Source organism: Periplaneta americana, chromosome 13 (assembly GCF_040183065.1).
Source record: "Periplaneta americana isolate PAMFEO1 chromosome 13, P.americana_PAMFEO1_priV1, whole genome shotgun sequence".
Classification (NCBI taxonomy): Eukaryota; Metazoa; Arthropoda; class Insecta; order Blattodea; family Blattidae; genus Periplaneta; species Periplaneta americana.
Window position 1 is genome coordinate 30,974,825 of NC_091129.1, and position 144,179 is coordinate 31,119,003.

Here is a 144,179-nt window from a genome sequence, read left to right on the forward strand (position 1 = left end):
CCGAAATAACAGTCACCAGTGGTGATGAGTCGGAGTCGTTGAGTCGTTCAGACGAACGGTACAGTACCCTCCCTCTTCACCATAGACAAATAACACCATGCAGCTCACACTGGAGCACTCATAGGCATGACATAGTACACATTCTTATGTATAGATGGCACTGCAATGCACATTCGAATCGATTTTGGAAAATTGCTGTGCATGCGGACAGAACTCAAAAGCTTAATGTTAGTAATTACACAGCTGTTGACTACAAGGATAGAATACAACACTTTGTTTTCGTACATAAAGTTATAAAGACATGGTAGCCAACTAAAAAAAAATAACATAACATTTAAAACATATGGTATGTAATTTCTGTTCTCTCTATTACATAATAAAAAAAACAAATCATTAATTTTTATTTTTACTTTTCTTAATGCACAGTTATAATAATAATAATAATAATAATAATAATAATAATAATAATAATAATAATAATAATAAATATTACAATTTCATAAATAAAAAAGATATATATTGGCAGTACTGAAACCTGGAAACCCCGCAGTGGGTTAGTAAAATGTTGGAATCGCATCTTTACCAAAGTGTAATTTAAACTTCGCATTAAACCTCGCTCTCCAAATCAGTACTTATATGGGTAGTTTCCAACAAACAATGCTACAACATTTTTGTCGTTCTTTGATAACAGAGAAGATAGCACAAAAACTTGTGCTTGTCAGACTTAACCTCAACAAACGACATACAGACATTGTAACTAAACCACTCATTACCATTTACGACTTTAACCTTTGTATAAAATCAGCTGATCAATAAATTAATAATAGTATGCGTACTTTATGACTTTGTAGAATGTTTATAAAACAGAATTAGTCAACTAATGGTGAAATAAACCATAAAGCGGGAATGAATATTACAGATTATTAAATACTTACTATAACATTACAGATGATTGGCCAGTCTTACAAATGTTGATATTAAAGTTCGCGCCACCGCAAGGATTTCAATTTCCATGCGCCCCCCTCCAACCACGTGAGAGTTTCAAGTACCAACTTCATCCAACGAAGTTCCAAGTACAACATAAAGAACAACGAGAACAGTGTAACTGCAGCTGTCATTGGTTCATCGGAACAAGCTCCGACGTTCCGACTGTTATCTCGGAGTCGGAACATACCTTGTGCAACGCGGTACTGCGAGCCCGCAACAGCTGGGCAAGTGAGCAGCTCGAAGTCGGAACACTGTTATTTCGGAACAGGAGGTTCCGACCTACTGTTCATTTTTGCAACAGTTCCGAGGGAGTCGGAACATACCTTGTGCAACGCGGTACTGCGAGCCCGTAACAGCTGGGCAAGTGAGCAGCTTCGGAGTCGGAACACTGTTATTTCGGAACAGGAGGTTCCGACCTACTGTTCATTTTTGCAACAGTTCCGAGACCGGAACAGTTCCAAAATAACTGTTGTGTTATTTTTTACCCATCTCTAGTTTAGAACCAATATTCACAAGTATAATACGAGTAATATAAGACTACATTCAAACTGAAAATTAAAGAAATTATTGCAGAATAAGACCTGTCCTTTGTCTAAAACCCTGAATATATTGTAATGTGTACACGCATGTAAAAGCAAACTCACGCTTTTTTTGTGACGAAAGCACAGTCACTTCATAATTGTATTCAAGGGAAGGAAAACTTCATTCTATGAAATTTACAACAGCAACAAAATTAAACCTCATTATTCCCACAGGCAATTAATGTAGTTATCCTCATCAGCTAGACATTAATGAAAAGTGCTGCAAAACCCATAGCTCTGCTATCAATTATCATGTTCCGTTATTCCATTCCACAGCCAATCCTAATTACTGAACGCAAAGTATTTCATTTCAATTATCCAACCATTTCGAAAACGTTGCCATTAGCTTTTCAAATATACATTTCACACAGTAATGTATCAAACAATGGATATACAGTATAAATCGAACTAACATTATCAATAAACACATGTCTAACGTCCAGCGACATACTGTGGCTTCACTAGAATAGGTTTCTTCAAAGCTACAATGCCAGAGTTTTCTTGTCTACCAACATTCCTCTTCTTCTTTATTGTAATAAATAACAATAACATATTTTAATAGTACCCAATGTCACTTAATTCTCAGCTGGTTACATCATTTCAATCCTAATTATATCAGAATGTCTGTATGTAATGTTCAACTCGTCTCATATTTCTTCATTTCTTCGATAGCCATATATATGGTCCAAGTAATTCAATTCCTGTTGCATGTATTTGTCCTAAACATTTGCTTATCTGAGCCATAAATCAACACCGGAATATTGAAAACATATTCATTCATTGTGTTCTGCCCAAGGGCAGGTCTTTCACAGCTAACCCAGCATTCTCCAGTCTTTCCTATTTTCTGTCTTCCCCTTTGTCTCAGCATATGATCCCTACATCTTAATGTTGTCCATCATTTGATATCTTCTTCTGCCCCGAAATCTTCTCCCGTTCACCATTCCTTACAGTGTATCTTTCAGTAGGCAGCTTTCTCTTAACCAGTGAACCAGCCAATTCCTTTTCCTCTTTCTGATCAGTTTCAGCATCTTTCATCTTCATCCATTCTTTTCAACACAACTTCGTTTCTTCTTCTGTCTGTCCGTTTCACACGGTCCTTCCTTCTCCATATCCACATTTCAAATGGTTCTATTCCTTTCTCTTCACTTCGTCGTAATGTCCATGTTTCTGCCCCCATACAATGCTACACTCCACACAAAGCATTTCACTAGTTTCTTCCTTAGTTCTTTCTCCAGAGGTCCACAGAAGATGCTGCTTTTTCTATTAAAAGCTTCTTTTGCCATTGTTATTCTCCTTTTGACTTCTTGGCAGCAGCTCATGTTAATACTATAGTACACCCCAAGTATTTGAAGCTGTCCACTTGTTCTACTGCCTCATTTAGAATTCGCAACTTTATCTTCTTTACTTTTCTTCCTATGACCATGGTCTTCGTCTTGTTGACATTTATCTTCAGAACTGCACGCATTGTATTCTTCACCTGACATATTTAGGAACATTAAATCCAGACGATTGAGATGGACAGGGCATGTAGTACGTATGAGCAAATCCAGAAATGCATATACAGGGTGGAGCGATATAACCCTCTGCATTGAAAGGAGGTATAGATTACATGAAAGTAAACAAAAAGTCGATTATACATTTTGAGATTAAGTGTATGGTTAATTATACAGGGTGTTTAAAAAATACGGGGCATAATTTCAGGTATGTATTTCCCACATGTAGACAATCAAAATAGTTCATTACAACATGTGTCCGGAAATGCTTCATTTCCGAGTTATGGCCTTCACAACATTGAAATTCACCGGAACGTTTTTCTTCCGCAGGTCGTTGTCATTACAGAAGATGTTCAAAATGCCCACCTCCTGCTTGAATACAGACCTCACATCGCTGTCCCATTGACCTGCGAACACGATCCCAAACTCTAGGAGTATTGCGTATGTCCTCAGAACATGCCACAATTCGATTTCGAAGGGATTCCAAATCAGGCACCGGAGACGAATAAACCAATGATTTTAAATGGCCCCACAAGTAGAAATCGAGAGGGTTCAGATCAGGTGAGCGTGGAGGCCAAGCAACTGGGCCACCTCTACCTATCCATCGATCAGGAAACCTTCGATCCAAGTTCCGGCGAGCCGTACGACTGAAGTGTGCAGAAGCGCCATCATGCAAGAAGTGAATGTGTTGACGATTGATCAGTGGAGTGTCTTCTAAAACATGAGGTATGGTGTTTTGTGTACGCCTGCCCCGTAAGTCTGTTTACAAGTACATGGGGTTGGTCCAACTAATCGATCACCAATGATACCGGCCCACATGTTGATGGAGAACCGCACCTGGTGATGAGATGGAACAGTTGCACGTGGGTTTTCATACGCCCATACATGCTGATTGTGGAAATTTGTTATGCCATCTCGTGTGAACTGTGCTTCTTCAGTAGATAATACTAAGGCAGGAAAGTTCGGATTTACACCACTCTGCTGCAAGAACCACTGACAGAACCTAACTCGTGCAGGGTAATCTGCTGGTGACAGGGCCTGTACACGTTGCAAATGATAAGGATACAATTGGTACTCTTTCAACAGTCTCCAGACAGTCGTATGAGGAACATTGACTTGCAACGCTACCCTTCGTGTGCTGATAGAAGGAGTCATGTTCACAGTCTCCAGAATCTCCTTCTGTACTTCTGGAGTTGTAGATCTTGGTCGTCCCCTTCCCAAACCAGGAGAGTTAAATTTTCCATACTCGCACAGACGGTAATGGAGACGTACAAATGTCTTCCGATCTGGACATTGTCGCTGTGGGTACCTCTCCTGGTACAAACGACGAGCCAGCGCAGCATTGCTGTCCGCCTTACCGTACATGAAGTGTATCTCTGCCAGCTCTTGATTTGAATACATGTCGCACAGTCTAACGCCTACACAACACTGAATGTAACCTTCGCCTCGGAATGAACTGTCAGAGTGCCCTCTTAATGTCTCCTTTGACGGCAACGACTTGCGGAAAGAAAAACGTTCCGGTGAATTTCAATGTTGTGAAGGCCATAACTCGGAAATAAAGCATTTCCGGACACATGTTGTAGTGAACTATTTTGATTGTCTACATGTGGGAAATACATACCTGAAATTATGCCCCGTATTTTTTAAACACTCTGTATAATTGCATCGAAAATTTAAGCACGCTGGCAACATCGCAATGCCGAAGATTCCGCACAAAGGCATTGAACTCATGCAACGTGAGATGTAAGCAAAAGGTTATGTATTGCAAAATCAAGCGACACTTCGGCCAGGATCTTTCTCGGCCAAATTAAAAATCTCCTCTTCCCTGCCAACAATTTTGTCAGCCATTATCGATCTCGTTTGCGAAATGTTGCAATTACGCTGCCCGTGTCACGGAGCAGCTGGCAGACAGCTATGACTACCGCATTGAAAATTCCATGAAAACGGGAATTCAAAACGATCTGAGTCTCAAGGTCGATGCACGTAAAAAGTGGGATCGGATCGACTGGATTGTATTCAATTTGCATGAAAACGCGTATCGTATTCAAGACGATCTCAATATGCTAAGGGCGTGATGGATCGTCATTTGTTTGATGTGTCAGCTGTTTTACAAACAGAGAGCACAATTACGTATGTTGAAAAGGCGTGTTGTAACACATAATATTTTGTACTTTCCTGAAAATCATTATTACTACTCTTATTAACAGTCAGAATATTACGTTTTCATGCGTCTTATTAAGAAAACTCATCAATGTTTATAGCTAAGGCCAACAGAGTAACCAACATGCTAACATGTCGATGACAACATAACTACTTTCGAAACTTCAGCTTCTGTATTCGTTAACCTCCACATTCAGATAGTTTTCAATACCTATTGAAAATTGCTTGAAAATAGGGATCGGGGACATTGAATTCAATATGGAAACTATATTCAAATCGATCTGAATACTCCATGAAAAGGTAGTAATTTTAACTAGCACTTCCATGAACACTAACTTTAGTATTTACACTATTTTAACTAGAACTTTCACAAACACTGACTTTACTATTTACAATACCTTAATTGGCATTTTTACAAAAAATTACTTTACTGTATACAATATTTTGACACTATGTTTGCTATTTTCAACTAAAGGCTGCTCCACAATAAACCGGTAACGGAAACGAGACCGAGAACGGAAATATTGTTAAAATGAATGTATTTAAATACATTTATTTTAACATTATTTCGGTTCTCGTTGTCGTTTCCGTTTTCAGTTTAATGTAAACCAGCCTTTACACTTTCAAAATCATTGAATTTACTATATACAATATTTAATAACTTTTCACAGATACACATCATGCATAACGTGGCCGACCGAAGTGGTGTGCAATTTGAAAATGTGTTGTAGTCCTGTAGATATCAGTAGATAATTTACTATATCGAGTGTCTTATTTTACTTCATTAAAGTTATCTGAATAAAATTGCTAGACTCTGCTTTATTTTCATTTGTTTGATGAATAATAAATAAAATTACAATCAGTGAAGAATTTACGTATAAAGCATATAATTATTTCTGCTAGCGTTTGCGTCGTGAGATATATATATATATATATATATATATATATATATATATATATATATATATATATATATATATATATGAAGAGCCCAGGGGAAAAAGGGGGGATGTCCACTTTTAAACAATTTTCAGGAAATCAATTTTAAAATTTAAAACTCTACTATTTAGAAAATAATGCTGATTGATACCTCAATTTTATTTTATGACATTTATTAATATATATTCCACCACTATACAGCGTGTGGTGTAAAGCATTGGAGTATTATGACTACAGTAATTAAAAAACTGTTTTGGTGTAACCTCATATAGGGGAAAATGGGGCCCTGGCAACTAAAAAAGTGAATAAAGGGGGCCTACTCCTATAATGACATTAATAATATCATAGAAAAAGAACAAAATGTTAGTTAACTATGAAATAAATAAAGAAAATTAAATATAAAATTAGCACTTCACATCACTGAGTAATTGGTTCTCTTTCAGAATGTTTGCGTTCATGCACAGATACTTTTTGTGAGCTCTGAGTAGAATTTTTGAGCGTCTGATCCACATAACATCTTTAATTCTTGCAAATCCTGCCACTTCTCTTGTGATATCGGCAAGCTCACTAAAATAATACAATATTATATTAGTAATATAATAAATTAATAATTAGGCCTACTTAAAATTGATTTTGTACAAATATAATCTCACCTTCATATGCTCTGTCTGGATACAGAAATTCTCCATTAAATAAGTCTGCAGTCACTGGCCGTTTTCTAAGTGGAGGTCGAATCACAGAAGAGTACCAGGCACCGTTGTCAGTATCCCTATGAATCACCATTCTTGGATGCTTCTCTTCTATTCGCAATTCCCTCACTGGCCTTGATTGGAATGGACATTTCTTCAGGTAAAATTCTTCCAAGAATGTAGTCCAGTCTGGAATCATGGAATTATCGACTTCATGGACTTGAAATGTTGTGGGCTTCATTCTGGCACATCTGATTACATTATTCCAGTCGTCAGGAATTTCAGTTCTTGATTTTGTGTTTACAAGTCCCATATTCTTGTCGCATTCCATGTAAGAATGTCCCCGAATAGGGAATGTGACATGAATTGAACTGAATCTCTTTTTCTCATGCACCATGTAATGGAGATATCTCACTACTGTATAATTCTTGTTTTGACCACTACAGGAGTCACAGAACAGTTCTAGGTGGCGAACATTAGAAGATAATTCAAATTCGCAATAGTGATCCAAGAATGAAACTACTTCATTAGCACCCTTTTTTCCAGTTGTTTCTGTGTATGTATAGAAAAATGATTTCGAATCAGACAATTGGTGCACATTAAATGAATAAAAATATGATTGGCGCTTATAATATACAATGTTTGATGAGATGTTTGGTGTCGGCAGATTCTTCTGGTAGTCCATCACTAAGCTCTCAACTCCTTCTGACTTCCTGCACCTGATTTTAGATTTAGTCTTACGCTGATAAAATGTCTGTGCCTTTGCAAGATGTACTTTCTTTTGAACTTCTAAATGCTTTATATCCTGTTCAATCTCATTCTTCCTGGTTGTATTTTCTATGGGCAAGCTGTTAAGTTCAGTGCTTAATCCCTTTAACATGACTGAAAATTCATCGCAAGTACTGCACGTGTCACATCTTGGGTACCCAAATGATATGTTGAACTCAGTGGAGAATATAGTTCTGTAAGTTTCATAACTCACAGAATGATCATTATACATCTCACAATACATTTCATACATTCTCTTTATGTTGAGGGTTTCAGGAAGATAAATTTTAGAAGTTTTCTCCATAGAATAATGACATGAACGACCTTTGAAAGATTTAATATGCTCAACGACTTTGTCATGCGTACCTGTAGATAGTTTGTGAGGACGATTTCCATGTTTTCCCCTGCCATCGGTTGGTGCTAACCCAGAATATTTCAAAGAACGCTGAATTGTTTGTAGTCTCTTCTTCGTTATTCCATGGAGAGATAAGAAGGCATTCTGACGCACAACAAAATCACCAATTCTTCCGTCTTCAGCAGTTTGCCTTACTCTGTAAGAGAATGAAGCATCGTGGCACTGAGCATCATCTTCATTCTTCCTGCTCCTTCATCTTGATATTAGTTGAACAGTGATGAGGCCAGCAAGGTGAAAACTTTGTGCGTTCCAATCAGCCAGTGCATTAAAGTCATGTATTATTTTCTGAATGTCGGATACTTGTAGTTTTTCAAAACATTTGTTTCTACAGTTACATTCTTTACCGGTTTCAAAACTTTGGGCTCTTAACTTTTTAGAAGCATCACTAACACGTCCAAACCTCTTCCTATTTTTTGTATTGGTACAAAGAGATTCTGATACAGAGTCACACATGTTTCCACTTCAGCTGCTCTAGTAAAACTAACATGAATAATAATTATTCAATTGTTGAAGCTAAATTAATTAGTGATTATTGCCAACAATGGATTGTGATTTCAAATGCTATAATATTCAAACCAATCGCAAGGAAAAATGAAAACTAGATTGTATGACCCCCTTCTTTCACTGTTTGACATGGAAATGCCCCTTCTTTCCCTGTACAAGGAATATTTAACCAGCAGTTATTCGGTAACTAAGAACTTTCTTCCCCTTTTCTAAGTGTAGAATGAAAACACTTCATATGAAGAATATAACCGAATGGAAATCTGAATTTTGCCTGAAAGTGGACATCCCCCCTTTTTCCCCTCGACTCTTCATATATATATAGTGAGAGCAAGGCAGCATACAACATTGCCACATGGTCTACTTCACTCGCGCTTGCAATACAAATAGCTCTGGAGAGAATTTGAGGCAAAAGACAATAATGACCTTAGCCATTTATTAATTCCGATTACTGTAACTAAAACACCAAATAAACCCTCTTTCCTTCACTGACAATATTCTTTGCACAGTTCTCAATCCCACACCACATGCTTTGCAGTCGTTCCTTGCGCGTTTTCAATGTTGCAGCACCATAATGTATGTATGTATGTATTTATTTACACTGCAAGTGGGCAAGCACCCGGTGGCAGTGGTATACACAATATAAACAATGGAGAGAATGGCCGGCAGCGTTCTCCTAGTCAAAGTTTTAAAATAATTGTACACTTTAAAAACTATTTCCCGCGTCTGCCTGTGCAATACTTGTCTTTTTATAGTCTTTTCTTCCATTTATTCTTCTTACACTCAAAGTAAATGTTAGTTTTACTTATTCAATATATTGAAACACTCACACATGAACAGACGAGCTCGGGAAGCATTTATCACAAACTAATTCCGATTGGTTCTACTGGACAAGCATGTGGCGCCACATACCAGAAATGCTATGGTGCATTTCCCAAATGCCGTTGACTCTAGTCTTTATGAAAAGAAATACTGCATTCTGTTTTTAAATTATCAATGATACATGTAAAGAATTCTGTTTATGTACTAGTTTAACAATTATTTTAACCCTTGAATCATATCTCAGTTTTTTATCATACATTTCTATAATATTTATAAATATACTATTTATTTAATAGGATCTATTCGCCAAATACATTTACTACATCTATTGTACCGTAGGCTACTTGGCAAATAATTTTCTCACAAAATCATTTCGAAGAATGTAATACCTCAGCTACGTTAGTTTGATGTTGTTTTGTTACCTTGTACAAAGACATAATTTTATTTTTACTACAATTTTTATTGTACCTGAGTTTTTTAATGTACTTCACTCCCACCCCCTGTACCAGTAAACTTCTAACCGTCTTCCACACAGAACCAAGGCCGCGTATGCAGTCAAAGTCGCCTTACGGTCACAGTGTACACTCTGAGGTAGTGAGTATAGTACATTCCAGAAATATGTTCACGTTTTTCAGTGACGAAAGAGCTTTCAATTTTGAATCATTTTCGCACAGGTACTGTCGTCAGTTTGCCTACGTCCCATTCCGTTTTCCGCCCACCCGCTTCTACTCGCCCCTCTGTAGAGGCTCGTGGCTGGGCTGTTTTAGCTCTTTTCTTAAAACATTAATTTCTGTTAGGAATTGGACGTCTACGTAATATTATACAACTGTTTAAAAGAACTTAAATAAAAGGGCCTCGTTAAGTAATTAACTGTCACGTGATTTCCCCCTTCCTACGACCCTGCGACAAAACCACTTGGACGGACAGTAGGTAACATGTCTGAGTAATTTTATCTTTTCGGATCGGGCAGAAGTGAAGATTGAATTTACAGTACATAAAATACTCTTTTATATAGTAGATACAGTATTATGAGTTACTAGTACAAAGGACGAAAGTGATCATTGGAATTAGGTACAATGGTCTATAGTGCAATAATATGCACAAAAGAACTGAAGCCTGTATCGAAATGAACGGCCACCATTTTCAAAAATGTGTTTAAATATCCATATTATGACTATTTTTCAACTTAACTTCTTTCTCTATATTGTACACTAATGTATTGTAGACAGTATAATATACACTGCATAATGAATACGTCCGAATGGATAGCTCAGTTCGTGAGTAAAAACATTTATTGTTAATACAGTACTGTATTTTGATTAAACAAAAACCTAATGGAAATTATCAAACTCAAAATCGCGATATTTCCTAGTTTACTTAAATGGATGAAGTACTTTTCTTCCCTCCTATACCTAGTAGAGTGATTTGTTTGTATATTACGCCAGTATCATCGAACTCCAGTTGTGGAAGGGGGTAGCAAATGGTGTTTCCGGTTCTCAACCGTTAATCCAAAGGAATAGCCAGGTTAATATTAGAAATGTTAGTAAAAATAAAATGATGTCCCTGTATATACTGTACTTACGAAAGCGAAACAAGATCTGGATTGGAAACTAAACCAGCTGGCGCGGAATTACTCTCCCTCAAGCCCAGTCAGCGAGATCTGTATTCCTTTGCTCGTTCCGAAGGTAGAAGCAGCGCTATGTGTGAACGTGTTCGCAATTTTTACCAAATGCTGGCGATTACCGAAACGACTGACCTGATTTTAGTACTTAGAGCGGGCACTAACCACTTCTCGCCCTTCCGCTGAAACTGGAACGTACCAGACTTTTGTGTACATTCTACGATATTGAAAAATTGAATGCCGCACAACTGTAAAGTATATGTTCTACTTCAACTAACCACAGAGAGTTGAGAGAAAATGATGGTTCAGAGGGATAAAATCCGCAGTAGATGAAAAAACCAATATTAGTATATCACCATTATTAAACGACAGACCCAGACTCTCGGGCTACATATTAATGTAACAGAAGCAAAAATACATTACACTCTTTTATATACTTAAAACAGAAATATAAATTAAAGAATTTACCCCCGTATGAGCAAATGCTCATGGTCGGGATTTCAAAACCGCAATGTAGATAAGCAGAAAGAAGAAGATAAAATAAACAATTAATACAGGGACATCATTTTATTTTTACTTCAATTTTTATTGTACTTGAGTTTTTGAATGTACTTCACTCCCACCCCTTCTACTAAAGAAGTTCACCCGTCCTCCACACGGATCCAAGACCGCATATACAGTCATAGTAGCCTTACGGTCACAGTAAACAGTACGTTTTAAAAAAGTGTTCGCGTTTTCCAGTGACGAAAGAGCTTTCAATATTGAATCATTTTCGCACAGGTACTGTCGTCCATTTGCCTACGTCGTATCCAGGTTTCCCCCACCAGCTTTTATTCGCCAGCTAGTGGCTGGGCTGTCTTTTCTGAGAACATTAATTTCTGTTACGAATTGGACGTCTACGTAATATTATACGACTGTTTAAAATAACTTAAGTAAAAGGGCCACGTTAAGTAATTAACCGTCACGTGATTTCCTCCCTTTCTACGACCCTACGACATAACCACTTGGACGAACAGTAGGTAATATGTCTGAGTAATATAATCTTTTCGGATCGGGCAGAAGTGAAGATTGAATTTACAGTACGTAAGGTACTCTTTTATAGAGTGGGTACAGAAATATTTCAACATGAGTTACTAGTACAAAGGACGAAACGGTAATTGGGATTAGGTACAATAGTCTATAATGCGATAATATGCACATTAGAACTGAAGCCTCGAAATGAACGGCCACCATTTTAAAAAATGTGTTTAAATATCCATATTAGGATTATTTTTCAATTTCACTTCATTCTCTATATTGTACGCTAATGTGCTGTAGACAGTATAATATACACTGCATAATGAATACGTCCGCATGGACAGCTCAGTTCGTGAGTAAAAACACTCATTGTTAATACTGTACTGTATTTTGATTAAACAAAATCCTAATGAAAATGATCAAACTCAAAAGCGCGATATTTCCTAGTTTACGTAAATGGATGAACTACTTTTCTTCCCTCCTATACGTAGTGAATGATTTGTTTGTATATTACGCCAGTATCATCGAACTGCAGTCGTGGAAGGAGGTAGAAAACTGTGTTTCCGATTCTCTAAAGGTATAGCCAGGTTAATATTAAAAATGTTAGTAAAAATAAAATAATGTCCCTCTATAAGCAATGAACTCACATTCATTTGGTTGCTAACGTTTTCGTCATTTCAGCATCATCTGACAACAACAAATTATTACGATATCGAATTTGAGTGAAGTCTTACATTGTTGCACAAATACGAGGCCTGTTCTTAAAGTAAATTTCGTTTTCAATTATAGCCGTTGCATCGCTTCAGTCGTTATTTTGCACATGCGTGTTTTCTTCTTCAGTCCTCAGGCAAGCTGTGCATGCAGTTTCAGAGCTTCAGTCCGTGTGTGTGGTTAGTTGTGATCAGTTGAAATGTTTAAAGTAATCGAGCACCCCGCCGACTGTGAGATGCGGTCTGTTAACCGTTTCTTGAATGCGAGAAACATCAAACCAGCTGACATTCATCGTCAACTTTGTGAGTTGTATGGTGATGATGCCATTAGTGATGGAATGGTCAGGAGATGGGTTAGGAAGTTCAACGAGTGCCGCGTCTCTGTGCACGACGAGCAGCGTACCAGTCGGCCATCTTTGATCAATGACGATTTGGTGCGTGTTGTCGATGAAAAAATTCATGAGGACAGAAACAAATTGACCATCCCCCCCTAAAGCCCGGATTTGGCTCCGAGTGGCTTTCATCTCTTCCTGCGCCTCAAGAAGTTTCTCGGTGGTCAACGTTTTGATGGCGACGACTCCCAAAATCTCATCTCGAAATTTGGCAGGAAACAAATTGACCATCCTCCCTACAGCCCGAATTTGACTCCGAGTCACTTCCATCTCTTCCTGCACCTCAAGAACTTCCTCGGTGTTCAACGTTTTGATGGCGACGATGAAGTGAAAACAGCAGTGCGGGAATGGTTCGCATCGCAGGCGGGAGAATTCTACAATGAGGGGATAGAAAGACTTGTGCCACGACTTGATAAATGCCTCAATAATGGTGGAGATTATGTTGAGAAGTAATTGAAGTGTGGGGAATTCAATGCAACAAAAATGGTTTGTAAATATTTTCCCGTTTACTTACTACACTCTTTTGGAACGTACTTTAATAACATGCCTCGTACAACATATGATTAATCTACCTATTTCAACATAAATTCAATGTCCTAATATTAAATTCATAATACTAAATATAGATATTTACATACAGAAAACTTAATAAATTTTACAGAGAAAGAGTTTGTCCAAAGGGCTGGATTCAGGAAGCGTACCTAAAACGCTCATTGCATTTCCACGTTGAATAGCAATACTTAAGCGTTGACGCAAATAAGTAGTTCAGCGGCGATCACCAGTAATGGAGATCAAAATTTGACCGATTTGAGATACCAAAACTTAGCGTCATGATTCCAAGATTTCAACAGCAAAGGGGGTAAAGATATAATAATTGTCTAAAAGATGTGCATATTTATTGACTTTTTTTCTTCACGGCAAATTCAGCAGCAGCTGCGCGTCTGGAGGTATTCGGCAAGTGAGATGGAGATAGAGTGTCAACGCAAGTGGAGTCCCAAATTAAAGATATTCCTCTAGAGTACTAGACCATGGAATTAAGGTGAGACCATCGGGTCGTTTACCATCCGCGCGACTAATACCTGGTGGCTCCAAAAGAGACGGAATGCCACAAGAAGTCAGAGATTTTTAATGATACCATTGAGTGATGTATGTCTGGGAATGCGACCCTTGCTCCTCGCACAGCTGAGTGCGTGATGGCCGTAAATGTCAGCAATTCCTTCGCAAATACATTGATGTGGTTGGCAGAGTTTACAACCAAGCCGTAAAGCCAATGCGATTTTAAAGGATGTACCGTAAGATGGGGAAATATCGGACGGATTTACAATATTTTTAAATATCCTGAAACGATTATAATGATTTTCATAAAACTCGATGTACTTACTGTTTCTACTACACCTTAGGAATCATAATAGCATAAAATAAAATAATTAAATAGTTTCATGGAAACAGGATTAATAATTAAATGCTGTCCGATGTTACCTCATATGTTGAGGTAATTTCGAACACTCGGTTGATTATCAGTACTGTCTGAATTTAAACCCTTCTGGGGTTATTTCGGACAGGTAATTTTTTTTTAGTGCAAGTCTGTGAAAATCTTTTATTGCGAATTTTTAATATTGTAGATTGTTTCAAATAGCTTGTTTACCTACTTGAAAACATCACAGTTATAATTCATGACTAAACTACAAATTGAAACAAGGAAAATTAACTTCTGAGAAAAATTATGTTCCTACAAGATATTATTATTATTGAATATAAATTTCCCCCTCTCTTCTGAAGGAACCGGCAAAACTATCACTATCTGATGTTTTTCAACACTGTCATCATCAGGAACGTCCGGGAAAATGAAGACAGAATGGGAATCCCCAATGTGCAGCTCTTAATATTCCATGGATAAGCATATCTTCTTCCGCTTTGTCTAAAACAGATGGTCTTCCAATAGAACCAGGGTTTGTATCATTAATTTTATTCTCTAGTGTTGACCGCGGTACACCGAACTGATCCGAAGCCTTTCTGTAGGAGAGTTTTCCCGATTTAATTGCAGAGACTGCTTTCTCAAGATTTTTCGGATCATAATTGCATCGCGGAACGACGCCAAGCTTTCGTTTGTACGTTCGCGGCATTGTCCGAATTAACCCCACTGCATGCAGTTATCTGTAAATAATTTAATAATTTTCAGTTCGTATGACATAGGAAGAAAATTGAACATTTCATTTCATTCTAATACTATAAACATATGTATCACATGAAAATAATAATCACATGCTTATTCTTCAATGCTGAGTGGATGAAAGTTTCCGTAATTAAACAATATTTTCAACAGATTCACACAACACATTGGCAGTTATAATTCTCCAATGGGTTTTTAAAAATGTGCAGAAACATACAAGCTGTACGAACATAGTAAAAAGCGCGGAAAATATGCTAAGAACTGGTGTTACCAACATAAAATATGATAAATTGAATTACCGTCTGATGTTACCCCTGCGTCCGAAATATCCCCACTTTACGGTACTATCTATTAGAGTGCCGATGTGAGGAGAAGGTAATGCGTGTAACCAAGCTCCAGACTCACTCTCTTGAAGAGCTAGGAGACGTGCAATGTCTTGTTCGGATTTGAAAGAATAAAGGAGATTACAGATTACAAAACAAGAGCCTATATAATAAAGAACAATCACACTTCAAAATGTTTATAACCAATATTCACAAGTACAGTATAATAATATGACTAATATTTAGCAATTAATTATCTAACTCTGTGTTAAGTTCCCTTAATAATTTCTTTAATTTTCAGTTTAATTAATCATACTTATGCTAACTAAAACAGGGTACTGAGAAATTAATTTGTTGCATAGTTTTAAGCCATAGTTGAAGCCATGTTTCATACCGGCAGCCGTTGAACTTTTGGATTCTGTAAAATGGAATAATATGTTCCTTCTCGTAGGCCTATTATAGTTATGCCAATATGTGTTGAAATTTTTTTTGTTCTTATGAAAGAAAGTTAATAATGTAGTATATTTTTATATAGCCTATGCTTCAATTACAAAAACATTATAATCAAAATAAAGAAGTTTAGTAGGTTAATCAATACAATTTTCAGGCAAATTTTGATTCCAAACAAATAAATACGACCATACAGGTGTATACAAACTCACATGTAATAGTTACGACAAGTTCTACATTGGACAGACAGGCAGATCATTCCAAACACGCTACAAAGAACACATTAAAGCAATAACCAGAGTACACAATACATCTACATACGTCGATCACATAACCAATGCTAACCATACATACAATAACATAAATGCGGACATGGAAATCCTACACATACAACCTAAGAACCAAAAACTCAACACACTAGAACAATATGAAATATACAAACACACTAAAACACACCCCGATCAAATTCTCAACACACAGATCAATTTCAGTACATACACACTATTTGACTCCACTTTTCAACAATCAAACGCACCCACACAACAGGCAGAGAAGTACGAGATGACGCCGAGATCTAGTAGGCTCTGAGGATGGTGTGATGAAGCACCGAAACAGCTGTAAGCCGCACAGACTTATATAATTAACACGAGTAAGTCCACTAGTTAATCAATTACTTAAATTTTGATTATTCTACTTAATACCTACTACATAATATTTGTCTATTACTTTCCTAAGGACAGTCCTCTGAAATTAAACACTTCAAATCTGTTGTAAAGTGACCAATTCCTATTATTTTTATTTTTATTATTATTATTATTATTATTATTATTATTATTATTATTATTCATACTGTTCTGACCAAGGGCAGATCTTTCACTACAAACCCAGCTTTCTCCAATCTTTCCTAGTTTCTGCCTTCCTCTTTGTCTCCGCATAAAATATGATCGATATACCTTAATGTCGTCTATCATCTGATACTTTTTAATGCCCGAACTCTTCTCCTGTTCACCACTCCTTCCACTACATCCTTCAGTAGGCAGTTTCTTCTCAGCCAGTGACCCAACCAATTCTTTTTTCTTCTCCTGATCAATTTCAACATCATTCTACATTCACCCACTCTTTCCAACACAGCTTCATTTCTTATTCTATCTTCCGCTTCACAAGTTCCACTCTTCTCCATATCCATATTTTAAATGCTTTTATTCGCTTCTCTTTACTTCGTCGTAACGTCCATGTTTCTGCCCCATATAAAGCCACACTCCACATAAAGCACTTCACTAGTCTCTTCCTTAGTTCTTTTTCCAGAGGCCCACAAAAGATACTCTTTTTTCTATTAAAAGCTTCCTTTGCCATTGCTATCCTCTTTTGGACTTCTTGGCAGCAGCTCATGTTACAGCTTATAGTACACTCCAGCAGTTTGAAGATGTCCACTTGCTCTACTGTCTCATTTAGAATTCGAAAATTTACCCGCTTTATTTTTCTTCCTATGACCATGGCCTTCGTCTTGTTTGAACCTATCTTAATTTCACACTGCTCACAGCTCAAGCATATGTCTTAGAATCATCTTCTCTTCTGCTAACAACGCCATATCATCAGCAAATTTTATGCACTTTATTCTTCTTCTTCCTCCTCCTACTATCACTGCTCCCATGTTCTGAAAACAATTCTTCATTAAATCCTCCAAGTAGATATTGAACAGGATAGGTGATAAAGGGCATCCTTGCCGTACTCCTCTCTCTCTCTCTCTCTCTCTCTCTCTCTCTCTTTCTGTTTCACTTCCTTCTGGCATTTCTTCTCCTGTGCTGACTTTGACTCGTTTCATATAAAGATTACTCAATAGCTTCCTCTCTTTCCAATCCATTCCAATTTTCTTTAGGTTTCTCGTCACTTTATTCCAATCCACTCTGTCAAACGCATTTTCTACTACAAATACTACATACACTTCTTTATTCTTCTCTAGGTATATTTTGCCGATTGTTCGTAGCAGCCAATAACACGTCGTTGCAGAGTTTGTATCGACGCAGGAGGGCGCACTTTTGAACATTTTCTGTAAATGATTACAAATTGAAATTGTTTTGAGGTATAAGCATCGAAAGTAATGTTACAACTGTATTCTTTATCCCTTATAGTTGAGTACAGTTTCTGCTTTTGTCATTCAGTAATTAGTTTCCGACTCAAAGTCATTTAACAAAAAAGGTTTGTTTTGGTCTCTTCTATCATTTCTATATGTTTCAGTATTGAACTTAGTTACACCCTGTAGTAGCGGTTATAAATATATCTTGTAAGTTGAACAAGATGCGAACAAGGGTGGAAGGTTAATAATACAGTCTGATCCGTTTGGGTATGGATAATATTAATTTACTATTATAAAGCTATTATGATAGTAGGAAAAATTTATTGCTGGTTGTATTATGATTAAAAGATGGGAGTTTCCATATATAGCAATCAACAATGCATAATCTGAAAGGACAAACGAAAATCGTATATGATTAGAATGGCTACTATAAATCAACAGCGGGCACAATGTGTTCTTTGGTTTGCTAAATTTGTGTGTGTTAAAAGAGTTCAAAGGGAATTTCGACGTGAGTATGGTGTGCGTAATGTACATAAATACTTACTTACTTCCTGGCTCACATAAGCCCGCCATTGGTCCCTATCCTGAGCAAGATTAATCCAGTCTCTATCATCATATCCCACCTCCCTCAAATACATTTTAATATTATCTTCTCATCGACGTCTCGGCCTCCCCATAGGTCTTTTTCCCTCCGGCCTCCCAACTAACACTCTATATGCTTTTCTGGATTCCCCCATACGTGCTACATGCCCTGCCCATCTCAAACGTCTGGATTTAATGTTCCTAATTATGTTAGGTGAAGAATAAAATGCGTGCAACTCTGTGTTGTGTAACTTTCTCCATTCTCCTGTAACTTCATCCCTCTTAGTCCTAAATATTTTCCTAAGCAACTTATTCTCAAACACCTTTAACCTAGGTTCCTCTCTCAAAGTGAGAATCCAAGTTTCACAACCATGCAGAACAACTGGTACTGTTTTACAAATTCTAACTTCCAGATTTTTTGACAGCAGACTGGATGATAAAAGCTTCTCAACCGAATAATAACAGGAATTTCCCATATTTATTCTGTGTTTAATTTCCTCCCGAGTATCGTTTATATTTGTTACTGTTGCTCCCAGGTATTTGAATTTTTCCACCTCTTCAAAAGATAAATTTCCGATTTTTATATTTTCATTTCGTACAATATTCCATCACGAGACATAATCATATACATTGTCTTTTCGGGATTTACTTCCAAACCTATCTCTTTACTTCCTTCAAGTAAAATTCCCGTGTTTTCCCTAATCGTTTGTGGAATGTACCTAAATACGATTCCATAATGCTGTAGTATCGAACATTTGTAGAAACAGGTTCTGTGAAAAAACATGCAGGAGGTCGCAGGCGAAACCCAGTAAGAGAAGCAGCTATCTCTTGGCTTGGTCTCCAAACTCCCCAAATCTAACCCCTCCTGACTTCTTCATGTGGGGTTTTGTTAAAGACATTGTCTATTCACAGAAAACCAAGAACCTTGATGAAGTGAGAGTAAAAATTACTGAAGCTTTTCAACAAATCACCCCTCTTATGTTACAATGGACATGGTCTGAATTGCATCACCGTTATGAGTTGTGTAGGGTGCACAATGGGGGTCATGTTGAGATCAGAGGAATCTCTCATCTTTCATTGTTGTATACACAAAGTTTCAACAAATAAAGCTCAGTAGTAAATGTTTTACGGTGTTTTTATTTTATCCATACCCAAAGGATCACCCTGTACGATAAATCAAATTATAGGGATATCTTATGCGAAGTTTTACCGTTAGATGGTAGGAGCGTTCCATGCGGCACAACTTCTTGTAGGGCTATATTATGTCATATGCTACAGTTGATCACGTTCTCCCGCTTGTTGGTTTTGTGTACGTGTCAAAATTATATTTATAATTATTTTGTATAACCTTGTATAATTTAATATAATTCAGTATTTTCTTACCTCATAATTTATTTTAATTTACCGTAAATAATAGCGTAAACTTTTATAATACTGAGCGATTTCCCTTAAGAGATGGATAGGGAAATCTGGAGTATTCAGAATATAGATACGAGTAAATTGAATGTTCATGAACCTAAACGAGAACTTTGAGAACGAGGTGTACGAATGAAATAAATAAAAATAGGAGCTTTGTCGAAGGTGAATATTACCTCTTCAATCATTAGTATTGTAAGTACCATACGCTAAAACAGGATATGCAGCTACCAATGTGTTTTTTTTTTTTATGGGAAAGGGACTATCGAGATTGAATTCCTCGTATTTTTTCTCTAGTTTCAGAAAGATCAAATGCAATGTTGGATAAGATGATATAATATGATCGCAGTAGTATCATGATTATTCCTGTGTTTTATAGGTTAAGGACGTACAGTTTTGAATACTATGTAGGATGATTTTGAAAATTGGAAGTAAAAACACGGTTTTAATAACAGTATATTAAAAACATTATTCACGAAATGGATTTCACTATGGATCGTCCTGGATAATAAACATCCCAGTTAATAGAGAGTTTACTGCAGGCGTAAAATGCTGGCTTAAGCTTCGGAGACTTCTAGAAGTATTGAATATAATCTAAGCTAATATAGCTTGCTGTCGAGGTTGCACATGATTGTATTAATTTTTCTTTTTCCCTCTTCCAGAATTAAACTGTAGCTAGCAGTTCCTTACTTGAAGTACGTAGTTATTTTTGTTTAATATCTAGCACTTTCGAGGCGCAATTTATTTAGTTAAATTTTTTAAAGGTTTAAAGCATGTATTCAGAATATTTCGGGATCTGAATGAAGATAAATGACTTTCCCTGGTTTTCACAAATAGGAATACAACAAAAATTTGGCATTTTGAGTAGTTTTTAAGAGTATTTAATGCACTAATACACTATGTAAATCCTCAATGTTTATATACCGAAAAACAAATGCACACGCAAAGCGCATTCCTCAAAGTACACGTGCGCTATCTGTTGGTGCTAGTTCAGGATATCCCTATTCTGAGAAAGTCTACCCACAGTTTCAAAATACTTACCGGGAATCAAAGACTCGACTGAACTGTGGTTGTATCTGACAGTAACTCATTTCGAATTATGTTCAAATCAGGTATTCAAATCTGCATTGGGAAATATGCAATAAATTTGCGGAGTGTTGCGCTGGCATCGAAATCCCTCAGGTACTGTCGGTTGCAGCGGACGTTTATCGTTTCGTTATGCTATGGGGTGGGGAGAGGCGCTGTAGTGCTTAAGTTTGGGTATGGTGGGATCCTCCCCAGTGAGCAATTAATCATACATCGAATAATGTACAGGATATTAATGTTTATTGCTCGCTTCGTATCGTTGTGTTCAGAGTCGGACACACCGTGTGCATCGCCCTAGTCTGTGCCATCTACAGGCGTCCGAAAGATTGGTCGGTAGAGGTTCTCTTTACTGCTCAAGTAATGAGTTCATTATTATTATTATTATTATTGTTATTATTATTATTATTATTATTATTGTTGTTGTTATTGTTATTATTATTATTGTTGTTGTTGTTGTTATTATTAAGGAGATTCAAGAATAACTTAAACAGTTGTGTATAAAGTGCAAATTAAAATTAAGGTGACATTTAACATTAAATTTTTTAAGGTGACATGTATTTATTTAGCCTGACGAGTTACTCCCTTCGTTTGAATTGTAAATTAAAAATAGCGCGTAAGAGGGTCTTAGACTAGAAATGTTTGGCTTAAATGTAGTTCTGTTTATAAGTATGCATAAGGGTGTAATTATGTGTCTTATTTGAACTGTTGTATCAGTGAAGCGAGGTGATTCAGTGAAGTTATGGTTTTACATTGCAATGAATAGTTCCGATCAGTGATAATTTATAGCGTCAATGAAATGTATTCTATAGTGTCAGTGAAAAGTGTTATAGAGTGTTAGAGAAATGTGTCCTAAAGTGTCAGTGAAATGCGTCATAGTGTCACTACGGTGAGTGAGATGAGAGTAAAGTGAAAGACTATTGCAACTTATGTAGGGTCTATACATATGTAGGTTGTATTGTAAAATTAGGTTATTTTATGTTTTATTATTAATTGTAATTGTTGTGTTAAATTGTATTGTGTATTCTTATTGTATTGTGTATATAATTGTATTGTGTATTGTATTTATTGTATTGCATTGTAATTTTATTGTGTATTGTTTATATTGTGTATACCACTACCACCGGGTGCTTGCCCACTTGCAGTGTAAATAAATACATACATACATACATACATACATTAGTATTATTATTATTATTATTATTATTACACCATATCACACTCTCCATTCCTAAACACAGAACATCCTTCTACTTGAAGAGTCCACACCTGTGGAGTAACGGTCAGCGCGTCTGGCTGCGAAACCAGGTGGCCCAGGTTCGAATCCCGGTCGGGGCAAGTTACCTGGTTGAGGTTTTTTCCGGGGTTTTCCCTCAACCCAATACGAGCAAATGCTGGGTAACTTTCGGTGCTGGACCCCGGACCCATTTCACCGGCATTATCACCTTCATATCATTCAGACGCTAAATAACTTAGATGTTGATACAGCGTCGTAAAATAACCCAATAAAAAAAAAATCTACTCTTCATCTTTCACGGTCTCTGCAGCTCATTTCTGGAACTATCTACCACAATATGTCGGAGACTGTCGGACATTGTCTAGTTTCAAAAATAAATTAAAATTGCACTTTTTGAATTCAGACTCCTTTCAGTTATAAGCCCTTTTCTCTGCGATAGTTTTGTAAAAATATAGGTTATATATATTTCTTTCCTTCCTTTCCCCTTTTTGTTCTCTTTATTAGCCGATGAATTTATTATCATAGCCTTTTTATTGTGAATTTTATTTAATATTCGTATTTCTTTTCTTTGTTATTATTATTTTATTACATTCCATTTTGTTATATTCTATCTCACGTTTTCCATATTAACCATTTGTACTGAATGAGTTGCTTTTACTATATTCCAATGTATTTTACTTTCTTTTTTGTATTATTGTATTATTTTCATATTGTTTAGTGTTGATTTTATTATGATATTATTATTATTATTATTATTATTATTATTATTATTATTATTATTATTATTATTATTATTATTATTGTAATATGTTAGTATTCTGTTCTTTAACTTTTTGTTAAATTTTAACTGCTTGTATACTTTGTGACCTTGTAGAGTGTAACAGAAGGCCCTATGGCCTTAACTCTGCCAGTATAAATAAAGAATTATTATTATTATTATTATTATTATTATTATTATTCCTCAAGGGTCTACATTGGGACCTCCCTTATTTCTATTATTTATAAATGATATAAGTAAAAGAATAAGTTCTAGCTGCCTTTTATTTGCGGATGATCTCAAAATCTTTCGTAAAAATAATAGTTTGGTTAATTGTAAAATTCTACAAAATGACATTAATTCAATTTCACAATGGTCTGTTGAAAATGGGATGAAAATTAATCAATCCAAAACTTTTGTTATTTCCTTCTCAGGGAAAACTACTTCCCTAAAATTTAATTATTCTCTTAGTAATATCATAAAGAAAGATTGTATTAGAGATCTTGGTGTCTTACTTGATTCAAAATTATTTTTCCATGATCATGTGCAATATATTTATACCCATTCATTAAGAATGCTCGGTCTAATTAGATCTATAACTTATTCTTTTTCTACTCCTATGTGTTTATTAATTTTATACTATACATTGGTTAGATCCAAGCTTGAATATGCATCTGTTGCATGGAACTCCATTACTTCCAGACTCGGCTAAATTGGAGAATATTCAAAGAAAATTTATTTCCTTGTGTTCTTATAGATTTTTACCAAATTCCGATTATAAATATGAGATTAATTGCAAATATTTCAATTACGGTAGTTTGTTTATCAGACGTCAGGATCTTGATTATTTATTTTTTTGTAAAGTCATTAAGGGTGATATTGATTGTGAATCATTCATAAGCAATATCAGTCTTCGTATCCCTGCTAAGGGTTTAAGATTTCATAAAATGTTTTATAATAGGAATTCTAAATCTCTCCGGTCTGCAGATGTATTAAATATGCTAATTTGCATGGATTGAACTTGGATCCATTTAATGTGTAGTATATACTTTTTGAGTTTTTATGTCAGTTTTATTAATTTATGCCATTTGTTGAGATATGTATTATACTATTCTCGTCATTTGCATATCTTTACAATAGTGCTTATATGATTCCAGTCTTCATTTATATGATTTCATTAATTCATTTGTAATTAATTTTATTCAATTGCCATTATTTTAATTATCTCACCATACTAATTTTAATAATTATTTATAGGTATTATTTGCATTTTGGTATCTATTCCTTTTGTCATTACTGTTTATTTGTATTTGTCTGTAATTTTAATAATTATTTGTATGCACATTTGTTATTCCTTGTACACTGTAAATCTCGTGCTAACTTTTATCATGTGCTGAACTGATATTGGCCTTAGGCTGTTGTACAGCTCAATAAATATTAGTAAATAAATAAATAATTAATAATGATAATAATAATAATAATTATTATTATTATTATTACCGGGCGGATTTCTATGACCTAAAAAAACAGGATATATTAGATTTAGATATATATATATATATATATATATATATATTATTTTAATGTACCGAAGTACATATGATATTTCCATGCAGATATTCTGCGTCATCATACGATGAAAGAGTAATGGAACGGAGAAAAATTCTCTCCGGCGCCGGGATTTGAACCCGGGTTTTCAGCTCTACGTGCTGATGCTTTATCCACTAAGCCACACCGGATACAACTCCGACGCCGGTTAGAATCGTCTCAGATTAAGCTCCAACTCTTGGGTTCCCTCTAGTGGCCGCCCTCTGCACTACGTCATAGATGTATATGAACGCAGGACCGAAGTCCACACATGTGCTGAGGTGCACTCGATATGAGTGACTAGTTGGCCGGGATCCGACGGAATAAGCGCCGTCTTAAATCACGAAGTGATTTACGCATATCATATATATTATTTTAATGTACCGAAGTACATATGATATTTCCATGCAGATATTCTGCGTCATCATACGATGAAAGAGTAAGGGAACGGAGAAAAATTCTCTCCGGCGCCGGGATTTGAACCCGGGTTTTCAGCTCTACGTGCTGATGCTTTATGACGTAGTGCAGAGGGCGGCCACTAGAGGGAACCCAAGAGTTGGAGCTTAATCTGAGACGATTCTAACCGGCGTCGGAGTTGTATCCGGTGTGGCTTAGTGGATAAAGCATCAGCACGTAGCGCTGAAAACCCGGGTTCAAATCCCGGCGCCGGAGAGAATTTTTCTCCGTTCCATTACTCTTTCATCGTAGGATATATTAGGCTGACCAGATTTTTATCGTCCAGCAGGGGACATCGGCAATTTCAAGGAAAACCACAAACGCTTATCTAGTCACTCTCCGTTGAAATGTTGCAGAAGATACATGTAACAGTAGATACAGTTGCACACTAAATTTGTAGAGTATCTTAACATTTTTTAATTAAATGCATAAACACACGTAACTCCTATACATAATTATAGCTATTAAGAATTAATTTTCAGTACCGACGCATGCATGGAAGCCTTTCACACGATATTGTACACACTGAACTCTAACACACACATTTTACAAGTACTTGTATGAAGAACGTATCTTTTTAAGTATCTGTTCATTCTCATACAGCTTCACACTAATTCTTCACATTAGAAAATATGAAAGTTTGTTTTCTCTTGTAACAAAGCTTTAACCGTTTCAATTCAGTCCAGATTGATTTCGGATTACATTATTTTACATACGGTGTAACGCAACTTTAAAATTGCGTGGAAGCCGCCGTAGTGACTTTCATTACCGCCGACGCCAAAGTCACGGATAATTTTACGTTGTTAATAATTGTTAATAAATGGAACAATAAGAAGAACCCTGAAATCAAAAGCTAGAAAAGATACATTGTTACAATTTTATAAGGTGATGTCAGTGCCCAGTTTACTATATGGAAGCGAAACATGGGTTATGAAAAAGAGAGATGCCTCTAGATTACAAACAAATGAGATGAAATTTTTGAGAAGCGTAGCAGGTTACAGGAAAATAGAACATAAAAGAAACGAAGAAATAAGAGAAGAACTTGAGATATATGAATTAAACAACAAAATAGAAGAATATAGAAATACATGGATGTCTCACATTTCAAGGATGCAGGAGGACAGGATACCATATAAGTTTTGGAAATATAAACCTCGGGGAAGAAGAGATATTGGAAGACCAGCCAAAAGATGGATGGACCAATTTCAGTAGCTGCTACAGGAATCAATTTCCTAATGCATGAAGGATGATGATGATGATGATAATTGGGGCGCTGGGTGCAATAACAGCTTAACTCCGGCGATGGCGTTTTCGTAACCTTCCATGTCTTCTCTACCGACTATAAAAGTTGTATTTCAGTTCGTTTACTCTGAATGACAGGAGAGTTCAGTATGTGAAGTGTTGTGCTAAGTCAAAAGGTTCAAAATTCGCAATACAAACACGTTACACTTAGCCTATGTTTTATACAGGGACATCATTTTATTTTACTAACATTTTTAATATTAACCTGGCTACACCTTTAGAGAACCGGAAACACAGTTTGCTACCCCCTTCCACGACTGGAGTTCGATGATACTGGCGTAAAATACAAACAAATCACTTTACTAGGTATAGGAGGGAAGAAAAGTAGTTCATCCATTTACGTAAACCAGGAAATATCACGATTTTGAGTTCGATAATTTTCATTAGATTCTTGTTTAATCGAAATACAGTACGGTATTAACAATAAGTGTTTTTGCTAACGAACTGAGTTATCCATGCGAACGTAGCCTATTCATTATACAGTGTATATTATACTGTCTACAGCGTACAATATAGAGAAAGAAGTTAAATTGAAAAATAATAATATGAATATTTAAACACATTTTTGAAAATGTTGGCAGTTCATTTCGATACAGGTGTCAATTCTTTTGTGCATATTATCGCGCTATAGACTATTGCATCTAATTCCAATTGTATGCATGTAGGTACTCAAAACATACCAACTAAATAAAGTACTAAACCAATGAGGATTCAAGGACATATCCAGTCCTACAAGGTTTCATAACAATGCGTTAGACTGCAGAGAAGTTATTAATTTTGTCCAGCTAATGATTTGCATTCAAATTTACTCTGCGTTTGTTAAGGTTAGATAAAATGTGTCCAATATACACCGTGTTCCGCTTATAAGTATAATAAAAGAAATAGTTATAATTTCATAACAATGCATGCAAATGGGTAAAGAGGAAATTGGGAAGTTTTAATCCATTGTTGTTACTTATTTTTAGAAGACTCACGCATGCGCAGATCATTAAATAAGAGAATTCGTATCGTATCTTTAGTCAGTCAGCATGTGGACGCCACAGCAGAAAGCCTTTTGTGTGCTGTCATTAGCAGAACATAGATCCATAATTCGTGTACAGCGCTTGTTTCGCCGTCAGTACAATCTTAGACCGAGGGAAGCTGTACCGACGTACGTCTCAATAATGAAATGGGAATCCCGTTGGTGTTCAATTACGACACTTGGATTTTCCGACCCCCAGATGCGACAATTGTGCCGGTTTACTGCAAACACGTACCTGGATATGTTGCAACTGTATGCTGTGCCACAACTCCCAGATGGAGCAATTTTCCAGCAAGATGGGGCTCCACCACACTTTGCCAACATGGTTCGCACATTCTTAGACGAACAATTCCCTGCAAGATGGATCGGAAGAGGATCACCGTACATCACATGGCCTGCCAGATCACCAGATCTAACACCACCTGATTTTTTCCTGTGGGGGTTTGTTAAGGACCAGGTCTACAGGACGCCAGTACGTGATTTGGCAGACTTACAAGAAAGAATTTATGCTGCTGTCAACAATGTTACACCACAGATGCTTCATAACACTTGGGTCGAGGTTGAATACCGGTTGGATATTTCCCGTGCCACCAATGGAAGCCATGTTGAGGTTTATGGAACATAAGGTAACAAAAATTCCCAGTTTTCATTCTTTGTAGCAGTTGGTTTCAACTATATACTTGTATTAATTCAGAAGTTATAGTTATTTCTTTTGTTATACTTATAAGCGGAACACTCTGTATTTTTAAACTTATATTCCATATCATGTGAGTAACTTTGTAGGCCTAACACACTCTCACAGTGATTAAAAATTTCCTTAGTCAATGATTATTTTCTGCTGTTAAGCCAAACATGGAACAGTTACCGTATGCCCCACCACTGAAAAAAAAATAATTATTGATAAATGCGCAATAACGCGCAAACTTTAAAACAAGGATTCAACACTCTAAATGATGCTGTATTAAATGGTAAAATAATTATTGTAACCGGGCGTGACCGGCTGTACTAAAACTCACATTATATTTGGAGAACTTTAAAAACATAAGTTTTTCTATTGTAATATTTAAAGCCTACTGTAAGAAGGAAAATACTTTATAAACTTGCAATTGAAGTTACATTAGTAAGAACGTATATGAACAAATGCCATGTTTCGAAACACAAATCACTAACAATTGGCTCTTTTTCATCCACATAGTAAGCCTCTCTGTATACGACTGAACGGGAACTAGAAGTGTTAGGAAGAACTCAACGTTTATACCCTTAAATATAGTTTGCCGCTAGTAAATCAGTAAAAGCTATTACTCACAACATTCTTGAAATATTAAAGAACACGAAATGCAAATCACAGAAACCTGCAGAAAAGTATATTCTATAAGAAGGGTAAATGTTCATCTCCCTTCTTGCTTAAAAAAGTCCCTTGTGCAGACACTTGTATTTCCCTATTTTGATTACACTGACATTTTACTGACTGACATTTCCAGCGACAACAAAACGAAACTTCAACGTGCTCATAATTTGTGTGTACGTTTTGTAAGCAATGTTCGTAATTATGATCATATTACCCCATCCCTGGAAGCAATAGGTTGGCTTAAAGTAGATAAGAAAAGAAATTTACATTCACTTCTTTTTCTCTTCGAAATCTTGAACTCTTCTATTCCTTCGTACCTGTCGTCTCGCTTCACGTACCTTTCTTCCCACCACAATCTGAACACACGCTCTCGCCATGAAACAATACTAACAATACCATCCCATCGCACCTCCTCATACTCATCCTCTTTCACAAAAGCCCTGCCAAGACTCTGGAATTCGCTACCTCCTAGCATCAGGGACTGTCGAAATAAAATTGAATTCAAACGCAAACTTAATAGGCACTTGGTCAGTAATTGATTTCTTGTAAATAGTTTCCTTAATCTATCACAAAATATTTCAATATCCAGTAATTTCATCACTATACAATTTTGTTTTTCTAGATTTAATTTGTAATTTAGTAAATATAAAATATTCTTTGTTTTTCTATGATAAATTATCTAGCTTTCATTAGTCAGATAATCTTTTCGTACTTTGATTTTTATTGTAATTGTAATTGTAAATTTAATACTAATTGTAATTTTATTCTTCATATTATAGTTGGAATCTCCTGGTAGAAGGACAGGGAAGACCTGACGGCCTTATCTCTACCAGGTTAAATAAATACTAAATACGAATTCCTATTCATCTATGTGTTAGTAAACAAGTCGAATTTTGATTTTTCTCCACCTAGATCGGGAAAATTGCATACTGTGCAACGTTAGAGAATAGAGTCCTCCTTTGAAGAAAGTTCAATTAACTCGTGTTAATTAGTGGCAAAACAACTTAAACTCAATATATAAGAGACATCTCATGATACGAAACATTGAGGTGACTGAGGAAGTGAATTATGTGGAGACGATAACGTCTGACGACAGGTTTTACAGTCATTAGCTTTATTGAACACGTTCCCCCCATTTATGTAGAGTGACAAATATCGTCATGTGCATCAAAGGAAAGCGGGCGTAAGACTGCTTCCTAAACCAATTTGTTTCGCAGAAACCTCCGACAGTGACGACACAGACAGTGATACTTTATCGGCTTCTCAACTCCCGAATGTTACAAAGTAAACAAAAAGTCATTTGATGAGTAAAAAAAGTTTCTACTTTGGACAAAGGGGATACACACATAACAGTGAATAATTTCATACATCCAGAATTATAAAACCTCTCAATGTACATGACGGATTGAAGATAAGAGATACATTTGTAAATAATTCCTTTAACATCTCTCATTTTCGTCATAATTTCATATCATTCCCCATCCATCCATCGACTCATATATTCATTCATCCATGAATTCATTGATTGATTTATTGTCTGATTCAGTGATTCACTAATTGGTTCATACATTCATTGATTCATTCATTCACGCATTCATTCAGGTATTACAGTTGATATTATTACGATGTACCGAAGGCTGACTACATTGTTACTTCTTTCTTTTAGACATCATCCTGATTGTGCTATATTTTCAAAATTGTCTCATAATAATCTCTTTCTATTATCTAATATTATTTGAAATATATTAACATTCTATGTATTTTAGCTTAATTCTGCTAAACAGTTTATTTCAGTGTTTAATTAATAGTTCATAGTATTTTGTTGTTTAATTCGTAAATACATGTAACTCTCATCTAAATCAAATTGTTGAATTCTTTGTAAGTTCATGCATATGTACATACTCTTTTTGCTGGTTGAGTGGAAGAGAAGACCTTACGGCCTTAACTCTGCCAGCTAAAATAAATTATTATTATTATTATTATTATTATTATTATTATTATTATTAATAAGTACATGGAAATATCATATGTACTTCGGTACATCGTAATGATATTATATACGAAAATATTCACTCAGTAATTTAAGACGGCGCTCATTCCGTCGGATCCCAGCCACTTAGTCACCCGTAATGAGTGCACCTCTGCACATTAATGTGTTGCACATTGTGCCACGGTCACACATCTGTGACGCAGTGCATGAGGGTTGGCCACTAGGGGGAACCTAAGAGGTGGAACTTAAACTGAGAGGATTTAATCCGGCATCGAAATGAGAATCCGGTGTGGCTTAGTGGATAGAGCGTCAGCACGTAGAGCTGAAAACCCGGGTTCAAATCCCGGTGCCGGAGAGAACTTTTCTCCGTTCCATCCATCTTTCATTACAGTTGATATCGTCAAGAGCAAAACATATCTTCTTAAAAATGATTTATTAATGAAATAATGCATCTGCTTAGAGTAATTAAAAGGCATTGACAACTACTTTTTTAGAGGTATGCATTTTTAGTTTAAAGTGTAAACGTTACAATAGAACGTATGTACTTATTTTCTATAGGCCTACTATGTATTTCGTAAGTAATTGTAATTTGTTTTATTCTTGCATTTCTTTACACACCAGTTTCATATTATGCATTACACTTATTCTCTTTGTTGTTACCGGTGTCTATTTGTCCATCTGTAATTGTTATGAAGATAAGTGTAATAAAGTATGCAATCAATTGTAGGCCTATATTATTAAGGAAATAAATTTTCAAATTAGCCTACACATGGTAAATTTCATTCAAATGTTACTCCGTTTGTGTACTCAGAAAATGTCAGTGTTCTGTCTAGCCTGGAAAACATCAGGAGCAACCAGTTTAAATTCGAACATTCGGTCGGATGCTCTACCTTGACCGAAGCTCTCTGATCGGTCGAACGAAAACCGGTTGTCTGTTCTGCAGCTCTCTAGTGGCCTGCTCAAGACCTGGGTATGCAGCGAACTTTTTCTTTTTTGTACAACACGCCGCACCATGAACTTAACCCGGGCTATTGTATGGATGATGATGGCATGTGATGTGAATTACTGATGGCCAAATGAGTCCTAAGTCCAACGCCGAAAGTTACCCAGTAATTCTGCTTCATTTGGTTAAGGGAAAATACCGGAAAAAATTCCAAACATGTAACTTGTAGTGTCATGCATTACAGACGCTATGTTCGGGTCAAGTTTGTGAAATTCGATATTCGCCGATGTTCGCTCTGCAAATGGTGGCCTGTTATGTTTATGCGGCGTTGTTATGAAAATATTCGCTGTCCTCCACTGCCACCCCTTCAAGTTTTAACCTCTTAAGGATTTTAGCACACATCTTGCGATTAGTTTTTCATATGAAATAAGGTAAATTTTGTAATATCTTGGTTGCCTCTCTCATATTCGAACATTGTAGGACACTAGTAACTTGTCTCAACCAGGATTTGAACGCGGACCTGCTCGTTGCACGGTCAGACGCGCTAACCGTTACTCCACAGCGGTGAACTGCAGCGAACATCAGTGTAGCCAGCCATTGTGGGATTGGGAATGCGCCTAGCTTGAGGGTTAGCGCAGTAGATCGTAAAAGATCGCAGTCCTGGGCCAAAGTGCCTCCCCCGAATATTCCTTTCCATTCCATAGGGGCTACATTAGAAATTAATGACCCGTTGAGGTTAATGAGTGTCTTATGAAAAGATTGTCTCCCCCACTTTTCCATTCTAATTCAGGCGCACATCGAATGACAGTTTCTTGTAGCCACTGGGAGGAGTTGATAAATGGAACTAGATTTGCGGTACTTCGCTACTATCATCGTGAAACACATCAGTCTTTATTTGTTCACTGAATGTACACCGTCTTTCATAAGTCTGTGAAACATTTTAGAATTCCACCACAAACAAGCTACGCAACGGATGATGATAATTCTTACGCCGATAGAGAGAGAAACTCCAAGTTTTTTTTTTTAAGGAAAAGCCCGCTCTTATAGTTGCCATAGTTTGCCGCTAGGAGACAGTTGTAGCAAATATGGTGTTCAGTAAACATGACCGTCATTTTGTGTGTTGCAATTTCTACTCAAGAGCTTCGTCCATTATGACTGTACAGCGATGATTTCGAGCAGAATTCCAGGAGGCAGCATCTGTTTCCAACGGTATCAAGAAATGGTATGAGAAATTCCAGATTTATATGAAAATGTTGGAAAACTGCCTGAAGGCACAGCTGAATGAAGACATGAGTAATGATTACATCTTTCAACAAGGCGGCTGTCTGGCTCACTACCACGACGGTATTTCAATCAAAATTTGCTATAAAGGATAGGATGCAAGAACAAGGAGATGACGCGTTAATAATGTGGCCACTCTGGTCCCCGGATTTAACCCCATGACTTCTTCTTGTTGGGGTTTGTGAAGGATAAGACTGTCTTTGTGTCTCTGTTCCTACTAATCATCAACCTTATCACCACCGCTGTGGCTCTGATCGATTGTGATATGCTGACATGAACGTGGGATTATTATGGATTATCACTTATCACAGTTGTCTGCCGTATCAGCAGAGGTGGAAAGATTGAACATTTGTGAAATATGTAAAAGAAGAATTTATGAGTTTGCCTGTATTTCAGTATAATAAAATTTGTTATCTGTTGCAAAGTTTATTTGTGGTGAATTTCTAAAATGTTTCACGGTCTTATGAAAAATAGTGTACAGTCGTGTTTTTTTAGCTTATTCATCTTGCCAAGATTTATAATGCTCTATTGACAGGGCAGGATTTTGGTATAATGCATCCCCTAGGCAGTGCTAAAATTTGCCGCCCCCCAACTCCCACAAACAGTTTATGAGCAGGAATTAGTTTAGTTTAAATTAGTTTTAAATGAAATGTTACAATTCAGAAAACAATAAATTACAGGAATCAAAATAAATGCATCTTAATTGTCAATTATAAAGATTTCCTTCGCACTTTCTTCAGGGAGAAACCATTGTTGATGTCATCAAAGTCGATCTGACGAAGAACATTAGATTGATTCAATGCAAAGAAAATATAATATTCATTATTGAAACAAAATTGATTTGTAAAAGGCAGGCTGTGGTGTATTTTTAGGCATTGGTTTTGTTGGTGGAATAATTATTACTATTATATCTTACTTTGATAGAAAGTATAATGTATATTGAAGAATAAACTGTAACTCTTTGCGGAATAAATCTTTCTTATCGAATTATATAGTGCACATGCTGGAAAGTGATTAAATAGTATTGTTGACCATATATTATAGCCTATTGGAATAATTGTAACAAAGAATTCTGGTTATTATTCATAACGATAATATAATAAACACATCCAATTTGATTTTCAATAATGCATTCTTGTTTACACAAGCAGTTAAATTTAAGCAGTTTCATAATATAATAACGTGATACCGGCATTACAATATAATTATGCAGCTGCACACTTTCCTTTTACTCTCGCCACGACCATGACAATGCGATAACAAAACAGTATCATCCGACTTCCACAGGAAAGACTTACCAACAAGTATTTTAAAAACAAATTTCACTGTAAAATGAAAATGAAAAAGGAAGAGAAAGAGAGAGAGAAATAGGAAATGCCGCGCTCCCCCCTGGAAATTGTCGCCCTAGGCATCTACCTAGGTTCCCTAGGCCTAAATCCGGCACTGTCTATTGATAGAATTATGATGGGTTTGCGAATATTTGATCCTATAGAAATTGTTCCGTGTTAAAAGTTCCGAAATATCCAAACTAGAATATATGTTCATTCTAAATGTCCAAACCCGAAATATTCTTTGTTATTTATACATCCGCCTCTCATAACAGATGACCATATAGGTCCGAAAAACAATTAAAAAAATGCATATTTGGAATAGAGAGAAAAATCAACACAGTAGGTAGCAATCATAGTACAATATGCAATTTAGAAAGTTTAAAAATTAAACATTATATAAATGATTATGTAAAATGCGTATGTATTTCTTTAAGATATTTAAACAAATATTTTTAATATCTTGGGATGTCATATCATATTGTTTTAAAATGTCAGTAGTATATTTAAACGCCGATCCGCGGGCACCAAAAAGCAAACCTCTCACCTCCCATGTGTAATCAATTGCATTATATCTCTCACTCAAGTGAGGAACACATGGGCGGTAAATGACTTGTTTTTCTTGATCAACCGCTAATGCTTGAGATACATCCTTTTCGAACCGTACAATTGGGTCCAATATTTTGGTCCAATATTACTGCCTTCTTCTGTCTATTAAGAGCAAATTATATCCGCTCGTCTGTTATTGCCATCCTCAGATATACAATGTAGGCCTACTTCTTCATGTACTTCAAGATTTTATTTTTCCTTAAATGTGAGACAATATAAAAGCGAACATTATGATGACGTACTTTGCGCTATAAATCTCCTTTCGGATATAATCCTAGCACATGACCAGGAGTCTCGGTTGCCTCACTTCTTTATCTATTATAATATTAAATTGAATAGTGAGTAGGATTTAGAAAAGAAATACTTTATTTATTTATTTATTTATTTATTTATTGATTGATTGATTGATTGATTGATTTATTTATTTATTTATTTATTTATTTATTTATTTATTTATTTATTTATTTATCTATTTATCTAACCACTACAGGTTGCCATTCACAAAGAGTACCATGATACAATAAATAGAGTAAATGCCTTGAGGCTTAGTGATACCGTCAACTCGGGCTACTTGGACCTTTAAGGTGTTACTTGAACCCAGAAGAAAAAAATATTTTCGTCGATGTAAAATAACAGTGTGGTTTTTTCTCTGCAAACTTTCATCTGTACAAATATTTTCACCTTAGTTACTCCAATGGTAAGTAAACATTTTTTTCTTCTGGGTTCAAGTAACACCTTAAGGGTCCAAGTAGTCCGCGTTGACGGTACATTGTTAGAGTGAAAAATAACAATTTGAATTAGATTGAAACACATTATAATAAACGAAGTAACGTCAAGAAGATGCTAATTAAAGTCATAGTCCATATGTATGATGCCTGAAAATAGCTATTGATCCTTTGAGAGTTGCAATTGTTAGCTATTTATGCAATAAGTATGTAATATCTAGCATTGTATGAGAGTATAAATTCATATAAAATAAGTAGCCCTACAATGTTGAATATAAAGATTGGCAACGATTTTGATACTGTTTTCTTAAATAGCGGACACTTCTTAATAACGGACATTTATATCTCCCCCAGCGGTGTCCGTTATTGGGAAGATTCAGTTTATAGTTTACTCACATAGTACTGGTTATTACAGATAAAAATGTGTGCTTTAGACGTAATTGTTTGCCGATTCTGAGAAGCTTGCAAATAAATCTGTAATTAGGGCTGCTCTGGATGCACTCTGTCAGTTCAGACATCACTAAAGGCTTAGCGCTACTGTTAAATTTTACGTATCACAAACATTCCGATTAAAGAAAGCTTATGAGAAATGATTTATGTGTGTTTCAGAACCACGTCCTACAGCGCACCTGGTGGCAGCTGACGTGAGCACACATCGGGCGCTAGAATGGCTCCTGAGGCAAAGACTGGAGGACTGGGGATGGGGCAGCGATACCCCGCGAGCAATCCTCGCCCTCCAGCTTGCGAACACGTCCACATGGTTCGGGCCTGAAAACCTGGAGAGCCAGCTGTCGGGCAAGCAGATGGAGCTCGAAATCATGCTCCAGCTCTGGCGGTAAGATATTTATTACTCTTCGGCAATGATGTTGAAGATATACATATATATATATATATATATATATATATATATATATATATATATCAGGTCTAAGGGAAATCGCGTAGAATGAAGGTAAGCGTTCACTACATCGTATCGCACGCATCGTCTCTCGCCAAATCCGTCCACGTTTCTCGGAAGAGCAACTTTTCCGATGCGTGCGATCATGGCCTCCTTTAATAAGTCAATTTTATTTGCTCATGTTGTGCCATGTTCAGTGTCACGCCAAAATGGCAGACGGAAAATTTATTTCGCTTGTAGAAAATTGCGAAGAATTATATAATTTGAGGCGTTCCCATTACAGTAATCAAGTCATTTCTTACATGTATAGTATGTAACCAATATTTCTTTCGTTTCTTCCTCTTCAATTGAGATGCATGAAGCAATTACAAATTCTTATTCGCTAATAGTCATAATTAATAGACCTAACCTCAATTCCTCTGTTTTCAGCAATGTCAATATCGTACGACGTCATGTTTCAAACAGCTGGTAGGGGAATCCGATGAGGCGATGAAGTGGAGCCGTTGCAGTGAACGCACTGCACTTAAAATATCCGTTGCGTGCGATTCGTACTAGGAGTGCGATACGATGTAGTGAACGCTTACCTTGAGAGTGAATTTCAGCTTTTCGTAGATTCATCTAAGAACGTGGTATCATTTTTATATAGGTTATGATGCCAATGGGGCTTATCACCGAGACCTAGCATTTAACAGGTGAAAGAAATAAACTATATATTCAAAAATTAAATAAATTATATGTAGGGCGTATAACTTATCTAGTCGACTTTCTGAAAAGTCGATGTATACACATTTTCGAAATGGATTAGATTGGAATTCGACGTTTTTTCCTTATATCTATATTCTATAAATGATTGTACAGGGACATCATTTTATTTTTACTAACATTTCTAATATTAACTTGGCTGTACCTTTGGATTAATGGTTGAGAATCGGAAACATCGTTTGCTACCCACTTCCACGACTGGAGTTCGATGATACTGGCGTAAAATACGAACAAATCACTCTGTTAGGTATAGGAGGGAAGAAAAGTAGTTAATCCATTTACGTAAACTAGAAAATATCGCGATTTTGAGTTTGATAATTTTCATTAGATTTTTGTGTAATCAAAATACAGTGCAGTATTAACAATAAGTGTTTTTACTCACGAACTGAGCTATCCATTCGGACGTATTCATTATGCAGTGAATATTATACTGTCTACAGCACATTAGCGTACAATATAGAGAATGAAGTTAAATTGAAAAATAATCATAATATGGATATTTAAACACATTTTTGAAAATTGTGGCCGTTCATTTCGATATAGGCTTCAGTTCTTTTGTGCATGTTATCGTACTATAGACTATTATAGGCATGCCTAATTCCAATGATCACTTTCGTCCTTCGTACTAATAACTCATAATTCTGTACTTACTCTATAAAAGAGTACTTTACGTACTGTAAATTCAATCTTCACTTCTGCCCGATCTGAAAAGATAAAATTTCTCAAAATTTCTCAGACATGCTATCTACTGTCCGTCCAAGTGGTATTGTCTCAGGGTCTTAGAAAGGGGGGAAATCACGTGACAATTACTTAACTAGGCCCCTTTTATTTAAGTTATTTTAAACAGTTGTATAATATTACACAGACGTTCAATTGCTAACAGAAATTAATGTTTTAAGGAAAGAGCTAAGACAGTCCAGCCACTAGCCTTTAAAGAGGGGTGAGCAGAAGCGGGTGAGGGAAACCGGGATGCGACGTAGGCAAACGGACGACAGTACCTGTGCGAAAATATGATTCAATATTGAAAGCTCTTTCGTCACTGCAAAACGCGAACATATTTCTGGAACGTACTATACTCATTATCTCAGTAGTGTATACTATGATCGTAAGGCGAATATGACTGCATACGCGGCCTTGGTTCTGTGTGGAGGACGGTTGGAAGTTTACTAGTAGAGGGGGTGGGAGTAAAGTACATTAAAAAACGCAGGTGCAATAAAAATTGAAGTAAAAATAAAATGATATTCCTGTACCATGAAAAGACGAGTGTTTGTGTACTTATAGAACTTCAAACTTTGAACATTTTAAAAATGTCTTACAGTAGGATTTTTTCAATTTTTTTACACAACTCTCTGAAAAAGTCAATTTTGCCATCCGGTTTTGTTTGTGACGTGCAATGCATGTCTGTAGCATTCATATTTTCCATTAACGCAATAGTTTTCTTATTGTATATCAGGATAACAATGGGTTTATTTATTTGCGTTGTCGTCCTCTTGCAACTGAACGACATACTTTGCACTAAATTGCTTTCTGTTCAGTTACTTCACAATATTTATTCTTTGGAGAATATTTTTTCCTGTGTAGCTATGCACTGAAATCCTAATAACTTCATATATAACACTCTCTCCTTAAGATCACTGTAATCGTTGGTTGTCTTATGCTGAGTGTAAACAGGGACTGCATGACGTAGATCAGTAGTCACAACCCTGTGTGCACATAACCTGTTTTTTTTTTTGTTTGGGTTCCGAAACCGCCAGCTCTGGTAATAAGTTTTGCTTTTGTTGCTGCTAAGATAAGATCTTAATTCTTAAATGTTCCCATATGTGAAACAACATTTGGTAATTATGCATAACAACTACAGAAGCGATTTTAAATTTTATTCTTTCACAAAACTCTACATTTTTACCCCCTTTTTCAAAAACACTTGATAACAAAAGTAGGAAAACAACGTAAACTGCAAAAACTTAATGTAATATTTTTTTTATCAAAAACCTTAATTTTCACTCCTTGTCAAGAGGACAAATATAAGCAGCAATTATCTAAACTAACCTAACCTAACCAAAATAGCCACACAAAGACTGAATCAATTTCACAAATTCGTCAAACTATGTCAAACATGATGAACCTTACCTTAATTCGTAGGATACAGGGCTGCAGCTGCTCTAAAGAATGCACACATTCTCTCTTCCATTAGATATTTACACTTTAACATATATTCTCCCAAATATCCAATGATGCAACCAAACGAAAAAGTCCACAACACTAAGTTTACTACGTGCCAGGAAGGTACCAGAACGACCAACTTTCTTCCGTTTCGCATACTTCCGGTATAATCTCCCGCAACGGAAGTTCAAATCCGTCTTACTTACTCTCAACTCATGGCAACACACTTCGAAAATCATGCAATCCTTAATAATACCGTGATTCACGAAATAGTCTACAATATCCTCCTCTCTCAACTCTATACAGACAAAAAACGAAATTCTACATCCATTACAACTCACAGCGATAGACCACCTACAAGAGGAGACTAATGCACGCACCAACTACGAAAAACTACAATCATACAACCAACGACTTAGAGAAATTCTAGCTCGTAACATACAGCTATCACTTAACCACAACCATACAATCATACCGAAAAAATAATCACCCAATAACAACACACAACGCTTTATGAATTAACCACAACCATCCAATCATACCGAAAAAATAATCACCCAATAACAACACACAACGCTTTATGAATTAACCACAACCATCCAATCATACCGAAAAAATAATCACCCAATAACAACACACAACGCTTTATGAATTAACCACAACCATCCAATCATACCGAAAAAATAATCACCCAATAACAACACACAACGCTTTATGAATTAACCACAACCATCCAATCATACCGAAAAAATAATCACCCAATAACAACACACAACGCTTTATGAATTAACCACAACCATCCAATCATACCGAAAAAATAATCACCCAATAACAACACACAACGCTTTATGAATTAACCACAACCATCCAATCATACCGAAAAAATAATCACCCAATAACAACACACAACGCTTTATGAATTAACCACAACCATCCAATCATACCGAAAAAATAATCACCCAATAACAACACACAACGCTTTATGAATTAACCACAACCATCCAATCATACCGAAAAAATAATCACCCAATAACAACACACAACGCTTTATGAATTAACCACAACCATCCAATCATACCGAAAAAATAATCACCCAATAACAACACACAACGCTTTATGAATTAACCACAACCATCCAATCATACCGGAAGACACATCACCTAATAAGAACACACAACACTTCAGCCAATCAAATCACAATACATTAAAAGTTATGCACTCAAGAACATAGTCTTCTAAACACGAGAAAAAAACCAAGTTCAATTCTACTTCATATTTAAAAAAAAATCTACTCTACCTCAACCGTAAGTGACCTACGCATAATATACACATACTAATAAACAAAATTCAATACTAAACACTACCAGACCACCAAAAATAACAAAATCGCTTCTGTAGTTGTTCTGCATAATTACCCAACATTTTAATTAATAGGCTACTAAATGTCACAAAATGCACTGTGTCCGTAAAGTCATACTGCGGTTTCAAAACTATTTATTGACATGCTCTTAAAGATTACACATGTCAAATGCATATTAAATACGAGACCACTCATGAAGTTCCCTTGTATACTACCGGTAAAAGTTTTCGATCAGTTATGAAAGCTATTATAGACTTTATTTCAATGTACAGACACATCGGAAAAACTAAATAGACCAACAAAATAAATATTTCCTCTCGCTAACATTATGATATGATAGAATATTCAAAACGAAATCCCTGTTTTAACCGCAAATCCATAGTTCTGATAGGTGATCGCAAACTTTTGACCGGTAGTGTATGTGACAGATTGAACAACTTCTCTAATTCTCTCTTTCAAATGATCAATATCGTTCATACGAACATAGTACACACGTTGCTTAACGTATCACCATAGCTAAAGTCTAAAGGCGTTAGGTCCGGGGATCGTGGTGCCCATACCTTCCATTCACTCCTTCCTATCCACCGCTGTGAAAATGTCGTATCCAGAATGTCGAGAACAATGCTGTCGTAGTGTGGAAGAGCACCATCTTGTTGAAAGATGACGCTACACAACGTTTTGCATCCAACGGGCTGCCAGCTTCCTTAATGTTATTTATATGTGGCGGTTCTTCATGTACATGCGACGATATTCAAGACGAGCAAGCGTCACGGATTCAAATTTCGCAAGCCTAACGACGCATTGCCCTTTTCTCTGCATAGTCCATAGCTTGACTGACTGACGAGTAGTGGCGCGATTTGCTTCGCTGTTAGTCACATGATTACCTGCGCACATCACACTTATTCTTTACGTTTCCGAAACTCTTTGCGATACTCTTCAATGCAGTGTAAATATCATTTGGTTTCGTTTCATTTAGTCAGTATAGGTGTCTGAAACCGCACCATGACTTCACGGACACAGTGTATTATTACTGAAAGTTATTTAATCATTAAGTGCACTGTACATAAACCTTTTCGAAATTTTATGTCACAGCGTACCAAATCCAAAATTAAATACACAATAACGTTTTAATAAAATATGGATTAGCATAAAAATTGCTATATAAAACTTGAAAGAGGTCCAGATAAATCCTAAATCAAATATTGTTATACAGAGTGAGTAAACAGTATAGAACAATGCTTGTAACTTTCTTATTTCTAGTTTTATGAAGAAACTATTTATGCAAAAGTTGCAAGATATCAAGAAGGATTATTTTGAACATGTTTTCTTTCAAATACTATGCTTTTCATTTAAAAAGAGTGTGCCAAGGAATCTTTTTTTTTTAATGGCACCATGTACTTATTTCCCCATTTTTGGTTCTTCAGGTCTCAGTACGTACAAAATCATTTTTTTTGCCATTTATAAACTATTTTTTAATTACTCCTTTTGATGTCAATGTATGTGTAATTACTGAATAAAGGGAAATTTTGAATGCTTCAGTACACCAATTTGAGGAGGCTTTGGATTAAACGATTTCAGACAAAAGCTAATAGAAAGAAATGAATAAAGCTAATAAAAACAATTGAATAACAATGTTAATATTATTTAAATTTATAACTAAAAAAACACATTATAGGATATGCACAATTGAAACTTAACTGCAATAGTAATGCAATACATGGATTTTAAAGCAAGAAAACACATTAAAACCAAAATTAGCATTGTTGTGTTGTATCATATGTTGATTTAAGTCCATAAAAGGTGCTCAAAATGGCCCCCATTTACTATCAAACAATACATAAATATATCTTTGAAATTGTTTAATATTTAACCATTGTTATCCAATTTTTTATTAGCTTTTTCACTTCTTTCTATTACTTTTTGTCTGCAATTGTTTAATCCAAAGCCTCCTCAAATTGTGTACTGAAGCATTAAAATTTTCCTTCATTCAGTACATATACTACTAGGTTCAAAAAGTTCCCGGAATTTTACTACCATTTTTCGTATTAATATATAACAAGGGATATTATACATTTGTTTTGTTGGTAACATTCATGATGTCATTTCCTTAAAGTTTGTTGATAATGGCAATTATTGGTTTTGAGTTGTAGGCATTTGTTTATCATAGTGTTTTGTTTGTTCGTCGCATTTTGTAATTATGTCCACAGAGCAAAGTAAAAACATCAAGTTCTGTGTTTTGCTGGGGACATGATCAGTATGGCTCATGAAGATGGTGATTTCTTAAACAAAATGAAACTGGTGCTACTTGTACGACCCAGTCCCTAAACGACAGTCATCTGAGTGGAAATCGAAAACATCTCCTCGGAAGCAAAAATTTCCTAGGGACACTTCCAAAGGCAAAGTTATTTTAAATGTTATGTTTTATTTAACGACGCTCGCAACTGCAGAGGTTATATCAGCATCGCCGGATGTGCCGGAATTTTGTCACGCAGGAGTTCTTTCATATGCCAGTAAATCTACTGACATGAGCCTGTCGCATTTAAGCACACTTAAAGCAAAGTTATGTTGGAAGTTTTCTTCGACTCTCAGGGTCTCATGCACCATGAGTTCATTCCAGAAGGTCGTACTGTAACGAAAGAATTGTACGTAGAAACCCTCCGTCGCCTCTGGGACGCAGTCAGAAGGAAATGTCCAGAAAAGTGGGTAGAAAACAACTGGTTCCTTATGCATGACAATGCACCTGCTCATCGCGCAATTATTGTAAAGAATTTTCTTGCCAGGCACAACATAACTGCTTTGGATCACTCACCATACTCTCCTGATCTCTCACCACCTGATTACTTTCTGTTTCCCCGTCTGAAAAGTCATCTGAAAGGACGGAGATTCAATGCTGAAGAGGTTATCGCAAACGCGACGAGAGCACTAAGACGGGTTTCACAAAATGGCTTCCAGGCCTGCTTCCAGGAACTCTACACGCGTTGGCAAAAGTGTGTTGTTGCGGAAGGCAACTATTTTGAAGGGAATGCTGTAGAATAGTGTTTAAGGTACGTTGTTTCTATGATGCTAGCAAATTCCGGGAACTTTTTGAACCTAGTATGTATATATTGTCATCAAAAGAAATAATTTTTACAAAACAATAATTTATAAAGGGCGAAACAAATATGATTTTGTACGTACTGAGACCTGAAGAATCCAAAAATAAGGAAATAAGTATATGGCATCATTAAAAAAAAACAGACTCATTGGCACACATTTATAAATGAAAAGTAAAGTACTTAAAAACATGTTGAAAATATTCCTTCTTTGCTACCCAGCAACTTTTGTATGAATAGTTTCTTCATAAAATTAGAAATAAGAAAGTTACAAGCAGTGTTTCATACTCTTTACTCACCCGGTACTACAATAATTACTGTAGCTTCACTAAGCTTTTTTTTTTTTTTTTTTTTTTGCTCTGCTCGAAAATCTGTCCCGTTGGATTTGGTACCTTTTGCAAAAATTTGTCATACCGTGGGATCAACTTTTGTATTCCTGTGTCGTAGAAGTCTGCCGCCTGAGGTCGAAACCAGTGTAACAGTCATCTGCACCTCTTTGTCATTGTGAAAATGTTGACCGGACAGAAATTTCTTGAGGTGTAAGAAAAGATGGTAGCCTAATAGAGATATTCTGAACTAGCACCAACAGATCGCGCGCGTACTTTGAGGGATGCGCTTTGCGTGTGCATTTGTTTGCTGGTATATAAACATTGAGTGTATTAATACATTAAATACTCTTAGAAACAACTCAAAATGCCAAATTTTTGTTGTGTTCCTTTATGTAAAAACCAGAAAAAGCCTTTTGTCTTCATTCAGGTCCCAAAATATTCTGAATATATGCTTTAAACCTTAAAAAAATGTAACTAATTAAATTGTGCCCCGAAAGTATTAAACAAAAATAATTACTTCAAGGAATTGCTGGCTACAGTTTCGTTTTGGAAGAGGAAAAAGAAAAATTAATAAAACCATAGGAGCCTCGATAGCAAGCTACTCGTATGTTAGCTTTAATTATATTCAGTACTTCTAGGAATCTCCGAAGTTTACGCCTGCAGTAAACTCTCGATTAACTGGGATGTTTATTATCCAAGACAATCCATAGTTAAATCCATTTCGTGAATAATGTTTTTAATGTGCTGCAGACTAATTATTAAAGCCATGTTTTTACTTCAAATTTTCAAAATCATCCTACGTAGTATTCAAAACTGCATGTCCTTAACCTACAAAACGCAGGAATAATCGTGATACTACTGCGATCATATTATATCATTCTTCCAAACGTTGCATTTGATCTTTCTGCAACTAGAGAAAAAAAAAAGAGGAAATGAATCTCGAAAGTCCCTTCACTATAAAATAATAAACACATTGGTGGCTGCATATCCTGTTTCTAGCGTACGGTACTTACAATCCTAATGATTAAAGAGGCAATATTCACCTTCGACAAAGTTTCTATTTTTTATTTTTTTTTTTTTATTCGTGCACCTCGTTCTCAAAGTTCTCGTTTAGGTTAACACTTATTCAATTTTACCCTTGTCTATATTCTGCATAATGCAGATTTCCCCATCCATCTCTTAAGGGGAATCGCTCAGTATTATACAAGTTTACGCTATTATTTATTGTAAATTAAATTAAATTATGAGGTAAGAAAATACTGAATTACATTAAATTATACTACGTTATACAAAATAATTATAAATATAATATTGACACGTACAGAAAACCAACAAGCGGGAGAACATTATCAACTGTAGCATATGACGCTTGGAACGCTCCTGCCACCTAACGGTAAAACTTCGCACTAGATATCCCAATTGCTGGAAGCGACATCTGGCCTGTGGGATGAATGTTGAAACATCTCCCAGCTGAACTCCTGCTGAAGATCTGTTATGCGCCTAGCCGCATATGGTCGAGAGATTACCAACATTTCTTACAGCTCAAGAAATTCCTGTCCGGTCAGCATTTTCATTTTCAAGCGATGCAGGCAGCATTTGATCCTACGGTATGACAAATTTAATGTCTCAACTCCGGTGGGGTATATGTTTAAAAATAGCTCAACAATTATTGCTGTATCTGTTCCAATACACCTTTCCATGAAATGGAGTTTTCTTTCTCTAAACGGCCCAAAGAAAACTTACTTTCTGGACGCGTTTCGTATGTAAATGCATTTCAATCAATAGGCTTTTGCATTAATGAGAATGCTGAAGAATAGAGGCTGGTTCACAATAAACTGGGAACGGAAACGACAACGAGAACGAAAATGGGAATAATGTTAAAATGAACGGTTTTAAATGTGAGCATTAACAGTAATTAATTGTGAATGCTCACATTTAAATATATTTTAACAATATTTTCGTTCTCGTTCTCGTTGTCGTTTCCGTTCCCGGTTTATTGTGAACCAGCCTTTAGACGACAAGAAACAACCCGCAACACCCCATGGTAATACCACAATTTTCGCACTGTAATGAAACATATTGTAGGCAAGCAGAAAAAGCCGATATCAATTAATTACGGTCAAGTGCAATGCGATCTATTATAAGATCAATGTTTTATATTTGTGCGTGCGTGTGTGTGTATTCGCACGTCCCTCAATTTGCCGTTATTCACTCTGACTCTACAAGCGTAGCTCATAGATGTTGCTAGTGCCGAGAAGCGTGGTATAATTTTAAAATTTTGAAGTTTTATTTACGTAACTTAGGTAAATGTCTTACTTTCTATGACATAATTAGGATAATAATGTGTGTTTGGAAAGAGAATTTCGAATACCTTAAGCTTAATTTTCGTCATAAACTGCAGATTCTATATGGTCAGTCAAGGAATACTTCATTCTTGGGTGCTCTACCAATGCCAATGGTATGTCGTGCTCCGAAAAGTCCATTTGAACACAAGAAAGCATTCATATGGACGAATGTAACATATTTTTTCTACGGTAGTGCGTGAAGTGCAATTTCACGGACTCTTAGCAGTGTGTGAAGTGATTTTTTTCAACATTAGTGCGTGAAGTAAGCAAAGTGTGCATGAAGTAATAATTTGAGGCTATCGAAGAAAAAAAGATTTTATGGTACACATTCGTAAAGTTGTATTTTGACAATCGTATGTTTGAGAAACTCGACAAGCCTCGTCTCTCAAACCTACACTCCTGTCAAAATATTACCCACGTCACCAACTTGTATCGTAAATTACTATTTTACAATATAAATATGGTTGCAGTTTTGTGACAGAAGTTACATCTAGCCCTCTGTCTATTATTTACCTCGATGAACACGCCAAATACCAACAATTACTGTTTTTTTAATCATATTACGATTGAGATGGAAGTGTACATTACACTCTTGTTTATCACACGGTTCTTTAATTAAACAGCCTTGCACATACTAGTACAGAACTCACTGTGCACCTTTCAGCCATATTACTACTGAAAATTTCTGCAATCAAAAGTAAATATAAATAACTAAAATATCACTAACAAACTACTAGTGGAGACATCTATGGACGACAGTATACACTGAACTTGAAGTTACCTCAACTGTTAGTTACAAGCGCTTATAAATCTACATTTGACTTTCCGGAATATCATGAAATTTATCAGTACAGTTAAATTTATAAGAGCAGTTAAGTAACTGAGAGTTTACTGAGATGTACCAGAAACCGGGCATTACTACTTGGCAGTTATCTTCCATTCAATGTGAACCATTGTGCAATTCATAATAATAAATAATCCTGATTGTTTTCAATAATGCATTATATTGATTGCTTTTAATCACGCATAATCCTGATTGGTTTTATTAATGCATAATACCGATTTTTCTTAACAATTCATAATACTGATTGTTTTTAATAATGCATAGTATTGATTGTTTTAATAATGCATAATACTGATTGTTTTTAATAATGCATAATACTGATTGTTTTAATAATGCATAATACTGATTGTTTTTAATAATGCATAATACTGATTGTTTTAATAGTGCATAATACTGATTGTTTTTAATAATCCATAATACTGATTGTTTTCAATAATGCATAATACTGATTGTTTTTAATAATGCATATTGCTGATTTGTTTTTAATAATGCATAATACTGATTGTTTTAATAGTGCATAATACTGATTGTTTTTAATAGTGCATAATACTGATTGTTTTTAATAATGCATAATACTGATTGTTTTTATTAATGCATAATATTGATTTGTTTTTAATAATGCATAATACTGATTGTTTTTAATAATGCATAATACTAATTTGCTTTTAATAATGCATAATACTGATTTGTTTTTAATAATTCATAATACGGATTGTTTTTAATAATGCATAATACTGATTGTTTTAATAATGCATAATACTGATTGTTTTTAATAATTCATAATACTGATTGTTTTAATAGTGCATAATACTGATTGTTTTTAATAATGCATAATACTGATTGTTTTAATAGTGCATAATACTGATTGTTTTTAATAAGGCATAATACAGATTGTTTTTAATAATGTATAATACTGATTGTTTTTAATAATGCATAATACCCATTCTTTTTTAATAATGCATAATACCATTTGTTTTTAATCATACATAACAGTGATTGTTTTTAATAATGCATAATACTGATTTGTTTTTAATAATACATAATACTGATTGTTTTTAATAATGCATAATACTGATTTCCTTTTAATAATGCATAATACTGATTTGTTTTTAATAATTCATAATACGGATTGTTTTTAATAATGCATATTACTGATTGTTTTAATAATGCATATTACCGTTTGTTTTAATAATGCATAATACTGATAGTTTTATAAAGCATATTACTGATTGTTTTAATAATGCATAATACTGATTGTTTTTAATAATGCATAATATTGATTGTTTTTAGTAATGCATAATACTGATTGTTTCTAACAATGCATAATACTAATTTTTTTAATAATGTATAACATTGATTGTTTTTAATAATGCATAATATTGATGCATCTATTACTCGTTTCAGGCATCATGAATCAGCAATGACTCCAGGTCGATTGGCACAATACACTCTAGCATTGAACGCTATTTGTCGAGATCCAAGACAATTTCACGGCCATGATCTTATTGGTAAGTTTGTATTTTCAAGATAGCTACAATATGATGTGACATGATTTAAAAAATTTAATGCATCAGCACTTCTTTCTAGAAACCTTCGTTCATCTCCTGGGAAGCACACTTTTTGTAAACGAATCTTTCTTCTCGTTACAATTTTCGTCTGGAAATTTTTTCTCCACCTCCTTTTACTGTCATTTGTTCATTCACAGTCGCATAACACATGCAACATATCTCATATTATATGTTCTTATGTTACTTGCTGCATACAAAACACGTCGAACGCATTCATTGCGTTGATTTCGTGGAAAGATATGGGATTGCGAATTTCTTTTTTATTTCTGAAAAATGTGAGAAAATGGCAATTAAAAGAGAATCACTTCGAGAAACCAACCTACAGTACATACAGGATGATTAATAAATTCTTACTAGGGTTCGGAAATCGATACCTCAGTTATCATAAGACACAGTAGAAGCAATCGCCTCACATTTAGCGAATTTTAAGACGCTGGAAGTTGTTTACTTTTCACCAATGAACGTCATGTTTTCGTTATGACTTCCCCCTAACGGTTAAATTTATAAGTATATCATGGCGCCTATTACGAATACAAACTTGGATAGATTATCTACCGATATGAGTGTTTTTGCTATGTACTCGTAGGTTATGGTTATTGAGCTATCAACTTCCGAAACTCCGGAGGGATTTATAAATCACTCTGTATAGCGTTTTTTTACCAGGAATTTGACTTGCACCCGCTGAGGTTTGAAACCAGTTCCTTGTAGTGAAGCCAGCATTCTTAATTTTTTTCCTCGACGCTAAGACAAATGTTGGGATGAGACGCAATGAAAATGGGCGACGAAGGTAATCCCATTCTTTAAATTTGTTTTGCTGGTACTTCTTACTATTTTCATTTTCTACATTTTCGTTGTTCTCCTCCGAGGAGTTCTTAGTTCTTTGGACATTAACTTCGCTGTCTGTAACATGTTCATTATTTTTACAGGTTCCCACTGAAGAAATGGTTAACTAAGCAGTGGGTTTCACAAATGAAGAGAGAGAAATGATTTCCCACAATACATAGTGTTTTGTGTTCCGCACATTTCGATAGAAAAAAACACATGTATTTTGTAAACGAGAGGAGACGTTTGTTGCCCAATGAAATACTAACTATGAATAATTTCGAGGGAAAAATTGTTCCGGGGCCGGGCATCGAACCCGGGACCTTTGGTTTAACGTCCCAACGCTCTACCAACTGAGCTACCCGGGAACTCTACCAGACACCGATCCAATTTTTTCCTCTATATCCACAGACCTCAAAGTGGGCTGACAACATTCAAGCAACCAACATTGAGTGCACACTAACTCTGTGTGACTTAAATTGTGGTTTTCTGTTAAAGAACAGTGACGTGTATTATGCAAATCAAGATTTCAGGCATAACTCCCTGTAAAGTTTATTTGAATAATTTCGAGGGAAAAATTGTTCCGGGGCCGGGCATCGAACCCGGGACCTTTGGTTTAACGTACCAACGCTCTACCAACTGAGCTACCCGGGAACTCTACTGATCCAATTTTTCCCTCTATATCCACAGACCTCAAAGTGGGCTGACAACCGTCAAGCAAACAACATTGAGTGCACACTAACTCTGTGTGGCTTAAATTGTGGTTTTCTGTTAACGAACAGTGACTTGTATTATGCAAATCAAGCTTTCAGGCATAACTCCCTGTAAAGTTGATTTGAATAATTTCGAGGATAAAATCTTAAGACGACTATGTTGAATAATCGTATAAAAGAGTACTGCAGTTTTTGTTCTTCATCCAACTTCGCATTTAATACTATAAAATGTGTAATTTATTTACTTTTAGGGTCTCTTCAGCATCATGAGGCGGAGCTGGATTTTGAGTTTGCATTTTCTTCTTTGGCTGTCTGTAGCTCCGGAGCACATGTTAGAAAACGACAGATACGGCGTCTCCTGGATATCGCTGTAAGGGCCAGTGACCATAATGTTGGTAAGTTACTAATCTTTCATGATAACCTAAATATGCAAATTCTATCTATATGATTATACAGGGTGATTCACGAGGAATGGCGGCAATGAACCTCCGGGTTCCGTAAAAGCCAGTAAGTAAGTAAGTAAGTGAGCAAAAGACAGAACAGAGTGGAAGTGTTTTGTGAAAACAACATGGAGTCGACATGCTCCATAATGTCCTTTGATTGATTGATTGATTGATTGATTGATTGATTGATTGATTGTATTTCTGTATAAGCCTTGCACGGAAATACAGAATGATCCATATAAACCTTTACCATTTTGATTAGTTACTTATATCTTCCTTGCGGAATTCAATGTAATCTTTAAATAATTTATTGAATTTTATTATCACAATGACTACGAGAATCTGTACAAGTGGTCATGACTGAAATAAAACGACTGCTGACTTCCATTACTGTTGAGAAGTGTATTTAGTGAGAAGTTAGCAAACATACATGAGACATGTTGTTTTGGATAAAACCTACGGTACTGTATTACAAGTTCCTTGATTGCAAAGCAAAAGACATTTCGAATAGAGTCTGCTGTACGTGATATTCCACACAAATCAACAATTCTATCGTCTCCTCAGTGATAGTGGTGAAGATAGAACAGCAATGCCTCATATAGCTACATGATGAGCGATAACATTTAATGTACTTACCATAGAAATCTTTATCCCGATTAAGCCAGAAATAGGATAGCCTACTCAAGTGGCAAGTATCAGAGAGCAGCTGTACACGTTAAGAAAAAAAGCATTGAGCATATGGGGGCTGTTCCATCAATCTGTGACTGGGAGGAAAAAAAAGTCTTAAGTCAATTTTTTGTGAAAATGAGATTTTTATATATTCTCAAAGCAGAAACTATTCTCTACAATCTGGTAAAAGGGCTAAAGTCAAATAAGACTCCTGACTGGATTTATAGAGCGTTACCAAATGTCCTAAGTACTTTTTGAATCAAGCATACACACAATAAAGGGTTTAAGAATATTTAATACCGGTACTTTAATCCTTACGAACAATCACATGTTTACTTTCCATGCTTCCTTATTGAAAAGTCTAACTTGTATTTTAGCCATTTTATCACATATTTTAGACCTTTCCTTTTAAAACTTTAAGCACCAGGGTAAACAGTCCCATAATTGCTTAAGAACCATTTTGCATTCCTAATAATTTACAATTCTAATTTATTTTGACATAAAAAAGGTCTTATGTTTAATAGTCCATTCTACTCAGTTTGGTTTCTAATCTTAAAAGGGCTTAAGTGCGGCTATTTTTGGAAATAATCAAGAAAATTGTTAAATGAGCAACATTACCTATTTTAGAAGAAATATAAACAAATAATATCCAGGGAAAACCTCTGAATTAAAAAAACTCTATAACTGACACCAATTTCATTCTTCTTACTGCTCTCCTGAAAAGTATAAAATTTTCACTTAAGACCGCTTTCCTCCCGGCCACAGAAAGTCATTTCTTGAGAACTGGGAATTAATTAGTTTCCTGTAATCCATAGAACAAAATTTCATTGAGAATTGGAGTGATTTCATGTGCTAAAATATTGTTACACCTCTTAAGTTTTATCATATATTTAATTTACAAATAACGGGGTAACAGCTAAATTGGTGGAATAGCTTTTCGCTTTCTTGCAAAACATCCCGCTGAGGAATTTAACAGACAAGTTGGGATGGTAGAGTTGAGACTAATTTGCACACTGTTAAAACACATACAACATTGTCTGCGTTCATTACATAAAATACCGGTACACAAAATTTAGGCCTGTCAGCAAGACAACAAAGACATTAGGTATGTAACTTAAGGTCTTGTTTGATTATAGTGTGAAGTTAATAATGGAAAACGTGTGCTGCACATAATCTAAAATCAGTATTATAACTCTTCTTAAGGGGACCCTCTGCCATTATAAGAAACTTTTTTTCTATTCTTCTGATTTAAATCAAATACTCACAGTATGTTTGGCTATGCATTGTAAGTATATGCACAAGAGTTCAATTTCACTGCATACATACTTTTTGAAAAAAAAAAAAAAAAAAAAAAAAAAATTTGAACACATAAGCTACTTTTGGGTCAAAAATTTAAATTAATTTTACAAAGTTTTAATATGTTATACAGAAACAGCAGGAGAATGGTGCCTAGCATTAATTTTGTCTTACTACTATTATTTCAAAAAACTATATAGCCTAGGTCTAATTTTTAAATGTGTAATTTAAAATTAAACAAAAATTAATGTTTAAAAAATCTTAAAATTGTTCAAAATCAAAATTTGGCAAAACTCATATTAGGCCATGTTTATGGGCAAGGTATCTACCAACTGTAAAAATTTCAAGAAGATTGGATTATATTTACTACAAAAAGTACATGCCAGAATGATGAAAAAATAAAAAGTTACAGGAAATTGGTTTTAAAGTTTATTGTATATATATTAGGCCTACATGCTAATAATTGACACTCACCAATCACAAGTCACCAGAACCATAAGTTTTTCCTTCCTTCTGCTTCAAAATGCTCTCCCTGTGAATTCTGGCAACCCTTTCCTTCTGTCTTCTGTGTTTCTCCATCTCCAAACAACATCGAACACTTTGTTTGATGCGGCAACGGTCTCATTGTTTGCAAATTTTCTTTTTTTATTTCTGACACAGGTTGTGTTGGTGTCCTGGAGAGTTCTGTTTGGTATGACCCCTGGTTGAACTGTACAACTGCTTCAATTACTGCTAGATTTACTTTTTTTTGGACACAAAATTTTGTTTTGGGCACTTTGCCCATCTGACACTATGCAAACTCTCATTTGGATTTTGTGTCATTTCTCCTGTACATCTGCTAAAATGGTATCTGATGACAATCTCTGGTATACAGGTAGTATTTTAGCCACACAGGTGTCATTAAGGGGAGTACTGACCATTTCTTTATGGGAATTTGGTTTTTCTCCCTTCACTTTGACTTTATCGTAGAAGCACCAAGAGTTCACTCCTTTAGGGCACTTATCATGTTCTGGCTTGGAATCTGTGCTTCTACAATGGTACAGAGTGGCCAACACAGCAGTCTTCATGTTTACAACATCAGGAATATTGGATACAATACCCCCCTATAATAGTGTTCTAGCTTCACTACAGGGGCGGCCCATCCTTATGTGCTACAATGCTACAGCACAATGATAATTTTTGCTCAAATAATGTAATTTGTAATACCATAGAACAGACTTTGAACATCACGTACGAAACATTCATCAAGCCAATACTTCTCTACAATGCGGAGGTATTAATTACAGCAAATAATTTCAACCTGAATCGACTAGAAGTATGCCAAAATCAGGCCCTGCTACTAATAACTGGTGCAGCAAAATCAACCCCAATCACGGCAATGCAAGCCCTAACCCAGAACCCTTCAATATGTCTAACTCTAGAGGAGCAGGCACTAACGCACCATGAAAAAATGCTGCGGTTAACAACAACAAAATGGGAAAAAAGACTGTTACAACCAACCAAGTTGAAAACACAAACAAGTTTCCTGTCCAAAGTCACGGAAATAAAAGCAGAATTGAATCTCCCTAAATCTAAAGAAAACATTTAAGCAGAGAAAACCCTTTAACCTTCGAACCAATTAACATTCAACTAGATTTAGAAGAACCAGTTACAAAATCTGAAACTTCTAAACCTGTACTAAAAGCGCTAGCATTAGAAGCTGTGAACAATAGATACCCACCAGAAGAATGGTTACATATCTACACAGATGGGTCTACTATCGATAACAACTCAGGATGAGGAATTATGTATGCATTATTCTCATTTTATCAACCAGCAGGATATCATACAACAAATTTTGATGCGGAAATGATGGCTATTCATATCTCACTCCAACACCTACTATACAGAATAGATAAATTTCAAAATGCTGTCATTCTTCCTGATTCTAAAGCAGCATTATATGCAGTAAATTCATATAAAATGATGTCAATCCAAATTAAAGAATGTCACAAAATGATCCAACAACTTAAAAAACTACAGAAAAGAATTCAATTGCAATGGATACCTGCACATTGCGGAATTGCTGGAAATGAAACTGCTGACTTTCTTGCCAAAAAAGGATCTAATTTAATTCAGAATACAAATACAAGCTTACCTTTTACATCCATCAAGAGACTAATTAAAAATAAATATAAAATCATGCAAAACCAAGCACTATGTACCAAAGCCAAAGATAAAAAAATGGAGCATTTTAATAAAAATAAAAAACAGAAATTATTCCAGAAATCCCACGTAAATCTGCAGTAGCAAAATTCAGACTGCTTACAGAACACGATTATTTGGCCAAACACTTGAATAAAATAGGAATTTACACAAATCCAAATTGCCCTCTATGCAACAAAGAAGAAGAAATGACTGAAGATCATCTACAAACCTATGAAGTTCTACCTGATGGATCCACCACAGAGAAATATTGGAGAGCAAGAACGCTAATTGCTTCATTGCCAAAGCCCGGCATTAGATAACAACAACAACAACATACCATAGTATTTGATCTGTCATTTGACAACTTCCCATGGTTATGTTCATGACGCGTTATAAAGTGTTTAGTCTTTGCTCTTTGGTGCCTCAGGGGGTTCGTTGTGCTACTCAAAACTCCACATGAGAATGTAGACATTTATGCGCATGTGTGAAGCTGAAATCACTGTTCTGATTGACTATTTTTACGCGGGAAAGTGCTGTGGTCAGCTTCAGCACTACACAGCTTGGGGATTGCAAAAGTAAAGCATAACGAAAGAATGCTTGCTTGTGGAGGAACTCGGAACTATTTACAATGTATTTGGTAATTCAAGTGTCCGACTGCTGCTGCCATCTACCTGTTGAAGTTCCTGTCAACAGCTATATTATATTGAACAAAAGAGTGTTACAGATACAACTTGGATTTCTATACGGAAGACCCGACTTCCAAAATATAGATGTCTGTTCAATTGTTACAATACATAGTCTCCAACAATTTACAGGATCCATTCTGTGAAGTAACGAAGTTGTTAAATATTTTGGTTACAACACCAATGACCACTGCTGAGCCAGAAAGGTGTTTTTCTTTCTTGAAACGCATAAAAAGGTTTTTAAGGAACATTATGTCCCAGGATCGTTTCACTGCTCTTGCAATACTGTCAATAGAAAAGAGTATGATGTCCAAGATGGGGGGGTTTAACACCAAATGACAAGTTCTGCAGTACGAAAGAACATCGTATGGACTTCATATTTCATCACTAGGCACGACTCAAATTAAGATATGAGAAATATATATAAGTGTAGGCCTATACAGTAGGTCGATATAGAGATTGTAGCACACTCATTATTTTGACCACCAGCCGCTACTGCTTTACTATTGTTGTGTCTTTCAAGTTGCCCCGAGTGTTGCCTCCCAAATTTATACCTCTTGTCTTCCATTTTTTTTTATTTCAGTTCTTATGGCAGAACCTAACCTCTTAGAAATATGGTTCAGGCACTCTTCTTTGATGATGGCATATGAATTACTGTATACATTTAGTTTCTGCAGATGGTTGACAGTCTTGGAGTCACCATCTGACAAAAGTATAGTATATCGAAACCCAGTTTCTCTGATCTTTTCCAGAGTCTCTCTCCAGCCTCAACCTCCATTGCTGGAGATGACCCTAAATAATCTCCAGGTGTCACACTTTGATTTGTGCCCAATATACCAAAAATGGAATTTTGGACTCCCACTGCCAAGACTTTTTGCTGCCAAAAAACATGGGTAGGGCCTATGGCAGTAAGCTTATTTGGAGAGAATCTCAAAATCTATTACGAGGTCTGTCAGAATGTCTATAACATAGCCCATCCCATAATTATTTTTAAATTCTCTCTTCATCCAATTCCCATCAAAAGTTACACCAATACTCTCTGCCGCCCGAAGTCAAGGGCTGCCAAACATTGAAATCTTTCAAATCCAAGTTAGAAAATTATCTTATGACGAGTTGCCAAACTAACTTACTATTATGACAAGTGTTGTATTGCATGTTTCCACGTATTCACATTTTTTTTTAATGTTCTAGTGATATTAAATTTATTTTGTATTTTTGTTTTCATATTTTCCGATAATGGTATATCTATAATGTGATAAGTTGAGGTAGGCCTACTGTGTGTACGTTAAAATATTGTATTCATTGTATGCTTTGTACTGCACTATTTTATTATTATTATTATTATTATTATTATTATTATTATTATTATTATAATAATTATTATTATTATTATTATTTTTATTATTATTATTATATTACTATTCTTATTTTTTATCATTATTATTATTATTATTATTATTATCAATAATTGTCTTATTTTTTATACTTTGTATGTCTTATTTATTTTGACCTGCTGTTCACATTTTATTATGCTTTTTTTTCTTTCTTTCTGTATGTTATAATTATATTATGTCTGATTTCTACTTAGGCCTACTTGTTGTTTACATTTTATTATTATTATTATTATTATCTTATTCAGTTTTGTGTGTAAAATTGTTGTTGTTGTTTTCTAATGCCAGGCGTTTGACAATAAAGTCATTTGACCTCTTGCACTCCAATATTTTTCAAAGATATTATCATGATCAGCCACTGAAGCACAGATTATGAGGTGTTCCGAATCCATTTCTTGGTTTGAGTTGCACAATGGACAGTTAGGGGGCTGATATATTCCAATTCTATGCAGGTGTTTGGCCAAACAATCATGGCCTGTTGCCAATCTAAATGCAGCTACAGACGATTTGCGTGGTAAATCGGGAATTAACTGTGGATTTTGATGCAGAGAGTTCCATTTTTTCCCTTGGGATTGTGTTATCAAATTTTGTTTGTTGAAGTCTAAGTATGTAGATTTAATAAATCTTTTCATAGAGTAATACGTAGATTTAGTAACAGGTCTGTAAGTAGCAGTGCTGCCCTTCTTTGCTAAAGCATCCGCATTCTCGTTTCCCAGGATTCCACAATGGGATGGTATCCACTGGAATACAATTCTTTTATTGAGTATGTAAAATTGTAGTGTAATTTGTAAATTTGTAGTGTTTTTTGTAACGCAGTTTTACTCCTGGTTGAGTGTTAGGGAAGGCCGTATGGCCTTAACTCTGCCAGGTTAAATAAATCATTATTATTATTATTAGTATTATTATTATTATTATTATTATTATTATTATTATTATTATTATTATTATAAATTATTTTTTTCCTACAATTTCAGGGTCTTATTTATAGTGTGCCCATTTTAACTTACTTTTTCTCTAGCGCGATTACAAACATTCTCTTGAAATGTTTCCGCTTCTTTAGAAATAACTGATAAATGGCTATAATATGAGCACAATGTGTTCATGTTCATCCCTAAACTAAAATGTTCAATGGCAGCTTGTCCCTTTCCAAAAGTTGTGAATGTCTGTACAATTTTTCTATTGACATCAAACAATGGTTTACCCCTATGTTTATTTTCAGTTATTTTTGGACTGGAATAAGTGAGACACAATACACAACCACAACTCTGACACTTCACTATTACTTTGGTCCAAAACCCATGCTTTTCCCTGGTTTGTCAGTTACTGCATAACACATTAGAAAATAGGGAATTCAGAGAGAGTGAGTGATTGAAGATATAGTCCACGTTGTCTGACACTGAATTATACTTTAGGCCTACCAGTACTTCAACATTTTCTGTAGTAGGTTCCAACTTCTTACTGCTTGCTGTCTGTATAAATAGATTACTAGCAGAAGCAGGATTTGGAGAAGTTTCTTGGGTGGAACTATTTTTTGCCCACCTGACAGCAATAAAATTGCAGATTTGGCTTTTGCCTTTTTAGAATTAGATCAATTTCCCATCACAGGAATTGATGAATCTTCCTTTTGGTACGGCGAGTATAGAGAATTGAAAAGAAAAACTTTTAGTTTACCTTAGTTTTGTAGTATGGAGTAGTAGAAACTCGATTTGATCACTGGGAGAGCTGTGGTACCACCCAACCTGCCCAAAATAGGTACCTTACTTATAAAGGAAAATCGTCTTTCTTGAATGAAGAAGGCGGCCATACAGTGAAACCTGCCTTTGCGGTCACTTTATTTAAATGGCCACCTGGCCAAAAGGCCAATTTTCTCTGGAAGCAATTGAATTTTCCATAAGAACAATACAAATTCTCCCTTTATTTAGCGGCCACCTCATGCGCAGGACAGCGGCTGGGGTCTATTTGGATTGGAACCTGACTGTAACAGTCACTGTCCAACAAGAAATCTTTTCATGGTTACTGTCTGACCTATTTTTTCGATGGTTAGAGGATAGAGAGCAATAACACGAGGACAATACCTAAATGTACAACAGTACACCCTCCATATCTTGGGGTTAGTTTGTTTTCAAAAACCATTGGCCTAATTTGTGTTTTGCCTTTTTAGTTTAGCTCCATGTTTCCGATTTATAGCCTATAATAGTACAGGTTGGATTAGTGTTTTGTAAAAAACGATTTTTAAATTTCTGGTTAAAAAACGGGAAGATAATAATTTGTGAACAACATAAAAAGTTTTGTTTGCATTATGTAGTCTGTTAAGTATTTCATGCTTACTGTCATTAGAATTGTCTATCCAAACACCAAGATATTTGAACTGATTGACTGTTTCAAAAGTATAATTTTTTATTTTAATGCTATTGGGAATCGTTTTTGTTTTAGTGATTACCATATATTTTATTTTACTCTTGTTAATATTTAATCCAATGTTTTGTGCTTTTTCCATTAATTCAATAAATAGCTGTCTTATTTCTTCCTATTAATAATAAATAATCAGCATATGCAAAAATTTTATGTTATCGACCCAGGTATATTCCAGCTGGTATTAAGTCTAACTGTCGTATTATCTTCTCTAATGGTATATTAAATAAGATTGGCAAGAGAGTGTTACCTTGTCTTAATCCTGTTTGATTTACGAATTCTTCTGATATAATTCCATTTGTTACTACTTTGCTTACCGTATCTTCCATACATATCTTACATAATCTGATTAATTTTAAAGGTATTCAAAATTCGGCCATTATATTCCACAGACTATATACAGTCTATACAGAAATATGGTGTTTGTAATTCAATTTTAGATCAGATTTCAGATTTGTTTGTTTCATTCTGATTGATTGTGATGTGATTTACAGATACGCTGTCTATGGTATTGCTTGCTCTCAACTGCATTGTTCGTGACCACCGAAACCGAAATCTGGACCACTACGTAAAGAAGCCGAGTGTAGGTCTGGCAGAGCAGCAACATCCTGATGGCAGCTTTGGAAACCTCCACAGCACAGCTCTGGCAGTACAGGTACAAGATCTTATTCAAACATGCAAAGCGATGGTGGATTTTGAGAGATGTGCACGAGAAAATCACATTTCCCTTGCACACAGGTTTACAATGATGAGTTTTCGAGGTGGCTGGCCTATATAAAGAATTAGTTAATCTGAAATGTAAATGATTCATTCATTGAATCAAGTAATTACGTATATCTTAATAAAATCGATTATTTTAGGGCAGGTACGTGTATTTAACATTGACCATTGTGCCGCCTTCACATATTTATATAAATCTACTTGCTAAGTAATTATTGTAAAATAATAGAGCTGTGATAATTATAAATAAAAGCATATCTGATGATTTAGTGGTTACTATGCTTGCATTTCAACTCAATCCTGGAATAGGATGATGGATTTTTAGACGGAAAGATTTATTTTTTTTTTTAATTTTTATTTCATTTATTATATTCATAAATCTTATATTAGCAATGAAGTTTTAAGATGTAGAAGAAGTCAAAATTGTACAATATTACAATTACAATTTTTACAATATTTTACAATTTTTACAGTTTTACAATTTTGCAATTTTCTACACTATTTTGGCGAGATGTAGTGAGATGAGGTTAGGCCCGAGAATTCGCCAAAAGATTACTTGGCATTTGCCTTATGGTTGTGGAAAACCTCGGAAAACCCCCAACTAGGTAATCAGACCAAAGGGGGTTAAGTGAAGTGAGGCCGAGGACTCACTATAGACCATCCAGTATCAGTCCCACGACTGGGGAAAACCTCGGAAGAAACCGACTTTCGTTGGACGAGAGAATAAATCTGTGGGCCTCATTTACATGATTAGTTGTATGTAAATGGTGTTTTCCTTTGATATTGAAGACAGAATTCTATATTGGTAATATATGGAGTGTCTCAAAAACAGTCCATCAAAGTAATTGAAGGGTTTAAAAAAAAAAAACAACCAGAGTAAAAAAGCTTAAATTTTCAGGAGAAAACAAAAAACTATCTGGCATGATTGTTGTTGACACTTCAAGTGTGAAATTCATTATGTCATTTCTTATGGTGTTATAGAAACTTCGGAAAACAGGTACGAGATCTTATTCAAACATGCAAACCAATGGTGGATTTTGAGAGATCTGCACAAGAAAATCTCATTGCTCTTGCACACAGGTTTACAATGATGAGTTTTTTTGAGGTGGCTTGCCTATATAAAGAATTAATCAGTCTGGAATAAACAAACATTTATAACTTAAATTGTCTCATGGAAATACATGTGTTAATGTAAGTAACTGTGGACAACGGTTGTTTTAAGAGAAAATTCTCTGTTGTGGCTGAAGTGTGCGCCTCGTTTAATCTTCTTTTTCTTTAGTATATTCTATTTATTCTTCTTTAGTTGTTTACGTTTCTTCCATGGGGTTACTTCTGCACCTAAAGATGAGTCCTTAACTAATACAACAATTGGCGTGTTAAAGTATTTTTCTTTGAGGTGGCTTTTGCCATGTACATAAGAAACAATACTGCAAGTCTATTACTGTTTAAAATTGTATGCATAAATGTTTAAAATGATATGAATGTGATATTTGTAAATGCTACCATCGTCCTGGTCAGTCTTTGGACTATGATTGTTTTATGAAAACCATTGAAAATTTCCACTCCTTTAACATAAGACAGTGGTGTTTTTTTTCCACTAACAGTTCAGTAGATGGCCGCTACTATATGCTCATCACATGTTTATTATTTCAAATTTGCATTTTTTGGACTATGGTTCTTTTTTAAAAAATGCTTCAATTGTAATAGTAGCCACAGGGTTAAGGGTTAAAGAAATAATTATGTCAGTGAAAACGCCACACTCCTATTTCAAATATTTTTTCAAGTTTTCGTGCTATGAATTTGTTAAACTTCGGTCCCAATAATGAAAGTTAAACAATGTTTGAAAGGCCGAAAGAAGGGTAAAGAGTATGTGTTATTTGTAGGAAAGACATTCTCTATGTTTTGTTTATTTTCTCTCAATGATTTTCACTTTTTTAATAAGTAAAATTATGCGAACTCAGTCTAACTCAAGAGTGATTAGACAATATGGAGAGCTGTTCTTTGATTGTGCAGCAAGTTAGAAGTTTAACAGTTCGGAGCTCTATAACAGATTGCTCAACCTTATAGGCTTTGATGGTAACAACTTTTGTCAGGTTTACTATGCTGCCATCTAGTTGTTACATAAGGAGTGACTCCCATAACTCCCATTTGAATTGCATTAGCAATTGAATCAGTCGGAGCTAAAAGAAACTAAGTCACTTTTCACAACTTTTCAGGAAAAGCAAAAGACATTCCACTAATAACACAAATGTATATATTTTTATGTTATAGAAGACAAAAGAATATTTAAAGGTCTTAGTTTCTTGTTCCACCCTTTGATGCGCATGACATCTGTTGTTCAAATTGTTGCATAACTCAAAACTGCATATTTTGACTTAGTTCCTTTTAGCTCCGACCGATTCAATTGTACTGCCATCTCGTGTTCATTTAGGACGGACAGGTGGCGATCCTGGCAGTTGTTTTCTTCAAAGTGCTACCGATTTTAACATAGGGATCAGAAATCTATTATAATATATGTGATCAGGGGTATAATGTACGTATGACGTACACCAACATACTGCCTAATCACAAATTATGTTTGATATCTCAAGAACCACATGAGTTCGAAGATTGAAACCTTGTGCTTTTGTGTGCTTTTTTTTAAGTTGAACATTCCAGAAATTTTGTCGATTTTTCAAGACACCCTGTACATGGTCAGAGTAACTTATAAGAAAATAGTGGGGACATGATTCGTAGTTTCACTGAGCTACTGCACTTCATGTGTTCTTTACAGGTTTGATTTAAGGTCCGTCATGATGTGCTCATTTCTTTTGTGATCAAATTTGGTGTGACCTGCAATCTTTCTTATGAAACTCATTCCACAAGCAATCATTCTGCTTATATCCTATCTTTTTAAGTTTAAGCTTCTCTTACATAAGTCTATCAGAGGCAGGTCTCGCGAGAGGCTTAAGCGAGTGCATTAATTTTTGGCCTCTGAAGGCTTCAGTAGGCCTACAGTGTAGATAATGCCCATTGTTTTTGTGTATTTTTTAATGTCTCCACCTTTAAAGTCTAGATTATATTCCAAATGATTAAATTCATTCACCCTCTCCAGAATTTTGTTGTCTGGATAAAAATTTTGCTTCGGGTGGGTTCTTTATCACAAAATGCCATGATTTTTGTTTTTCAGATTAAATTTTCATATTTTATTGTCTACTCATTTTATCAAGATTATAAACTGAGCTTGGTAAGTCATTTTCTGAAGGTCCCAATAATGGTAGATAATTCTCAAAAAGTAAAACATCGATTGTAATATTTCTGTTTATTCGTATACTGCCATAAGGTGTTTGTTTCCATTTATTGATGAGAGCATATATTCATAATAAGTAGGATAAGTGATAAGTCGCATCCATATCTTGATTGATCTCCAGTCTGTTAAAATATCTTCAATTTTGATTCATATTTTGGTGGATTTGTTAGAATTTAAGAAAAAAATGTAATGTTAATATACGGTACGGTATTTCAGCTGAAGAAATTAGTTTTCTCTAGGCTAATACAGAGTCTCTAGATAGACGTTTATCCGTCAGTGTGCATTCGCATGTGTTGCTGGCAGAGTCGGATATTCATAGCCCCCTGAGTCAAGCACATAGATTGCTCATGCAAATTACAAACTACAATAACTACCCACCTTTTGTCATAGAAGATGTTTGAAATGATGTCCTTGTGCCACCACACATCTTTCATATATTTTAAGAAAATTTGCATTAACACGCATTAGTTCTTCTTCTGAAATGCTGGAATTTCCCTTCTTATATTGTCGCTCAGTTGTTCCAACGTATGAGGGTTATTACAATATACTTTATTTTTTAAGTTCCCCATAAATAGAAATCGCATACAGTAAGATCTAGGGATGTGCTTGCCATATTCTCTCACTGATGGCCATATCTTCAAAGATTTCCTCAAGTAATGCTAAAGAGAGATCAGCTGTATGCGCTATAGAGCAGGCTTGTTGAAAAAATGCCTATGTACAATCAATGTTAGTTAATTCATCTAGGAATGGTGTGATCATGTTATCCCTGTAAGTTACTTCTGTGCATTCACGATATATTTTTAAAAATACTGGCCCTGTAAGTCTGTAAGCATTCACTGCGCACCATATATCAAATTTTTGGTCTTGCTATGGCATTTCTCTACAAGATCGGGTTTTTCTGCACTGTAGTATCTGTTGTTCTGTGTTGCTACGTGACCATGTAAATAAAACCATGCTTCATCGGGGAAAAAAAATTAAATGTGGATCAATAGAGCCATTGTTAACATTGTACAACACCCAATTGCATGTGTACCTCATTTTTACTATGACAACGTTATTTAGTTCCTTTTTGCATTCTGGTTATTGTATTATTTGTGTTTTATGAACAATCTTAGATAAGGGCGGAAATAGCCATAGTTGCTGACGCAACCTTCTTAAACCCCACTAACCACTAACCCAATTGCAGAAATTTACTCTACTTACATTATCACATGGCTGCAATTCCTGAACAAATTAGGTAGGCTACATTGCTATTTTTTATTAGACACATTAATTTCGAGATCTTACAGTGGATATTCTTGCAATACTGTATACATTTTCTATTTATAGAAGAACTTAAAAAAAAAGGTAAAGTGTATTGGATTAACTCGCATATGTTGGAAGAACTGAAAGACAATATAAGAAGGGAAATTGCAGCAAGAAGAAGAGATAATGCGTGTTAATACAAATTTTCTTAAAAGATATGAAAGATGTGTGGCAGCACAATGAAATTATTTCCAACATCTTCTATGACATAGGTAGGTGGTTACTGTAATTTGCATGATAAATCCATGCACTTGACTTCAGGGACTATGAATACCCGACTCTGCCAGCAAACAGTGTGCTTCATGAACTTTTATTTGAAGGCTCTGTAATATTTTCAGTGATAAGACATATACCAAAGTTATACAGATGTAAATGCATTTCGAGGTATTTCAGAGTTGTTCTTTAGTCAACTGTCCGAAGACAGGTCTGAACCTTACAAGTGATACAAGAAGGCACCATTTCTGAGGCAATTAGGCCTAGGCCACAAAATAATGAAGTAGGATGGCCAGTTTCTTTCTGCCTCCATTATACACATCGCCAACTAGCTATATATTACACTAATCAAACTTTAGATGCATACAAATTACAAATAATTGTTCTTTCTCCGACATATTGTCAAGTGAGATATACTGCCTGATAATAGATGTACATATCAGCCAGAACCTCAGAGGATTATTTCAGAGTAATAGAGTAAATTTTTGTTTTGCCTAGTTTGTCCATTTAAATTTAAAAACCATGTTGGGTCCGATAAGCCATACAAGTTATCGAAGATTTATTGTTAAAGCCGTCAAACATGGGAGGGGTGATGTAAATAACTGTATATTTGTGTTTATCACTATGTAATTTGATAAGTTTGACAGGATATTTTCACTAATCAACACTCAATGGTCAGATGAAAGGTACAGACTATCAGTAGAAGCAGTGGAAGGTATTGTAACAGTACAATATAATTTGAAGCATTTTACATGTAAAGAATTTCACACCTGTTTATTGAAATACCCAAAGTTACTGAAAGACATTTCCTCTTCACAAAATACTAAAAAAAGCAGGACATGTCTAGCAAAATCCAGATGTCTGGTCACCCTATACTGGAACATTTCGGAGTATACAGTAGCGTGCAAATTAATCCGAACAACGTAATTACGTATGCAGAAACACTCAAACGGGATAAAAAAAAAAAGGATCTAAGACATACCTCAGTAATCTATATGGCCTCCCTTGTTCCTAATAACAGCTCTGAGACGATTTGGCATGAATTCCACTAATTTCCCACAAATATTCTTCATTTATTCATCGCGAAACCATACACCAATGAGGGCAGAAATCATCTTTTCCTTCGTAGAACAATCCATTTTTTGCATTCTTCTTTTGCAAATTGACCACAAGTTCTCAATGGGGTTGATGTCGGGTGAGTTGCCTGGCCAGGAGAGTGCCTGAATATTCTTCTTGTTGAAGAATTCTGTAGTTTTTCGAGACGTATGGTCTTATTGGAACACACCTCTGCCATCCGGAAATGATTTTTGCAGCTGGGGTACAATTCTGGTTTCCAATAAGTGAATATATTTGTCAGAATTCATCATTCCCTTGATAGGTATTAATGCTCCAGGCCCTTCATGTGTAAAACAACCCCAAAACATTACTTTAGGGGGGTATTTGGGTGCTTGTTGGAGATGAGCTGCTGTTACTTTTTCGGATCCTTTCCGTACATAAGAAACATGGTGGCCGTGGACCTCGAAATGAGACTCATCGGAAAAAAGTACATTCTTCCAGTCATTCACTGTCCAGTGTTGATGTAATTTTGCCCACATTAAGCGTTTTTTGCACATAACAGGGGTTAGCAGTTGCTTCTTAATAGGCTTACGAGCCCTTCGTCCAGCTTGCAAAAGCCTACGCCGCACTATTGTGACGTGAATATTCGCCCCAGTGGTAGCCATTAACTCGCGGGTTAAGTCGGCAGCAGTTAGTCTAGGATTTAATTTACTTTTCCTGACAATTAAACGATAATCTGCAGGTGAAGTCTTCCTTTTCCGGCCACAGTTTCCTTTTTTCTGGGGTATGATAGATCCAGTTCCCTGTATCGTTTTATGATCGAATTAACAGTAGCCAAACCGATGTGACATTCTGCAGCAATTTGCCTCTGTGTCATAGAAGAATGCTCTGCTGATGTTATAATTTTAGACCGTTTTCGTGGAGTTGTATCCATTTGTGAAGACAACAGAATGTACACAGGATTGCAGTATTAAGTCTTCAACACAACTGAAATGCTTATAAGTACAAAACGACAGGCAAAATGTCACATATTATAAAAAAAATAATGATAGACCTTCAACAATGGAATTACACGTACTACAGATGTCAATTAATGCGGTATGAGCAGCCGTGAGGTCAACAATGATAGATAATGTAAAAACATGTCGTGTTCGGATTAATTTGCACGCTACTGTATGAATGTAGATATTAACAATAAAAGATTGTGTGGGGTCAGAAAAGACCCCAGGTAAATGTCGAGAGTTAATTGCCTCTTTGCCTGCCTATTGTGCCTGTTTATTTTTTAATTGTCCTTTATGCCTGCTTACTTTAAATATCATAAATGCGTATACATTCGGGCTCTAGTAATAAGATTTCATCATACGAGATTTTAGGCTTTCGGAGTTCATTCATCCAGTAAATCATACACAATTATATAGCACAAATCAAAACAAATACATAAATAAAAATAATATATAAATATACTAAAAGAAATATAAAAATAGGTACATTAAAACACACACAAATGAACCATATGTGATAAGGTCTTACAAAAAATTTTCTGTCTTTCAATAGAAATAGCCTATCTATATTGATTTTCGATTTTTCCGACATTTCAGGAATGGGGTCTACTTGTAGCTTTTGTTCGTTGCATATATCACTCAATACATGGAAGAGTTTCCTACCCTGTCATTAGTTCTTGACTATCCCCAACAATTTGATAATACTGTATAGTAACAACACAGTCTACTATATACAGTCGCAAAGCTCAATATGTAGTAAAAATGCAAACATGGGTAGTTGCCCACCACTAGGATCGCTACTATCGCCTCATCATCGCAGATCTCTCTCCTAGTAGACGACAAAATATGTTACACTTTCGTTGTCGTGTTCTTTTGGAAAAATTAACACCTTCCTTCCATTATTTAAATATTAAATGAATAAACTTAATTTATTATTTTAATGAGGTATATTAAATTCCACCATAAACTCGAAGATACCTGCAAGAAATAGGTTAATATTATTTTTGTTTGTGCAAAACAAACTGAAATTTACTGTAATCGCTTCACTCATTCAAGATTATAGCGATAATTAACTATGAAACCACTAAATATTAATTTTCATTTCCCTTTACAACAATAATAATGGAAATATGAATTAATGGAGTAACTTACGTGTACTGGTACTTGTAGTGTAGGCTTACGTAGTTAACAAAGTGGGATGAGGTTAAGCAATAATAATTACACCAGAATTGGAAATAAAACGTGATCAATAAATTTTATTGTAACAGACTTTTTCTATGTCTATAGTAAAGTAACAAATAAAAATAACAACAAAATTAACAGCTATAATTAAAAACATGTCCTTTGAAAAAAAAAAGTAGGCCTAAGCAATAATAATCCCACCTGAATTGAAAATAAAACGTGATCAATAAATTTCATTAAAACAAACTTAATTTTTCTACATCTCTAGTAAAATATTATTATTCCAATTATTGTATTTTAGCCATTAACATTTTCATTACAACCAATAACGAACATTTCACAAGCATCAATGTGAAATACGCAACGAGCTAGCACTCGATGGAAATACGACACAGTCCAAAGTCGACCGTGGACAGTCTATTGTTTCTAGTTGCTAACCGCTTGGAGCGCTTTATCACGAGATTTGCAAAAAATCACCTCAAGCTTCGCGACTGTATATAGTAGACTGTGGTAACAACATCAAATTGTCACATTCCTCTGTGTAGCTGACAGAAAAACTATTTTTACATTATAGGCTTTAGAGGCTGCAGATAGTGAACTTGCTGGCAATGGTGGCAACATTGGCCCAGTGCACTGGAACCGCAGCAGTGCTATTAACTACCTGGTATCACGTCAGGCTCCTGATGGTTCGTTTGGAGACGTGTTTACAACCACTGAAGTTGTGCTTGGCTTGGGACCACGACGACTCAGCTCTGTTAGAGACCTCAATTGTGGTAGTGGTAATTCTGCAGGAACTTTCACCGCTAGTGGTAAGTGTAACATTTAATAAACAGTCAAGTGTTTACAAGCACAAGAAAATGAAAGGATTCAAGAAATATAGAATCAAATAGATCAACCACAAATGGGTACCGGTATGAATTCAATAAAATTATATTCATATAAAATAGGCTAGGCCTAGGTACTAACTTGTATCTCTAACACTGGTAATGTTATGATAATCAACACAGGTTGATCTTTGACATAACGAACATAAAGTAGCCTACAGCATTGCTAAGTTCATCCTGTGAACAATAGTAAATAGTTCAGGAATTTCAATCCCTGTTTTAATGTCTTAATTAATATCGTTTTACATCAACCATTAAGCGAGAAGCTCTACATTAGGGTTTCCCTTATATGGGAATTTTTTTTTTATGTATCAAACGTATACCCCCTAATTTTGTTTTATCACAGTTCCTCTTATGTAAAATTTTTACTTAATTGCATGGCTTTAACCCATGCCAACTTTGCTTTCAAATTTTAACTTAATTTAAATTTATTGATGATTAATGAAGAAATCAATTTCGCATGTTTTCTTTATTTTTCTTCTGACAACCATGGTCTTCATCTTGTTTCCACTTATCTTCATCTCATACTGCTCACAGTTGCCATTTAGCTCCAGTAGCATATATCTTAGTATCATCTCCTCTTCTACTAACAACGACATATTATCAGCAAATTTTATGCACTTTATTCTTCTTTCTCCTACTATCACCCCTCCCATGTTCTGAAAACAGTTCTTTACCAAATTTTCCAAGTAGATGTTGAACAGATAGGTGATAAAGGGCATCCTTGTCGTATTCCTCTCCCTATTTCACTTTCTTCAGACATTTCTTCTCCTATCCTGACTTTGACTTGTTGTTTCATATAATTATGTTGTTGTTGTTTTATAATGCCAGGTGTTTGACAATAAAGTCATTTGACCTCTTGCACTCCAATATTTTTCAAAGATATTGTCATGGTCAGCCACTGAAGCACAGATTTTGGGATGTTCCGAATCCATTTCTTGATTTGAATTGCACAATGGGCAGTTAGGGGACAGATATATTCCAATTCTATGCAGGTGTTGGCCAAACAATCATGGCCTGTTGCCAGTCTAAATGCAGCTACAGACGATTTTCATGGTAAATCATGGATTATGATGCAGAGAGTTCCATTTTTTTTTTCCTTGAGATTGTGATATCAAATTTTGTTTGTTGAAGTCTAAGTATGTAGATTTAATAAATCTTTTCACAGAGTAATACATAGATTTAGTAACAGGTCTGTAAGTAGCAGTGCTGCCCTTCTTTGCTAAAGCATCCGTATTCTCGTTTCCCAGGATTCCACAATGGGATGGTATCCATTGGAATACAATTTTTTTATTGAGTGATATTAATTGAGAGAGCATTTTAGTTATTTCTGCTGTTTGAGATGAAGGTGTGTGGTTAGAGACTATTGTTAGAATAGCTGCTTTGGAATCTGACAATATAACTCCATTTTTAAATTTATTCATGTGGCATAGAAGATTCCTGAGACTTTCACTTATTGCAGTGATTTCTCCATCAAAACTTGTTGTTCCATATTCAAGAGATCTATAAAGTGAGAAGAGACAGCACGTAACACCTGCACCTGCACCTTGTAAGTTTTCTTTAAATTCAGGATGTTGATTTTCTGTTTTAATTCTTGAACCATGGATATGAAACTCTGGATATCTCGGGAAACTATTCCTGTTCCTTTATCAAGTTTCTGCATAGCTGTCATTACCCACATGTCATTTATGCCGAGGGAATGCAGGAACATCGTTTTGCAGACCTGCACACTATTTTCGTCATTGCTAACAGGTAAAGTGTAAATAAAAGTGAACTGTCTTCTAGAGACTTTAGGCGAAGCAGTTGTTGTTCTTTTCCTTTCAGTTCTTCTTTCGTTGTTTGTAATGTAATCCCATTTTCTAGTGTGTGTCTGAAAGACTCCAAAATCTACTGAAAACTTTTCCTCTGTCTTCATGAGTGACCTTGTTTTTGCAACCATATCTACATGTTAAGGCGCAACCTGGTCCCATTTGTCTTGCTTTTATTATTTTTCCTGTAGATGAACTGTATTCTGATCCTTCATGCCTTTTCCTTTTTGTAATATTGATCGTCCAATTACTTTCATTTTTTTTCCACTTTCTACCAGGACTAGTTTTCTTTCCTGCATGTTTCTTTTTATTTTGCTTAGAAATTTCAGCATCCGCAGAGTCTTCAAACGATGTCTGTTCTGCGCTTGTGTCAACTTCACTCAAATCCTGAACGGGCATATTATAAGTAGAATTGTCAAATACAATGTGTTGTACACGTAGTTTACTGTTATCATCAGAAGCATCTTGCCCTTGTACCATTTCCATTTGTTGATCAACCTGGGATCCAAAATAAAATATTGTATTCCATTATTGTATATAATTTTTTTCTTAAGAAATTAGTAACATCGAAAAAGCGAATCATGAATATGTCAGTAGAAGTAATATTAAAATAGATAGACATATATAGTTAAGGCTTGTCTATTAGTAGGATTCTTTGCAATATAATTATAACATACCGCAATATTGTCTCTTGGGAAGCTTTGGTTAGTGATTTCTGGCAAAATAATTTCCTTAATTGGACTTTCATATGTGGTAGTACGACCATCTTCTATATCAACAACATCTGATTGTACGTGATTTGTGTATGGTATATTTTTTGTCTTTTTTTAATTTTTGAGGTCCAACCTGTAATAGAAAGGATATGAGTTACAACATTATCTCTTCCTCCTAAGCTACATGGTTTCTAAGTATGAAATATAATATAAAATCAAGTTGTTTTTTTCTGAATTATAAGTCAACATAATATGTTAAATTTTATAGCTGAAGTATGTAGGTTATAGGGATGGTTAAATTAAATTACCATAGTGTCGCTATTTATATCAGATGAGCTTTTGTCGGTTTCTTTTGAGAGAGTAAACGTTGGATCTCTCAATGAATCATCTGAATCAAAATCTTCGCCCTCACTTAGATCCAAGTCTCGCCAAATGTTTAGTAATTCTCTGGAAATTTCAGGCGCTGGAGAGGATGTTAAAGACTCACTTTTTTCATCTAAAAAATTTAAAATATATAACACATTTCTAAAAGTTTATTTAATTAAAATTTAAAACTATTACTGAACTAACTGAGCTTCAACGTAAATGTCGAAACTGAGGTGCAAGCTTGGAATTAGGAATAACTACTATAGAATACAGGTAGTTAGGTGTATATTAACTGTGCCGTCATATTACAAAAAAAAAAAAAAAAAAAAAAAACCAGGGCCGCACGAACCATATACTGAAATATCCCCCTGTATTATTGGTGCAAGGGAAATTTCTCAATTTTTATTTATGAATGGAGCTATTTATGAAATTTAATGAACACCTGCTTTTTGTGAATTATTTTTTTTCCACGAATTTCTGCTGATTCAAAAACATTTCATACCTATAACAATTTTATCTCTCTTGAATCAATTAGAAGAAATTCGTGAAAAGAATCACTCGCGAAAACGGGTGTTCCTAGTCATATCATAATATGAATCAGAACTATTTGCGACCTTCAATTCCTTACCTATTACTATGCTGGTTTAAATTACATCATATTTTACAATGCAACTTGAAAGTTAAGACATGATACAGTGTCTTGAGTATAGCCATGAATATGATTATGAAGATTTAAAGGTTTGTATGTTGGTAAGCCTGTAATAATGCTTGACGGGAAAATAGCGCACCCCACTTCAGAACGCAGAAGTACATAACCTCACTAACCTACACTGGCCACATGATAGTTATTATGGATATTCCATTCTTAAGCTAAAGTTTTCAAGAACACATTATATAGCAAGTAACAATAAAATATAGCGAAATGAAACTCACCAGGAAAATTTTCATCCGCATCTTTATACATCTCCTTCGCAAGAAGTAACATCCGCTTACTTCGCTCCATTGCAGTTTCTTCCCTCATTATTTCTCGTTTGAACAAGGCTGACAACTTAGAATAAAATAACACAACTACATGTTGTTGTAGAATGCAGATACAATACTTTAAAACTGTATATACTGCTTTAACTGTTCATTCATTTCCTACAATGAAGACTATGGTATGTGACTTACAATAGTTTTAACCAAAGACGTTATATAGTATACTAGACTCACACAGAGCGCTGGTGTGCTGTCCAAAATTGAAACCAGTCTGCGCATGTTTACGCCGCCATGCTACTGGTAGAAATAGAACGGTAAACACGATTGTTCGTTTTGTCTCTGGTGTTTTTAGTGAACAGTTTGAAAGTAATGGCAATAGAATTTTGAAAGATGATAAATATTATCGCCGCGGACTCATACTTAACATGTCGGCATCATACAATAACGTGCGGTGTGCTTTTAAAACATAATTTTGCCGACCGATTGTTGCTCTGTAGGTTTCACTCTAAGCGTCACGTCTACTTCCTCGATAAGAATAAGCAGTAGTTTGTTATATTGTTAAATGGCTATTATTAGTATAATTATTATTATTATATCATATACGACTACGCTGGCTTTCTTAACTCTTAATAATAACTCTTTAATAATAATTTTAATCACATACCTTAATGTTCGTCCTCAGCACAAGACATTGCAGCCTCGGTTTTAGTCCACGTGGATTAGACAAGTAAGTGTCATTTAATAATGGAAGCAGCTTATTGGTTGCAATATTGAAATTGAGGCGAGTGATTGGAGCGGCGACACAAGAAATCGAAAACAATAATGCAATTAAATTTCAAAGACCTGCCGAATGTTATGCACGAGGCCGCTCAAAGACCTGCCGAATGTTAACCACGAGAGCGCGGCGATAATACCATCCCTGTTTAGTTTTCCAAGCCATTTGCAAAAGGTACGATATAATATTATCTCTGTTGTTACAATATCAATATCATTAAAAATCAATCAGTAGTTTACGACAATAAAGAATACTTATCAGACTGTAGAGAAATCCCTTAGACTAACACATCAGATGTTAAAACATTAGTGGAAAGATACATTTTTGTTTCTATTATGTAAATGAATTTATCTGCATGATTATAAACTTTCATTTTAAGATCCATAAATGGATAAATAAATATACAGATAATAAATAAATAAATAGCTATAAAAGCTAAGCCGTCTTTGTGAACTTATGATTCAGAGTTCACCTATAAATAACTCTTTTACATTTTGCCGGACATATATTTTATTAACAAAAGCAAGTAATGGCATTTTATTGATATTACATATGTGCATAAAAATTATGTACCATCACTCCGCAAGCAATGATAATATATCTATTTTATTTATTTAAAATAAAAATACAATAGCGGTATGTAAAAAATCCACACATGAAAAGTATGTGGTTTTTTTTATCTTGCATAAAGTGATTGTTTAGTTTTAGGTCTTCACATTACCTATTGTTTGCAATTTATTAGGTACCGGTACCGATACTTTTTATAATTGATAGCATTCCCTTGAAATTATTCAAATCTGCTTTACAGGGAGCTTCACCTGAAAGACTAGATTTGCATTCCCTTTATTAATTGAAGAATGAATTCAATGTAATTTGGCTAACTTCGCACATTATATTTTGCCAGATTACCTATGTCCTGTGGTCTAAAAGTATCGGTAATATAATTTTCGATTCTCTAAAACTTAACAACAGGTCTATACTGATTATCACATATTTATTTCACTTAAGAATTTGATTATAATAAGAACTTGTGTAATCAAGGTGCATATATTTATGTCTTGTGATCTAAGAGTAATGTATGTTAATATAATATTAGAGTCTCTGAAACCTAACAATTTGCTGATTATCGTAAAATTATACAATCTATAATGTGTATTGTGTAGGCCTATTTATGGATGTATGAGTATGTTTTCTATAAATTGCTGCGTACGTATTTTCTTTTCTTTAATGTTCTAATGCATATCAATGAAACTTTGAATATGTTTATTTCGTCCTAATTTTACCTTAAATGTTGAAAATGGCAATAATCTGTCAATTTTAGATCATCACAGCGTTAAATTGCGTGATTTACGTACTACTATTATGCGTCTGCTCTCCAACAATATGGCGGCAAGCGCAGCGTTCAATTTGCCCCGGTTTCCTCGTTCGCGCAGCCGAGACTGTAGGGGCTTGGTTTTAACGGAACATTATTGCGAAAATACACACTTGAAAAATTCGTAAGTGACATACAATGTTATTCTACGTGTAAAATTTATAATTGTTGGTTACAATATTTTAGTATTGCGCGATTACTGCCCAACAATCCAACCGATTTTAATCATAATTTTACCACAGATAGTCTGTTATAAGAAATTCAGGTCTACGCTTAAAACTCAAATTCTTCAAAATGTCAGTTACAATGTTATTCGATGGTACCTTCGAATTGTATCCTGGTAATCCGATAAGTTTTTCATTTTGAATCAGTGCTTTTTCTTCTATTGTCATTTTGATGCTGTTAATGCTAGTGAAGAATCTTATAGAATCTATTGGTTGTTTTGATTCCACCAGTAATGAGCCTGAGAGTTTGGTTTTGAACACGTTCTATTTCGTTTATGAAAGGTGAAGTAATTAAAATTTCTCGGCAGTATGTCAGCACTGGCTGTATAAACATTTTGTATGTAGTGTTCAAAGTATTCCTAGAGCATCCCCATTTCTTTCCTGCTAGTCTTTTCAGAAGGGAGAATCTTTTTTGAGCTTTTTCAGAAATATATTTCAAATGGTTGCTCCATGTTAAATTACTGTCGAAATAGACTGGAACAGAATAAAACAGATTGTAATGAAAGGGAAGGAAAAAAAATTGAAATTATTTTATTTAGTAGTAGTAGCAGCAGCAGCAGGAGCAGCAGCAGCAGCAGCAGCAGTAGTTAATAATGAATTTGGAGGAGAAATGTGTGTAATCATTATATTTTACTATAATAATAATAATAATAATAATAATAATAATAATAATAATCATCATCATCATCATCCATGGTGCTACAGCCCGTGAAGGGCCTAGACTGGCTGCTGGCTGCTGGCCTTACCCCCACATGCCGAAGCAGAGGTGGACGATCATCCAACCAGAATGGAGGTATCGTGTGGTTAGCACGATGATCCCCCAGCCGTTATAGCTGGTATTTGCAACCGCATTTCGCTACCTATTGAAACTCCCCAAGTGCATCACGATGCTATATTTTACTATACTCAGTTGTATAGCTTAGACAGTGGCAATTAACTCTAGAAACACGATTTGTCTTTTGTTCCAAGGACAAAATGAAATGTCAAAAATGACTTTAAAGATCTGCATATCGTTTTATTCGTTATTTTCACTGTAAAATTATAAGCTTCATTTGTTCTGAGACATTCCCTAGGTCTGTCAGAAAATTTTCATCTAGGACTTAAGAGTATTTTTCATGTATTAATAGTTCCGCCAACACAAAATTGTGAACAGGTTGAAGTTATCAACCTGGCCTTCTTTGGAGTGGTATTTATTTATTATTCTATACTTTATTAATTTCTCTTCCTTTATTAGTTTGCATATTTTATGTTTATAATTCTTTAGGTAGATTATATGTATTATATGTACTGTAGAAACAAAACTGTACAAATAATCAAAATGTTTAATTCAGGGAAAGTCAAAACAACACTCATATTTGATAAATGTTTGCTCTTCCAGTAGCTAAACTCCAGCCGTCTACAGCAACAACACTTCCTCCTACTGCTGTGGCAAGTGCGGATTCAAATTTGACAGTGGAAGGCACGACTCCTCGACAAAATCCTAAAGGAGATGACCTTGCAACTGTGACATATACATTATGGGTTGGAACAAACGTGACGGAGAATTTCACCATCAGTGTGACAGCTGAGAAGAATTCGACTTTTTATCACATAATGCAAATAGCTGCAGAACAAGATTCCCACTATGTGTGAGTATCATTTGTTACCACTACTGAAACGTAGGTACCCACATTCTGATACCTCCAGATGTGGACTGTATAGACCCTCCTAAATTCCGATATTCTCAAACACATTAATTTTGATAATTATTCACTTCATTTAAATACCGGAATACCTAGGGGGGACCAAATTCACATCGATAAAAATGATGGCACAAAGGTTCTAAATCAATCAAATCAATCAAACTCTTGTATCTCCTCATGAGGAGCATAGGGCATCTTCTTCACTTCGCTCCATGTTTTCCCCTCCCTAGCAATTTCCTTCAAAACTGTTCTCTTCCATGTATTTTTTGGCTTTCCTCTTGTTCTACTACCCTGGGGGTTCCAAACCAAAGCCAGTCTTTCTACTGTTCTATCTTCCTTCCTGATTGTGTGCCCTATCCTATTCCACTTTCGTCTTTTGATTTGTATTGTGATTTCTTTCTGATTTGTTATCTTCCATTGTTCTGAGTTTGTGATTATATCTGGCCATCTAATTTTTAAGATTCTTCGTAAACATCTATTAACAAATGTTTGCAGTTTATTTTCTATAATTTTACTTGTTTTCCATGTCTCTCAGCCATATAATAAGACTGATTCCACATTACTGTTAAAAATTTTAATTTTTGTAGATCTAGATATAATATAAGATTTCCATATTGGGTACAACTGGACAAATGCACTATTTGCATTTTTTATTCTGTTCTTTACATCCTCAAAGGCTCCACCATCCTTGTCAATTATACTACCCAAATATTTAAATTCTTGAACAGTATCGATGTTATTATATTTATTATAACTTTATCTGTATTTTTTACTATTTAATCTCAAAGCTTCGAGAAGGAGGACATTATTTGAAAAAAGAGGACAGAAAATATGTATTTAGATTTAGGCTTATTATATTTATTATGTGTGTATCTATTTTATTACAAAATATTTGCAGTACAGATTTAGGCTTATATCATACTTAGAAGTATATTAATATCTATTTCATTACAAAATAATTATGAAAAAACTTAATAATAATGTTTTTACAGTTAGGTACATATGAAAGTCAACGGAACTATAATTGAATAGCTTATTTTGGAAACATAACATGTGACATTTTTGCGTATCGGTATGTTAATTTTTTAACCAGAGTGCTCTAAGATACTTATGTCAAAACTTGATAATATAAAACGATTTTACAGTTAGCTACATATGAAAACAACGAGCATAACAAATAGGAGCAAAGAGAGTTATGATCATTGGCAAAGAGTATATTCTGTCCTTGCTGCTGCCACCTACAGGCAAATTACTTGAGAAAGGCGTCAAATCAAATAATTTCAAAATATGAGGCATACAAGTTACGAAAAGGAGGACATTTCTCGATTTTTTAAAAATCCGCCTGGACCCCAGACAAAAGCCTAAAAAGGAGGAATGTCCGGACAAAAGAGGGCGTCTGGCCACCTTAGAAGTACCTACTTATTAAAACTCTTTTTTTATTAAAAGAGTTATATTCCAAGTAGAATGTTGAGATACAGCACAGTTGCAATTATTCAAGCCAGCGCAATTCTTTCATTCTTAGTCGCCCTTGGTAGCATAGTTGGTATAGTGCTGGCCTTCTGTGCTCGAGGCTACGGGTTCGATCTCGGCTGAGGTCGATTGCATTTAAGTGTGTTTAAATGCGACAGACTCATGTCAGTAGATTTACTGGCATGTAAAAGAACTCCTGCAGGACAAAATTCTGGCACACCGGCGACGCTGATATAACCTCTGCAGTTGCGAGCATCGTTAAATAAACCATGATTTAGAAAAAAATTCCCTTTCTTTTTTTTTTTTTCTTATCTCATTTCCCGAATAAAAAAACAATCACAGAGTGATGTACTAATTGAGTAACGAAAATCAACTCTGAAGATATGTATTAAAATGTTTAATGTTTTCAGTTGAATTTCAATTTTAATTTACTTTAGTGTTTGTCAGACTGTGATTAAGCACACACTAACATGAATGTTGAAAGAAAACGAAAAAAAGATAGTGGATTTAATAGAAGATTAAGTTCAGAAATTGTGAGAATTAAATGATGAGATACCTACTAAAGATAAAAATTGACGTTGAGTTCGAAATGGAAAGTATCATCATCAGTTCTTACTGTGGATTTGTGGTTGTTGTATCTAAGCCTACATTCTTTCCTTGTCCAGTATTTGTAGTTTATTACTACTCTTAAGAATGATACTTTTGTCAATTCAATTGAGTATTTTTCTAAATTCAGTTTTCGAAACCATAAAGCTCGAATGACCAATAAGGAAAATATAGACGTTGTGTAGAGGACTGATCATCCACTCACTTTAACTCTACAGTAATTGCTGTAAGTTACTGCCAATTAGTATAGTCGGGGTCAGCTTACTTAATACGCTAAGGGTGAAACGTAACCATTTTTCCCCCATTACTACATAAGCTAGTGGATTATGGTGATTTTTTAGTTTGCAGGTTGAATTTTCTTGTGCAAACTTCGTTTCGAATTTCGGTACTGAGAAATACTACAACTGGTAGCGATTTTATAACTGTTATGTTGGCAGCAGTGACACAAGTTGTCAGTAGTTTAAATTCTGAAAATTCAAATTGTTCTAGATTTTGAGCCCATTGCTAATAATTAATTAATTAATATCAGTATTAATATTAATACATAATAATTATTGTATGTGTTGCTTTGTGTTGTGGTTACAATTTCAAGATATAGTCAGGTAGGCTAAGTATAAATAAATATAACATATTTCGTGTGATACATGCCCTTGAGTAATCGATAGAAATATCATTTCATATTTTAATTAATTTCTTTCGTGTTTAGACTTTTATTACAGTACTGGAGTAAACATTCTAAAGAATACATTTCAAAGTGGCATTCATTTTCGGAATTCATACTAATCATTTCACGTAATCAAACAAAATACATTTTTAGGTTAGGTCTGGTGGTTCGTAAACTGTTTAATCAAAGCATTGAATTTCATGTTGTCAGATAAAATACATTTTAATATTACATCATACACTAATCTACTAATTACTAATATAATATGCGAGAGGTCCAGAAGAAAAATATAGGCCTACTCTTTCACAAATTATTGAACCTTTTAGAAAACACCTCCCCAATATAAAGATGAGATGTGGTAGGCTAAATAAGCAATACATCATTATTGTTAATACTATATTATTATTATTATTATTATTATTATTATTATTATTATTATTATTATTATTATTATTATTATTATAGTACATCGTATTGTGTGATTTTATCCTCTTTTGGTGATATGTAATATTGGTTGGCAACACTGAAGAGACGGCCAAATTAGTCTTTTAGGAATTACTCGTAAATGATTCTCACTATAGTCACTGTGGACTGGTACTCTGCAAGCAAATAAAAGGATTTAAATTTAGTTACAATCATAAAGAAGTTATGGACAAACATTTTTGTGGAAAATTTATACAGTATCTTAAAAAAATGTGCGAAATCATTCAATCATTAGTGTCTTAACTATGTGGATCATAAGAGACAAGACGCTTCGTATGATATTGCTCGCACCCATGTAGCCAAAACATTTTTACATACATCTCGAGTTTCGTCTTTGTCTCAGCAACACATGGGAGTCATAATATAAATATGTATATATTGTATTAGATTAGATTAGATTAGCCGATAGAATTACAAGCATACTAACTTATACTGATTAGCTAGGACTAATTGTAACAATAGTAACTGCTGCAGTTTTAACTGACATTACAGGTCGCTGCGGACTCTTTCCTTTATTTAGCTAGCTAGTAGGCAAAGTGAGTACAAATTAAAATTATAAAACAAAAATTTTTCTGCCACCACCGTAAGAGCCAGGTTCATGTACGGTGTGGTCTTAGCCAATAATAGAACATAAAATTTACAAAGACAATTTACTAAATACAGTAGGCCTAATTAACTTAATTTGTACAAAAAAAAAAAAAAAAAAAAAAAAAAGAGAAAAAAATACATTTTATATAAATTAATAATTAGACAGAAGCCAATGATATTCAATAAAAACATGAATATAGTCGACAGAAATAAAAAGGTAAAAAATACATACGTTTGTTAATATTATATACCAGTATCATGAATAATTTTATAAACTTCTTTTTTAAAATGTTCAGTTTTAAACTATTTCAAATTTGGAAAATGGTTTGTAGTTTTATTATAAAGTCTTGAGCTGAAACTAGCACCATGTTTAAGTGCTGCACTTGTATGCCATTTAGGCTCAATTAATGGGAAAGTAGATTTTTGTCTTCGAGTACGATATTCATGTTGATTAGATTTATGTTTTATTTGATGTTTGTGATAGCAAGTTAGTAAACTATACAGTAGCATGCAAATTAATCCGAACAACGTAATTACGTATGCAAAAACACTCAAACAGGATAAAAAAAGGATCTAAGACATACCTCAGTAATGTATGTGGACTCCCTTGTTCCTAATAACAGCTCTGAGACGATTTGGCATGGATTCCACTAATTTCCCACAAATATTCTTCATTTATTCATCGCGAAACCATACACCAATGAGGGCAGAAATCATCTTGTCCTTTGTAGAACAATCCATTTTTTGCATTCTTCTTTTGCAAATTACCACAAGTTCTCGATGGGATTGATGTCGGGTGAGTTGCCTGGCCAGGGGAGTACCTGAATATTGTTCTTGTTGAAGAATTCTGTAGTTTTTCGAGACATATGTCATGGTGCCAGGTCTTGTTGGAACACACCTCTGCCATCCGGAAATGATTTTTGCAGCTGGGGTACAATTCTGGTTTCCAATAAGTGAATATATTTGTCAGAATTCATCATTCCCTTGATAGGTATTAATGCTCCAGGCCCTTCATATGTAAAACAACCACAAAACATTACATTAGGGGGTTATTTGGGTGCTTGTTGGAGATGAGCTGCTGTTACTTTTTCGGATCCTTTCCATACGTAAGAAACACGGTGGCTGTGGACCTCGAAATGAGACTCATCGGAAAAAAGTACATTCTTCCAGTCATTCACTGTCCAGTGTTGATGTAATTTTGGCCACATTAAGCGTTTTTTGCACATAACAGGGGTTAGCAGTTGCTTCTTAATAGGCTTACGAGCCCTTCGTCCAGCTTCCAAAAGCCTACGCCGCACTGTTGTGATGTGAATATTCGCCCCAGTGGTAGCCATTAACTCGCGGGTTAAGTCGACAGCAGTTAGTCTAGGATTTAATTTACTTTTCCTGACAATTAAACGATCATCTGCAGGTGAAGTCTTCCTTTTCCGGCCACAGTTTCCTTTTTTCTGGGGTGTGATGGATCCAGTCTCCCTGTATCGTTTTATGATCGAATTAACAGTAGCCAAACCGATGTGAAATTCTGCAGCAATTTGCTTCTCTGTCATAGAAGAATGCTCTGCTGATGTTATAATTTTAGACCGTTTTCGTGGAGTTGTATCCATTTGTGAAGATGACAGAATGTACACAGGATTTCAGTATTAAGTCTTCAACACAACTGAAATGCTTATAAGTACAAAACGACAGGCAAAATGTCACATATTATAAAAGAAAATAATAACGACAGACCTTCAACAATGGAATTACATGTACTACAGATGTCAATTAACCCTTGAGAGCTCGCGCCTGCAAACTTTACATCATGGCTCACGCACGGTCGATTTGACTGTGCGTGGAAATGAAGCGGAATATATATTTTTTGCTAATATCTAAACATTATTTAACTGCAGTTTATTCATTAACATCAATATTATTATTACAAAAACATTATTTAACTGTATTTTATTCATTAACATCAATGTTATTACAAAAACGTTATTTAATTGTATTTTATTCATTAACATCACTATTATTATGTATTAGAAAGAAGATGAACATGCCAATATCCAAGTAACCTTGAGTGTTTTTTATACTGTGAAAAATGTATAAATCACATTATATGTTAAATATTTTCATCAACGTCATGGCCTGGTATAGGAGTAACACAAAAATATGACGGTATTTCCACTTGTCTTATTCATTATAGTCATTATCGGTGTGAAATAGGCCTAAATTCAACAAACACAGAAGAAAATAATATTAGAAGATGAACTCACTTAGTCACATGACCTCACACCTATTACATATCTTCATCACTATCACCATCGGAACTTTCTTCAGGATTAGCACAAAAAGTGCAAGTTGACTGTGTATGTTCTTTGCAGATGAAGTGGCGGCATACATTACACCACAGCTTAGACTTACGATTTTTCTTCCAATCGCAGAGATGGCACCTTCCTGGACCCTCATCTTCTCCAGATGGAGATGGATTTCTTTCTTCGGCAGTTCCAGTAATTTCTCTGATGTTTCTCTTCAGTTGACGCAGCAGATTTTCTAGTTGCAGTCTTTAAAGTAGATAATTTCTAGACAACTCCTTGCTGAGTGTTTGTAGGAATTTTCTTCGAAACGTGTCAAATTGGCGAATATTGTGTTTCAGTATAATGAAACTATTGATGCCTGCTATGTTCAGTAGTGTAAAGAACAGAGTTAGAGGCCAGCGGTTACTGGTTCTTGCAACTGAATACCTAGCCTTGTACTCGTCCACCATGTCCACCCCTCCTTTCGTTGAATTATAAAACGTCAACATGTAAGGTTTTCTAGATTCTTCAGAGTCTGGATCAATTTCATCGGTATGATGCACGGTGGATAACAGCAACACCACCTTCTTCTTTTTCGGACAGGAGGACAGAAGGGTCGTGTCCTTGGTGAACCCGAAAACACTGCTATTTTCCATTGAACGACTTTGCAAAAATAAAGAGGGCACCTCCCTCTTATTTTTTCTCAGCGTTCCAACTAATGTTAACTTGTGAGTTGTTAGAAGTTCATCAGCAAGCGGCACTGAAGTGAACCAGTTGTCAGTGGTGACGTTTCTCCTGGATCCACTGATTGGCTGCACTATCCTGTTCACAACACATTTAGCAGAGTTATCAACTTGGTAGGGCCCTTCAGGCTGCTTACCAGCGTAGACTTCCATATTCAGTGTATAAAAGGTTTTTGACATGCCAGAGAGAATACCTTTATTCCATATCTTGCCGGTTTTGTTTTTATGAATTGTTTGAAACTGCACCTTCCCCTAAAAGATTCCAACATCTCGTCGATAGTGACGTATTCGCTAACAGTAAAATTCTCGGAGCATTTTTGAACAATTTGCTCAAAGAGAGATCGAATAGGAGCAAGCTTATCAACACTTCTGCGCTCTTGTCGAGTATTTGAATCATCAAATCTTAAAACGGTCACCAGGAACTTGAATTGTATCCAGTTCTGAAATAAGGAACACCTGTCCCATCAGCAGACCAAAGGTCGAACAGGTTCAGATGAGATGCTCTCAAAACTCCAGCCATATAAAGAAGTCCTATAAAAGCTTCCATTTCAGTTCTCGTTGTATTGTGTGCATCTCTGGGCGGCTGTAATTTGGACGCACTTTTTCAATTTTTTCATTTGTATGTCTAACAATTTCATCAATGATAGTGTCAGTAAAAAATAACTTCCAACACTGGAATGGAGTCGATGTGCTCCTTGCTACCTGTTTTACACCAGGTATAAACCTTACTATATTATGTTCGCCAACATGTCTGTTACGTGGTGGACAGTGCATTTCCCATGTTGTTACGCCATCTTTCCCTGTATAAATTTGACCTGGAACAAGGTCTACTTCCTCATCTGCTGATTGAGCAGAGTCTGTGTTATAATCGATTTTTTCAACCGTATCTTCTTCAACGTACGATTCAATGCTATCAATTGGTCTGATAATTTCTTCTTCACAGAACAATTGTCTTCCGACTGCACCAGCTTCCCTTCTTGTTTCTTCTTCCCGGGCCATTTCCTTTTCTACACTATCAGTAAGGTTCCTTATCCTTTCTCCTTCTTCATCCATATTTCTACACGGCAATGTACGGGGATCAGTAGTGAAAATAAAGTATTACACTGAAAAACGTACGTACATGTGAAAAGTTATAAATACAAGAAAAAACTACATTATACTTATACACCAAGTGATACAATACGAAGTTGCGTAATGACTCGCACACAGTTGAAACGACCAGGTCTACTACAAAATATACTATTAACTACATAAATAAGATACTTCATTTTCTCTGTTTTCACACTTGTCCTTACTTACTGGCTTTTAAGAAACCTGGAGGTTCATTGCCGCCCTCACATAAGCCCGCCATTGGTCCTTATCCTAAGCAAGATTAATCCAGTCTCTATCATCATATCCCACCTCCCTCAAATCCATTTTAATATTATCTTTCCATCTACGTCTCAGCCTCCCCAAAGGTCTTTTTCCCTCCGGCCTCTCAACTAACACACTATATGCATTTCTGGATTCGCCCATACGTGATACATGCCCTGCCCATCTCAAATGTCTGGATTTAATGTTCCTAATTATGTCAGGTGAAGAATACAATGCGTGCAGTACTGTGTTGTGTAACTTTCTCCATTCTCCTGTAACTTCATCCCTCTTTGCCCCAAATATTTTCCTAAGCACCTTATTCTCAAACACCCTTAACCTATGTTCCTCTCTCAAAGTGAGAGTCCAAGTTTCACAACCATATAGATCAACCAGTAATATATTGTAACTGTTTTATAAATTCTAACGTTCAGATTTTTTGACAACAGACTGGATGATAAAAGCTTCTCAACCGAATAATAACAGGCATTTCTCATATTTATTCTGTGTTTAATTTCCTCCCGAGTATCATTTATATTTGTTACTATTGCTCCGAGGTATTTGAATTTTTCAACCTCTTCAAAGGATAAATTTCCAATTTTGATATTTCCATTTCGTACAATATTCTCGTCACGAGACATAATCATATACTTTGTCTTTTCGGGGTTTAATTCCAAACCTATTTCTTTACTTGCTTCAAGTAAAATTCCCGTATTTTCCCTAATCGTTTGTGGATTTTCTCCTAACATATTCACGTCCTCTGCATAGACAAGAAGCTGATGTAACCCGTTCAATTCCAAACCCTCTCTTATCCTGGACTTACCTAATGGCATACTCTAGAACAAAGTTAAAAAGTAAAGGTGATAGTGCATCTCCTTGCTTTAGCCCACAGTGAATTGGAAATGCATCTGACAGAAACTGACCTATACGGACTCTGCTGTACGTTTCAGTGAGACACATTTTAATTAATCGAACTAGTTTCTTGGGAATACCAAATTCAATAAGAATATCATATAAAACTTCTCTCTTAACCGAGTCAAATGCCTTTTAGAAATCTATGAATAACTGATGTACTGTACCCTTAAACTCCCATTTTTTCTCCAATATGTATTGAATACAAAAAAATCTGATCAATAGTTGATCTATTATGCCTAAAAACATACTGATGATCCCCAATAATTTCATCTATATATGGAGTTAATCTTCTTAAAAGAATATTGGACAAAATTTTGCATGACGTCAACAAAAGTGATATTCCTACAATTCCTTGTTCTACAATTTTTAATTCTATTTTTATGAAATAAATTTTTTTTTTCATTAAGAGTATGGTATTGGCAATACTGAATCTTATGTTAGAATCTCTTTTCTCTTATTTGCAGAGAGCAATCAGTATAGTGTTGTACTGCAATTAAATGTCAAAACATTTGATCAAGTTTTTTTTTTTCAGTAGAGGCAGTAGAAATAACACTGAAAAAAGTAAACTAGATGATAGAGTGGTTGAAAGTGAAAAGTTAGAGGCTGTAAGTGCATGTGCAGATGCATTTTCAGATGTTTCAAACAATTTGTCAATGTGGCCAGATATTCAAAGCTAATTGATGTTGCAAATATTCTATATTCCTCTTCTCTCAACATTTGTGAGTTTTTGAATAATTCTTCAATAGCATGTTGCTGTGCAATTTCTCGTTATTTATACCTGCTTACTGTTACCTTACTTAACCAGAAAAAAAAAATATCTGAACAAGAAAGATGTATTTAGTAGTAAAATTCTTTGTTTATAAAGACAACATCAAATTAATTTGTATATTCAAGACTTTAAATTTCAATAAGATTACACATGAAATAAATTTAATAAAAAGTAGAATAGAATTAAACGAAAATGTGAGCATGGAAAAGAATGTTGTAACTGTAATTTATATTGATTTACGTAATTAATATGTCAAGTATGTTTACATGTATGATGCAGTAAATAACTTGCTGACAAGCATGTAGCAGGAATTTAGACTGACCTACTGTACTCACTGAGAAATACCGATTCAGGTATTGCAGTGTGCTGGCTATATGTCAACAACTGCTAACCTGGATGCGGTGTGATGACACGGAATAATTAGTTAATAGGCATAAGTGAACCTATAATTAAACATAAATATGAAAGTTGTGGAATAAATTTAGATGTTTAAAATATAAAAAAAAAATAAAATAAAATGTTCATGGTAGAAAATTGTGAAAAGGAGCAGTTTTAAAGTTTTAATAGTTATCACGATTGGTTTACACATGCTCTAAAACTAGACGTAAGTGCAAGTTTGAACAATTAATTACTGAGATTTGCGATGAATTAATTAGTTTAGGAAATTGTATATTAATTATGTATAACTACTTTTGTATATAGATATTTTTTTTTTAATTATCAAGTTTGTACTTTTGTGAACTAATATCAATAAATATATCACTACCTAACTTAACATATTTCATATTAAAATTATGAAATTTGGGTCATTAGCAAAAGAACTGTTTGTTAGAAAATTGGAACACCACCACTGATCACACATAAAATAGCTTCATGTATAATTTTGTTTTGCAGTTTTGAGGCAACAGAGTGGCCCAATGGACATTATGTACACACCATAGCAGGCTACAAGGAGGAGCCATCTTGTTATCATTATTGGCTGCTGTATCAGGTCCCCACGCTGCCTGAACCAGCCAGTCCTCCTGGAAATAATTTTGTCACGCCAGTCGGTAAGTCGAATTACTGATAAACTGATGCTCAGGTAGTATATCTTGCATGTATTTAAAAATGGTAGCAGGAAGACCATCTCGATTTCAGTTTTTAGGGTTTTTAGGTTATGTTTTTGAACATTTGAGAGAAAACAAACCTGTTTCATTCATTATGCAGTACATGCTCTGAGACCTGGCATGAATAAACTCTGTTCTTATAACTCCTTTCATAGACGTACATATCTTATTTTATTTTTCACATCATTTTTGACACATTCATTTACACCTCACCTCTGGCTACTAGCAACAGGCATCTAAAATGAACACCGATCAAAATACCCCTCATTTCTCGTGCAAAACAACAACTGGATAGATTACAGTGGACTATAGTGGACTTTATGTTGTCAGCAAACAGCTGGATACATTAAGAAGATGGATTATTATTGACACATTCATTCATAGTGTTCTGCCCAAGGGCAAGTCTTTCAATTCAATTTATTAAGCCATTAAACATACAGGATAGGCTTCGTCACAATAGAGAAGGGAGGAAAAAAAAAACATTGGCTACATTTGAAAATACACATATAATTGAAAACAATAAAGTTTAATTAGAATGAAAACACAAAACATTTTGAAACTCTAAAATTAATGAAAACACTTCACTCTTAATGTAATAATTGTAACTAAATGTAAATAACTTTATTAAAAAACAATTTGGTATGAATTTATGTTAAGAAACTCATCTACAGAGTAGAAAAGATTAATTAAAAGCCAATTATAAAATCTAGCTTTGAAACTATTGGTTGGTAACTTATAATATTGACTGGGAAGCTTATTATATAGTTTCATCCCCATGACAGAAAAATTTGTACTAGTTTTATGTAATCTACAATATGGAATATTAATTTGTTCACTATTTCTAATTTCATGATCATGTATATTGGCTATTAATGAGTAGGCCTAATTGTCTATATTTTGTCGAGTGCAAACCCAGCATTCTCCAGTCCTTCCTATTTTCTGCCTTCGTCTTTGTCTCCTCATATGATCCATATATCTTAATGTCGTCTGTCATCTGATATCTTCTTCTGCTCTGAACTCCTCCCGTCCACCATTCCTTCCAGTGCATCCTTCAGTAGGCAGTTTCTTCTCAGCCAGTGACCCAGCCAATTTCTTTTCCTCTTTCTGATCTGTTTCAGAATCATTCTTTCTTCATTCACTCTTTCCAACACAGCTTCGTTTCTTACTCTGTCTGTCCATTTCACATGCTGTCACCATATCCACATTTCAAATGCTTCTATTCGCTTCTCTTCACTTCGTCATAATGTCCATGTTTCTGCTACACTCCACACAAAGCACTTCATTTCCAGAGATCCACAGAAGATGCTCCTTTTTCTATTAAGAGGTTCCTTTGCCATTGTTATTCTCATTTTGACTTTTAGCATATTTTACTTCTAAATATTTCTTCGCAATTAGGTCGTTACAACAGTCTCTCAACAGCAGTATCTTAAAGACAACATATTTTGTCTATTTTCATTCCATTATGTCCTACAGAATAATATTTTTTGGGGAAATTCAGCAGATAGTAAAAATATAGCCTTTTCTTATTACCAAAAAGAGCAATTAGAATAGGTAATAATTGGAACAAAGGTTAGAGAATCATATAGACCACTTTTTTTTTTAAATTAGAGATTTTGACCTTAACAAATCAGTTGAGGCATTGAGAGCTAAAGTGAATCAAGTCACAAATTTTCATAAATTGAGTTTAATTCATTTTCTGATTATCTGAAGTTGGATCTTTTCCGAGGAGTAATGGATCAAGTCTTTATTCCAAGCATTCACCAGTAGGTGACACCAGTTACTTTTGGTTCAGATTATTTGTTCACAATGTTCTGAGCCATATTGGATCAAGTCAACAAAGCGTTGCATCAATTAACATCACAGTATTGTTTATGTTTTATAAATCTAGAATTTGAGAATGAAGCAAAAAAAATTATTGCTAGTCAAATTAGATAATCCACTAGAGCAAGTTAACTTTAAGTCCTATTATCTCAAAACTACGTCTCATGGACTTGATTCACTTTAGCCCTGAACGCCTTATATATACTTCTTAATAAATTTCCTCTTATGTAATAAAGAAAATTTTCCAACTAATCCAGCCATATATAGTATAAATACTCGCAGAAAGAATGATTTTCATATGCCATCGTCATATTTATAATGCTGTGAAAGGGAAGTACTGGTATGTTACATGGCAGTAAAAATTTTCAATAGTCTTCCTGAAGACATTCAGAATCATAACCAAAACCCTGCATTATTTAAGGTAAAACTAAAAAATTACTTAATATCTCACACTTTCTATTCTGTAGATGAATTCTTGACATTTCACAGTACTGCGTAAATATTTAATATTATTAAATGGTAAACATATTGCTTTGTATAATACATTATTGTATTAAGGTTTTAATTTTGTATATATTTCATATTAGCATCCGTCCAGAAACCTAGTAACCTTACAGCCACTTCAGGTTCAATGTCACTCCTAATGCTAAAACCCATATTTCCATAGAAGTGTGCTACTCATATCAAAATCACCATTAACAATTTTCAAAACAGTAGTGTCGTCTGCTAAGATAATAATTTTCCCTGGAATACAGCTGGTAAATCATTGACATCAACAATAAAAAGAAATGGACACAAAATTGAGCCTTGAGCAACCTCAACATTAAGAGTAGGCCTATACTGGGAAGGTATTTTCCCCTCAAATTCAACAACTTAGTGCCTATTCGTAAGATAACAAACATTCTATTAAGGAAATCTCGATTCCTTTATACCATAAAATTTAAGTTTCTTCAGCAATATATCATGAAGCAAATGCCTTACACAAATCTCATAAACAAATCAGCGAATTCTGTTTTAATTCAAGGATACCAGTCTTGAAAACCTATAAAATTACCATTAAGGCATTCGATTTACCGTGCCTAAATCTGCCTAAAACCAAAGTATTGCTCATGAAGCAAATTATTTTCTTCACAATATGTAAAAACTGTCTATTCATGACATCCACTAATACTTTAGATAATTGTTCAAATTATACTTAAATAAATAAGGATATTATAATGTATCGGGTACCCATATACTCAGATACAGTAGTAATATGACTTCAAAACTGTTACAATTCAATTCTGTTACAGTAAATTTGCCAGTCCAGTAATTAACTGAAGTATATAAAGTGTTTTAATTGTTTAATAGAGTTTGAATTTAAATTCTAACCAAAATTATTTACAGACATACTGCTGCTACATTCTTCATAAATGTGTTCGAAATAACATAAACACAAGTTTTAATCCGCGAAAAGCTGAATGTTCAATGTAACAAATTGCCTATGTTAGATAGAACTGAAGAAACATAAGAACATCCTGATTTCTTCAGAGTTTGTATGACAAGATTCTGTGAGAAGTGGCGGAGTATATTTTGAAAAGCAATATGGCTTTAACCCTGCAACAGGCTATTTAGCATTAGTATTACATTGTGGAAACATGCTTATGTATAGTTTATTTCGACAAATTAGATTTCATTATTAGAAAACTGACCATATTTGATAGTACGAAAAATTGAAATTACTTCAGACTTCGTTAATAATGGTATTGCTTCCTCATCACGCAATGTTTTGTTTTGGTAATGCCTTCTATCATGTAAATGTAGAATAATTGAACACGAGTGGGGCAGATAAAAGTAGCCCACCTTCCATTTGAATGAGAATGTGATATTTTGACTGCTTGAAATTCCATTTTTGTATTCTATAGTATCATAACGAAATGAGTAAACAGCTACAATAATAGATAATTTTATGCAATAATCGATTGTTGGCATTCTTCCTGGCAGTATTTCATCAATAGTTATTAGTCGAATTACACTGTGAGAACAGGTTCGATTAAGGAAACCTACGAAATTTTCGGGGACAAGTTTTCTGGATAGAGGACAACCGGCAAAGAGAGCAATAGAGGCTTTGGTAAAAAAGTGACTATAAGATCTGTTCAAAATGTGAAAAGATAAAGTGTTACTTCAGTCCGCACACCAGAAATTATTGAGGGTATCTGCCAAAGGATTATTGCATAAAATTGTCCATTGTTGTAGTTGTTTACTCATTTCATTACGATATGATATGATACGATAGAATACGATAATGGAATTTCAAGCAGTCAAAATATCGCATTCACATTCAAATGGGAGGTGGGCTACTTTTATCTGCGCCACACTGTACATTTTGCTGTATAATCATCACACTTGAAAATTCGGTTGTGAAATTGTTTTTCTTTCTCCTAGTCTTTATTAAAGCAAAGATTTTTTTTTGAGTTCACTGTACCCTTTATAACTGCATAACTGTTGAAATTTATATATATTTTTTTAACTTCACATTATCACTTTTCTTTTAAAAGAAACATGTTAATGTAGCTAGTTCAAGATTTCATTTCAACACTTATTTCTCAAAATTATGTATAGAGTTGGGAGTCCGAGGACACTCTTTAACTTCGGAGACAGAAGGGAAAATGTAAAATCTCTGAGTACCCCAGGAAAGAATAGACGAAGGTGCTAACATTTGCTGGTATTTTAGGATTGTGGCCGCCGTCTTAGAGCAAGGTCATATATTTTAAATGGTAAGGGCATATCAAATGAGACTGAAATGGAATTCATTGCTGTAATCAGATTTGCCATATTAAGTTATGTTCAAAAGTTATTAACACAGAAATTTGAAATTACTGGTTACGGTATTGACGAAAGAGAAGAAGATAAGATTATCCTGGTATTTGGAGAATGCAGACACCATATCATATCTGTAGATTTCAGAAATTTAGAAGCCAAGTATAGTCAGGATCAGCTTACTTAATACCGTAAGGGTGAAACCTAACCATTTTTCCCCTATAACTACATATGCTAGTGAATTATAGTGATTTTCTAGCTCTCAGATTGAATTTTCTTTTACCAACTTCGTTTCGAATTTCGGGTACTGACAAGTACTACAACTGGTAGTTATTTTCTAACTGTTATGTTGGTAGCAATAATTTTAATTTGCAGTATAGGAAACTGATGAAAATGCAAGTAAGGAAATACATTTTAATTTAGCTCTCATGAATCGTAAACTCTTTAGTCAAAACAATAAATTTCATATCAGACAAAATACATTTTAATATTAATCATACTAGTCCTAATAACTAGCATAATATGCGAGAAGTCCAGGAAGAAAACGTATTATTTCATAAATTATTGAATCATTTTAGGAAACACTTCCCAACATAAAGATGAGATGTGGTAAATATAAGCACGACATCGTTATTGTTAATATATTATTATTATTATTATTATTATTATTATTATTATTATTATTATTATTATTATTATTATTATTTCAGTACGTAGCATTGTGATTTTACCCTCTTTGGTGATATAACACTGAAGAGATGGCCAAATTAGACTTTTAGGAACTACACTGACATGATCCTCACTTTAGCAGTTGGTCAAAAACAGCAACCGATGAGAGAATCTCAACACTAGTCTTGGTCTCATTTGCCAATAATCCAAAATGCAGTACCTGACATCTTTCGGCAGAAAGTGGTATCAATCAGTTAAATAGTGTGTGGATTCTTCATACCAAAAATTGGCACCTATTCAAGGTCCAAATGCTGCAGAAGCTATCAGATTACCAGGAAACAATTGGCATTCATACAGTCCTCTCTGTAGATTGAAAACTCAAAAAAGTTTCATATCCGTTGTTCAAGAATTAAAACAGAAAATCAATATCCCGAATATAAAAGAAAACTTACAAATTAAGCCAAACCCTTTAACATTATTAAATATAGGATATAATCTAAATTTAACAGAAGAAATACTGAAATCAGAAGTAAACACTTAAATATTCAAACAATTGTCTTTAGAGACAATTAATATTAGATACCCTCAACAAAACTGGCTTCATTTATACACCGACGGATCCTTGATCTCCAGAGAACAAGGTGCCGGTGCAGGTGTTACGTGCTGTCTCTTCTCACTTTATAGATCTCTTGGATATGGAACAACAAGTTTTGATGGTGAAATCATTGCAATAAGTGAATGTCTCAGGAATCTTCTATGCCACATCAATAAATTTAAGAATGCAGTTATATTGTCAGACTCCAAAGCAGCTATTCTATCAATCGTCTCTAAACACACACCTTCATCTCAAACAGCAGAAATAACTAAAATGCTCTCTCAATTAATATCACTCAATAAAAGAATTGTATTCCAATGGATACCATCCCTTTGTGGAATCCTGGGAAACGAGAATGCGGATGCTTTAGCAAAGAAGGGCAGCACTGCTACTTACAGACCTGTTACTAAATCTAAGTATTACTCTGTGAAGAGATTTATTAAATCTACATACTTAGACTTCAACATACAAAATTTGATAACTCAATCCCAAGGGAAAAAAATGGAAATCTCTGCATCGAAATCCACAGTTAATTCCCGATTTACCATGAAAATCGTCTGTAGCTGCATTTAGATTGGCAACAGGCCATGGTTGTTTGGCCAAACACCTGCATAGAATTGGAATATATCATTCCCCTAACTGCCCATTGTGCAACTCAAACCAAGAAATGGATTCGGAACACCTCAAAATCTGTGCTTCAGTGGCTGACCATGATAACATCTTTGAAAAATATTGGAGTCCTTGAGGTCAAATGACTCTATTGTCAAACGCCTGGCATTAGAAAACAACAACAACAACTATCAGAGAATGAACCTGATAGATATGTCGAATTCTGCAAGACCAATGTTGAGGTTTTCAGCCAACTGCTATGTGGCTTGTCTTGAACAGTCCCTGTTGCTCTAAATTTAGATATCAGGGATGTGATAGTGTTGTGTGAAATTGGTGATCTTTCTGGACATTGAAATTTGCAGCTATGATACCGCAGCTGCTTTCCCCAAACATCACAATCACCTCAATCCTCTCCTCTTTTGTCAATGTCATCTCCAGTTTACTGAAACTACTTACTACTGCTTTAGCTTTTAGAGAATCTGGAGGTTCATTGCTCTCCTCACATGCCATCGGTCCCTATCCTGAGCAAGATTAATCCAGTCCCTACCATCATATTCCACCTCCCTCAAATATTATCTTCCCATCTACGTCTCAGCCTCCACAAAGGTCTTTTCCCCTCCGGCCCCCCAACTAACACTCTATATGCATTTCTGGATTCACCCATACATGCTACATGCCCTGCTCATCTCAAACGTCTGGATTTAATGTTCCCAATTATGTCAGGTGAAGAATACAATGCGTGCAGTTCTGCTTTGTGTAACTTTCTCCATTCTCCTGTAACTTCATTCCTCTTAGTCCAAAATGTTTTCCTAAGCACCTTATTCTCAAACACCCTTATCCATTGCTGCTCTCTCAAAGTGAGAGTCCAAGTTTCACAACCATACAGAAGAATCGGTAATGTAACTGTTTTATAAATTCTAACTTTCCGCTCTTTTGAGAGCAGACTGGATGACGAAAACTTCTCAACCGAATAATAACAGATATTTCCCATATTTATTCTACGTTTTATTTCCTCCTGAGTGTCATTTATATTTGTTACTGTTGCTCGAAAATATTTGAATTTTTCTACCTCTTCAAAGGATAAATTTTCTATTTTTATATTTCCATTTCGTACTGTGTTCTGAAACATAACCAGTAATTTCAATTTTCTGTGTTAATTACATTTGAACACATATGTCAAATCTGATTACAGCAATGAATTTCTGAGAAAATTTTGGCCTTATTTGATATGCCACATGACAGCCTTCAAATTAAAGAAAATATCACATTGATCTAAGATGGCGGCCATGTTTCAGAAATACCCAGCCCGCCAGAGGTTGGCTCTGTCATCCATCCTTTCATGAGCTGGTCAGATCTTTAATTTTCCCTTACGTCTTCGAAATAGAATGGTATCTTGGAACTTTTTATTCACCTGGTATAATCATATAGATGAAATTGTTTTAATCAAGTTATGAAAACTCTGCTTCTGCTTTTCTCTTATAACTCAGAATTATTTTACTAGCTACAGATAACAAAGTTGGCCGTCTCTGTCCATAAGTACAAGAATAGTGGAGATGAATACCAATATGTAATCAGACGCACATGTAATTCTCAGTGATGTCATGTCACACAAGACTATATTAGGAGATAGAATCACAGTGGTAATTTGCAGAACACTATATGAATCATACTGTGACTGAAGTAAAAATGAATGAATGATTACCAGGGCGTGAAACTGAGAGAGGAATTTCCGGTAGCAACATTGTGCAGGCTGTTGTTTTGTTGCCTGATCGCCAGAAGCACGAAACATAAATTTTCTGATTGGATGCTAGTGGGAAACACCATTGTGTACGAGATGTATCTCGTAGGCAACAGAAAGGCACACAGAACAACAAAATAGCAGCTATATTTATTTTGAGACGAGAGCCTGATGACTGTTTTATAAGTTGTTTGTATGTATATGTTATTTAATTTTAAAAATATGTGAAAATTTCATCAGAACAATTATTTTATGTTATTTATAAATATTTAAGAAATATTTTATTTATACTTCTTTTTTTAAATTTTTACTTATTATTTTAATTAAATAACGAACACACAAAAATAATAACATTCATCTTTAACAGTCTTTTTCCTAATAATGGGACATCAGGAGCAGGGTATTATATTCCAAAATATCAAGAAAGTTATTTCATACCATGTTCATCCTCCTCCAGTCTTGACACTGAATTGCTAGCTATTGATGCTGCTCTTCAGTGTGTTACTGGAATTTCTGAAAAATCTATTTGCATACTTACTGACTCCAAGGGGCTATATTTAATATAGGTAATTAAATATGTATCAAACCTATATGCACATAGAATTATTCCAATTCAGAAACAACTAAGTAAACTAAAAGAACTCCGAAAGGAAATAACATTTCAATGGATACCTGGTCATTGTGGTATACCTGGAAACGAGAAAGTCGATGATATTGCAAAACAGGCAACATATTTGCAACCAAGATCTCTTCAGGTGATATCTCTATCCAGTGCTTTTGCTTCAGTAAAGTCTCATTTTACAAACCTATGGATCAACAATTGACTCTCTTCTGACAAAGGAAAAATTTTACAGTCTGTACAAAAGAAACCAAATGACCTAGAAATGTACAAAAACTTGCCTAGACATGTTAAAACATTTTTAACACGAGCCAGAACAGGTCACATTGTCACTCAATTGTACCTACACCGATTTCACATTTCTGATAATCCTATTTGTCTCTGGTATAATAATCATGATGAAGATCTGGAACACATTCTTCTATATTGTCCATCCATAAACCACAAAAGAAGTAAATTAAAATCATCAGTACCAGTTGCAGAAGACAGCCCTGCAGTATATATTGACTACACCCCACCTCTGGCTACTAGCAACAGGCATCTATAATGAACACCAAAATACCCCTCATTTCTCGTAAAAAACAACTGAATAGACTAAAGTGGACTATAGTGGACTTCAGGGGCGAACGCTAGTCACGAAAGTTAGGCTTGCTCTTTTATTCATAGGAGAAGATGGGAGGATATAATAATTCATAATTAATAAAAATAATCAGACCCACATAAATAATTTATTTAATAATTATGAAATCATTATGAGTCATGGATCATATTCGCTTATCAGATGTAGAAGTTCGATATAATATAACAAACATGGCTAACAAAGAGTTTATTTAGTTTTTTCGACCCTGCCAACCAATGCATATTGTTGTATTGAGCTGCACTGAACGAGCGCACATATTCTCTATAATGTCTGCCTTCTCTTGAATAGTCCTTCGGGAAAATGGATTTAATAATAAGGTTTCAATAACACATAATTCCGAACTCATTGCAATACTTCAAATTAATGTTTAAGAATTAATAATACATGCAGCAGCTAACATATGCATTCCGCTCATACAATTACATTGCACTCGCAAATCACAGCACATTCCCGCTGTCAATACTGGTCTGTGTAACGTTAAATAGTTATTGGTGTAGCTCTCGGACCAGAGCTTCAAACAACACATAACAGAAGCATGTGCGCCTAGGATGGACTAAGGAGGAAGGCACTTGCGCACGCATCATATTCTCGCTATTTCTACGTCTTTCCTTTAGCTCCAAGAAACGAGCAAGCGTTGCGATACTTGTGGTGTGCAACCTGCGGATGGTATTACGCCTGTACAATATTCCAAAAATCAAAATAAATTTTAATGTACGTACGTAATCCCATTTTGAGAAATACACATTCTACGAAAATATTGGGCTTGCGCAGCAAGCATAGCATGCCCTGAGAAATCGCCCCTGGTGGACTTTATGTTGTCAGCAAACAGCTGGATACATTAAGAAGATGATCATTTCTCTTCCGTCTGTACTCTTGAATATCATTCAAGTTATCTCATGACCTTTTCTCTCGCCCGCTCTTCCTTATCGCAGTGTTTGATTCGCATTCCTTTCGTTAGTAATCCATGCTTGCGAGACCTATACTATGATATAGTAAATCTTTACAGTTGCTAAAGACGCACATAAAAAATAAACATATAACAAAGTGATCTATATGACTTGTAATATTATTCAGTTCAAAGTTGTGGTATTTAATTAGACCTATGTTTTTACTCGTAAACTTTAAAAAGGGTTACCAGACATAAAGTCCAGGATTATAATGTCCATACGTCAAAATGTCCATGGAATAATGTCCACGTTGAAAATGTCCATGTTAAATCGTCCAGAGTCAAAATGTCCATAGTTCTATAATATCCTCTTCACTCTGATGTCCAGAGTCATAATGTCCATAGCTCTGTAATGTACACTATATCCATTGTTCCTGGTAGTTACAGTAACCTGTGTAAAAAATTTTCAAATGCAGAACTAATCAGAACTGAATTTTTTAAAGACGGAACGAAATCCTCAGTTAGTGCCATCACAGAAGGGTAAGCCACTTCTTTCTTTTCGTGGATACCTGTACCAACATCATGACTTTAATAGAGATAGTACAAAAATTATATTGGCGATACAGGAACATGAATCTCTCAAGCCTGAAAGGCATGCAGCATACAAACAATGCGGTAGAAGACTGGCACAATCTTCTTCAGCACGTGATAGCTGTACATCCATCCACTTGGCGATTTATACAGTGCCTAAAGCGCGAAGAAAATGGAATTTGGACACAAATATTGCAAGTAAGAGTGAGGCATACACAAATTAAAGAGCTGGAAATGAAACGTATTTGACGAATCAAAGGCAAATTCTCCAGATTGTGAGAAACTACAACAGGTACAAAGAAAAAGGAGAAATTCTCTTAAATCTTAAAAGTATCATACAGTATATATTATTTTAATGTACCGAAGTACATATTATATTTCCATGCAGATATTCTGCGTCATCATACGATGTAAGAGTAATGGAACGGAGAAAAATTCTCTCCGGCGCCGGGATTTGAACCCGGGTTTTCAGCTCTATGTGCTGATGCTTTATCCACTAAGCCACACCGGATACCACCCCAGCGTCGGACAGAATCGTCTTAGATTAAGCTCTAACTCTTGGGTTCCCTCCTTGGGGTGGTATCCGGTGTGGCTTAGTGGATAAAGCATCAGCACGTAGAGCTGAAAACCTGGGTTCAAATCCCGGCGCCGGAGAGAATTTTTCTCCGTTCCATTACTCTTACATCGTATTAAAAGTATTAGTTACCATCTTAAAAGTGGGGCTCCAGTTCCCGATGGTTAATAACTTATTTGTACGAGTTATGGAATAAAATTTATTGTTTTCTATTCAAGCAGAATTTTCCTTTGAACTTGGACATTAAGGACGTTTGACACTATGGACATTTTGACCTAACGGACTTTTGTCATATGACCTTTCTGTTGTATGGACATTTAGTACATGGACATTTTCACCGTATGGACATTTTGACCTTATGGACGTTTTATCATATGGACGTTCTCTAATATGGACTATATACAGTGGAAGCTTAAAAAGACTTTGTTTCATTTAATCTATTGAGCTTATTAATAATTGTTATTCGCTTTCATTCTGCAGGAGTCGATGGACTAATTGTTGAAGATGGGAATCATTACCTATTCTGGTACAAGAAGCTCTGAGTGCCACAAGAAGCCACCTACACATCTATGCACTGATGAAAAGAAGTTTTCACTTTTATTTCTACCATTGTCTACTCCAGGTTTACACAATATCAAAGATAAAATCATTACAGTAACCTACCAATACTGAACTGCCTGTGACATTTCATTGCAAATAAATGCAAAGATCAAAATTGGACCTACAACCAGACTGAGAATTTATATGCATCTCTATTACCCTAATTCTCAAAATTGTTATGATGGCGTTTGGCAGCTGGACTGAAAAATTTTCACACAAATAAAAATATATTAATTACACTTAGAGTACGTACTTATTTTTAAGGAATATGTATCGTAAGTAGGAAACTTTAAATGTGAGTCTAAGAAAAGTATCAATACAAGATTTTGCTTTTATTTTATAAAACCGACATGTTCTTGAGTTTAAAAACTAATTGTTACCGCTACAAAAAATTCCCACTACTGGGACAACGAAATAGAGTTCTTTAGATATTAGAACTGTCTTTATTAAATTGTCAACTGTTATCAATAATGTGATAAATAATGAATGTCCATTATATTTAATTTCTTTACCTTGTTTTCTTTATGAAAGTCAGTTTTTTTTTTTCAGTTATAATTGAGTTTGAAGGCTACAGATCGAAGAAACAATATGAAATGGAGGTTTAATTCTTTTAACCATACAGAAGAATAAAAGTAGAGTTATTATACAAAATATATTTATTCTGTTCTAGTGTGGCAAATAGAAAATAGATATTGTCTCAGTTATATGTCTGTATGTTTTTTCAAAATACACCATCAATTTTTATCTCGATCTCGTAATTATTCGAAGATTTTATCTCGAGAAAATTATTCAGTAATTAAAACATGAACATAATATCTGTCTTTAATTGTGACAATATTTTCATTCCAGCTGAATCAAAGAATAAAATAGCCAACTTGCTTAGCTTTACAATACGTTTTGCCTTTTATTCATTAGCCTTTTTAATTTCTTTGCTTCATGTTCAATAATCTGGTATATAATTCTCTGTAGACTACGTAGATTGCGCCATTTATATAAACCCTTCTTTTGTGATATAAAAGGAACTAGAAAATATAATCTAGAAGCAGTCAGAGTTTGTAAATACATATGAAAATAATGTTTGTACTTTGAAATGAGATATTTTTGTAAGTTTAGTAATATTCTGCGTATAATTATTGTGTTAGTGCCTTTTTTCCATAGTTGTGAAATGATATCATATCCTGCATACATATGAATTCTCAGTCAATATATCACATTAAGATTTGTGGTTCAACAACAGAACTTTGTGACCTATTTCATTCATATGTAAATAGATCACATTTTTAACATTCTACAGTTAATTATCTACAAAACTATTTACGTTTGATTCAATACAAAAATTCTTAATCTAGTATCTAGTGGGCCTCTGAAGATCAAATGAATGGTTTCAAGGACTTTTTAAGATGCTAGAAAATTAAGAAAATAGAACTCTAAGCAAAAAAGTCGGTGTAAAATTATTTATTAACTTATCTTCGTAACTTACATTTTTTATTTCTAATTTGTAGCCATTATTATCAGAATAACAGTCACAGAAATGTTTGAAGATCATTGGGAGCCCATAGGGTTAAAATGATTAAGAATAATGGATTCAATAAATTTGTTACATAAGTATACAAACATACCTGTAAGTTCTATTAAAATGTTTAATTTACAGGACTTTAGGTTTACATAATATTTCTTTACGAAAGCATTTAACAATAGATTATCCTAACACACATGCATGATTGTTTATAAACTTTTGGAAACTTTCTACTTTCAGATAAATATGGAATGACACTATAAGTATGTGTACAAATGGGCAATATACAAGTTGGTTTATTGCTCTGAAGGTGAAAACTTCCAAAAATATGGTTAAACATTATGCATTAAATATGGATTACAAGGTTATCAAATTACATTTAATCGTTTATTGCAAACAGTATTTAATATTGAACATAGTTGCCAAATCTGACCATAAATTAATGTGGAAAATTTTCCCACGTCATTGTGTGTAAAGATGTCCTTGTGTTCAATTTAAATTATTAATAATAATAATAATAATAATAATAATAATAATAATAATAATAATAAAAACGCTTGTGTAACTGAAAGTTCTGTCAGATTGTGGAATGACTTATATTTATTGAAGCCATTAACTTTACATAAATGGATGAGTTGAAATAACCCTTTCAACTACAACTATTTTGTTCCGCATTGTAAGAAAACGATAATCATTAATGTAGGTACAAAATGTAAATACCTAATATTCTTAATAATTCTACATAACTGATGAGATACCGAGTTGGTCTATAGTATGGTAGGCATAAATAGTGATTCTATAGCGACATTAATCTGTTAATGTCTCCAAAACTAGGATGCATACCTAAACTCTCTGACTATATTGTTATCATTGTCAGGATTATTGGGTCCACAAAATTGAGGACCTTACCACATTTCATCCATCAGACTGAGAATATCCTTTCGTCCAGTTTGTTCGTATTCAGTTAATGCCCATATAACTTATATTAATTCTAGTATAAATGCTCTTTCATAGCTTGATAATACTACTTATCGAAGTAATGAAATAAATGTCTCCCTTCCTTACCAACGAATTTTCCCTAAAAATAACTCTGAGCATTAACAATTATATGATCAAATTTATGTCAAAATAATACCTACTGAAATCTTTCTTTCTCTCTTTCTGTCTTTCTTTCTTTCTCTCTTTGTCTTTCTTTCTTTCTCTCTTTCTTTCATTCTTTCTCTCTTTCTTTCTCTCTTTTTCTCTCTTTCTTTCTCTCTTTTTTCTCTCTTTCTTTCTTTCTCTCTTTCTTTCTTTCTCTCTTTCTGTCTTTCTTTCTTTCTCTCTTTCTTTCTCTCTTTCTTTCTCTCTTTTTTTCTCTCTCTCTTTCTTTCTCTTTCTTTCTCTCTTTTTTCTCTCTTTCTTTCTTTCTCTCTTTCTTTCTTTCTCTCTTTCTTTCTTTCTCTCTTTCTTTCTTTCTCTCTTTCTTTCATTCTTTCTCTCTCTCTCTTTCTTCTCTCTTTCTTTCTCTCTTTCTTTCTCTCTTTCTGTCTTTCTTTCTTTCTCTCTTTCATTATTTCTCTCTTTCTTTCTCTCTCTCTCTCTTTCTTTCTTTCTTTCTTTCTCTCTCTTTCTTTCTCTCTCTCTCTCTTTCTTTCTTTCTAAATAACTACGGTATTATATATTTGTGGAAAGATATTAATCGACAAAAATATGCAAATTGTTGAATTCTCAAAATTCATACTGATTGGTTCTTTCGACATGTACAATAACATGTATGAGAAAAGTAGAATGTATGATAATCCTAGCTATTGTCAGCAATGTCAGCATTTAGTGAAAAGACATGACAGTGTTTATTGTCAACTTGAATGTTAGCGCCATTGTTAATATTGTCATTATCAATCTCACTTCTATGTTGACGAATTTAATCAAAATAAAAGTAGGCCTACTCTTTTGTATATTAATAATTCTAAGGAATATTCGCTGAGCATTCCTTTTTCATTGTTTCTCGATCATTTTCTTTATCATATAGTTGGTGAAAATTTTGGTGAACAGTAATGGACAGAGAATTTCTACGCAGACCAGTCCCAGGTAGTAATGTTCCATCGGCTTATTGATGGTAGTACAGAGTACCTATCCTGAGAAAGCTAAGCGGTAAGAAACGGGGTTGGAAGTATAGGGAAGCATGCACGGACCTGTCCATACACTGGCATATGACCACTCATCGCCCAAAAATAGATTTTGTTAAGCAGAGTTTGGATTGGGACTGTTCTGTATTTGCCAATTAAGTCTCGTTTATCCAAAATTATTTTCAAATGCATCAAAATCTGTGATGAATATCAGTACTTAGGCATCAAAATTAATAAAATGACAGGTAAGAAAATGATAAAAAACATCAGATACAGAAAGGAAGATCAGCAATAGAAATATTAAATGGGGTGCTGTGGGACAAAATATAAGAAAATATACCAAACTGCGAATTTATAACCTAATTATTCGAAGTACTTTAACATATGGAGCAGAAACATGACAGTTGAATAAAAATATAATTCTGAAATTGCTTAGTACAGAAGTGGACTATTTAAGATGCTCCACAAGACATTCTAATTTGAAAGAAATTAGAAATGAGGTAATAAGAAGAGAAATGTAATTCAAAATTCAATTTTAGATTTTGTGAAATATAAGCAGTAAAATGGTATGGACTTGTTTGACGAATGTCAGATCAGTGGCTGCCAAGAAATATTCTAGACTCGATATCACCTGGAAGAGGAAAGAGAAGTCATCCCAGAAGCACTTGGATGGATGATCTTAAAAGATGGATGACAGGAAAAGGTTTAGAAGAAATGGACTGGAAAGACAGAACAGAATGGAGGAAGAAAATAAAACTGGAATAAACTTTGGACACTGGAAGACATTTACATTGCATTGCTGTTCATGATCATTTTCAAATTCATATATGGTAATAATCCCTTTTTATTTCATTACTAGCAACACTCCGATTTTTGCATAACAATAAGTAAAATCTTGAATAAACTAAGATACTCGATGCAGCAATCAAAATACAAAAATATTGAGAATGGTACATGAGAATTTATCTTTATATTAAACGAAAAACAGGTGGAATTAGGTGCCTTTAATTGTAAACCAATGATCTTAGATTTGTAGAAAATTGGTTAAGATGACATAATTGAGATAGTTTGACATAGGCTACAGGTAACAACTTCAAAATATCATGCGTGTTTCATAGTCAATGCATTGCAACCTGTGTTGACATTCTGTAGTTGAAAGGGTTACCGTAACATTCAGAATAATTCTCATGACGTCTTTGTCTAATAATGCACGATTGCTGATGTGCAATTGTAGCAATTAATAGACACTCTTAAATTCCACGAAGTTTAGGTCTTGCCTGACGGTTCAAGACAAGTTATATGCCAATAACTTTTTGGTTGAAATGAATACTGCCATTGCGCATTATATCAACGTTAATGAAAGTTGTGTTAGACCTATATCGGAAACACCCTTCTGTATTCCCTGACATCGATTTGCGAAATGTAGAATTTACTGTATGACGTGATCTCTCTCATTATAATAACATGCACACATTTATTGAATGAAATTATCTTACAAGAAATACTTGTAGCTGCAATACAACTCTTTTAGTTACCGTATGGGGAAAAAGCATGAAACATTTAATTTATTTTTATTGTTAGTTTTATTCTAGTTCAGTATAAATGAATTCATATTTGTATGACATTGTAGCCCACTTGTATAACCACCTGAGTCCTGAGGGTATAGTATACTATACTTCATACATGATTATGATATAAGATGTATGTGCAGAGACCTGAAGTCTAGTATAATATACCTCCATTTGTGCCCTAACCTGTAGAATTTTTTCAGCATTTTTCTTTATTTCAGTGACTTTTTTTGAAGTATATAAATTATATCGAAGTTTAAAAATAAAACAACAAATGTCCCAGGACTCAGGAGGATAACATATATGCTACTAGTACTTCGTTATGAAAAGAGAAGATTTCAATACACGAAAGCATTTTCTTGCTTCACTTCTAGGATGTGTGAATACCAGTGGCGGCCAGTGAGGCATTCTGGTGATGGGCCCAAAAATGAAAAAAGGTTGCACGCAAATCATCGTAGTGAAAGGTGATAATCATACCTCACGTTTACATTATGTTAAATAAAATACATTAATTAAACCAGCTATTTTACCAGGTGTAAAGTTAATAATGCACCTAGTAACAATTACAATAACATTTCCGAAACTAATAACGAAATTTACAAATACAAATAATGCAAAACTTTCTCAGTATTATGAAGTCAAATACAAATAACTTTTGTAACTAGTAAAATTACTGGCAAAAACACACGAGATGAACAATGATATAGATAATAAATGAACACGTTTCCACTTTACTTAAACATGAATCACATGTTCATATCCTACAAATCTTATGTATTGTTAACAAAAGCATCAATACTAGCAACAGTGTAGCGATATTTAGTTGTCGCAAAATAAAACAAATATTACACAAAATTAACAAATAGTGTTTCATAATATGAAAAAAAGTTTATCTTTCTAAAAAGAACCATGACTGACTATCACTGCATTCAATATAGTTAAATGGATAATAATTTACACATTCAAATCCAAGTTGTATGTATTAGTTTTGAACTGGTAACATTAAGATTTGGCACGGAATTTTAACTTGTGCAAGTCTGTGCCTGATGGTTCCCTGCCTAACATCCCCAACAACCCTGCCATCTAGCAAAATTTCTGCATTATTGCGCTCTAGCGGGCAGAATGTTAACTGCTGAGTCAAATTGAATTCGGCTAAGTGTCTGCCATAAGAAACGCATATAAACTAGAATCAGTAGCCTTTTGTATAGCGTTATATGGACATAGACAGTGTCACACCAAACTGGTTCGGAAAAACACTGCAAGAGTGTGTCCCAATCTGTGCGCGCACTCGTTCAGATGAAATACGAATAAAATGTGTAGAAGTAAATAATTACATCTCCTTTTTAGGATATTATGTTTTGTTTCTTTCATTGGTGGTGCCATGGCACACTGGCACTGCCCCAAAAGCCGCCCCTGGTGAATACGTCGTTTTCTCGAAGATGAAGTCAGTGAGATGCTCAGAAAGTATAGGAATTATCTCCTTGTTATAAGAAAACAAATCTCATATAATATTGAATATAAGTTCAGTTCATTTAAATCGACAAAATACTGTTAAACATTTATATAACATAAATCCCAAATTATCTTACTGTCATGTATAAAAGTGGTCTACAATGTAGAGGGCCAGTGTTCATAGACAGCTAAATACAGTTGAACTTTGGTTATGGCGACCACAGTTAGTAACGACACATTTTAAATAAGCAACTCATTCATGGCGACATTTAGCAACAGTGTATATTTAAAAAATTTCATGTTCTATGTAGCTACATTAAACAGAGATTGTCGTTAAGAGGAGTAATATCATTTGTGGGCAATAACACTTTTAGTTACTGTGACAAACGAATTCTGAGAAATGAAGGTGGAGGCTAAACTCTTTTGTCTGTCTTGCCAATAACTCATTATAACTGTCTGCAACGAGACAGAAACTCTTGGCCACGTGTTGGGCTTTTGTCGGAAAGGAGAGTTATTGCGTAACAACAGGCATCATAGAGGCAGTGGAGCTATCGCCTGTCTTCTTCGGAACAAGGGTTGGGAAGTTCATGATGAGGTCCACTGCATTTCTGAAGACGACTCTCACAGAAGAGCGGATATAATAGCAATAAACAGGCAACAACAAAAGGCTATTATAACTCAGATCCAACTATACGCATGGAGAGAGATCTAAACCAAGCTCATCAGGTTGATCAGGAAAAGAGGGCCATTTATGAACATTATATTCCCTACCTTAGTGCCAAGTATAACATCCCTCTCTTCAATTGGTCAGTGACGGGTTTATTTTTTGGTGCTCGGAGTTCTTTACCAAAATTTACATATAATTTTTTAAAACAATTATCAATATCATCTTTTGAAATTCAAAAAATCATCTCGCAAATTCTCAAAGATACCCTGCAGATTATACAGTTTCATTTATACCACTCAGAAGGCCTTAATTAAGGATACCTAATTTTACATAAAATCTTTTATTTATTAGTATAATTTTATAGTTATCTTCTAAGATTTTATTTTATAATTGATAATCAATGGTGCTTAATTATTACACTTTATTTTTTATAACAATATTCATATTTAATTAATTATATTTGTTTGATATTAATTTCCGGATCCTCGTGGTCATCCTTAATTAAGGCTGGATGAGTTTCTCTCTCTCTCTCTCTCTCTCTCTCTCTCTCTCTATCTCTCACAGATCGAGTTATTTACAAGTTCAGACTGTAATTTCATATCTACATTCAGTTTGCTATAGTAGAACACAGACTTCTGAAATGGTTCAAGGTCGTATGTAGTTTCAGTTGCTTACCCACCCTCCTCACGAACTTTTCCCTTTGCAAGTTACACTGCAAAACATAATCTCGTCAGTCTCCTTGTGCTCATCTCGTCAATTCATTCTTGATCGTCTCAGTTCCTTTTAGGCCTATAGGTCGTTTATAATTTACTAGCGAGTGTCTCGTCATTTGTGAAAGAAGGCTTATGAAATAGTATTGTAGTAATAGAAGATCATCAGGAGAAAGTAAATGATAAGATGATCAAGAATGATTAAATGATTGGGGCGAAAGTGACAAGAGATGATAAAAAAAAGATTAAGGCAATAGGAAGGAAAATAAAATCTGAGACTATTAGGGTAGAACGACTGATGAGACGAGATTGCTGAGAACATTTTAATAGGGAAATAGCTGAATTAATTTGATCAGAGAAAAATTAATAAAGAAACAGCTATAGGTGAAATGAAGGGAAGAAAAGAAAAGATTGACGAGATTAATAATAGGCCAAGTAAACAGATTGAAGAGACGATCAAGAGGAAAATTGGATGATGGACGAGACTATGAAACGGAAAATGAATCATGAGATGTTTGGAGAACGGAAAGGTGGGCGTGGATCATTTTGTAGAGACTCAATCGCGTCAATACAAACATTTCTTAAAATGTTTAAACTAACACCAAAAGTTGTTGCCATAACTCTTGAGTTTTATTGTACATGGAAGAAATAGAGGTTGACTCACTGCTAGAAAGATATTAAAAATATTTGTAAACCTAAAAAATAAAATCTTTTGTCTGACTACGCGTGTTTAGACTGTGAAGCATACTCAAAGCATAGTATTATTTATTAAACACAAATTACAATTTTCAGACTTCTTTTTATTTATTCTGGACATCTGGCTTGGGATCTCGCAGACTGACGGTGATTATGGAACATTGGTGGAATGACAATGATGAGGAGAAATTGGAGAACCCCAATAAGAAAACCCTCGCTCCCATTTTGTTCACCATCCAGATGGGGATCGAACCTGGGTCGCCACAGTGCAAGGCAGAGAGACTAATCATTCAGCCACGGGTTATTGAATGCTTGAAAAAGTGGCTACTTATATAAAACAGAATATCACACCATAAGTTTAGATAACACTCAGCTATACAAATAACACAGAACAGCACAGCTTAGACAAGATACTGAATTTCGGGTTTGTCTTTGCAGTGTAGAAAGTTCAGATTTTTACAGTAGAATGGTCCCCAGCCCATTAGGGTGGCAGGAGGGTGAGTAAGTTTGCAGTAAGAAGAAGAGAAAGTGTGTGACCTTGGCAACCATAAATGCTTGTAAAGCAAGGAGAGAGAAAAGAAAAATTTTAAGAATGTAGAATAAGGTTAATGTTATGAAACAAATCGAGAGTGATAAAAATAAAGATGATGTGTGCCATGAATTGGGTTTGATTAAGGTAAAATTGAGAATTATTTACAGATGCAATACGTATTTCACTGTTTTCTGCAATCCAGTGCAGTATTTTTATTTTTCAAAATTATGAAAAGCAAGAATACTTCAATGTATTAACAAAGAAATTGTTTGACTTGAGGCTTTCCCGGCATTTGATGTAGAATAACTCTTCTCGGGTTCTCAGCCAGGTGAGTTGGAGATTTGGTTCCAAGCTTTCGACGGCTAGCTCTGTCATCTTCAGGGAATTAAGTGATGTGGGACCATGTCTAGCCAGTATATATGCAATAGCAAGGCTTCCAGCTGCGGGCCAATCAGAAGCTAGTTCCTAGTCCCAACCGCCAGGCGCATTCTGGTTGGTGGAAGCGGTAGCCAATCAGGAGCTAGTTGCTGGTCCCGACTGTCTGCCGTGTGCTGGTGGTCTAAGCATATTGATGGCAGGTTTCCATGCTGTACTCAGCTGTAGACCCCCGTCTCTGTTGAAATTATTGCCATCTAGCTGGATTTCGATGGCTTCCTTGATAACTAACTCCCAGTAACCTGATGTCTTGTCCAAGGTGGTGGTGGCGTCGAAATCTATCTTGTGACAGTTTCTAGGCTGTGTTGGGCTACTGCAGACTTATCGGGGTAATATAGTCTTATGCTGCGTTGATGTTCCTTGCAGCGTTCCATAATGGTGCGTCCCGTCTGCCCGATGTAGCATTTCCCACAGAATGCGCCTGGCGGTCGAAACTAGGAACTAGCTCCCGATTGGCCAGCAGCGGGAAGCCCTACTATCGCACATATACTAGCTAGACATGGTCCCACATCACTTCATTCCCTGAAGAAGATGGCAGAGCTAGCCATCGAAAGCTTGGAAGCAAATCTCCAACTCACTTGGCTGAGAACCCGAGAAGAGTTATTCTAAAGAAATTGTTGTTCTCTAGGCTGACATAAAATTACAAATTAAATTATGATACCAGTAGGCTACACTAAAAATACTAATTGCCTATTGTGAATTTATTATTTAATTATTTATTAGCTACCGGTAGCTAGTGAGTACAAATTAAAATTTAATATTTTTATTATTTCTTACAGTGATACTCATTTACTGCGACATAACTCCATTAGTCTCTTCAATGATGCTATAACCAAGTTCAGCTGCAGTTAACTTTAAATAATTAATTAGCACCAATACACAGCATATGAGTCGCTACATCTTGTTTCAGTGTACTGTATAACCTTTTGAAACTGTTAACCTTTTCACTGGTAATTGTGTTAAAACACATCAGATATTTAATTTGTTTTTATACTACTTACAATTTATAATGACCTTAGTAATTATTTGCATCTTGAGGCACCCAATATCGACACTGATTTGAGGTAATATTAAAATATTTGTAACACTTCATTCATTGTATCAATTTCAAACCTTTTTTTTATAATCGTCATAAATTGATCATTTTGTGTTTATTTACAAAGAAGTCTTAAAATCTTCCCACAGGTATAGAATATACAACCAAACTTCGTGAAATATCTAACTTTTAAAACTACCAAATTATGTACCAAAGTTAAAAAGTCGGCTAGATGAGACTGGTGACTGTCACTATAGAAATATGATAATGTTGAAAGAGTGTGAGAGAAAATCTCATATAGCGACCATTCACTGGCTAATCAATTAAATTTACAAGTGAAAGTGATTGGGATTGACAGACTGGAAGCATATATAAATAACTGATATTACATCATTGTGTAATTTACCTGAAGACATTAAGGTGAACTAGAAGCAGTAATGTCACCCATTACTTAGACTATTGCTGACATGAATACAAGCATTCCAGTCACGTAGTCACAGTCAATTTTTCAACAGCTCTTATTTTCTGAATCACAATGCCTCTTCTATACACCATGTCCTGCTTAGAGGGATTGAGAAATAAGCGATAATTTCAAATGTAAATAATAGTTTATTAACGTAATATTTTACATAACTTTTGTAAAAACTCTCCGACTTTCGGAGAATGCTGAATCCAACTCGATGTGTCACCTTGAGTTGCCCTGCAGACATCTAGACGACGGTTTTTAACCTCTCGCCAATTGTTCTGTGGATTCACTAGCGCAGATTGCATTTGTGATGCGTTGTCTCAGTTCCTTCAAAGTCTTAATTCTGCCTCTTTAGTACACAGCATCCTTCACAAAGCCTCAGAAAAAAAGTTCAAGGGGGTCAGATCGAGTGACCTGATTGGCCACGCAATTGGTCCTCGTCTTTCGATCCACCTATCCATGTACGACAAACACGGCGTTGTACTCGCGTAACAGATTTTTCTTCTGCTAGCCATAGCACACACTGAACTTTCTGTTGTGGTGTCCACATGTTGACCATGGTGTGTTCTCCTTCAAAATGGCGCCAGACTTGTTTTAGCAACAAACAAACGAAAGTTACGCATACAGCTGTTTTCAGACTTTGTTGCGTAAACTTGTACAGTTTCTCTATTTTGTGAGATGAAAATCTTAATGATATCTTTATCTGGTTTTAAGTGGTGACCATTTATTTCTCGATCCCTCTAAGCGGGACATGTTGTACTTCGATCCATGATGTCTGAGCGGAGAAGTAAACATGCTGACAGAAGAGGAGAGAAGTATAATTGCTATTCAACCAATGGCAGAGGTCTCATCCCATGCTTGACTTGAAGTTGGGTGGTCTGAAGCATTCTACCTCGCCAAACTTCAATACAAGCGTGGAATGAGACCTCTGCCATTGGTTGAATAGCAATTATGTTTTTCTCCTCCTCTGCTGACAATGTTTACTTCTCCTGTCAGACATTATGGAACGAAATATAGGTCTAATGTTACATTTTATTTTCTCAAATAAATTTCGTGTCAGACCATAAGATCAGCCTGAACCATATAAAACTAGTCAGAAACTACGAATTAGATTTACAGAAATAAGAGTCTACATTTCTTGGTTTAGTGAGATTGACGCAGTGAAACAGTGAAATAGGTTAACAATATATTTAAAATTTGTCGTTCTGTCATATCAGATAGCCTACATTGGACACAGAATTGTCATTCTGAGTTAAAGTAATTGTTGATAATTGAGGTTAATTCTACTTAGAATAAACAGTTGTTATCAGCTTAATGAGACAATTATGGAAGTGTTTTCAGCCAACCATTTTTCTTTTTCCTTTTGATCTAGAATTGAATACCTTCTCGGGAAAAGGGTGTAACCAACAAAACTGTAATTAATGTCTCAGGAGAAAGGAAAATACTTTCAGGGGCATGTTTCATTAGGACTACATTTACTGTCACAACCATAATAATCAAGGATACAAGTTTATTCAGCCATTGAATGCAATAATTTATTGTTATAGATAAATGCTTTAAAATTACTTTCTCCACCTACAAGACATATTTCAAGAATTCTTTTTTCGAGAAGGTCTTCAGTTATTATTAGGGAAAGGAAGTTCATGCATTTGTATATTTGTTCTCTATCATTATGTGAATATGCTGAAAGATTATCTACATGAATCACAAATTTCTGAATACAATGATATTACTTTTATTGTGCGTAAAAGTGCATATTTTGCCTTTATTTATAAAAGCATCATATTTTAACATTTATGCAGAGAAACTGCATATTATGTATGTTTATTTGTCTTTCCCTCATTTTTAAAAGTGTGTAACCTCGTAAACACGACTAATTTATGTTTATGAATTTTGAACGTAACGATGACACCCTCATAGGGAGCCTCTCAAGTTAGCAATTGGTATTCCTTTACTGCAGTCTTTAGCAGATTTCGATAGAACAATATCCAGTTTACTATCAGTTCCGGGAAATGTAGGAGATAAAATGAACAAGAAAACAGCAAATATTCTTCCCAAAAACCCTGGCTATCATCAACTTAAAGAAATTTAAGATATTCTCGAAGGAAAAACATCCTAAAAACCAACAAAATTTTCTATAGAACAGCTCACAGCTTTTGTGCAAGCCCCTCTTACTTCTTGTGACGTAGAACGAAGTTTTTAGCGCTACAAAGCTATGCTGAGAGACAACAGGCGAAGAATGACAACAGAAAACATACCGGTACGTCACTGCTTAGTTGTGAACTGTAACGGCATAAATGGAGCATTCAGCAATGAGGCAACCACTTCAAAATCCATAGACTAAACGTAAGTTACCTATACCTTATTATTCTGTTAAAATAATCTCAGACTGATAATGCATATTTTGTAGCATATTTATCTATTTTTACGGCATAAATGCATACATATTCTTCACGTTTTCAGGGCATGAACTTCCTTTCCCTGGTTATTATATACAGTAGGCTACAGTAATAATAATATGTACCGTACTATAATATTTTAGCTAGTAGAATTGCTTTTATGAAATTTCTGACAGTTCCATATATTTATTGCAGATCAGTTCCTTAAACCAATTTATATTTTAATTGGCTTTGATAGTATTTACTCGAGTGTTGGTTTTGCAATGTTGCTATGAATAACGGCCTTTGCTAGACTTGGAAATGGCATATCTTACCGCCATCTAATTCAAAATTCAAATATGACTAGATTCTTAAAAGCTTTGCTGACATTCCCAAGATACAATAAGACAGCTTACAATGTAAAAATGCTGCCAATAATGTATGTATTTTATATACGCAAAATAATTTTGAATAATAAAGTGTTGTAAGAAATTAGTACAGAAATAATATATCAATTAAGTTATTTAATTAGTGTAACAAATGCAACAGGTAGAAGCTGTGTTAGTAGTTTATCAGAAATGGCTAGCTTTGAGCTGGTCTGTCGTGTGTTTAAGCTCTGTCAGGATCAAATAATTCCCCTCCTTAATATCACTTCCAGGATGGCTCTCCCAACATATGAATATCAGAGATCGATTATTATCAGAACATGACGCTAAACTCTCAGCTTTAGCAGGACAAAGAAAGTAGAAAACTCTACCTCTGTAAGCCATTTGTTCTATCTGTGAAAAGTAAACAACACGTAAACCAAAAAAATAAATAACACTTTTCTCTTTTACACCTTTCTTTATTGAATTGAGTGTTATGAATTTGATATTTGGTTGAATTCTGGGACACTCTGTATATCGCTTCTTAAATTCGGAGTGAAAAGAAGATTTGCAAGTGTTTCCAAGTACTTGTTACTGGAAAAACTAACAATCATAACACGAAATGGAATATTCAATTAACATTTTGTACATAATTAGTTTGTGAGTCAACAAAATGCAGTTTACATATTATAGTTCTGATCAAATGCTTAATGCACTATTAGACAGAGTTAAATTATTTTTTTTTAACCTTTGGGGAGTTATTCTTCAACTCAGGCACAAAAGTAGCTCAACACGATTTACAGTATAATCCAAATAACGTTCTCATCATGTGAACATAGTACCAGTTACATGTATCGTACTCTTAATTGTGTTAATTCTGTCTCTGAGTTGCGATAACTCCCTTGGACTCAAGTAATGGATGTGCTGTGAGTATTCGTACTAGAATTCCAATAATGATTTCTACATAGTGAGAAAACTTAATATTGTTGGCACAAAATGCTCACTTATTTTTTTGCTGCAGGTAATGTTGAATAGCATTACCAAATCAGACGAGAATTGAATCGTGATCTACTTATACCTGGAACAGGTGAGGCTTGGTGCCTTCATTTAGATTAGCTTTCGTTATTGATAAAAATTGTTATACTTAGGTATTGCTCATTTAGGCACCTTATTTGTAGAGAGAATTACTGAAAGATTGTATGACTTATTTTAATGATACAATGAAATTATAATTTGAATTGTTCAAGTATCAAAATGCATTAGTAATAAATACCTATTAATTTTAAATAATTCTGGAGATAAAATTGTAAAAATAATTCATGGATAGTAAAGAATTGATGTGTATGTATTTCTTTAGTACAGGACTTGCAAGTTGCCCACATATTGGTTGCTTCCTGAGATAAAACCGGACATCAGCTGTCTAGAACAGAGCTGTGAAAACTTCACATCAAAGGTCAGGATTCTTTTTTTAAAACATGTTTCAGGTTTGTTGCTTTATCAGATACGATTATCGACTTGAGAAATTGATTAATAAACAATAGCAAGAAATGAAGCTGAAGACATCAAAACATATTAAGTACCATACTTTTAAGACAGCGTAATATATAGCATTTTACAGCAGAAATGTACATTCCAGTTCTAGTCAGATTTAATATTACAATCAGATGTCGTTTTGGGTATTGACAGAATACAAATCAAAGAAATTATTCTGTCGCGTTGGTCAATTAATGAGAGCAAATATTTTGAGTATCTACAATATGTTCCAAGTTTTTAACAAATTAAATGTTCATTTTAACATGTCATAGTATATGATATGATATGATATATTTTCGTCACAGCATTTCTTTACATGTAATGGTGTACCTCACATTTCTCTGTATCCGGTGCCACCATTAACATATTATTACAATAACACATTATTTGCAGTACACGTCTACACAAATACTCCCATTTACCTTTTTTATTACTTGGTCTAATTTCCCCTTCAGTATTTCTCCTACATTTCATTTGTTATTCTCTATTTGTTCATTAATCCTCATATATCTAATATTATATACTCCTTTCAAACCCCCCTTTTTCCTCTAACTACTATTCACTAAAATCTCAATTTCACATTTTCTCTATAAATTTTCATATTGAATTATTTGTCCTATTTGTTCTTTGACCTTTTCTCCTATCTTTCTCTTATATTCATTTACTGTTCCAACGTTCAAATGTTAGTCTAATTTTGTGCTGTCACTTGTTCACTTCTCTGAACCTTTTTTCACTATTTTCACTCATTCCTATTTGCGCTCACTTTCACTTTCTCACTATTTCACTTACACCTAATCCTTTCTCACTATTCTCACTTCCTATAAATATATTTTATCTCTACACATCTGATTATACACTTCCTCTCTCCCCTATACTTCTCGATCTTTTCCAGTTTCACTTAAACTTTTTGATCACATCCCCACATTTTTTAATCATATCTAATACCTCTGCTATATCCTCAGCTGTCGCAGGTTCTGACCTTTCTTTACTGTTCGTCTCTGCCTTATTTCTATCTCTGTCTTTCTTTCTATTTATTTATTCTTCTATTTCTCTTTTATTTCCCCCCCCCCACGCTTTCACTTTCACATCCTAGATTTCCACTTACACTCGCACCTTTATTCTTTTCACTACTTTCTTCCCTATCATTTCCTGACTCTTGGTTTCTCTTTTTATCCCCACTCGCCTTTTTTCTAGCGCCCATGTTTCTTGTTCCGTTATTGTCAGCAAGTCATAGCATAGATATTCAGTTGTTTACTCCTCAGTAGGTACTGAGGTGTTTTAGATTAAAATTAGAATGAAAAGAGGAGTACCATTAAAATTTTAATATGTGCCTAAGTAAGCTAGCATTTTATTACTGGATTTGAAAGTTTCTCAGGAAATGAAAGGCGAGATAAATTTGAGATTTTCCACAGTGCAGTAATGTGCTTTAGTAAAATTACGCAATTTTAGTTCTATTTCTGGAAATCTGAACAAAGAGAAAATACTTGGGTTCTGAGTGAGCTATATAAATGAATAGAATCGATACTGATATCATACAGTAATAGTAGTAGAAGGCGTGGAAGACAATAAAATATGCGTCATAGAGAGTAGCCAGTAAGTTTGAATTTAGCACATGTATTATCCTTATTGCATTTCATATATTAAAGATTATAGCCTTAAACCTGAATTACATTTCACCCTCTTACTATAACATAGACTTGACGAAAACTCTCTTTATGCCATAGCACCAGTAGCCTATTTATTACTCTTAAAATGCTGTTCATTGAAGAAATGGGTAGGCCTACTTAATGGCGATTCCTCCATGAAGGATATGAGGATGATCCTACAGTTTAATTTCGTGCCTCTGAGGATAGAAAATATGTTAACTCTTGCGAAAACATTTTAATTACAGATTTTGATTTTCAGTGCGTCCCGACATATTAATTTCCTTTAAGCTTCCACTTTCTGTCGTGAATTGTCGCCACTGCACAGCTCAGAAATAATTTCTGAGGAACCATTCAAATATCTTACAGCAAAGGTATTTCTAGCAGTGATGTTAGCAGACAGGGAAGAGTGCGGAGGGCGGGGTATGGCATTAGTTTAACCACGTTTGAGGATATGACCGCGTATCCTAATACTACAACCCTTCTTTCTGGGTATGGAGACCCTGTGAGAGACTACAGTAAGAATTTTCAAGTATCCCTACAGCTTCCTTAAACGCAGTTCATTGGTCATTTTAAAAGAATAGAATAAACGAAATAATAATTTCAAATGATATAATATAAAAAATAAAAGGAATAAAAAACAAAATTACATACAAACAAATAAAATAAGCTATAATAAATACAAGAATTAACAGGACTTTCAGATGACAGGACAGCTGAAAGAATATCTGAAGTTGTATTTTATCATTTAAAAGAATTTAATTGTAGCAAAAAATTAATTGCACATCGGTAAATATCGGGCAGTACAATGGCTTAGAAGGTATCTTCACAACTAAAATGGGGAGTAGTTGTACCGGTACTAATAAATAGTCAGTTTCAGAATGGTGAGTCAAAGACTAAAATAGGTCTAGGCCTACTTGTATTGATTTTGCATGCTCTATTATTATTATTATTATTATTCTACCAACGAGGAAATGGCGACCGAGTCACAGCGGTATAACTGTTTCATCAAATGCAGAGGAAATGCTGCATTACAAGCCTGTCCAGAGGCTAAAAGTGGCAGCCCCACTACTGGACTACCTAACAGCGAGATTTGGTCATTAAAGAAAAAAGACATGAACAGAATCAAAGCAACGGAAATGAAATTTTTGAGGAGGACAGCAGGATATACTCTTTTAGACCGAAAAAGGAATGACGAAATTTTAGAACAATTAGAAGTAGAGTCAGTAGAAGAAAAAATCAGCAGATACAAATTCAATTGGCTAGATCATGTAAGAAGAATGGAAAATTCAAGAATCCCAAAAATTATGATGCAATATAAACCTAGAGGACATCGTCGACCAGGAAGACCTTTAAGAAGACTGCTAGATGGGGCCGAAACAGGTCTACAGAGGCCTAATTCGTGAAGGATGATGATGATTACTACTACTACTACTACTACTACTACTACTACTACTACTACTACTACTACTACTACTACTACTACTACTACTACTACTACTAATATTATATTATTATTAATATTAGTTTCTGTCTTGGCTATCAGTCGTCAATCTCATATCCTACATACAAAAAATGTCACTAGTCGCCACTGGGCCTACCTATTCATTACATATATTTTATCAAATCGGAGAATATTAAAATCTGAGCCTCTACTCACAGTACCTAAAATTACAATAACAGTTATATACTGTAGTCCATTTAAATTCGAGGTTAAAACTTCCTATTAGAATCTTAGACATATCAGAGTTTCTGATGAAAGATTTTCTTGCAAATACCAGTACTGAAAACAATTTGACGATGATATAAGTTGCGAAGAAGTTCTATTAATTAGTTTGTATGTATATATAAAATGGAATTCATTCACTTAAAAATAATGTTATAGTTGAATTATTTCTTGTAACTGCCTTCCTTCAGAAATTTGTTGTCAGCAATGCACGAAATAGCCTATGGGCTATTACATCAGTAATTTTATATAAAATCTTTAATTTGGTGTGGACATACTCTAATAAATTTCCAAATGCTAAACATCTGCATAGGAAAAGATGGAAAATTTATGTGCAAGATATTCAATATCCTTATCTCAACTTATCAGATGTAGAACATTTTTATCTTTACTTAGAAGTTACAAGTGAAACTATGTACGTAAAAAAATATTTCGATGTAGATCTAGCTCAGTCAAGAATGGCATTAAGTTGAACTCTCTACCTATAATTAAAAAAATGGAAACGAAGGTGCTGTGTATTGAAATATGCCTTGGGGAATATTGGTGCGTAATTTCCATAAGATGGAGTATCCCAAAACATTCAAATCTTGTATAAATTTTTTAATTAGTAGATATAAATGTTTGAATGAAAAGTGTCAATCGCTGAAACATGTGAATTGGGAGACCATTAAGATCCAGAAAATTGTGCATCACGTATCCAAAGCTCAGGATTGTTTACCGGTATGATAATTGTATTGCAGTGGTGTATGGTGTGATTATAATTAAAACATATTTCCAACTACCAGAAGCTTCACAGCTTTGATCTAGACACTTATATTAAGTTGAATGAGCATAAAGTCTTTGTCCCATTCCACTTTGTAGACAAAAATATGAAATTATAATTCTGGAATATTATTCGCCTATATACATATAACATATCCACATTTGTCATAAATGCAGAAAATAATTAATATTAATTTCATAACTTCATTAAAGTGACAGTAAGCTACTTCAGGAGACTTTGTGCTCACTCTAGTTTAACCTGGCATTGTTGTACAAAATGCCCAAATATATTTAAGTAATCGTAATAATATATTGTGCAAGAAGTTTATGGAACATAGATATATCCGACAAGATAACTACGGTGATGCCCAATGTTTATAAATAAATGTGTATTACCCTTATGGAAGTGATTTCTTTATGAAATTGTTGGTTCTGTTCTAAATGTACATATATCATTTTTCTGTGTGAATATTGTAGTAAAACAAGAGAAGTGTGAAGATCGTGGTTACTACTCGAAAGAAATAGTGTTCAACAGTACTATATCATGGTCGTTTATGATAATCAATGTTCTGTTGTATGCAATTTGATAACATGGATATATATTGAAAACCACAACTGTGAAAATTATAATAGTGTACTTTAAATTTGGTGTTTTCATCTCTCTTTCTTCTCATGGATGGAGGCTATCAAAATGTGTGATAACCAAACAATGCAGTTTTTATATGATTGTCTTATATTTAATCACATGTTGTTTTTACCGTAAATAGTTGCAAGACCATGTCGTAAATATAAGTAATGTCTTATACATTTTCAACATGACACAATTTTAGGATAACAAATTGAAACAAAAGGAACAATATCCTCAAGATACTGTCACAATATTTCTTCTTTCCTTCCTGATATGAACTGTCTTATGTTGACAATAAGTAGCTCACATGTTCAAAGTTTTACTGTGATTAATTGTTGCTATTGTTATTATCATCATTAAATTACACATTATGCTTTCCCATTAATATTCCATGATCATCCTCAACAAAGGAGCAGAATTGTGCTGTACCTTGCATTCCTATTCATTCTGGTACCAAGTCCATCACTGCTGTCCAATACATGGCTGTATTAGCAAACTTCTTTTTCAGTAGATATCAGTGACAACGAAAGCAAGAAATAGGTCTTAAACGTGATAATATGTTTCCAGTCTCTTATTTTGCAGGAAATGTTTCATTCTTTAGTTATTATGACGGAAAATTATATTCTAATGAAAACTGTTCATGTTTAAATTTAAATAGTAACTTAACATCTATATATATAATTTGAACTGGTAATGGAAATTACGGGGAAACGGCTGAATGGATTTTAATAAATGACCCCTCATTTTGAAGCTTGGAACCCGAAGTTTTTCAGAAAAACAGTAATTTTCAGTGAAGCGTTAGTTATCCTACATAATTTTCCTATTTTCCAAAATCCATCTTTCGTCAGTTTTGAGAACTAATTGCATTTCAAAATAAAACAAAACACACACTACAATAAACAATAGGCTATTACACGAAGACCATGCCCTGCAGGATTGCTGACATATTTAGAGCTCAAAATTTCAACTCTTACTAAAAATAATTTACAGGTCTGATTCTGCGGTGTGTAATTTTCTGAGTACAACTGTGTATTGGATGTTAAACTGTACAAAATTTGAAGTGGTTTGATGGCATTATTACCATTAGATATGAAATATTATAGTTAATGCCATGATGTGACTATTTTTCATTAATTATACATATTAATGCTATGTTTATGATATGAAAGTGGGGTTATGTAAGTAGATGTAGAGAATATCTTAAATTAGATCTTCATTTCTATATTTTACTGAGTGGCGGCTATATAGTGTATACATATAATTACAAAACTTACGTAAGATAATAATATTGTTATTAAAAATCAAATATTTTTATAGTTATTAATCAAGTGGGTTTGGGTCTTTTTCATATACAGTAAGACTTACTTAATGGCGGTGTGGTGTAGATATTTATATGCGTCATTCTCTTCAGTATTGGCTCGAGAGAGCGCCAAAATTACAGTTCCTAACGAAAGACCAAAATATATTATTTACTGATAAAATAAGATGCCTACAAAATGTTGTAGTCTTCCGATCATTTCAGCAAGATCTCTTAGCAGGATAAAATGATTTTACCATCTATATTTCAAGCTCTACATGCAGCACCTATACCAAGATGCTATGTCTATTGTTCGAAAGCATAGCAAACCTGACATTTTTTTAACTTTCACCTACAATCCACAATGACCTGAAATAGCTATTGCTTTACTCCCACATAAAAAGCTCACTGATCTCCTGACATTGTTACTTGTGTTTTCGCATTGAAACTCAAAAACTGAAGGTGGATAGGTTCAAGAAAAAGTATTTGCCATAAAAAAAACATTCAGAGGGAGTATGTTTCATTATTATGGAAGCAAATAACTTTCAAATTTTCTGGTATTCTTCACTGAAAATAAATCAGAAAAAATGTTATTTGAACGTCTAATGAACTTAGTTTGCAGCATTTACTGCACAAGCCATTAGTTTAAAATATAATAAAGAAGATGTTAAGTTCAAGGAACAGTTAAGATTCAGTCATTTTCTCTGAAAATAATTTTTCTGCAAAGAAAATTATTGTCCATTCTTTCTGAAAAAAAAAAATTATAATTTATGTAGATTGGTTGCTACTGCATTCAGATGTGAGTGATTAGGAATGACGTGATTGCCTTGGACACCTCATATTCGGAAAGAGTTCCAGTATGTTATAATTCAAACTTGAAAAATTCAGGTGGCCCAAATTTTTTTTCCAGGTCTGTATAATAAATGTACAATCCAAAAGAATTCGTGCTAAGAATTTGTAATGCTTTCAAAATTTGAACATTTTCGGCTCAGTTTGAATGTATGAATCTCGAAGTAATTTCAAAGATAATCATTGACAACGAAAGAAATGATTGTGTCTTGTCCATTGCTGTGGAGTAACGGTTAACCTGCCTGACCACAGTATAGAGAACATACAGTAAAGACACCTGAGCCATTTCGTGGGAACAAATTCTGAATGCGCATGTCACAAAACCGGGTGTATTATCTGGAACCTCCACCAGATGGATCTCCATTACGACAGGGCTGGCATAATTTAATATTAACTGAAAACATTCATTACTCATCTTTTAACAATTTTAAAGACATGAGGCAAAGATGCAATAATCATGAAAATATTCACTAATTGACGCTAACGTTCAAATCACTGTTTGAGGCTTATGTTGGTAAAATTGATCCAAGTACAACATAATACATCATGGCGTCCGTTGCGGTGAAGTGCGAACATGAACGTCAACAATGGATATAAGTATTTGGACTTCCTAGCGACATAATATTAATGATAGATAATATATGTACAAAATTATTCGTATTACTGACCAATAAAATAAATAAATAAATATTTTACTAATATTTTAATAGTGGTTTGATACTAGCGACATAGTTGGGTTCATTGAGAACTAGACCTTACTGAGCTTGAATTTAGTACCAACAACATCAAAGGTGCCGACAAGAGTTGTCCCTACTGATTCTTCTTATACTGTGGCCTGACTGTGAAACGAGAGAACCCATGTTCAAATCCTGGTTGAAACAAATTACCTGATTAGGGTGTTTTCCGAGGTTTTCCTTCAACTATCTGAAGCAGAATTGCTGGTAACTGTCATTTCACCTCATTAACATCATTTCATGTACCATCTAAATAGTTACAGATCAGCCAGGAGATCGTGACAGATATGGTTCCAGGATTCGCCTACAGGTGTCATCTGTCTGGGGGAACTACACAAATCCCAGGGAGCCATAAGGGCTTCAAGAGAGTGGACTACGACACAGCAAAGAGTGTAGTTAATTCAGACAGATAATGCCATGGTGAGTCGCAGAATCTACAGTGGCACAGCCTTCTGGGCAAAGGAAGCAGCAGAATGTGTAAGCAAGTGAATTGTGAACAGATGCCATCGATCTGAGGAGATAGCATATTAACAGGGAGATGAGGGACGTTCCTGTTGACGCAGACTCGTCAGAACTGGATGTCATTGCCGAATTGATAAGAAGGCATCAAGCAGTGAATCACCTGCTTGAAGATCACTTCAAAATCATCACAAATAAGGAGGTTGCATAATAAGCCTAAGGCTACAGTGCTTGCTTATAGGCCCTCCTCTGAAGAAAAAAAAGATTATTGTGATCTAAAACTATTTTCAATTCTTTAGGCCTACAATAATCTGTGTTGAAATTAAGACAGGAGTAATGTAACGTGTAACATAATATAATGCTAACCACACATACACTAACATAAATATAGACATGGAAATTCTACACATACAACCCAAAAACTAAAAACTCGACACACAGATCAATTTCAGAACACACACACACTATTTGACAGAACTCTTTATCACACGAACGCACCCACACAACAGCGAAGTTGAGATAGTGCCGAGATCTAGTAGGCTCTGAGGATGGTGTCAAGTAGCACCAAAACAGCCGTAAGCCACACATGCTTACATAATTAACATGAGTAAGATCGCCATTTAATCAATTATTTTTATTTTTTACTGTGTACATTTTTTATTGAATTATCGGCTTCTGTTTTTGTGTGATTTGTATTTGATTCTAACAACATTAACATGTATTCCACTATGTTTATTTTTATTTTATGAGGTAAATTTTTATGTAACTACTCTTTTGATCTCATTATGTACCTAAATCATATCAATATGTAATTACCAGAGAGAGCATTTGGTGTACGTAAACCGTTGAGTTAACTGCTACACGCACTATATCGTAATGTATTATGGAGCAAGGAAGGGAGGGGAGGGAATGTCATCCTGTCGCTACAATAACAACGACTGGAGTACAGTTCCTGCAGCAAATTATCTTTACTATTCAGTAATTTCACTTTATAATATTAAATAACCTATTATTTATATTTAACATTTAATTACAACATACATAGTTCTGTGTTACATGATATTAATGTAGCTACATAAGAACAGTATATTGCATATAAATACAACATAGAATACATAGTATTTTACTTTGCTCTTCTTCATGACTGCATTTGTTACAGTGCATGACATATTTCATTAAGCTTTCCTGCTTTCAAGTCGTCAGACAATAATCGCATTGATTTTTCAAACATAGCTGCAATGGTAACATGATTTACTTTCTCTAGCTCTTCAGATCTCAATAGAAACATTTTGCCCACACCTTCAGTTTAAGTGCCCCAACAATAACATTAGCAACGGATCTGTTTGCAATATTTGTCATTTCGCCTATAGATACCCACAATTTTTCATCCTTTAAGGTTTCTCTAATGTCACGTAAGACATCTTCATAACGTTTTGCTAAATAACCCGTACACAGAGTAGATTATCGGGATAGTGTTCTACCTGTATATTTTTGCAAAAATGATCTGACACATGGGTGTTTCAGTTTTTTAAATGGAATATTTGCCCTAACGAACATGTGGCCCAAGTCTTGATAAAAATCACATTCCATATTTGAACTCATGGGAATAGCTTCGACTTTCTTCAAATTCAACAACTTAAAACATTCCTTGTGTCTTTTAGAGTTGTAGTGTTTTTGTACATAGTATCTCTTGTTCCCCAGTAGATCGACTTTACATACCATGCATGTAAGTTTTTTACCATCCGTGGAAAAGTGCTGCGATCTGAACTCTTCAACAAATCGCTGCAATTGTACATGCCGAGGCTTCTTTTTTTCTGCATATCATAAACTATGTTGTAATGTAAAGGCAAATAAATGCTTTGCACTTAGGTAAACACAAGTAGAACTAATTAGAAGGACTGCGATAGGAAAAAAGTAAATACAGGAAATAGTGTAGAAGGACCAATAAAGAAGAATATGAAGAAGACAGGTAATTCAAATACGCCAGGAAATGCACAGCTATTGGAAACTATCTAAGACAGCACATATAACATCAAAGAGCTCTGTGCGTACAATGACTGTACCTTGTAGGTAAGACCCATTCCCTCACCTCGTGACGTAGTCAAAGCTCTCGGTATAGTAAACTTGTGTACACTGATAACGTACCCCATCTGCTCTCTTTGGTAATTATTTAATTCCGATCCAGTTGTATGTTCAACTATGTAAGCAAGTTTTAATCCTGATTGAGTGTAAGAGAAGGCCTTATGGCCTTAACTCTGCCACGTTAAATGAAGCCATTATTATTATTATTATTATTATTATTATTATTATTATTATTATTATTATTATTATTATTATTATTATAAATATGTAAATTTGGTCACACTCAATTTGAATACACCAAATATACTGTGTTTATCCGTATGTCTGCTCCGAACTATGAAAAAAAGCGTTCTATCTATTTTGTGCCAGTGTGACATATTTTATTTATTTATTTATTTACTCTGGTGGAATGAAGACCATCAAGCCTTCTCAATATTGAAGCGTGTTAAGAATAATAACCAACAGAAACTTGTGTCAGAAACTCTTGTGGATAAATTCATGAAACCTCTACTTAGTAATGTAAGAAAGTTCCACACAGAAAAAGTTTTCCAGTTTTTTTTTTCTTTCAAGAACAGAGAATATAATGGATTAACGAAGAGAAAGAAGATATTAAAATTGCGAAACAAAGTAATATTTTAATTAAATACTACAAACATAAAGCCTAGGACCTATATCCACAAGCAACTTCACTAGCTGTTAGGAGCTGCCATCTAACGACAATTTTTTTCTATTCATGTTAACATGTTTGACCATTGAATGAGCAGGCAGTATAAGCAACCATCGGATGTGTTCGAGCAGGCGGTGCTTAAACACGATGAATGAATTATCACTAAAGTAAGTTTGAAGTTCTAGACCAGGTGTAATTTAAAATCCCGCAGCACACTCATATACTCTAAACCAGCGGTTCCCAAACTTTTTCCGCCACGGAGCCCTTTTTGAAGCAAAAGTTTCTCGTGGAGCCCCAAGAAATGTGTACTTTTTAGTTTTATCTGTCTGCGTTCTATGAAGCATACTTCACACGATACATAAACGGAAATATATATATATATATATTAATAAATAAATATAATTATATATATATATATATATCTTAATAAAGGAAACGATAGTAAAAAAAGTACTGGATATCATTTATTTAAATCTACAAAATGATATTAACAATACACCCAAACTTAATGTGAAGAATGTGCCTGTTTCTTGCGACAGAATTTGTCAATGTCCGGTGTCATAGAAGTCAGTTGAAGAAGTATATCTTCTTCTGTGTCCAAACAAGTTCGATATTTTGTTTTTGTAGCCGTGTAGGCTACCTCGAAAAGGTCGTTTCACTGAGCTCCACAGTACCAAAAGGCAGTGAGAGAAATTTTAGCTTTTGAACTTAATATCAAGAGATCCTCCCCTAACTTAGCGCAAAATTTGGGAAATAGTTTGCTTTTAAATTATGCCTGACAGTGTCTGTTCGAAACCATGTCTATAAGGACCTCATATCTGAAGCAGTGACGACTGCTGGTTTTGACATCACTGGAAATGGATCTACAATCCACTCATATTTCTTTAGAATCGATTCCTGAGTGTCCCTTGGAAAGTATGAATTAATATTTTGAAGCAAATTGTCAAGGTGTTCTTTCATTATTGCTATGAATGTGACATTCATTGTTATGTTATTTTCTTCTATAAAGTTTGAAGTCAATGAGAAATGTAAGATCCTTATTGTCGACGCTTTCTATATAGAACGCTATCTTTTTCTTCAGTGCGACAATTTCGTCATCAGCATCGAATATATTCTTCCGTTTACCTTGTATGTATGTGCTGAATTCAATTTTGAAAAATGTCTGCCAAGTAACATAATTTGTACAACCATTCCTGATCATTCAAATAATCTGCTAGCAAATTGTTCTGATAATTCAAAAGTGAAGACTCTTCCATTCGAAGTTCATGTAATCGGGACAACGCTTTACCGCGCTACAACCATCGCACTTCTGTCTGTAATATTACTAACAATGACTTGTGTAATACTACCCATATCTTCACACAGGATTTTAAGTAGCCTACACTGCGAAGGTCGTGCCTTAACAAAGTTGATAATTTTGATGGCGTTGTCTAGTGCTTGCTTTAATAATGCTGGTATTTTTTTCGTTGCGAGGGAGTGTTGGTGTAGTGCACAGTGTCTACTTGTTCAGTTTTTAAAACTTTCTTGATCCTTGTAACAGCGCCAGCAACAGGACCTACCATGGTCTTTGCGCCATCTATGCACACGTCAATGCAATTGTCCCACGGTATCGAATTTTCAATGAAGAAGAAAACAATTTCAGTACCGCTTGTAGACGATGGCAATGGCTGCAGAACAAAATATTTCATAAAAGAACCAGAAAATTCATACCGCACAAACATCATTAACATAGCTAATCCAGCAAAGATCGTGGATTTGTGAAGTTATAACGAAAATTTCGTTTAATTGATACGGGAAATCATGATATTTTTTACGTCTTTTCGTAGATTCTGGACTCGATTATGCAGTGTTATTTGATAAGGACATACTGGAAATCAAGTTTGCAGTTTTCTCGTCCACCATGCACTTCACTACCTTCACTAATAGTGGTTTCATAAGAGTTTCAGCAAGGGTGAGGTTTACCACCAAGAGTCTCGTCATGACTAACCAAGTACGACGTTTTCAGTGCTTTCTCGTTGTTTGTTTTTACACGAGGTAAAATTTTGTCTGAACTGAATGGAGTTCGTCACTTTTTCTTTCGAAGTAGTCTGCATTTTATTTGTGAATTTTTGAATTGAGAAATGCCATCTAAGCTTGGCAGGGAACATAGAGTTATTGGGAAAAACTTTGTTGCATATCACACACTGTGGACGTTCATTAGCAATCTCAGTGAATCCCATGTCCAAATATAAATCACAATGAAATACATTAAAGGTGACATGTTACAGTTGTATGAACACTAATAAGTAGTGTTCGTACAACTGTAACGTATCACCTTTAATGTATTTCATAAAATCAATGAACACTGTATTATTGACCTAACATGTGTGTTTTATCATTAAATATAAATCACAATATTTTCGTTTGTTACTTTCAATACCTCTACACTAGGCATCGTAGACTCTGAGACTGGATCCTGTTCAACATATTCCGAACTCAATTCCCAGGAATTCGCACTATCTTCTTTGAAAGTAAAGTTATAGCTGTTGTTATCTCTCTTTGACTGAGCACTGGTTGATGGCTAATGACTCTTAGGTCTTAGGGAGCCCATCTTAAGCCACAGTCCCGGTTCAACGAAAGTTTAGCTAACACATCTGCTATCAAATTAACATGCAGGTATACATATATATTTGAGGTAACGTAACAGTCGATAGATTGTAGATTCCACCTACCACGAGTAACAAACGCTGCCTGCCCGGTATATAAAAAATAAAATTAATTTCGAGAATCATTGAGTACTTGGCAAGCAAGAAAGATCAAGATAGTTCCAGTGACGAGTAGATCTAATATTAATGCTTCCATGTAGCAAGAAGAACGCAAACTACTTTCTCAAAAAGTATTTTTCACTTGATGGAAGTAGTTTCCGTTTTCCACGCTAGAGACTAGATGGAATTAGCAATTTTTGTCATCTTCATAACTTCCGCTGGCGGAGCCCTTGAGAATCATTCGCGGAGCCCTTAGGGCTCCGCGGAGCACACTTTGGGAACCGCTGCTCTAAACCATTGGTTCCCATCCAGGTGGGAATTTGAGAGTTTTAGGAGGAACATATTTACTGAATGGTCTGTGGAGAAACTTCCGGGCTTATACCGCGTTGTCTTGGTGCTAGTGGCTGGCATTTCGACCGCTGTGTTGTGGCCATCCTCAGAGCAATCGAAACCTCAGCCACTAGGACCAAGACAACGTGGTATAAGCCCGGAAGTTTCTCCACAGACTATGTAAACTGGCTGCAGAAGCCTACGCCAGTATTTACTGAATGTTAATTTATGTCACATTCGCTGAAAGTTAATTCTTGTGGACTCACTTTTTTACCGCTCTTTTCACTTTCACGTTTACAATTTTTTCCTATGGCAACCTTTACTATTTTCATTTTCTCGCGGCATACCAGTTGAAAAAGGCTGTTCTAGACTATGGATCTATCAATTTCTTTTTTTTTAGGAGGGGTATGAAGGCTAGCACTGTGGCCTGAGGCTTATTTACCACTCAAAATAGTTGCTCTCCTGTAGATATCGTAATTCAGCTATGTAGTGCCATCTGTCAATCCAGTAATGTAAGCTAAAGTCTGGTGAAGTCCCACTTGAACATCTTTTCACACCACCCCATGAATAGTGTATTATGCATCCTCAGATTGATGGTATCTGCACAATACTACATGTAGCTGAAATAATTATGAATATTGAGGAAGGGAGTGACAGCGGAATTATGAAGGGAAATGGGAAAACCTCGAGAAAAACCTTTAGGAACCTTACGACTCCATCATTGCCGTGATTTGAATCCAGGTCTGTAGTCTTCGTCTGTCAGTGCTCTGTCAACTGAGTTACCAAGGTGACCATTGAATGTTTGGTTGATAATGTAAGTAGATGACTTTCCCAAAGCATAAATAAATTTGGAACAAGTAATAATTGAATAGAAGGTCCATATTTCTTCAAATAAAATAATAATGGAAAAATAGACACTTAACAGGAAGCACTACTTACAATAACATGCTGAAGAATTTCAATCTCTCCAAACAGAAATTACGAACTGGAAAACAATTTTGATACAAAATGGAACATTGCTATATATCTAAATCCCTGTATAACAATTAATTAGAAAGATTTTGGCGATCATGTCATCAGGCAGGCACTATCTAACAATCTGGTCTCCACAATGGCCAGATCCTAACCTGTCCGACTTTTGGTTGTTAAGGAATTTTCATAGCATACCCAGCAACACTACAGCATCTGAAGAATACAATTCTGTAAGAAGTAAATAATCCGAGACATTTCCTGCAAGATATTGTACATGATGTCTCAGAAAACTCTGCATTTCATTTGGTTACTAAGGCCGGTATTACATTATCAAAGTTCTTTGATCAAATTTCTTTAAAGAAATTTGAGGATTTGATACAAGAACTTGGATGAAAACCATTTTGGACCATTCTTTGACGACTTTCTGCATGTCGTTACGTTTTATCAAAGTTACCATTGTGGCTTGAAAATGGAAGCTAAACATCAGCTGTTATGGGGGGACATCAATGATTTATAGGTAGGGAAGTGAAATGACATCTATCAGTATGACCAGCATAATGTGTTTTCTTTCGATACAAAATAAATCTAACTGAAATATGTTGTTTTCTAATGCCAGGCATTTGACAATAAAGTCATTTGATCTCTTGCACTCCAGTATATTTCAAAGATGTTATCATGGTCAGCCACTGAAGCACAGATTTTGAGGTGTTCCGAATCCATTTCTTGGTTTGAGTTGCACAATGGACAGTTAGGGGAATGATATATTCCAATTCTATGTAGGTGTTTGGCCAAACAATCATGGCCTGTTGCCAGTCTAAATGCAGCTACAGACGATTTTCGTGGCAAATCGGGAATTAACTGTGCATTTTGATGCAGAGAGTTCCATTTTTTCCCTTGGGATTGAGTTATCAAATTTTGTTTGTTGAAGTCTAAGTATGTAGATTTAATAAATCTCTTCATAGAATAATACGTAGATTTAGTAACAGGTCTGTAAGTAGCAGTGCTGCCCTTCTTTGCTAAAGCATCCGCATTCTTGTTTCCCAGGATTCCACAATGGGATGGTATCCATTGGAATACAATTCTTTTATTGAGTGATATTAATTGAGAGAGCATTTTAGTTATTTCTGCTGTTTGAGATGAAGGTGTGTGTTTAGACGATTGATAGAATAGCTGCTTTGGAGTCTGACAATATAACTGCATTCCTAAATTTATTGACGTGTCATAGAAGATTCCTGAGACATTCACTTATTGCAATGATTTTACCATCAAAACTTGTTGTTCCATATCCAAGAGATCTATAAAGTGAGAAGAGACAGCACGTAACACCTGCACTGGCACCTTGTTCTCTGGAGATCAAGGATCTGTAGGTGTATAAATGAAGCCAGTTTTGTGGAGGGTACCTAATATTAATTGTCTCTGAAGACAATTGTTTTAGTAGTTCAGTGTTTACTTCTGATTTCAGTATTTCTTCTGTTAAATTTAGATCATATTCTATATTTAATAGAGTTAACTGAAATATAGAAGGCACTAAAACAACAGCTGAAAATAAATAGTGAAAATGACAGAAAATTTTAATTGTAATGTTGGAGTCCTAAAAATACTTATAAATTTATATGATGAGTTTCTTTATAACTCGAAATGCCTTAATTATAAAAAGCTGGGAACTGTGATTGCAGAAACTTAGTGAAATTAGGGATCCAACATTTCCTGATTTTCTTCTTATTTTGTGTTTTAGCTTTTGTTAATAAAGTAAATAATATTGCACTCGCACTTGCAATATTGGCAGCATTTTGCTTGGATTTTATATTTGTTTCCATAGAGTTTTATACAGAAAACTGGATTTGATGAAAAAACTTTGATAGTATAATACCAGCCTAAGGAACATTAGCACCAGTCGATATTGTACACTTTCTTTTTCTTCGTTTTGAGATGCTAATGAAGTAAGCACTTGAGATAAGTTAGATTACACTGACAAATTAATAACTTATTATGCTTATTTACAAGTATATGTATGTATTTATTTACACTGCAAGTGGGCAAGCACCCATGGCAGTGGTATATACAATATTAACAATACACAGTTAAAATGATAAGCTATACACAATAAAATTTACAATACATAATACAATTTACAACACATATACAATTTTATACACAATACAATTTAACACAATAATAATAAAACATAAAATAAAACACCTAATTTTACAACACAACCTACATAATTATGTATAGGTCCTACATAAGTTTCAATAGTCTTTCACTTTACTCTCATCTCATTCCCTGTAGTGGCACTATGACGCATTTCACTGACACTTTAGCACACATTTCACTGACACTATAGAACACATTTCATTGACGCTATAAATTATCACTGATCGGAACTGTTCACTGCACTGTAAAACCATAACTTCACTGACTCACCTCGCTTCACTGATACAACAGTTCAAATAAGTCAAATAATTGCATTCTTATGCATACTTATAAACAGAACTACATTTAAACTAAACATTTCTAGTCTAAGGCCCTCTTACACGCTATTTTTAAATAATTTACAATACAAACCAAGGAAGTAAACTCGTCAGGCTAGATAAATACATGTCACCTTAAAAAATTAAATGTTGAATGTCACCTTTTTTTAATTTTCACTTTATACACAACTCTTTCAATTATTCTTGAATCTCCTTAAGGAAGGACAGCCCTCAAAGACCGCTGCAGGTAGGTCATTCCAATCATTTATAGTTCTATTTAAAAATGAGAATTTACCTACATCCGTTTTCTGTTTCCTACATTTGATTTTAAAATCATGATCGTTCCTACCATAGTACGTTGGCTTTTCTAACCGAGCCGTTATGTCTACCCATGCTTTCTGACCTAGATGTGCTCTATACAATGATGTTATTCTAGTTTTCCTACGTCTGTTTTCCAAAGTTTCCCATTTAAGTTCTTTTATCGTATCGTTTCCATCTTCTCTTTTACCTTTAACAAATTTCGCTGCCCTATACTGGATTCTTTCTAAGGAATTTATCTGGTATATTCTGTAGGGATCCCAACATGTAGTTCCGTATTCCATTAACGGTCGCACTAACGTTAGATATGCTATTTCCCTCGATTTGGGGCTAGCCTTTCTCAAGATTCTCATAATAAAGTGAAGTGCCCTCCATGCTTTACCCGTAACATTATCAACATGCTCTCCCCAAGAAAGTTTGGAGTTTAAATACACTCCTAGGTATTTACAACATTGTTCTTGCGGAATTACAACACCACTGAATTCGTAATTAAGACTAGTCTCCTCTCGGGTTTTACAAAATGTTATAGATTTACTTTTAGAACCATTTATTTTCATCCTATGCTTTAACGCCCAGTTGTAAATGTTATTCAAGTCTGTTTGAATAGACTCTACATCTGAATTATTTCTAATCTTTCTATAGATAATGCAGTCGTCTGCAAATAGCCTCACATTTGATGTAATATTTTGGCATAGGTCATTTACGTATATTATAAAGAGTAATGGACCCAGAACGCTGCCCTGTGGCACCCCTGAACTTATATTTCCAATTTCCGATATTTCATGACCTACTCTAACTCTCTGGGTTCTACCTTTTAAGAATTCTTGGATCCATAGCACCACTCTTTTATCTATTCCTAGCCTACTTAACTTATCTATTAATATGTCATGTGGCACCAAATCAAATGCTTTCGAAAAGTCAATCACAACTGCATCGATTCTTCCGCCTCTATCTACCTCTTCAGCTAGATCCTGAACCAGCGACGTAATTTGACTATCACATGAGAAGCCTTCCCTAAAACCATGCTGGCGGTTGTAAAACCAGTCTTTCGCATTTAGAACATGACGAATATAATCCGATATCAAATGCTCCATGACTTTACATACGACAGATGTAAGGCTAATCGGTCTGTAGTTTCCGACATCTAATTTATTTCCACCTTTATGTATGGGTACCACTATAGTTGATTTCCAGTGTTAGTGTTAAAAGCACAATCATTTTTCAATGCATACCCAAAGTGCAAGCTTCGTTTTGCAGTAGATTACATTTACCATACTTCTTGTGTAGAATCTATGGGGAGAAAATATGTGGAAGAGTTTTGTACATATTGTACTCTTGAGACTTAGTTGTGAGAATATTGTTAAAAAAAAGTAGGTGGTGTGCGAGTGTAAGTCAGTGTAGCCTGCATTGAGTGATTTGTAGCTTTTAAGTTACAAAATCATTGCGCTCATCAGGAGTGGTCAAAGAATAAGACTCAATGTGTCACAATACAGAAAAAGAAGAGAGAGAAAGATGAAAAAGGTTCCGAAAATTAGTGCTTTTTTTTTGTATAGAAATATATTCAGAAAAGAAATGAGGGAAGTGTTGTTCATGAGCTTAAGAGTACCGGTATGTTTTGTCAATTCTATAGATGGTCCTAATGCAGCTAATAACTCTGAAGCATCAGCAACATAGGCATCACAAGAATTTCAGTGGCAGATCACCTCATGGATTTTCAGTTGCAGTGGTGAATATTATAAGTGACATTGAACGTGGCCTTTCCCAAGTGGACTTGCGCCAACAGCATAGTTTAAGTTAATCAACTGTCAGTAACAGAATACAGTGTAATCCATTCCAAAGAAATGAAATATTTAATTTTCTTGTTCACAGTTTCATTCATTTCTGTCATTTAAGGTTAGGGGAGAGACACTTCGTATTTAGTGAACTTTTTTTTTTAGTTGGTTATTTAACGACGCTGTATCAACTACTAAGTTATTTAGCGTCGATGAGATTGGTGATAGTGAGATGATCTTTGGCGAGATGAGGCCGAGGATTCGCCATAGATTACCTTGTATTCACATTACGATTGGGGAAAACCTCGGAAAAAACCCAACCAGGTAATCAGCCCAAGCAGGGATCGAACCCGCTCCCAAACGCAACTTCAGACCAGCAGGCAAGTGCCTTAACCGACTGAGCCACGCCAGTGGCTTTAGTGAACTTCGAATATAGTGAACGAAATATGCAAGTACGCAAAGGTTCACTATATCCGGAGTTGACTGTATTATTTTTTTAACTGTTCCAAGAATCCTATAACTTTTCAACTTTAGGTGGAAAATTCTTAGTCAAAACTGCAAACTAAAACTCCAGAGTCCGTGCAAAATGCGATGGTCTGCCCATTATTATGTGTAGCATGCTTTGCAAGATGATTGGCATGGAGTAATTCAATCTTTAGAATCAATTTTCTAACAACAAAATATAAATGAGGAATGAGGCCGCATCGTTAATTAAGAGTCTGAATACTTTGGAAACAGCATTTATGTATGACAGTTCTTTCAAAGATTATCCTAAAAATATTTCAAGCAATGAATGTTAGACTTTAGTCTGTAAATATTGATGTAGGACAACTATGCAATTTGTATAATTCATTATCTGATTTCGTAATACGTTACATTAGACAGAAGACTTCTTAGGGTTAGAAGACTTAGCTAAGAGTTTATATGGACATCACACTTACGCATTTAAAAGGAAAAGAGGAAAACGTCCACAATGCCTGGTGTTATTCCCCAGGGCTAAAGAACGCCATGTAGCATGATTTCCTGTGGAGTATTATTAAATTTGAAACAGGAACAGTGTCAGCGGAATACATGGTCTTGAGATGCTTAGCCAGCGGTATAGAGTCTTGCCGGGCATGTGGTAAATCACTGCCTACAATGAAAGTATTCCTACGCCTCATGCCATTGCTGGACTAATTCCATTGGTCCAGTAGGACAAAGCATGCATTTTAATTGGTTAAAATTATATCACGCATTGTTTGAATGCTTTTCTTGCGACTTATCACTATATCAAATTAAATGTAAGAGATGCTTGATTAAAACGACATTTGTAAGTACGTGAAATCAAAAGTGCTTTTCAGCCCATCTCACCTGGTGGATGGCGTGGTCGGTACCCCGGGCAGGAAACGGATAGCGAAACATAAAAAGTGTTGGTGAGGAGACGCGGCAGTTAGTGAAGATTGACAGTGAGCGTACATCGAGTCTAATTTTTTTGGTCACAGAAGAAATGGTAGCGGTGATGGCGTCGGCAGAGGAAAATGATATACCCTGTAAGTAGTTTTGTTTTGTACATTTGTAAATATATAATAAATCAGGTAGAGTTTACAAGTTTGCAATCATTTCAGACTAAGTTTAGTAATCATGTAGTTTTCCTATAGTATCCTGAGAGCTCCAGCTCTTCCAGCAAAATAGTTTTCCATTGTTGTGTACAATGGTGTGTCAGAAATCCTGATGAGAAAGAGCAGAAGTCGAACGCAGTAGCCATCCGGCTAGCAAACAGTGTGACCTAAGTGACAGTCGCACAACACCTGGTGATAGCGTCATGGAAGAGATAGTATTGAAGACTGGATCAGATGATTTTAGAATCAGTATCTACATTTAATGTAATCCTGGGCTCTGTGTATCTCACTCAAAGAACGTAGTACTCACTATAAAGAACATCATGAAAAATTTGGTTCCTTAGAAAGGCTGAAGCAACTACAGTTTCAGCAGCAGCAAAGAATATCTATGAAGATGATCTTGACTCCACCTTACACATTGAATGTTTGCATTTGAAACCTCATTTGCAACTTTTAATGGTGGACAACGATAAGGCTGCAAATTTGTCATATCTGTGTCAACTTCTTGGTAAAGAAGGTCTTGTGGAAGTGTATCCAAACATACTAGGGCAGGGATGTCGAACAGTGCTCTCAAAGTATGAAACGAATACTGTTTCTTACCATAGCTGAGTTGAAATGACAGTCGGTATGGTCAACCTGAGTTCTGTACGTAGTGTGTTAATCAACTCTGGCGGCTGGTATGGATATGAAACGACAATTCAATAGTAAGTGGATAGATAAATATTTTTTTATCTTAGAGGATGGAAAGCCACATTGCTTAATATGTAGAAACGAACTTGGCTACGTAAGCCATCATAATATTAAAAGACATTTTAATTCGACACATGCTGAAGCTTATGGACCAGAAAGAGAATTTGTGAAAGACTCGCTCATAGCTGTTGCAAAAAAGATATGTCTGGAACACGTTAATGATTTTAAATCTATAAGTTTGTCTCGTAATATTATTGCGGAGCGCATATCAGAAATGAGATATAACTTGGAGGGACAACTGATAGCAAGAACGAAAACTTTTACTTGTTACTCACTAGCTCTTGATGAAAGTACCGACCGCAAAGATACGGCGCAGCTAGCTGTATTCATGAGTGTCGATTCAGATTTTAATGTTCATGGAGATCTTGTAGATGTCATTTCACTAAAGGATCGAACTCGAGGAGAAGATATTTTTGAATCTGCAACGAAAACTATGAACAAATTTGAAGTCACGCTAAAAGTAATTAATTTTATACCTCAAAACAGTTTACGTTTCTCAACTTGACGTTGCACTGCTACAACATATACAAACTAAGTTGATATTTTTAAACATATTAACAACAACAACATTATTATTATTATTATTATTATTTTCATCATCATCATTTTTATTATTATGATTTATTTCCGTCACTAACGAATAACATTCATGGAATGACCCAGTAAATAAAACGCTATTGTTAATAATAATAATAATAATAATAATAATAATAATAATAATAATAATAATATTAATAATATCATCATCAACATTTATCAGTCGCCCTGGTTGGCAAGTTGGTATAGCGCTGGCCTTCTATGCCCAAGGTTGCGGGTTCCATCCCGGGCCAGGTCGATGGCATTTAAGTGTACTTAAATGTGACAGGCTCATGTCAGTAAATTTACTGGCATGTAAAAGAACTCCTGCGGGACAAAATTCCGGCACATCCGGCGACGCTGATATAACCTCTGCAGTTGCGAGCGTCGTTAAATAAAACATAACATTTTTTCAACATTTATCCTTATGTAGGCCTACATTTTTTTTCATCACAGTTTATCAAGTGCAAATCTAAAATGAGCTCCTAATCAATTAGTAAGATGTATAAAAGTTATCCAAGTACCAGCCGCCGCATTAGTAGTTTCGCTTTTTTTTTACGATCATTCGACCGGTCTGCCTGCTACCTGTCTGTGTTGAACCGTTGCACAGTAAGGGAGGAGTGAAGGCTCTTCAGTTCACAGCTCGAGAGCGCTGTTCTACATCCCTGTACTAGGGCATTCGATAAGTAATGGCAACAATACTGTAAATCAGTGCTCCTAGCAGTGACCATTGAAATCTTGTACTACGTAATAGAGCAGCGATTGTTTCATAAATCTGCAATATTGAAAATTTGAGAGTAGCCATATTTTGTAAATATAGTGGCTGTTTCTGATTTGAGTAAACAATACAGCACTAAAGGTACGAACAAAGGTGCTTCATAAAAATCCAACTTGCAAGAGACAAACATGCAACACAGTGCTTTAGAGCATTACAAGAAGCCTGTGGGACAGAAGTCCTACCATACTGAACTATTGCAAGTTGGGTGGAAGCGAGGCATTCACCTTCAATGAAGAATTGACATCTGAAGAGCTTTAGATTGATCAGTGAGAGAGATGCCCAGAAATGCTGCTGGAGATGGAGTCCGTCATCTTCCAAGAATATGATAACATATTGCTGACATGGCAGGAGACTATATTTGAAGTATTTAATGTCAAAAGTAACCTAAATAAATTTAGTGTGAAACAGTAACAATGTTACCATTACTTTTCGAATGCCCTAATAGATAGGCTATAGTTCTTCGGATAACACCAGCCACCAACTGCTTAGAGGAACATCCTTTCTCAGCTTTCTCAGCTTTGAGATGTGAAGTCTTCGATGGGTGAGAAATGGATTTTGGCTTTGGCACTCGACAATGAAGGAAGGTTTATGCAGAATATGAAATTTGATGATCTGATAAATGACTTCTCATAAAACGAGATATGTTACAAATAAATTATTTCATTTATGTCATATCACTTTGTTATATTTCTCACATCTTATATGTACCTCTCATTTAATAAATAGTGTACTGCAGCAGCGGTTCCTCTATATGAGCACAGGAGCATCTGAACACCTTAAAAACCAACAATAATCATACATATTACTGTATTAATATTATTACAGGTACATCTATTACTTTCCAATGTGCAATGACGTTCCTACATTTTTTTGTCTCGAGAGAATGTCCCGTTCGTGTGACGAGTGTCTTTAAATCTCCATTGGACACATTGACAGCAGCTCGCACAATTTTTCTCTAGCAGGGTGAAATAGCCTGAGACAAGAATATTTTCTGGTTTGTTACAATGGTTACAATAGTTCTAACGTGCTAGTGACAGAGAAAGAGAGATGCTCCATCTCTCTTGGGTCTGGCATCGTGTTCCTTTCTCCCTCTCTCCTCGTTTTCTCTCTTTACTCTTTCTTTTCAAAATACCGTTACGCACGGGGGCTGATTCTGTTGTCTTTTGTTCAGCAAAATAAGGAAAATACAAGCTCCATTGGTGCATATTGAAAGTTGAAACAGTAATACTTGAAGTTTGGAGACGGACGTGTGTGAAATTGTGAGTGTATTAAATGAAAAGAGAATTAAAACATTCCTCCGTAACACCATGACAGAAAGCCGATTAAGTACATTGACTATGTTGGCAGTGGGGGGGGGGAAACTTGTCAACAACATTAGAAACTTCAGTAATAGTTATTGATAAGTTTGCATCGCTCAAAACTAGGCGAATGGAGTTTCTCCACAAATAAATCCAGATCTTCAACATCATCTACAACAGCAGTTAAGATGAGTCCTATGAATTAGTTTTACTCTACTCTTGTTTAATGGTTTTAATTTTGGTTTTATATGCATAGATTTGGTGCATGCTGCATATTAGAACTCGTTTATCTCTGTCTGTGACTCAGCTATACGAGAATATAAGTGTGTTCATTACTCGTATTTTTTTGTGAACACCCATCCAAGAAAGGCACGAGCCGCCACTGGTGTACTGCACGACATTATTAATGAATTTTATCGTTCTTTCAAAATGGGGTAGAGAGTGTGGCCGGGCCTGTTGAGCCTTGGGACAGTAAAGAAGTAAATCTGGCCCTGGGGCAATCCATAACAATAAAACATGAACATCGCTTACAGTTTTTGACCATTTTAATAACATTAACTTATTGTACGAAATGTAGTTAATAGTCTACCATCTACTCCAATGAAATCTGCAATTTTATTATAGTTCAAAAACAGCGACTTTGATAGTTACAGCAGATCCGTGTTATTTATTATGAAATAACAAATAAATTGATTAAAAAAAAATGTCTGAATGTCTTATTTTAAAGATTCAAGAATAATATTGTCAAATATAGTCCATTTTTGCAATAATTATTGAGACTGATAGTTTTGATATTCTGAAAGATTTTATTATCTATTAATCCCACTTAAGGGGAGGGCACAGAGTGGGACTGTCCTCGCATGCAGGCCGCTTGGGTAGGCCCATTCCACTACCTGGGATGGAATGGTGTGCATATCCTAAGGCAGCCCCACATTACAAATCCCCTCAACGCCACCTCCAAACATCCCTACAGCCTACATAGCCATTTTCCTTCACTGCGGTCCCACGATGCATAACACTACCACCAACAACGAATGACCACATATCCATGGGATCCAAATTTGGCTGTAACTGGCAAATGACTCATCACTGCAAGCCTGAAGCCTAGAAAAATGGAGATGATGATGAAAGAGGGGAAGTATAATTATGATGGTGGAATGAATTCGAGGTCCAACGCTGAAAGTTACCCAGGAATTCTACTTCAGTTGGTTGAGGAAGAACCTCGAAAAACCTGAACCAGGTAACTTGAACAGAATTTGAACCTGGGCTCGTTCGTTTCATGGTCAGACTTTCTAACCATTATTCCACAGTGGTGAAGTGATAATAAGCTTTCATGTTACATAATTTCTCGTTCACACTCGTTCACAGACTTCAATAGGTACCATGTGAGTCAAGAGGAAGCGCCTTTGTGGTGTATCTGTGACTACAGTGACAGTGCATTGGCTTTCCAGCTATACGGCCCGTATTCGATCCCCGGTCAAGTCTAGGTGGAATTTATGGTAGACAAAGCAGATGTTGCAAAGGGATTTTAAAGGGGCACTACCGTTTTCGTCTTTCATTCCAGTAACACACTTCACTTCCACCTCATTTCATCTATCATCTGTAATAGTAAACATAGGCTAGGTGATGTCTGGGGGTAGTACGAGTTTCCGATGATGATCTAGGTTCTATGGTTTGAGGCTCTGGACCCTAGGTTCGTACTCGTCAGGTGATGGGACCTTAACTGCAGGGCCTAGGAAGAATGACCACCTATCAGCGTCGGATTCACGAATGGCATGTGGTCCATCCATCTAGGTTTGCCAACTTTCGTGGGTAAAATTTAGGAACACAAACGTTACTGACAATTGCACTCATTATTTCCACCTATCAATCCACATCATAGGTGGAGAGAGAACTGTTTCCTTGGGGGGGGGGGGGCAAAGCAAAACCATAGAATTCCGATATAATGAGGTTATGGGGGATATCATTTACTTCCTCCCCCATTACAGCTTGACCTTGGTACAGTATAAGTAATAATAAAAGTATTTTTTGGGGTGCATGTTTCTTACAGTGTTGCATCCATATCCACGATGTTTCGGACCTAGTTGTATAGGGTTTCAACTTATACTACAAACTATAATAGGGTCTAACCATAGGTTTCTTCGAGCCCTGACATTCACGTATGGAAGTGGACTCTGTCCATGCTAACATAGAAAGAAGTAAACATGTGGTTGTATTCGATTCTACTGGATGGTTACTATTGTGAGAATGAGATCAGATAATCATATGGTAATAGAGATGGATAACATTCAGTTTTTAGTTTTCAGCCAACTCCAGAAGAAGATGATAAACAACAAGAAAACTGCAGAAAATGGTGACTCTGTAACCTGGTTGAAGATGGTTTGGGAAGAATACCTGAAAAAGATTCCTTGCGCGATATTCTACAATTATTCCTGCAATGTCGCATTCCAGGTTCTACGAACCAAGAGAAGAGCTTCCTGCGAAAGTCATCAGAGACTGAAACCAATATTATTCTTTGCCCCACTTATGACTGCTCCATCTGCATAAGCACAGAAAAGAAAAAGATTTTCTAGATTTGTGTCATAAGGGGATAATACTCCTTAGGTACCATGCATTGTATCTCGTGAGAGATGAGGCTTTGGTGGATAACTAGGAGTAAAATACACAGCCAGTTTTATTTAAGTTATCATTACAGATTTAGAGTATTAAATTATTTGGAAGTAGGCCTATATTATTAATGTTTTAGTTTCTCAGTGAAGAATGTAATGTTCATTTAACTACATTCTGTACTTTATTAATGCTTATTTTTAAGTTTGGGTGAGACATCAATGAATGAACGATGTAGTAGGGCCTAAATAATATTATTAACAAATAATTTTGATTAGCTGAACATTCTGTAGGCCTACTAGGCCTATATTCGTTAGATAAAAAACCTCTAATGCCATTTACCTCATAATTTATTATCTCAAGTTCAAAGTCAGAAGTAGATTATTAACGTTTAGAAAAAACTGCTCTGTGTAAAAACCAACTGTACTGGAGAGGAAAATCTTTATTATTTCAGTCTCTGAATGCCACAGACTCACGTTTATACAATTCATGAGCAGCAGCTGCAGTGAAATTAGATCTCTACACTGCGTTCCATAATGTCTGACAGGAAACGTAAACATTGTCGGCAGAGGTAGGGAGGCGCATAATTGCTACTCAACCAATGGCAGGTGTCACAGTCCAGGCTTATCTCGACATTGGGCGGACAGAACGATTCAGACCACCTAACTTCAAGATAAGCCTGGGATGTGATCTCTGCCATTGGGGCCGGGTACAATTTTTCCCTTGAAATTATTACAGCCTGCTTCACAGGGAGGTTCTACCTGAAAACCAGATTTGCATAATATATTTCTTACTATAGCTACGTTAATAGAAAACCACAATTTAAGTCACACAGAATTGTGGGCACTCAAAGTTGGGTTTCTGGCATCTTGTCAGCCCATTTGTGTAGTATGGATATAAAGTGAAGAATTGTGACGGTGTAGTGTGGTTCCTGGGGTAGCTCAGTTGGTAGAGCATTTGTGCGGTAAGCGAAGGGTCCCGGGATGGATACCCGGCTCCGGAATAATTATCTCTTGAAATTATTAAAGCCTGGTTCACAGGAAGCATCTACATGAAAGCCAAATTTGCACACTATTAAAAAACAATTCTTTTACGTACACTGAAATTGAAAATTTTTATTTGAAAATATTAATAAAAGTCGCTCCAGTCAGTAAAACACGACTTGAGCTTCAGTGCACCACTGCACTCATCCCCGCGCTCTCGACCACTTGCTTTCTGCACCCTTG

General features: G+C 35.0%; 1 protein-coding gene and 1 non-coding gene across 2 annotated transcripts; one reads left to right on the forward strand and one right to left on the reverse strand.

Annotated features, from left to right (window-relative positions):
• Nucleotides 1–33,084: 33,084 nt before the first annotated feature.
• Nucleotides 33,085–103,200, forward strand: LOC138712644 (uncharacterized protein CG3556-like). The gene is made up of 9 exons (XM_069844612.1): nt 33,085–33,178; nt 36,387–36,612; nt 48,972–49,075; nt 50,922–51,065; nt 60,246–60,406; nt 69,092–69,326; nt 77,016–77,265; nt 88,078–88,232; nt 100,311–103,200. Exons 1-9 carry the CDS (start codon nt 33,085–33,087, stop codon nt 100,370–100,372), a joined length of 1,431 nt encoding a protein of 476 aa, XP_069700713.1. The 3' UTR covers nt 100,373–103,200.
• TRNAY-AUA (transfer RNA tyrosine (anticodon AUA)) lies at nt 99,696–99,767 on the reverse strand. The gene has a single exon. It is a non-coding gene; the product is annotated as a tRNA-Tyr (tRNA).
• Nucleotides 103,201–144,179: the final 40,979 nt, after the last annotated feature.

What these genes read in the sequence shown, in the direction of transcription:
- LOC138712644 (XM_069844612.1), top strand. Translation starts at nt 33,085, where the DNA reads ATGTTGGAAAACTGCCTGAAGGCACAGCTGAATGAAGACATGAGTAAT. An exon ending in TCACGGCCATGATCTTATTG is followed by an intron (nt 49,076 to 50,921) that starts GTAAGTTTGTAT and finishes ATTTACTTTTAG; the next exon opens with GGTCTCTTCAGCATCATGAG. An exon ending in GGCCAGTGACCATAATGTTG is followed by an intron (nt 51,066 to 60,245) that starts GTAAGTTACTAA and finishes TGTGATTTACAG; the next exon opens with ATACGCTGTCTATGGTATTG.